The sequence below is a fragment of the Myodes glareolus genome, chromosome 14, assembly GCF_982192425.1.
Source record: "Myodes glareolus chromosome 14, mMyoGla1.1, whole genome shotgun sequence".
Taxonomy (NCBI): Eukaryota; Metazoa; Chordata; class Mammalia; order Rodentia; family Cricetidae; genus Myodes; species Myodes glareolus.
Window position 1 is genome coordinate 69,647,580 of NC_142039.1, and position 132,842 is coordinate 69,780,421.

General features: G+C 47.6%; 1 protein-coding gene, 1 long non-coding RNA gene and 1 other non-coding gene across 5 annotated transcripts; 2 read left to right on the forward strand and 1 right to left on the reverse strand.

Annotated features, from left to right (window-relative positions):
- The first annotated feature begins 1,858 nt into the window (after window positions 1–1,858).
- LOC125409111 (U6 spliceosomal RNA) lies at window positions 1,859–1,965 on the forward strand. Its single transcript, XR_007234691.3, has one exon. It is a non-coding gene; the product is annotated as a U6 spliceosomal RNA (small nuclear RNA).
- A 35,446-nt stretch (window positions 1,966–37,411) lies between these two features.
- Window positions 37,412–40,127, reverse strand: LOC125408910 (uncharacterized). The gene is made up of 2 exons (XR_007234625.3): window positions 40,024–40,127; window positions 37,412–39,049 (listed from the first exon to the last, which is right to left on the reverse strand). It is a non-coding gene; the product is annotated as an uncharacterized LOC125408910 (long non-coding RNA).
- Window positions 40,128–65,676: 25,549 nt separating this feature from the next.
- Window positions 65,677–107,257, forward strand: Hrh2 (histamine receptor H2). 3 transcript variants are annotated; one of them, XR_015734902.1, is made up of 4 exons: window positions 65,677–65,784; window positions 87,277–88,795; window positions 96,962–97,106; window positions 104,251–104,388. XR_015734902.1 is itself a non-coding variant. In XM_087896601.1 (3 exons), exons 2-3 carry the CDS (start codon window positions 87,723–87,725, stop codon window positions 104,432–104,434), a joined length of 1,257 nt encoding a protein of 418 aa, XP_087752727.1. In that variant the 5' UTR covers window positions 65,677–65,784; window positions 87,277–87,722; the 3' UTR covers window positions 104,435–107,257. The 3 variants fall into 3 exon arrangements, 2 of the variants coding, with proteins under 2 accessions (XP_087752727.1, XP_087752728.1); XM_087896601.1 differs by lacking the exon at window positions 96,962–97,106 and having other exon boundaries at window positions 104,251–107,257; XM_087896602.1 differs by lacking the exon at window positions 96,962–97,106 and having other exon boundaries at window positions 65,704–65,789; window positions 104,251–107,257.
- Window positions 107,258–132,842: the final 25,585 nt, after the last annotated feature.

The following is a 132,842-nucleotide window of genomic DNA, read 5'->3' on the forward strand; positions in this document are numbered from 1 at the left end:
AAAGCAGCTAATGGTGACTCAGGCGGGTGATCCCTGCAATAAACTGACGGCAGCTGCTGTTCCAACCATTCGACCTAGTCTCCCTGCCTGGGGTCAGCTTGTTGTGGGTGGGTGACACCCCAAATGTGTAATTTTCCCTGGGATAGTTATGGTTAGGGTGATCCCTTGGATCCCTGATAATTAGGCTTAGCTGCCTTCCTACAATTGGCCAGTTAAAAAGACCAAATAGTCAAAAGTAGAGAAAGAAAATTTATCCAAGTGACCACAGAGAGGTTTGCTGAGTCCCAATTTGTCTTTCGGGGTCCTGGCATGAGATTTAGGTCTAAGTACGGGTTGAGAGTATGTGTAGCTAAGCAGTCCTGGTCAAGATGTGGTCCCACTGGTGACTGATCCATCCTTGTATCAGCCCCTGCCTCTCCTGCAAGTTGCTCTGACAAGATATGATATCTGCGTGGAATCTTTCTTGGGGGACAAGCTCCCTATCTGCCCTGCAGCACGGCCCATCTTTTTCCTTCCCCATTGTAAGATGCCTGAGAAATTCTGATTTCTTCAGTTCCAGTGGTCTGGTAGCTCTGGGGATGCAGGGGACACAAAATGTCACCTTAGGATATCTTCGCCTGTCAGGAGAGTTCAAGTACAATTTGTGGGAATTTGGTGAGCTGAGACCTAGAAGGTCAAGCAGTGGCTTTCTTTATGATGTGAAGCATCCAAGTGGGCACAGGGGGAGGTTGCCTTTGGGGGGAAAGGCTTTGATATGAGCCTACTAGAGGAAATGTTGGATTTAGGTACTGTGACCAAAAATAATTCATTAGTGGGCTGACCACTTGAGGATGTGATTTTCATTGCAAGTCATAACCCTTTGTTGTCGAAGTAAGATGTATCTGTACCTCAAAATGGCCACTTTTACGTCCTGGCAGAGCTATGGAGAACCAGCCTAGAGTGAATTATCTTCAGGAGCTTTCCAGGGCAGGGACACCAGGCCAACAGGCAGACCTCAAACTTGTAAAAAAAAGCATAATGAAACAAAAAAGGCCTTTTTAGAGGGGCCACCTTTGCCGCTCTGCCATGAGCTAACAGGGAGCACACTGCCTGCCCTAGAGGAGACTTCACCTGCCATATGGGCAGGAAGCTGACATGGCCTAGTACTCTGGTAATGGGAGGCCATGAACCCGGAGTGGTTCCCAGTCTAACTACATGATCCATGAAGACACAGGTAGGAAGTAATACCCTGCCCTAACAAGTGACCAGAACCCACACACAGGTAGGAAGTCATACTCTGTCCTGGCAAGTGACCAGAACCCACTTTCTTCTCTGAGAAAGTTGCCTTCTGCTGGAAGTGAACTGAGCATTCCTGTCCAACCTGTCCAAAAAGAAGGAAGTAAACCTGTGACCATGGGAGGATCCCAGGCAAGTTCTGGGCTACTGTGGACATGGCTCTCTCTCTACTGTGGACACGGATCTCTACTGTGGACGTGGATGTCTACTGTGAACACGGATCTCTACTGTGAACACGGATCTCTACTGTGGACACGGATCTCTACTGTGGACACGGATCTCTACTGTGAACACGGATCTCTACTGTGGACACAGATCTCTACTATAGACATGGATCTCTACTGTGGACATGATCTCTCCCCCATTTTGTCATTCTCAATTATGAACCCCGAGGAACTCATTGACTCCCTCAGTTCCTGACCTCAGCAGAGAACATAAAGCTTCACCTCACAAAACTGCCCAAGGAATGAGCATGCTGTCACTAGAATCCAGCAGAGAATGACTTGAAGACATTGGAGGAAAATTCTTTTTAATGTCCAGATAAGAAAGTACTTTTTGATTATTCAGATCAGAGGAGGAAAAAGTGTTTGTTTCAGCAGCACATACAGTAAAACTGAAACAATACAGAGAAGATGAACACGGGCCCTGGGCAAGAATGACACGCAAATTCATGAAGCATTTCGTATTTTTAAACGGAAAAGGTTTTTTTTTTTTTTTAGAATGAAAAAAAGTGGGAGAAGTCGGAGGAGGGAAAACTATAATCAGAATATATTGTATGAAAGAAATCTATTTTCAATTTTAAAAATTTAAAAGGCACAAAGCACAGGGGAAAGAGTTGATTTGATTAAAATCCAAACCTGCTAAGTGAAAAGGATCAACGGCAAAGTATGGTGGGTAGTGACAGGTGGGGGAGGTCCTGACGGAACATTGCTGAGAAGGATATTGGAAAGGAGTCCTATAAATCAAGCGTAGAAAGGGTGCCAACCTAAATAACAAGCGGGTAGTCTCCGAAGACTGAGCTGAGCCAGAAGGCACATGCAGGGGAAACTCAGGAGGACATATTCCCAGAGCAGTGGAAGACAAAGGGGACTTGTAAAAGGTCACATACAGCAGTCACCCTCAGTGGCATGGGTCACTCACAGGTAGTGCCAGTTCCCCCAAACAGGCAACCGATGGGCATCTGACCTTGCAGAAGCATTTTCTCTGTCAGGCTGTGGTGGTCTCTGCACGCCCCTGGCCATGTCACTTGTCATTGTTCTTACTGACAGGTGTATGTGTGAGAGATTCTAGCTTTCCGAGGTTGTTTCTTTGGGCATTTTTTATTAGAGTTTTATTAGAGTACATGGCTCCACTTGAATTCTGGCAAATGTTCACAGGACGAATAGCCAAACAAAGACTCTGCAAATAACATGAAACTCACAGGAAAAGAAACAGCAAGAGTTCCCCCTCCCAATCTCGCCTGCAAAAACCAGCTTACAAATGCACAAAATGTTCAATGTTCACGCCATTATTTAGTAGAGAGTAAATGAAAGTGAGATTCTATTTCTCAACACTTCACAAAACTATTCCTGTCTGGCCACATGGGGGCGCTAGGACGATGTGCAGCTTCAAAAGCCCTCAAACATGGAGAATGTAAACGGGTTCGATTGCTTTGGACTTGTGAATCACTCTGTCTTGAGTGTACCGCAGGAAAGTCTTGAGCAACTGTAACAGAGAAAGGTATTGACAGGTGCTACAGGGATTGCTGGGGACACCTTCAAACTGGAAAGCAACTCAACTGCCCATCATCTGTGAAGTGTCCCGGTCAGCAAACTCTGACACAAAGGCCAAGAGCGTGTTCATTTGTCACATGGGGACTGGCTCTGGGATCCCCAGCAGATGTCTGCACTGGAGGATGCAGATCCCTCATATAAAATGGTATAGGGTTTGCATATAGCCGCCTACCTCCACCTGTAGGCTCTGAGTCACCTCTGGATGGCTTAGGATACCCAGTGCAATGCAAACACTGTGGGAGCTCTTCCTGCTGCATTGTTCAGGAGACAATGGGAAGGAAAGAAGTCTGTGATCAGCACAGATGGCTTTCCTCCCTGAGTTTCTTGGTCTTGATTAAGACATCAGATGTGGCTGGGCGATGGTGGCACAAATCTTTAATCCCAGCACTCAGGCGGCAGAGGCAGGCAGATCTCCGTGAGTTCAAGGCCAGCCTGGTCTACAAGAGCTAGTTCCAGGACAGGCACCAAAACTACAGAGAAGCCCTGTCTCAAAAAACCAGGGAAACTGCCATAGAAAAAATATAAAAGATTTCTCGGTAGGCATCTTTGTTAGAGTGACATTGTCTTTAAATCCTATGTGACAATCCCTAAGACACTGCTGTGATGCCCAGGGAAAACAGAGTGACCTGGAGGTCTACCTACATCCTTAAGCTCTTTGAGATGATTACCCAAAATGCTTCACTGTGGGAGCAAACGATGTGAACTCCAAGCAGATCAGTAGACCAGCATGTCTCTGGGAAGAAAGATTATGGCACTGATGAGGAAGAAGCCCAGGATGTGCACAGCTATGGGGGCATCTGTAAACTTCCCAGCTGTGGAGGAACTGCTGCCTCATAGGGAGGGGAATGTGGGCTTTGTGTTCACCAATGAGGACCTCACCGAGATCAGGGACACACTATTGGGCTGTAAAGTGCAGGCTTCTGTCCATGCTGGTGCCATCACCCCGTGTGAGGTCATTGTGCCAGCAAGAACACTGGTCTGGGGTGGGAGCAGACCTCTTTCTTCCAGGCCTTTAGGCCTCACCTCTAAAATCTCCAGGGGCACCGCTGAAATTCTGAGTGCTGTGAGCTGGTAAAGACAGAGACAAAGCGAGAGCCCGAGAAGCCATGCTGTCACACGTACCGAGTTTCTTCTCTGGGCTGATCATCCAGCCGATGGCAGCATTTACAGCCTGGAAGTGCATGATCCGACAGAATAGACTCCGAACTCTGGATTCTTGGAGGACGTCTGAAATGCTGCCGGTGTGTCTCTGCAGATTGATCACCCAACTATTGTGCCACGCTGTAGCATCAATGGGTACAAGCAGGTCCTGTCTGTCTGTGGAGACTGAGGACACCCTCCCACTTGCTGAAAAGGTCAGGGCCTTGACTGGTCCATCTGCACTTTTGGCTGCTGCCCCCATGGGTGTCGCCACCACTGCTGTTCCTGTAGTCCTGCAGCCCCAGGAAGCATCAGAGAGGTCATATGAGGACATGGGATTTGATCTCTGAGTAATCCCCTCAAAGCAACCAACTCAGCCAGTTCAACTTGAGAAGCATGGGGATAATAGGTTACTTCTCAGGAGAAGAGGAGGGGAGGAGCCATGGCTGTGTTCTAATGAAGCTTAACTTTTAAAAATAGTATAATAACATATATTGAAAATGTTACAGGACAATGGATGAATGTGAAGCACATATTTTAGAGCTAAGGGAGTTGAAAATAAGATGATACATACCCTCACTAAGCTACATTGTTCTGGAGCATCATCCTCATGAAACCATGAACACAAGCATCGGGACCGTCCCTCTTTTTAACAGCATCCAGAGAACTAGGCTAGCAAGCGCAGCAGAAAGCCTTCTGAATCCCTGGTCTCTGTTTGATTTGCTGGTCTGGGAGTTGGTACTCAAGATGCTCCATGGAATATTGTTCACCAAGTTGCCTATCTGTACCGTGTACAGTGTGCACATCTCTGAATGCAGACTGATTTTCACACATGAAAGCTTGTATAAGGCATAAGCCCTTCAGCTGTTGACTCTCACGTTTCACATGTCCTCTCGTGCCCCTGAGAGGTGTTTGAGGACCAGGAAAGCCAGAAAAGGGATGTGGAGCTGTGTCTAAGGGGAAGAAGTGGCCTGGGTCACATCATACTTTCAGCTCACAGCTTTGTCTGATTTCACAGAGAAGCTAAGATTAGGCTTTAGTCTGGTGTCTCAATCAGAAGCCGTCGGTTAGTGGCAGCCATTTAAGCCTCCTTGGACTCCTCTGACACCAACCTGGGGGACTTCAAGGGTTGTTTCCCTAGTTACAAAGGTCAGATCTTCCCAATATTAGCAATGACTCATAGAAGATGCTATACGTGTGCACAGGCATTTCTGCAAAGGCTGAACGTGTGCACATTCATGTTTCTGCAAGTACAACATTCCCAACAGGCCTGACATTTACCTACAAGACTACAGCGTTGACACTCTTTGAAGAGCCCAAGACAGGTCCCAACCTTTGTTGCAGCATTTCTGCATCCCAGATTATTTCCTCCTGATGCTATCAGAGATGTGAAGTAAGTTTCCACAGAAAATGAGTCATTGATAAGTGATCAGCCCCTAGTGACAACCTGGAAACCTCTGGAGGTTCAAAAAATAGCAAATGATTAAATACAACAATCCCAGACACACAATGAAATGTCTTACGGTCATTAAAATTCTATTTAGGGAGGCTGGTAATTACATGGGGAGAGTGGTAATCACCCAAAGGGGAAGAGGCTACAGAATGAAAATTACAGGCTGATTCCAGCAGCAGTGAAGCCTGACATGGAAAAGTGGGATGGAAGGAAACTGGTAAAGGAGCTACCGTTAGGGGCAAGAATGAAATATGAATGCGTCCCTTGAATGCAGATAAGTGGGTCATTTTTTCCCCCTGTATGATGAAGAAAAAAAAATGGTTTTGAACTCCAGAGATTGGAGAGTCAATAGGGACACAGGCACAGCGAGGACAAGCCTGGGAAGTCATGCGGTGTGGGGACCTTTGGATAGCTGACCCATCCAATGCCTACTAATAGCCCAGAAGCCCATGGTCTATGGTCTGTGCCTTCCTGTTGACCACTTCTCCACTACTCCGTTCTCTGTTCTGCAGTTCGAAGGGATTGTGTTTCATGCTGACAAATCCAGGCTCTTTTCTGCAAGTGCTATGACTGCTTTCTTCTCTTCTCCATAAGCTTTATGAACCAATGATTCACCTACAACTGAGTCTATTGTGCACGGAAGGAATTATCAGAGCTGTTCTGTTACTATGTGTGAAGCTGTAATGCTGGGCCGAGGATTACCCAAGTTCTCCAGCTCTCGGAGGGAAACCTTTCTTGTGCTCCTGAAATAAGGGATGAGGCAAAGAAATAAGCACATGTTGAGGTCATCCAGGAAGCAAATTCCAACATAAAACTTGACCTTCTGAGAATTGGGCATTCTGGTCTCACCACCAAACCCCTCCACCAGAGAAGACACAGACAAGCTGTTGCCACCACCACCGCTAAAAGAAGAGTTGTATGCAGATTGTGAATAAATAATCATAAATGGACTCATCAAGTCTCCTCCTAAGCAGCTCTCCCCCTGCCTTGTCAGTGCTTTTACTTCTAGTAAAACTGAATTCTGTTTTGCTTCCAGAGACACTTGCACTTGTAGGCGGAGTTTTCCTGTCCTGGGGAACCACTCCTAAATAACTGACACAGAGACTCAATTTTAATTATAAATGCTCGTCCAATAGCTCAGGTTTGTTACTAGCTAACTCATACATTTTAAATTAACCCATATTTCTTTTCTATGCTCTGCCACATGGTGTTTCCTTTTTTTCTTTTCCTTTTTTTTTTTAAAGTATGGCATGTTTATTTTCTGCTTCCTCTGTGTCTGGCTCGAGACTCCTCAGTAGCCACCCTCCTTCTTCCCAGCCTCCTCCTAGTCTGGCTCTCCCACTCAATCTCTTCCTGTTCAGCTATTGACCAGTCAGCTTCTTTATCAAACCAATCACAGTGATATATATTCACACAACATAAAAGAATATTCTAGAGTATTTGTCACCATGAGTGGGCGGGGGAGGTGAACCTGGCCCACAGAAAGCAATTTAAGAATTTAAGACATGTACTACAGCTCTTCCCATCTAGAGGAGAATAAGAAGGAACATCAATAAGCTAGAGCCAGTGCAGCCATTTTATGACATGAGGTCTGAGAACGGAGTTAACACTGAGGAAGCAGAGAAAGAAGAATATAACATACCATGGACATAGAGGATGTAGATGGGATGTTCTCTGCTGAAAATGCCTCAAGCCCTCAGCATCTGTTAATGTCTAAACTCTACCAATTGGTATCCAAGACCTCCCTGGTGCTCCCATTGCTGAGGAAGTCAGGGCAGGAACTCAAGGCTAGAGCCTGGAGGCAGGAACTGAAGCAGGGGCCATGGAAGAACACTGCTTACTGGCTTGTTCCTCATGGTTTGCTCAGTTTGTTTTCTTGTACAACTCAGGACTACATGCTCAGTGGTGGTACCATCTACAATGGGCTGTATCTTAGTGCTTTGCTACTGTGAAGAGACACCATGACCAAGGCAACTCTTACAAAAGAAAACTAATTGGTGACTTTCTTATAGTTTCAGAGGTTTAGTCCATGACCCACATGGCAGCAAGCATGGTACTAGAGCATTTGCTGAGAGCTACATCCTGAACTGTAGGCCAAGAGAGAGACTGTAGGCTTGGTATTAGGTTTTGAGTATTCAAAATCCAACCCTAGTTACACACTTTCTCCAACAAGGCTACACTTCCTAATCCTTCTAATTCTTTCAAATAGTGCCACTCTCTGGTGACCAAGCTGCATATATATGAGCCTTTGGGGATTTTTCTTATTCAAACCACCATAGGCTGGGTCCTCCCACATTAATCATTAATCAAGAAGATGTCACACAGGCTTGCCCACCGGTCTATCTTATGGAGGCATTTTCTCAATGATGTTACCTTCTTAATGTCTCACCATGGGGCTAAAACTCCAACATGATTTTTAGAGAAGACAAGCTATATTTAAAGCACAACAACCAGGTAGAAAAATAATTCAAAGGGGGAGGGGGGCAGGTGATAAGGTGCTTAACCAGAAGGATAAATGGGAATGTCTTTTGCTGAGATGGGGAAGAGGCTGGGGACAAGATATCCATGTTTTGGATGTGCGCACAGGAATGAGCATGGACCCAGTTTTCCCAGGAGGGGTTGGGAGAGGAGAAGCCTCCCCCAGTGCTTCACTTTGGGATTCTGGACTATGAAGCTAGCTTCAACTACTGAGTTGCCTGTAGACCTTAATAAGAGAAAACTTCTGAGGTATTTTAAGTTTGATTACGTGGGTGGTGGGGATGAAGGGGAGGAGAGACAAAGTTGTCCTGAGTACAAAAGAAAGAAAGAAAGAAAGGAAGAAAGGAAGGAAGGAAGGAAGGAAGGAAGGAAGGAAGGAAGGAAGGAAGGAAGAAAAGAAAAAGGCCACATGAGATTCCAGAATGGGAGCTAAACCACTGACTCAGCCCCAAGAAGCCCTAACTCAGCAGGCACATACAAGCTGACCTTCCTCCCCAGCCCACATCACAGAGTGCTCATGCCCCACCCCTCTCTTCTGCCAGTGCAGGAGAAACATGGGTTTTCCCTCCAGTAGTTCTGGATGTAGTGGGCCCTTCTCCAGCCTTCCATCGTTTTAGCCTTGTTACTGGACTTGGCCAAAACTTGACTTGGAACCCGGTTCTTTTTTTTTTGTAGACATTAGTAACAGCTCCATAAATCCTTCAGTTTCAAGGATCTCAAGAGTTTGTGTTTAGCAACCCTGGATGGGACTTAAGGCTGAGATTCCAGAAGGAAAGCACCAGATGAGGCCTGTTAGGCTTGGCTGCCTGCTGTTCTTAGAAGACACACAGGGGTTTGGGTTTGTAGGGGTGAAGGTTTGTGGTGTGGCTCCACCTGGACCATTTGGGGTGAAGGGAGGATGGGGCAAGGAGGTCTGAAAGGATAACTGGCACCATCAATGGCCAAGGAAGGTGGGAGGTGAGACCGACAGCTGGCTCCTGCTCCTCTGACTGTTTCCCCCGGAGAGTCCCCCGCAGAACCAGCTGCAAGTCCGACTCAGGCACCGTCTCAAAGGTCACCATCTGTCCCAGCTTCTTTTTCTGTTGCTGGAAGGAAATACCTGACAAGAGCAACTTACGATCAGGACGGCTGATTTGGATTTATAGTTCCAAAATGGATCCAACCATGGCGGTAAAGACATGGCAGCAAGAAGGGAAGACAGGACGGCATGGGCAGGAAGGCGGGATCATGTGGCCTCCATACACAGGAAGTGAGACCAGGAGATAAGACCTCAAAGTCTGCCCCCAGTGACCCACTACCTCTAGTGAGGCTCCACCTCCTAAAGGTTCGATAATTTTCCCAAACAGAGCCACCAGCGGGGACCAAACCCAGGGAGCCTGTGGGGGACATTTCTTATTCAAACAGTGTCCCCGTGAAGACCGAGCATCTGTTGAATGGCAGCTCTGATTCAACGTATCCGACACAGAAGCGGGGGTGAGTGGGGGACCCTTAAGCAGGGCTCCGAGGAAGACGAGTAATTGGTAAATGTGACACCTCACAGAGCAACAAATGAGTTTAACTGCTCCCCTGTGCCCTTGTTCTCTGACTTGTAAGCGCTTGTGGGCTTGCCTACCCACCGCTCCTCCTCCAGCCCCCACCCCACCCCGATCCTGAGCACTTCGATGCCAGAAGCACACTCCTATCCAACAGTGAAACCCCAGTTGCTCCCATGAGGTCTGGCACATGAATGGAATTCAGTACAATTTTTTTTGTTTCATTGAATATGGGCCATCCATCAAAAGTGATGCAGGTCACAACCGTGACTGTTTTCTTAATGTGTCCCTGCCTTCATTTTAAAGTCCGGGGTGAGCTGAGTGACAAATCACAGAGATTTTTTTCCAAATGCCTTTCAAGTCACACAGCCAAATCAGTTCAGCAAATTATATGTAATCATCAAGGGAATCAATAAGAATTGCAAGTGCATTAAAGAGTTTAGCAGGTTCATTATGCGTTTAGCACACTCAGTTCAATCTGCAGGAAGTGCCGAGAAAAACAGGCTTTAGCCCGTCAACACTACCTCTAATTGACCTCAATGTCCTTGGCCTGGCCAAGGCTGCACAGCCTTCAGAGAAGAATGGTCTAGAGACAAGGCCACCTCTGGGCAGGGAGCAGACAGTCAGAGGAGTCCTGTAGCAAAGAGAGCTTCCTTTTCCTTGGCTCCTCAGCTGCCTGGGTCTCTGTAATGGAATCATTACCTTGTCGGTTCAGGGAGCATTGACAGAACACCTGTGCGGCACCAAGTCATAAGCCAGGTGCCAGGGCAGGACCAAAGCAGAACAGGACACACAGCCTTGTGGCGGGAAATCTGACACAGGTTCCCTAGCCAATTGAGAGGAGTGTTTTGGCCCAAGAGGTGGGGTTTTCATTTGGGATAGGCCTTTTGAACAGGGCCATGAGCGACTGTGGGTGTAAGCAGCTGCTTATGACTCGGTTGAGATTCCCATTTTGTTCTTTAATATTTGTGCATGGATTTTGCTTGATAATAAATGGTGAAGAAATCGATCACAGCCTAGTGGGGACAGAAATCCAGGACAGTAAAACTTATCCCAAGTGGGGGCTCTAAACCGCTCTATCAGAGAGGAAGTGTTGCTGGAAGTTTTGGGGTGTCCCTTTGTGGCCATCACATGTTATCAGGAAATCAGTCTCTACTTGGAGTTCTTAGTCTCATTAACAAAAGATTTAACAATAAACTCAAAAGGAATCTTAAAAGCAATTTATTAGAATTTAGGAGAAAAAAAACCTCAGGCACACAAGCTTTAAATCTCAGAAGCTTCCCAGAGGATGCTAATGGGGAAAGAGCCATTCTGTTTGAGTTAGGCCGGCATGGAGGTCAACCGCTTGGTGAATAGGCAAGCACCCATGTGGTGGGGAGGGGAGCCTAGCAGAAAAGTGAGGCCCAAAGTGTTAGGGGTATGCACAGAGAGGAGAGGAAAGGAAGAAAAGGAACCTTGAGCTTTTCTGAGGAATTCAGGAAATCAGGCAGACTAGGATATTGTATGACTATTCTGTAAGCAACTGTATTCTGGGGAGGAATTCTGGAAAGGACTATCTTAATAAAGGGATAGTTGTTCTGTATATCTCTTTGGCATGAATTAATACGATCCTGCCTTCCTGAGGGGCAATCCCTTGGCCAACTGGATTAACTCTCAAGTGCAGAGACAGTGCCATGTCTCTATCTAGAAGTAGATTTTACTCTTTTGACTAGCAGGCAACAGCGTTCCCTTAATGGGCCTGCGATGTTATTGCAACAGGAGGGAAAGAGAACATTGGGGCAAGGCCCCAGTGAATGACTAGGAGTTGGTAAGAATAACCTCTTACAGGGACACAAACACTGGACACAGATAACATCTGCCAGGGACAGGCGGCAGAGCACCTGGCTCGGTCGGCAGGTGAGCATCTGGCTGGGTCAGCAGGTGAGCATCTGGCTCGGTAAGCAGGTGAGCATCTGGCTGGGTCAGGTGGGCATCTGGCTGGGTCAGCAGGTGAGCATCTGGCTCGGTCAGCAGGTGTACCTTCTGCAGACCAGCCTGGGCCTCTGCTTCACATGCAGGTGCCACAGGAGGGGAACAATTGTCCATGAAGGTGCTGGAGGCACTGCACATATGTCCCCTGGTCCACATCCCTTATGAATCTCCCTCTACCCCAGATCCCCCAATCTCCTCTGGCTACATATCCTTCCACCTCCAATTTCTCAGTCAGGCTAGTAAGTGACATAAGTCTGGGAAATCAGCTTTGGAAACTCAGGAAGACTACCTTCTATTGAGTGAGCCCATATAACACCAGGCAAAGAGTGACTCACAACATTGGGAGGTTATAGCACAGGAACCTACCTTGTATGTATGGTACCCATGACAGACATAGCTAATCAAGCCCAGCATTCTTCCCTGCTGATGTGCAGGAATCTGCCCTCTTTAGGCATGGCTCCCATGACAGGCATAGCTAATCAAGTCCAGTATCCTTCCCTGCTGATGCACAGGAATCTGCCCTCTTTAGGTATGGCTCCAATGAAAGGCATAGCTAATCAAGCCCAGCATTCTTCCCTACTGATTTCTTCACAAGCTCTCCAGGCAGCCAATTAAGAAGCACAAGCCACTTAGGGAGATGCCAAAGCGCCTGATAATGCTAGCTGTTGTGAGGGTCAAACAGTAATAAGGGGAGAAAGACATTTCCCAGTCCAAGTACGGGAAGACAAAGGCCCCTGGAGCAGCTGACCACACTGACTGTGCAAGGACTGCACCTACTTAGTGTCTCACACAGGCTTCCACTTGATGATGGAGCAGTTTGCAGTCACTCTTTCAGCAACAGAGAACCAGCTCACACTAGCTTCTGTACGCGCGCGCGCGCACACACGCACACACGCACACACGCACGCACACATACACAGAGTCAGGGACCACATTAAGCCTGGAGTAACTGGCTCTGAGACCTGACAGGTCCAGGGGCTGCAGGACATCATATCTAGATTTTTTGCTTGCCCTCTCCTCTGTCCAACCTGTTGCCCCCTCACACACACACACACACACACACACACACACACACACACACACACACACTGGTTTCCTTCACCGGCAGAACTACCCTGTTTCAGGGCAAGCTGGCCATCCATCTGCACCCCCACAGCTTAGTGAAGGAGAGAGCTTCATAGTGAGTCTCTAACACAGTGGTTCTCAGCCTGTGGGTCGCAACCCCCAAGGGGTCACATGTAAGGCATTCTGCATATCAGATATTTACATTATGATTCATGACAGTTGCAAAAAATATAGTTATGGAAAAAATATAGTTATGAAGTAGCAATAAAAAATTTTATATTTGGGGAGTCACCACAATATGAGGAACCGAATTAAAAGACTGCAGCATTAGGAAGGTTGAGAACCATTGCTGTAAGCCCATGCCTGGGCCTGGTTTATTCAGGTCTCATCTGAGGACTCCTGATCAGATCTCCACTCTGTTGCTGGCAATGCACAGTGGGGCAGGGCTGTCTCTGAAAAACAAGAAGCAATGACCGGAGGGGGAAGTAGCTAAAGTGAGGCCTGGCAATCGTGCCCTGAACTCCCACCACCTACTTCCTGGAGGAGATGCAAGGCAGAGCAAAGCAGCCTGTGAGGGGAGGAGCAGGGTCCACAGCTTGCTGAGATTGGCTCTCTGTGTGTGGTCTCAACACTTCCCTAGTGAAAAAATAGTCTCTCCAGAGCACCTGGGTGGCAGTGTTGGGAAATGGGACCCTCATCCTAAGAGATCAGGGCATCTCTGGAGGGAGAGGGTGACTTCTCTCCAGAGCAGCTATTGGGAAGGGATCCCAGGCCTTCTTTCTGCTCCAGCCCTGTATCAATAGTGTGTGTGTGTGTGTGTGTTGCCTTAGCATGTGTGTAGAGGATAATCTCAGCTCTGAGGCAAGGTCTCTTATTCGCCCTTCTGAGGGGCAGGATAGCTACCAGGGAGCTTCCAGGGATTTTTCTGTCTCCACCTCCATCTTGTGGAAGGTTGATTTGGATTATAGCCATGGCTGCTGCCTCTGGATTTACCTGGGTCCTAGGGATCTGAGCACTGGTTGTCAGACTTGCAGGGCAAACACTCTACTTACTGCTGTCGCCCCAGGCCTCTCTGGGAGTCTCTCTCTCTCTCTCTCTCTCTCTCTCTCTCTCCCTCTCTCTCTCCCTCTTTCTCCCCACCCCTGGACACACATACACAGTCAGAGAGAGAGAGAGAGAGAGAGAGAGAGAGAGAGAGAGAGAGAGAGAGAGACCGAGCCATCTACCTCAGTCCCATGTGTCACTTGCCTTCCACAGCATTCCCCAGGCTGGACCTGAGCTGCTTACTCATTCTTTCTGCTCTTGCTCAGCATTAAGCCTGTGCCTCAATGTCTCCCAAACAAGACTGTAAGCCAGATAATCCCTTTCCTTCCCTACGTTGCTTTTTATCACGGTATTTTAGCAACAGAAATGAAGTTGGGACACCTGGCTATATGTGAATGCCTTACAGATTTGCAGAAATATCTATAAAAAACTATAAAGATAACACCTAAGAATTTTAAATGAAGACACCCTCCATAAACGGAAAAAGATGTTTCTAGGAGTCATAAGATTGTTGGGTGAAATTCCTAGGTGCAAGCATGGGTTACATCCTTATGAGTTGTGGCTATGGAAACCCCCAAAATCTCACAAAGAATAAAGGTTATTACCTCTAGTGTTAGTTAGGACTAGACAGTAAGACCCCATTGCTGAAGATCCCACATGCTTTGGGTACAAGACACAGAGAAATCAGGGTGGGACAAAGCTGGAAGCTCCCTCCTTGTTGACTTTACTGGAGGGTGTTACACATGTTACCAAGTGACAATTGTCACCAACTGTCCTGGGAGTACAAGCATATCAGGCAAGACATACCTACTTGTACAATAATGCATGACTGTCATGGGTGCAACCAACTGCTTTCCAATGGCCTGTAAGGTCTGTTACACAGGAGGCAACTCCCAACTAGTACTGTAAGCCAGGACTAGAGCTTGTGACTGGGGAAGTCATAGGCCTTAGTGGCGAAACCACTGCTATTGCTTTGTTAAACTGGTGTTTTGTCAAATTGCCCTCTGAACATTTGTCTTTGCACCCACAGGTAATTGTTATCAGCCTCAAGTGGTCATGGGGAAAAAAAAACATTTGCTTTTACCAATGATGATGTGCCAGGGAGACTCATAACCACTGGTAATAGTCGTGAAACTGAGTGGCTGATGCTGTAGCATAGCAATGAATCGCATCTCCATCTTGCTTCTAAGGTTCAGAGAATGTTGTGGAAGGTGCAGAATAAATTAAATAAATTCTGGAAATAAAATACTCCAAATTAAAACATTTCCATCCTGAAGGGAGGCTCATGGAGACAAAAAGTAAACAAGAGAGAGAGACAGAGACAGAGACAGAGACAGAGACTAGCGCCCCAGGGTTTTAGCTCTTGTAGACTGTCACCCAGGCTGGGTAGCCTTTTAGTTATCACTGCTCCTGTAACTCCTCACCGATACTTCTGGAAGTAATCAAAAAACCCTCATCGACTTGCCAAGTTAGATGTGGGTACAATCATTTCTTTAGTTCGTCATTGGTGCCATATGTAGGGTGGCAAATCTTTCTTCATATCTCCCCAAGAAAAATCACATAACACATTGAACCTGGAGTGCATCAATTCAACTGGCTGGCTAGTGAAGCCCCAGAGATTTGTTAAAACTCTAAACATTTAAGTCTTAGTATATAGAGTAGATAGGGGGAAGAAGCTGTAGAGGCAGATTCTAGAATTTAGAGTTGAATATGGTGGGTGACAGAAGTCAGCTGAAACAAATGGTCCTTATTAATGAGCGTCAAATCAGCAGCTTGGCTCAGAGAGGTCAGGTCCTTTGAAAGCCATCTCAAGCATGCCACTCTGGGTTTGAGCACCAGAGGGATGAAAACGAAGATGTAACTGCTCCCAGGTATGGTCGAGGAGAAGGGCTTTATTGCAGATGTACGGGAGAATTCAGTCAGAGGAATCTGGAAGTGTACAGTCGGAACTGGGTCATGGGGTAGGAGGGGAAGCAAGAGAGGAAGAGAAGAGAGAAAGAAGAGGAGCTGAGGACCAAGAAGCCTGCAGTGAGTCAGCCAGGAGCCTAGAGAAAGAGAAGAACCAAGTGCGAGTGTGGCCAAAAAGGCTGGCTTATGTAAGAAGGGATGGGAAGGGAAGATCAGCCACTGGACTGCAGAGCTTTCGGCAGAGGGTGTGGTCAGAAGTGCTGGGAGGAGCCAAGGTACTGAGTGAGACTTGTCCAGGATTTCTTTGGGATCTGACATTCTAATCTTCTTGTTGACAATAAGGGACATCACTGCTGGGGGCCCAGGAAGGCTGGAATGGGTCAAAGCCAGGAGGGGAGAGAGGAGTGCAGGTTGGAGCACCTCTGTGTGCCCAGGTGCTGCAGGGACTACCTGGGGCTGGGGAAGTGCTCACCACATGGAAAATAGTCAGGGGAGCAGGTTCGGAAGGAATGCCCGATACTGGCACATTGTGGGCAGTTGATTGGAAACCTGTTGGGACAGATACAGACTAGGGAAAAAAGGTGAAGGTAAGGAATTAAGGGGAAATTTTTGTATTGGGTGTACATTTGAAACTTCCAGGCCCATGGTCCTGGTGGTTGGGGGAGGTGAGGAGTCCCAAGACCAGAAGAAGGAGGAGCCACCCTCAGGGGTGGGTAGTAGAGGGGAGCGCTTAGCCTGTTGATTGGCAGTAGAACTAATCTAGAGTACATTTGACATGTGATAGGTGGATCCAAGTCTCAAGACTTCCTGAAGCTTACATGAATTTTTTTAAGTTTATAAAAATATAAAAGTTTTAGATGTATTAGCATTACCACTGTCCGTAATCTGTACTGAAATCTACATTGTAGGAAAAGCAATGGGAGCATGCTTTTGAGTCATACCAAAGCCTGGGGACCCAAAAATGATTCTGGGCTAGAAGAATGAATGCTTTTCCTATATATCCTGAGGGTTGAATATATAGATTGGACAGAGATAGAGTCTCATGAGAAGCACTTTTAAGTCTATGCTTAGAAGACAACAAAAAGAAATTTACACTTGTGAGCTTATGACTATGATAACAGTAGTCAGTGTTTGCTAGAGCTGGAGTAATAGCTTATCAGAACTCCGCTGATTAACGTTAGAACTCTGAACTGTTGAAGTCTTAATATAACAATAGCGTATATCAAGAAGGAAAGAAATCTGAAAAGGTACTCATTTTGTACTTTTCCATCTGATTACATACATTCAATTATTTCTTAGACCCTCACAATCTACATAAACTTTAAACCTTTACTTTCCATCCACTCATTTACCATGAGACACAGGTGGTTGATTACTGAGAGCAGTCATTGCAAAGCAAGTTCCTTTAAATAAAGGAATAGTTTTTTTTAAAAAAAATTATATTGCAACCTATTTTGTGAGTTTATCTCATTCAGAGTGAAGTCTGTCAGCAAGGTAATGTATGAACCTGCATTTCTTTCAGCTGGAGACCTAGTAGCTCTAGACAAATAAGGTCAGGTTTTTACATATGAAATGAACTGACCAGTCCAGGGGTGCCAAATCGAGGGTGCTAATTTTTGGCCATTGATTGAGGCCAAGCCATTTGCCGTAAGACAATGAGACTTTAGTGAAATCTTTGAGTCCAAAGAGGAGATTGAGTCTGAGGAGAAAGGAAGAGAGGATTGCAGAAAAGAACTCCACCAGAGCTCCAGAGAGAGCTGAGAGAAAGAACAAGGTTGCAAACAGGAATTCTGCATAAGAGAGAATTCCAGTATCATAGAGGCCAGGAGAATGTAGAGAAACTTCAGAACTGCAGCTCCTAGGGCAGAGGTTCTCAACCTTCCCGATGTTGTGACCTTTAAAACAGTTCCTCATGTTGTAGTGACCCCCAACCATAAAGTTATTTTTTATTGTTTTTATTGAGCTATACATTTTCCTCCGCTCCCCTCTCTTTCTCCCCTCTCCCCTTCTACCCTCTCCCATGACCCCCACGCTCCCAATTTACTCAGGAGATCTTTTTTGTCTTTTTCTCCTTCCTATGTAGATCCATGTGTGTCTCTCTTAGGATCCTCTTTGTTGTCTAGGTTGTCTGAGGGTTGTGGACTGTAGGTTGGATTTTTCTTTGTTTTATGTCTAGAAGCCACTTGTGAGTGAGTAATATGATATTTGTCTTTCTGGGTCTGGGTTATCTCACTCAATATGGTTTTTTCTAGATCCATCTATTTGCCTGCAAATTTCAAGATGTCATTTTTTTTAGCCACTGTGTAGTACTCAAATGTGTAAATGTACCACATTTTCTTTATCCATTCTTCAGTTGAGGGGCATCTAGGTTGTTTCCAGGTTCCGGCTGTTACAAATAATGCTGCTATGAACATAGTTGGGCACATGTTGTCATGGTACTATTGAGCATTCTTTGGGTCTATACCTAACAGCGGTATAGATGAGTCTTGAGGTAGAGTGTTTCCTAATTTTCTGAGAAATTGCTGTACTGATTTCCAAAGCAGCTCAACATCCTTAGCCCTCAGAGAAATGCAAATCAAAACAACTCTGAGATTCCATCTTACACCTGTCAGAATGGCCAAGATTAAAAACATTGATGACAACTTATGCTGGAGAGGTTGTAGGGTAAAGGGAACACTCCTCCATTGTTGGTAGGAGTGCAAACTGGTACAGCCCCTTTGGATATCAGTATGACGATTTCTCAGAAAATAAAATTATTCACATTGTTACTTCACAACTATAATTTTGTTACAGTTATGAATTGTATGTACACATCTGTGTCTTCCATATTCTTAGGAGACACCAGTGAAACCTCCAAAGGGATCACACCCCGGAGGTTGAGATCTGCTGCCCTAGGGGAATGAAGGAAGCTCAAGGAAGGAACAGAGAACAAAGGGAACAGGGGGTGAGAGCCACAGGTAACAAGAATTTCAACCCGAGGCATCCCCAAGCAGATGGAGACACCCGTCAGAGAGAAATGTCCCAATCACAGAGGCAAGGCATCCCTTTCCCCGGATAGAGGTACAGTAGAGCAAGGGGCGCACCCACCCTGGCACAGCAGTGTGACTTTTGTAGTGATAACAGATGAAGCAAGCAGCTCTGGGGGTGCGGGGGGGTCCCCATAGAGGAAAAACCAGCTGAAGAGGTGGTGTAGAAGAGGCTTTGGGAAAAGGTAGGCTCCCAGTAAAGGCAGGGGAGCCAGTGGCCCACATGAAGGGGTGTCAGTAGGCTTCAGAAGCCAGAAAGATGGAAGGATGCCCGGGTGACAGGTGCCCCAGGAGGGCACAGCAGACTCCAGGAGCCAGAGAAGGCACCTACTGAGTAGGCAAGGAAAGATGCATGGTTAGAGTAGGTGGAGGCAAAAAGAAGCTGAGGAAGCAGACTCTAGAATTTGGAATCAAATATCGTAGGTGGCAGAAGCCAGCAGAAACAAAGGATCCGTACTTACCTTAGAAGAGTCAAATCAGCAGCTTGGTTCCAAGAGGCCGAGTCCCTTTGAAGAGAGCTCATTTATCATATATACCCCTCCCCGTTTTTGAGCACCTGGGAATGAAAATGAGGACATGACCACTCCTAGGTATGGCTGAGGAGAAGGGTTTTATTATAGGTATGAAGGAGAGAACAAACAGAGGCATCTAGAATGGTCCAGACTAAGCTGGGCCATGAGAGGAGAGGAGAGGAGAGGAGAGGAGAGGAGAGGAGAGGAGAGGAGAGGGGAGGGGAGGGGAGGGGAGGGGAGGGGAGGGGAGGGGAGGGGAGGGGGAAGAGGGGGAGGGGAGGGGGAGACTGACACAGAGAGAGAAAGAGTGAGAGATGGGGGAGAGAAGAGAGGACAAGTGGACCAAGGGAGGAGCCACAGACCAGGAGGCCAAGAGCAGAGCCAAGTATCAAGTGAATGTATGTCAGAATAGATGAATTATATAGGAAAGAGAGGTTCAGGGGAAGGGAAGTCCAGCCCCTGGGCTGGAGAGGTTTTGGATAGGGGTTGGGGTGAGAGGTGCTGGGAGGAGCCACAGATACTGAGTGAGTTTTCTCCAGGTTTCTTTTGGGACCTGACACTCCTGTATCTCCTTTTCCAGTGCTGGGGTTTCAAGAATGCCCTGCCATGTCCAGATTTTGAAGTGAGTGCTAGAGATACAAGCTAAATGGATGCATCCAAACAAAATGTATGGCAAGCATTTTGGTGGAGCTGTCTCTCCAGGTTCCTGTGGTGGTAAATCTTGGCTGCCAACTTGACTGGATCAAGAAGCAGCTAGTGTGAGAGGTAAAGTTACATTTTAAGTTTTAATTACTATGCCTGAGAGATCCATGAAACAAAAATGCCTCTGATCTACAAAGCCCCTTGCCCAAGGACAGACAGTTCCTGAAATGCTGGAGGCTGTTGTTTATGGGAGACCACAAGTCCCAGGTTTTCACTCCCTGAACAAGTTTGTTTGACTCATCTGTAATGGATGTGCTTGATCACATGTGGGTGGGGGGTTCACAGGCAGGAAATACGTCAGGATGTATACTTGACCCTGATTAGACCCGATAGGAACTACTTAGCTGCTGTAAATTGTGATGTGGAATCACTTTTCTGGTATACCAGAGATGGACCTGACCAGAGGTCATCTGCCTGGCCAGTATTTGATTAAAACTTACTTCAAATTTGGCTTTAAACTGCGATAGTGGCCTTATTCTCAACCAGTGGGATTAAGATTTTCTGGAGGCCCCAGTGGGATCCAAATCACTCCCCCAAATCCTAAGGCTGGACCTTCGCTCTGGAGCTCAGGAGCTGAAGGCACATTTCAGGAGGCCTGGGCCTTGAGCTGGTCCAAGGCTCTGCCGTTGCTTTCAGTTCACAAACTGCAGGAGTGAGCTGCCATGCTGAGAAAAGCAGCCAGCATCTACAGAGGCCTCCTGGTGAGCCACAGTCTGGTTCTGTTTTGTGGGATCCCTATCTGGGAAATGAAATGGGTTAGAAAGAAACCAAATATTCTCCCACCCAGGGCTTAGAGTGGGACATTGCCTGCCCACCTAGTTCTGGTCTCCTGGTTGGAAAGTTTTGTGCATCTGCCATGGAAAGTTTTGTCTGTCTGTGCTCTCTGGTGTGTCTTTAAGTGTTGTTTAGACATGGAGCTGGTACAGAAATAAGCCAGATATTTTTGCTGTCAATGTGCCAGCTGCCAATCACCACTGCTGACAAAACTGGGGCTCAGAATTTATCTCTGAGATCTCTGGTTGCTGGATTCGGATTAGCAGGAGTTAAGACGTCTTTTTGGTGAGGATAGCAATAAAGTTGTTTTCCGATGTTCTGTTTTCTTGTAAAGCTGGCTCTAGAGTTGGGCTATGGTTTTCCCTTCTCTCACCACAAGTATATTTAAAAGTTTCCTCTGCGTCCTTTGTCAGTCTGAGCTGCCTGACACTGACAGAAAAAGAAGACAAAGCAGAGTAGCCAGGACAATTAGACTCGGCTTAGGTGAGCATGCTGTACCTCAAGACTTATACATTTATTTTATTGGATATGGTTAAAAAATCTGTAAAATCTATTTAAAAAGTTAACTTAAAAAACTGGTAACACTGGGAATTTATAGTTAAAAATCTATTCACAGGTAATCTTAAAGGAACCATGTGACATGATTCCATTCCATTTTGGGATATAAGCAACATGTGGATTGTCACCATCTTTAGGAGACCATACAGCTGACAGCCATCTTTGCTAGGTTTGGAAAGAGTGGATGTAATGTGACTTCACCGTGTTTGGGCAGTTACATGGCTGGGAGCCATCTTTTCTAAAGTTGGAAAAAATGGATGTCATGTGACTTCACCATCATCTTCATTAAAGGTGACTACATGCACTGGGCCAACCAAGGAGGCAACAACAGATCTTCAAGATATTTTGGATTAGGATGGAATTTTTTGTGATAAATCCTGCCCAATCCTGAAAACATGGTTTATAAAAGATAAGATTTAAAAAAACAATGCTTGTTTAATAATTAAAGCCGTACCTCCATGTATTTATATGCAAGAATATATTTTACGCTGGCAGCCAAACTTTGAAAAATGGGAATCATTTTTAAGTTTTAAATTTTATTTAAAACCAATGGTATTGATTTTAAGACATGAAGGGGGCCATAGGGGACAGCTGGGGTTTGCAAATGAGAGGCAGGTCTAAAGTTCAGAGAGAGAGAGAACCAGTTGCCATGGAGGAATCCTAGCAGTTCTGGAAATGCTGGAGCCATGTGATAGTCACCAGAAGCACCAGCCACAGTGAACTGGAGCAGGCTGGGATCTGTAAGGCAGGCTATGTCTATGCTGCCAGACCCTCGGGAAAACCCAAAGGATTGTGAATGAATCCTAGATACTGAGCTTTGAGTTGTCCACACTTTTGGAGTTTGGTTTTGCCTTATGCAGATTTTGGTTGTGTCCTCTATCTTCCCTCTTGAAGTAAAAGATGTAATGGATTAAGTAAAAATGGTGTGGATTTCCCGAGGGGCAGGTCCCTAAGCAGAAGCAGTGGACAGCGGTCCCAAGAGCAGCCAGTTCCAGGCAGGGATGGCACAGTTCCCAAGTGGCTGTAGTGAGCCACCAGAGATAGCAAGTCCCACGAGGAGAGACAGACAGATGGGCATGCCATGAGACCATGCCGCAAGTCTCCAAAGGCAGCTGGTCCCGGGAAAGGAGCCATGCGGCGGGTGAGAGACAGAGACATGACAGCACTCCATGCCAAGTGAGGTTGGATATTTATGTAGTGGGTTATGGAAGGGAAGGGGAGAGGGGGCAAGGGTGGAAGAGGGAAGAGCAGAGAGAAACAGAGAGAGAGAGAGAGAGAGAGAGAGACAGAAAGGGGGAAGGGGAGAAGTGGGGTGAAGGGAGAGACAGAAGCTGCCTCTTCAGAGGAAGACAGAAAAAGAAGGAACTCAAGCTGGAAGCTGAAGATCAGCTTGCCTCAGGGGACTGGGGGGAAGGGGTGGGGGAGGGGGAAGTGGGCATGGCTTGTCTCTTAAGGGACAGAGCAGACCATTACAAAAGATGTTCTTTATTTGTTGTTATTTCAGAAAAATTTCTTAAAGAAAATTTAAATTTCTTTAAGAGGAATTTTTGGTGTTTTGCAGAATTTAAATAAAATAACTGAATATTTTTAAAGTAGCAGCTTTTAAAATATTTAAATATACAAGTCTATGGGACATTTTAAGTTTATAAATGTTTTATATTATTAATATTTGAATGGAAGAACAAATAAAAAATTAAAATTGGGGTCACAGATATGAGCACTAAATACTAAATCCCAGAAACTGGGATGTTCCTATCTTATAATTCAGCAAGACAATGACCTAAGCAGTCTGGCAAAGGGCTTGGAGCAGCTTCTCAACCTCTGGGGGGTTGAAAGTTCTCTTTACAGGGGTAGCCTAGGGACACCTGCATGTTGTATGCTTACAGCGAAACTCATAACAGTGGCGAAAGTGGGGTTGTGAGATAGCAATGGGCATGATTCTGTGATTGGAGTCATCACAACATGGAGAGCTGGTTGGAGGTCTGAGCAGTAAGAAGGTTGAGAACCCCTGGCTTAGAGAATGTCTCTCCTTACCCACAGGCTATTCATGCCTGTGAACCTCTGCACGGCCTCTTTATCTTTCCTAACTTTGTTACACTTAAGCTATTTTGATAAACTGAGTCATATAAGAGACTGTTATATTCTGTAATGGCACACTATAAAAGGATCAGGAAACTTCCCAGTCTCTCTGTGGACTGTGTTTATGAATTAAAAGTTTAATTTGACACTAAAAGGAGCTTCAATTGAGAAATTGTTATTTTTTAAGGCTCAAACATAAGAGATAAAATTATAAAGTCCTTTCCCAAGGTTGGGCATTTAGACGAAGCCCACATTCTCGCAGGGGCTTTAAGAAAGTTCCTGCTTGCTAGAAAGGGAGTCTTCTCTTTATCTCTGGTAAAAGGTGGCCCTTCCATTGACAGGACAGTGTAGCCTATTAGCTTGTCAAGAGCCATGCTAGCCTCTAGGCTACCGCAGTCCCTGCTCAGAAGCCCTACCCTAGCAAGTCCTAGTCTTATAAAACGTAATAACTTATTGTAAATTGTTAACAATAATTAAGATACACAGTTAATAGACTGTCACCTTTTAAATGCTCAGATTCTTTAATGTTTTTTAAGTTCAGAACTTTACCTGTAATCAGTCTAAGGATGGATGTGATGATTATAGGAAAAACCTTATTCAGCTTTCTTGAATTTGTACTTTCAAGGTTAAGCCTAAGTTTGTTTAGCTCAGATATGCTTAACAGATAATGGTCCTTAAGCTTGTCAGAGATCTGATGAATATGGTATTTAAAATGCTTAATGGAAAAAGCTTACTATGACAGAGATCCTCAGTTCCTAGCAATGACCCCAAGGTCTCCAAAGACGACAACGTGGCACCATGACTCCCCCACCTGGATTGTAGTCATGCTAACTACTGGGAAAGGCGGCCCCCATGCTGGACTTGCTGCCAGGACCCAGCCCAAACTGTTGTCAAACAGGACACTGAGAGTTGATTGTTCCACTTTGCCTAGACAAAGTCAGGTCAGTTCCACCATGTTCCTCCTCCACAGGAAAGTCTGCCCCTCACCTTCTGGGCCTGGTGGCCAAAGCCTGATGCTGTCCTATTACCTCTGTCCCCAAGACCCTGGAGACCACAGGAACCTCAGATGATCATCCAGGTACTGGACCATGGACTAGAGTATGTCATTTTAATTGGTACATGGGACATTTGGATTATACTTCCTGCTATAATTTATTCTTCTCAGATCTCTGATGATATGGATGGCTAGACTGACTATAGCTTTGTCAGCTTGGTAACAGCAGGCAACCAGGTTCCTCCCCAAGGCTGCAATCACCTTGTTAGCTCATTTCATGTGTGAAAATTAGGCCTTGCTTTTTCTGGAGCTATGCGGTCTCCTGTTGAGAAAAGGTGGACAGGTTTGCCTGGCTAGAGGGCTTCTTATTAAAAGATAAAGAAGTTTCATGTATAACTTTCCACTAAAGGAACAGGATTTGCAGTGATTGCTCTCAGTAATAACTACTTGTGTCTCCGGTAAATGATTAGAGGGAAAGAGAAAGGGTTGAAGTCTATGTAAGTTTTGAGGTCCAAGAAAATGTTTCAAGATACATGAAGGTCTGAGGATGTGAAAGCTTAAGTAAGTTCTGGGGGTCTCAGTGATTTAAGATGTATAAATACAAGCTGTAAAGGTATAAGTCAGTGGTTTAAGGTCTGTGAGGAGTGGGAAGTGGTTCGGATTTCCTTACCCTTCTATGCTATTGCTACACTAAGGTTTCAAAAGCTCAGAGTTTTAGCATTGGTCAGTGGAGTTCTGATAAGCTGGTATGTCACTGACTATTTACTGTTCCGTCATAAACCCAAGATTTTAAATTTCCTTTGGTTGTCTTCTAAGTATAGACTTAAAGGTGCTTCTGATGGGGCTAAAGACATCTTTGTCTGATCTATATACCTGGTTCACTGGACAGGGGAAAATATATTCATGCTTTTTAACCCAAATTTATAACCTTTGCTAAGACTCAAAGGTGTGAGTCCACTTCAGCTGTTTTACAAATACCTGTTACCTGTTTTAACTATGACAAGGATTTCAGTACAGATTAGTAATGCTAATATATCTAAAACTTTTATGTCTTTTTGTAAACTAAAAATTCATGTAAACTTCAGAAACTCTAGATCCACTTCTCACAGGTCAAAAGGACTCCAGATAAGTACAGCCTGCATTTTCTCACCTGCCTCTTCCTGAGAATGAGATCTCTCTCTCTCTCTCAACTCCTCTCTTCCCTAGACTACCAGGATAATGGGCCTGAAAGTTCCAAATGTATTATTTTCCTTTAAGCTCCTAATTTTTTATTTCTGTCCCTAGTCTATCAAATATCAAAAGATTTCCACTTGACTGACAGACACCACTCAGGCATCAGCTGCTGACTATAACCTGCTCCAAATGAACAAGCCCTGGACTTGCTGAAAGCGGATGTGGACCAGTCCAGCCAATGTGATTGCTCCCTGTCTCTTCAGCTGGGTCAGCTACCAGATGCTTCTGATGAACACCCCATTGCCTGAATTCCCTCCTTGCCTTTGACTCGCCTTCCCACCCTCCTGGGCCCTGACAACATCCTAGTTTCAGCAGGAACTGGTTACAGAAGAGAGTGCATCACCTCCTGGGGATGCTAGATCAGAAGGAAACTCCCTGGCACAGGAGACAAAATAATTACTTATAGTGCCTATTGGCATATATATTGGCCGGGAAGGTACCTGTTAAAACCAAATAGACCAAGATCTATCAGCAGGTAGATTCATATGATAGGGCCCTCAACCTGCTCTGTGCAAAACAGAGGTTACTGTACAGCTTTAAGAGAAAATTGTTTCTTTACAAACCACTGAGGAATCATTAGAAATAATCTGGCTGTACTCAGAAAAAAAAAATCATTTCAGAAAAGGGGGCCCAAGGTGAAGTAAATAACTGGTCCCTATTCTCATTTCCAGATCCTTCTAGATAGGAACTCTGATGTCAGTTGTCACATGGCCTTTGGCCCTTCTGTGTCTGATAATTGCTGTTGACTTTTGCGTCATTGATACCTTAGCTAAATGATAATTCCTGTTTGGGTACCATTAAGCTGATGGTTATTAGATCCCAATATAAACAACTACCCATCATAGGGTCAAGGATTTTTACCTAGGATACAGCTCAAGAGGGAAATGTGGGAGCCAAAGTTACATTTTAAGCTTCAGTTATTATGCCTAAGAGATCATGAAACAAAAAAATGCCTCTGATCTGCAAGCCCCTTGCCTAAGGACCGACGGTTCCCAAAATGGTGGAGCTGTTGTTTATTGGAGATAACAAGCCATATGTTTCCACTCCCCTAACAAGTTTGTTTGACCCATCTGCATCAGGTGAGCTTGATCACACATCGGGGGTGGGGGAGGGAGGGTGGGGGGATGAAGAGGTTTCACAGGTAGGAAGTACATCAGTATGTATGCTTGCCCCTAATTGGACCTGATGGGAAATTCTTAAGTCACTGCAAACCATGACTCGGGGCTGTTTGGTGGGGGGAGGGGGAGAACCAGAGATGGACCTGACCAGTATTTAATTAAAGTTTGCTTCAAATTTGGCTTTAAATTGTGGTAGTGATCTTATTCTCAATGGGTGAGATTAACACTAGGAAGTGCTTTTTGGATCTGCGAGGATGTTTCAGGAGAGGAGCAATGAAGGCAAGAAGTGCACCCACATGCAGTGTTGGCAGCGCCATCCCTTGCTCTGCAGACCGCGGAATAAGGAGAAAAGCAAGAGCACTGCGCATGCTCTGCCTGCTTCCTGACCATCATGAAGTAAGCTGCTTCGCTCTGCCCCACCCTTCCTGCCGTGGTGGACTGACCCCTGTGGTACAACAAGATAAATTAAATCTTCTCTAAGTTGTTTCTTCCATGACTGTGTCACAACCGTGAAACTGACCATGGTACGGCTGAAGCTGCTCAGCCCTCTGCACCCGTTGTCTTGTCGTGGGATCTTGTCGCTGAGTATGAGCTGCAGCTTCCCGCTGCTGCCCAGAGTTAGGTAGCACAGACAGACAGAAGGCAGAGAGAGAAAAGAGTCTGGCCTTCAGCAGACAGGACCACACTTCTCAGCCCACACAGAGGGGCAGTCTCTCTCCTGAGGGAACGGAGGAGTCTGCAGGATCAGAAGCTGGCTTTCACCCTTTATGGGAATGGAGTAAGGGGCTTAGGGATGAGGACATTGTTCCATCATGAATCCCGTGCTCTCGCCTGCAGCCCCTCCTCCATGAAGCTGTTTGCCCAAGGCACATTTCTTTCTGGGATGACAGAGAAAGGGCAAACCTGGTTAATTGCCCAGCATCTCAAGGGGGGATCATACCCCACATAACCTACCAGGGAAAAGATCCGAATCCAATCTATAGATCCTACAGCACGCATTTTGCTTCTGCGCTGTGGTAGTCTAGAATTCCTAGGTCAAACGATCACGGGCTGGGAGACATCTGCACTTACATTCTGAGCTCCATGACAGCTAAGGCCATTGTTTCTTTTGTTAATAGATTTTTCTCAAATGCCTGAAGCAGTGCCTACCAGATTAGTTATTTAAAAAAAAAAATCACCACCTCTGTTGTTGACTTGTTCAATGTCGGGCACCAGGAAGGCCTTCTCATTTTGAGTCTCGACAAACCTGAGGGTAAACACAAAAACATAAGCAAGTCATTATAGTGTGTGTGTGTGTGTGTGTGTGTGTGTGTGTGTGTGTGAGAGAGAGAGAGAGAGAGAGAGAGAGAGAGAGAGAGAGAGAGAGAGATTGAGAGATTTGTTCAAAGACACAGAGTGAGCTCCAGGTCAGAAGCCTTCCCCAAACCTATTTAAAGTGCCGAGTGGAAACACTGCTGCCTCTAAGATAGTTTGGGTCCCAGATGCCCAGGGCCTTAATTGCCCAGCTGGTGAGGCTGAAGCTTGTCTAAGTCAGTAGCTAAGGACCTCAAACCAGCAGCAAGACTAGCTGGGGGTGTTTCAGAAGAATAATTCTGAACATCGCCTCTTTCTCTCTGAGCCAGTGGCTCTGGGATGGAACCAAGATTTGGCTTTTCTAACATGTTCTTGGGTGGAGTTGCTGTGTCCAGCCTGGGGGCCTATACCAGCTGCCTTTCTCATCAGTGACTACCTGACAAGAAGTATCTCAGAGGATAAAGTGCTTGCTTTGGGGCACAGCTTCATAGCAGGGAAGATGCAGTGCCGATTAAGGTGGTGGAGCCGTTCCTGTCTATGACTGTAGGAGCTTGGGACAGCTTATTCCTATCTCAGAGGCCGACCAGGAAACAAAATCAGCCAGAACCAGGGCCAGAGTATACACCATAATGTCCACACTCAGTAACCCACTCCCTCCCTAGAGACCCCATATCCTAAAAGTTCAACAACCTTCTAAAACACAATAACCAGCCAGAGACCATGTGTTCAAAGACGTGAGCTTAGAGAAGACACCTCACATTCCGACCATAAGCGGACTTTGTTCTGAGAACCACTGGAGTAGATCTGAATGTTACACATCCAGAGTCTAATCACAGCTTACCTTGAGCTGCCTTCAGCCCCTGTATCAACCATCGCCTGCCCACCTCTGTGTCAGACCTAACACCCTATGTATGGCTAATAGATAAAAACCTTTTGGAATGTATTAACAAAGCCATAGTTCCCACCAAGCAAAGGTCTAAGAGTCACCAGACAACACCTGAGGTCTACAGAGATTTCCCACCTGGCTGTACACACCTACTTAATGTTCACAGCAATGTATTTAAAAATTGCCTTGATTCATAACTTTCATTGTCCTGTTACTATAAAAGCTTCTTCTTCAAACTGATCCCACACTGGGGCATAGAACCTAAATCTGTGTCTAGGGCCATGACCGCTTCTCTTTGGCTTCTCTATGAACTTTCCCTTCTCCTCCTTGAGGTGAGAGCTGTGTTCCTGCATAGACGCCTTATTTCATTTCAAATCATATTGCAAACTGTTTTATCTCTTCTAAACTCTGCAGACAGATGCCTCCTGCCCTCGTGTTTAGCCTCAGTTCTCCAAATTATCATCTGAACGTGCAAACCTGAACCATCCCACCAGTTAACATTTAAAGCACCAGACACAAACCAGTTCACGGTGAGCTCAAAATGAACATTTGAATTAGTTAACATTTTGGTTAGGTCTGACTGAGATAAAGTCCTTGCATAATCAGCTTTTCTTCTGTCCCAAATTCCACAGTGAATGTTTACATTTTAGATTAAATACTCTTTTAAAGGAAGAGAGAGAAAAGACAGAGGCAACAGAGCCTGTAATCTAGTCCAAAATCATCCTCCCAAACTCTTATTTACACATGAATAAACATATATCTTTAAAATTAAAAAAAAAATCTATGTATATTTTGCCTGCTTATATGTCTTCGTACAATATGTATGCAGTGCCCAGAAGAGGGCATCAGATTCCCGGGATCTGGAGTTACAGGCTATTGTGAGCTACCATATATGTGGGGAACAGAACTCTTAACCACTGAACCATCTCACCCAGGTTCAGTTGCCAGCACTCACATAACAGCCCACAGTCATCTGTAATTCCAGTACCTTGGCATGTGAGGAAAAAACATGGAAAGTTCAGAGTAACCTAGACCATTAAGTAGTTTCTAAAGCCTCTCGGCCATCAGGGCCTAAGGGTGCTATATTCCAGCCCTCCACGGTGTACATAGTGTGAGGTGGTAACAAAGGACGCTGCGTTCAGGACACTGTTGGGGAAGGGTTTCATGAAAGGAATATTACAAGATGGCATGCACAACAGGATTCTTCTTACTTAAAAAGGATAATATGTCCTGGGAACTCATAGGCTACTCCCGTCAGGGAAGCATGTGGGTTAATTGCAAATCTTCATCTCTCCTTCCTCTCCTCCAAATCCAACCCCCAGTCTCATCTCCAGCTCTATAGCAGACAACCTGCAGCAGCCTCCCCTCCTCCACCCCATCTTCAGTGGATCCTACAGATCATTCCCTCCAAAATCCCTTCACCTTCAACATTATCCCAGCCCCCGACTCCAGCAGACATTCCCTGGGCACTTGCCAGCCAAGCATGCTGGAGAAGCAAGTAGGTCAGAGATGTAAGTAGGCAGGCGAGTTTCAGGTCTTCACTTTTCTTCCTCCCCATATCCAAGCCTCCAGTCTCATGCCCAGCTCTGAGGCAGACTCCCTATCACAGCCTCTCCTCGATCTTGTCCCCCTTCCCAGGATACTAAGCAAAGAGAGTAACATAAACCAAGGAACAAAACAGTCACCCAATAAAAACAAGGACAGACTTCAGCACCTAGAATTACAATCTTCCCAAACCCAGGAACCTGAACTTCATCATAAAACCACAGGAATACTCAGGACAATACGTCTCCACTAGAGCCAGGAACCCTACCACACAAGGCCCTGAGTGAAACAGAGCCGAAGCACGAGACAGAGACCTTAAAACAGCCTGGAGATATAGTAGCAGTTCTTAAAGAAGAAATTAATAAATCCCTTAAAGAAATCTGCACTTCACCAAATTGGAAAATCTAAATGAAATTAATTATTTAGATTTAATATATGCTACTTTCCAAAGTTAAATTAAGCAATTTAAACAGAACCTTAAACCCTAAATAAAAGCAGCCATTAAGAGTCTCTGAACCAAAAAAGCCCAGGGCGAGATGGTTTTAGCACAGAATTCTACAAACTTCCAAAGAAGAGTTGATGTCAATTTTCTTCAAATTATTCTACAAAATAGAAACAAAAGGATCATCACCCAAAGCATTTTACAAGGCCATGGTTACCCAAATACTCAAACCACAAAAAGATCCAATAAAGAGAATTGCAGAAAAGTTTTCCTTATGAGCATAGATGTAAAAATTCTCAATAAAATACTTACAAACTGAATCCAAGAACACATCAAAAAGATCATCCACCATGATAAGTAGGCTTCATCCTCAAGATGCAGGGATGGTTCAGCATATGTAAATCAATAAATATAATTCATCATATAAGAAACTGGAAGAGAAAACACACATGATCATCTCATGATATGCAGAAAAGGCCTTTGACAAAAAGCCAACACCCCTTCATGATAAAAGTCCTAGAGAGACCAGGAATATAAGGGATGTACTGCAATATAATAAAAGCTGTGTGCAGCAAGCCCAAAGCCAACAGCAACTTAAATGGAGAGAAACTCAAAGCAATTCCACTAAAATCAGGAACAAGACAAGGTTGTCCACTCTCTCCACATCTATTCAATATAATACTTGAAGTTCTGACTGGAGCACTAAGACAACTGAAGGAGATGAAAGGGATACAAATAGGAAAGGAAGAAGTCCCCTGTGTTGCCTCTTAACTTTTATTGCCTCCAATGCTGCCCGCACTGAATCAGAAAAGCTCTCTGGGCCTGGGGTAACAGCTGATATTTTTGTATGAGAAACCCGAGAAGCATCAATTCCCAAAGAATTTTACTGGAAAATGTTTGAGAAAAAAAAATGAGTTTTCTGGGAATGATTGCATCTGTCCCCTCATCTATGACTGACAAAGTGAAACCAAAAACTGCCAAGAGAAACATCAACATTTGAGAGAGAAGGGAAAGTGCAGGCTGCATGGGACAGAAATATTCTGCCCTATCATGAAGTCCGCTGGCTATTTCCAAGTGAGAGACTGTCTTCATGGGCCTTGCCTTGTGGAGAAGCAATGGACAAGCATCCATACTCTGATCAGAACCTAGACCACATGGTTCCCATCATGGTGTGCAACAGCCCAAAGGGCCCTCAGCACAGCCTGCACCGTGATATTTTTAGACTCCATCACATGGGCTAGATCACCCTCTTTCATTTCCAGGTTACCAAGCCCCACATAATTCAGTGTGGTAACACAAAATAAACACAATTCAGTAACACATATTTCCAGTTATGTGTTCAGCCATGACCATGTTAAAGAATGTGGTTAAACTGATCTGACAGTTTCTATCCAAGTGTAAACATTGGATTAAAGAGGTACGAAGCGTGCAGATTTGATATATGAGACAGAAGAACTAGGAGGAAGTCAGTCTTGAGAGCGCATGCCTGTAATTCTAATACTTGAGAGAGAGAGGCAAGAGAATGAGAAATTCATGATCATTCTTAGATACATACCAAGTGTGAGGCCACTCTAGACTATGTCAGACATATGTACACACACACACACACACACACACACACACACACACACACACACAATGGGGAGAGGGAAGGGGGAGGGAAGAAGAGAGAAAGAGAACATCAACTGTTGCAAGTATTCCTTCAGCCAGCTCCCAAATCATGACATGGAGACTTTTAATTATGAAAGCTTGGCTGACAGCTTTGGCGTGTTTTTAGCTAGCTGTTATAGCTTAAATGAACCCATTTCTGTTCCTCTATGTGCTGCCCTGAGGCTTGATTACCTCACCTGTGTACCTTCCATCCTGCATCTCTGCTTCCTCCATATCTCCTTGCAGCCCCCCCCCCGCCCCCGCCTTTGTCTTCCCCGTGTCCTCTGTGCCTGGAAATCCTGCCTAGCTATTGGCCATTCATCTTTTGATTAAACCAATCAGAGTTACACTTCTTTGCAGTGTACGAAAAGATTATTCCACTACAACCAACCAGGCACAGTAGTGCCCTCCTGTAATTCCAGCACTCAGGAGGGAGAAGCAGGAGGATTGCTACAAACTCAAGCTCACCTGGCCATGCAGCAAGTTCAAGCCATTCAAGCCTTTGCAATGAGAACCTGTCTCCAAGAGAAAAGGAAGAACACAAGGAAATGAAGGGGCAGAGAAAGAGTGACCAAGATGGACAGCTAGTGTTCGAGACAAGGTTGTTCCTATGTGACAGGGAGGAACAGCCTTCAGCAAAGCCCAGCTGACATGCCAAGGCAAACAGAGACAATGAGGAGCAGCAACAAGGATGGGTTGTGAGGAACGCTCTCAGAAAACCCACGTCCCGATTTGAATTTTAGACGTGCGGAGGCATGGTTTGTCTTGAAGTCCTGGGCATCTGCTCCCTTAGAAAGAGGATGTAGGGTGTGAGCTATAAATGAAGAGAGTAACAGTTATTCTAGAGGAGCCAACGGACACCCCACACCCGGAACAAAACCCAGAAAGTTATAGACAAGGCTGAACCAGAGCATTTTAATGACTACTTTCCAGAATCTTGCTTTCTTTTATATATCATATTGAACCAATCATTTCAAATACTTTTAAAATCCTTAACTATGTCATTGAGTGAGATGTGTACTCTTCATATCTTTACTGGTTTAATACAATTTGGTTTTCAATCTGTTTTTAGAAATCAAATTTTATCAGATACAGACATGGGTGGCTGTGCTTGTGATACTGAACAGCTGGCTAGAAAGGCTTTATTTGCATAGGAGACAGGAGCATTGTGGTCTACAGTGAGGCCAGCCATGCTGGGCAATCATCTTCAGACAGTGTCTCCCTTCACTTAAGGCTCACCTTGTAGGAACCTTCTTCTAAGTTATTAACATTGCACACACCATCTAAAACATCTTAAGCATTTTCTGTTTGTACTTCTGCTGTCTGGCCTGGTGGGATATGTTAACCTGAGTGATGCAGTCATGGAAGGACCCAGAGGTCTTTGTCCCTCTTCCCCAAATGCCAGAAGCATTTTCAGTCCTTCTAATAACCGAAACTTCTGGAGACAAAAGAGTTCAGCTAAGAATCCCACTTCTACATGGTAGGGAAGCTCTACCATGTACCTTAGCTTGGGCTTGTCACACTCTCTCTTACAACTTAAATTAACCTGCCTATAGTAATCTACATGCGGCCTCGTGGCTTTTTACCTTTCTTTCATTCTGTGTGTCTGATTGTCACCCCTATGTCTCATTGGGGTCTCCTCTTCTCTTCTCCAAATCCTCTCTGTACAGAAGTCCTGCCTATACCTCCTGCCTAGCTATTGGCCAGTCGGCTTTTGATCACACCAATCACAAAAATACATTTTCACACAGTGTACAAATATCCCACCACAGAAGCAAGGTCCCAGGCGTGCAACAGCATGCCCAGACTGTCCAGTCGATCCTCAAGTGTCCTTACTTCTAAAACTTCATCGAGGCACACACTCAAGGCACGCCGAGTAAGTGACGATTCTCATTACCTTTTTAGTGTTTGGATTACAGATGAACCCATGTTCAGTTAATGTGGTGCTAGGGATGGAACTAGGGCTACATGCACGCTAGGCAAGCACTCTACTAACTGAGCTACGTTCCCAGCCCCTTGTCCCACAGTGTATTGCTTTGTAATTCTGGGTGGCCTAGAACTCATTTTGTAGTCTAGCCCAGCCTCAGAATCATGGTAGCACCCCTACTTTAACATCTCCATGCTAGGATTATAGGCAAACAGCTGTCTGTTTTATTCATGAAAGTCATTGTGACCAGAGAAGATGGCCTCTCGATGTAGTTTTAATTTTCATTTCCTTGTTAGCTAACGATGTTGAGCAGTTTCAAGTAGTTATTGGCTATTTGTGTTTCTTCCTTTGAGAGCTGTCTATATAGTTCATTAGCCTACGTTAGGATCATTTTGGAGTCTTATAGATTCTGGATATTAACCCCCCGCTGGGTTCATAGCTGGTAGAGATTTGCTTCTGCGCTGCAGAGAGGCTCTCGGCTCTGTTGGTTGCTTCCCTTGTTGCTCAGCAGCCCTTTCATTTCCTGCAGTCCTCTTTGTCAGTTGTTGGAGCCTTTTCCTGCCCTGTTGGAGCGCGGTCCAGAAACCCTTGCCTGTGCCTCCATCCTGCCGTACTCCTCTAGTGTAGAAATCGTTTCTTTAAAAGGGAAAGCCACGGGTGTATGTAGCTCAATGACACAGTGCTTCCCCCAGTGAACCAATTTTGAGTGTTCCCAGAACACACATGGTGGCCGAAGAGAACCTCCTGACTCCCTGCTCCCCAGCCTTCACTCCCCACCCTCACACCCACAGAGTGACAGCCATGCACACATCCATGGGTGCCCACCCCACCCCCACACGCTAAGGGGAAAAATTGTAATAAAAGAATATATTTTAGAAGGCAACCCCCAAATTTGGCATAGTTGGCCAGAGTCCCTTGTCCCCCATTTACCTCTTTTAAACCCCAGTTTCCCAATCTGCCAACTGAAGTCAAGGATTGGAAAGGAGGTGTTGGGAAAAGGGAATGAGTTGCTAAACCGGGCATTCAAGGCCAGCGGCAGGCCTCAGTGGGTGAGCTGCAGAAAAGCCTCGCTCTGTCTGAAGATGCATTTGCGGAGGTAAAAACAGTCCCCGTTCACGAGAGCTTGCTGTGCATCTGCCACTTCGCATATAATTATCTCAGTTAATGTCACCTTCATCATAGTTCTGGGAGGGGGGTGCTACCATCTCTGTTTTCATGGTGAGGAAAATGGTGTTCAAAGGGAATGGTACGCTTGCCCAGGTCTTAGAGTCTAGCCAGGATCTTAACAAGACCTGGACTTGCTAGAGTCCCCAGATACAGAGAAGAGATGGTGTGTCACCTAGCCCTGCGTGGTCCTCTGGGCATGGGTAGGAAGCCCCGGGCATGGGGATTCAGGCCCAGTTAACAGGCAGCTGCTTGAGTCTGAGAAGGGAATAAGATGCATTTTCACTTATTTACTGTGCACGCTTTAAGGGCTTTGAATCCACGGGGTGCAAGGCGAATTAAAGCGGTCTCAATCTTGGGTGCAGGCAGCCAGGCAGGTTGCAGGCCAGCTGTGGGGTTCTAGATGGCCAAAGACCGAAGCCGAGCTCATGTGCTTGGTCCTGGAGGAGGCAGCAACTGGAAGTTAGGTCTCTCATTTAGGTTTTGGAAGCTAAATCTGAGAAATGGCTCGTCCAGAGTCACACAGCCCCAGACTACTGAAGCTAGAAGCCTAGCTCTGGGTTTCTGAAGCTTGGGACTGCTGCAAGAAAAACATAAAGTGCCAGAGGCCAGGCCTCCCATGGCGGCTGTCAGCAGAAGGGATAATAAACACTCTAGGTATGGGGCGTATAATTAGCACACACCTGAAAGTGGTTTTCCCTGTTGTTGTTACTAGGTTTTTTTTTGTTTGTTTGTTTTGTTTTTAATTTCAGAACAGGGTTTCTCTGTGTAGTCCTGCCTATCCTGGAACAAGCTCTGTAGACCAGGTTGGCTTCCAACTCAGAGATTCGCCTGCCTCTACCTCCCGAGTGCTGGGATTCATGTGTGTCACCACGCCTGGCTGTGGTTTTCATTTTTTAACCGGAGGTTCTATAGGACTAGAAGGACTGGTGACCTTTGTCCTTCTCCCAGTGCTGCCCAGAGGTGTCGTCTGCCTGAAGGCCCCTTTCTTTGCAGGGCTAAGAGAGGCCTGCTCTCTGACCAGTGCTCCTTGCACTATGAGCGACTAAGTTCTGAGACCATTTGTTACTCAGTGACTGCCAGCTAGAGCCTGGGAGCTGTCAGACTCACTGCCTTCATCCCCTGGGACAATGTGTGCCACCATCTGTGTCAATGAAACAGATGGACAGATGGGCAGGCCACTACGATGTTTATCATCTGCCAGAGTTTGTATTAGGAGTGTCCCCACAAGCCGCATGCCTCCGAGTGCCCTGATCAGCAGTCACCACGCTTCCATGAGACCTGGAGATGCTCAGGGTCCTCAACTCTGGCCTTGTGTGATCACCGTGCCTTCCCCTCCCTGTGGGGAGCTGATTAAAGTACTCCTTCTCCTGGCCTTGAGAACTTGACTGTGCCGAGCTGTCTCCAGGTTTCAAGATGAAAAGGAAAAAATAGCTCTATCCCTGTCCCCCAGGAGCATGTGAGCTCAGACATGTTCATAAATAACAGCCTGCCCCAGCAGGAGGTTTGCCATTCAAGCCGGAGCACGGGGGCAGATTCCCAGCCTAGACTTGTGAGTTGGGAGACAGCAGAAGGATCTTTACGGTGACCAGTCAGAGCCGCAGTGAGGAGCCAGGCCAAGGTCAACGGCAGGAAGGTCAGTGTAGGCAGACTGGACTATGGCTGGCCTAACTGAGATTTCCCCCAGCTCCTGCTCCTTTCTGAGACTCCATGACCGAAGATTAATTACTTTCCTGGAGCCCCCATTCCATGGTGGACCATTCTTCACTCGTCACCCAGCTCTCTCAGCCAGTTCCACTCTACCCTGGGGATCCACCACACTCTAGGTGACCATAGGTTTCTCAGAGCAATTCACGCCATGCAAGCTGCCTTATTTTCACATCTTTTATTTATTTCCCAATGGGAATACAAGCTGCTTGAGCGCCTGGAATAAACCCACCCACAGAAACCAGGCTCAGCACATCAGTGGCGCTTGTGGGATGGAAGCAACGTTAATACAGGCGGGCTGTGTTTACAAAATGTAAACCTAGAGCTTGCCCCTCAACCTTTCATCCCTGCCCCCCATGATCCTGCAATGTGGCTGCCAATGCCCCCATGGGACAGATGAGGAAATGGAGGCTCAGGGAGACCAGGGTACGGCTGGCCCATCCTTCTCAGCTGCCAGGAAAGCCCAGCCAACTCAAACGTCCTGCTGCTCTCTGAAAAGGGCTGTGGGATGAGAAGTAAGGGGACCCAGAACTGTAAGTCTCAGTGTCGTGAAGAAAGTCCCCAGCCCGTTTAAATATTCGGAATCATCAGTTCTCTACCCACACCATGCCAAAAGTCATTGCCCCTGATAGATGGAGACAAGTTCTGGGAAAGGGTCCAAGTCTAGGGCTGAAGGACCTTGGAGCCGCAGTGGGAGGGGACAGGGAGATGCACTTGGCTTTTAGGAAAGTCCCTAAGAGCAGCATTTGCAGGCTACATGGTTAATGGACTTGGGTTGGGGTGGGAATCTGCCACCTAGAAGTGGTGGAGAAGATTCGGGTTTCTTCTGGCCACACAGGACCCTCCTCCAAAGAACCTCTGCTTAACTGGACCCCTCCTGCTGCCATAGGATGCCGCACAGAGACCGGCTGCCTGCTAGCATGGGGCCTGGCAAGATAGTTACGTGAGGACCAGAGGCCTTGAAAGCAGCACCCTTTGTCAGAGAAAGCCATGCCCACCACCTCCCCTGCTAGCTGATTGGCCTGGCGGCATCCTCCCCAGAAGCACCAGAGCAGAGTGAGGGGTGGGGGGGTCACTGCAGTAACTGTCTCCACCATCTGTCGGGAGGCACAAGTATCCCAGGGGGCAACTTTGACCTTTATAGCCTCAGTCTTACCAAATATCCACTCTCTGTTGATCCTGCCTTCTGGAGTCACAGACAAACAGTTCTAGCCACATCTAGTCTAGATGGTGGCTATCACCAGCACATGGTCTGTGTCTTTGGGGACACTGGAGAAGTCTTTCTGCTGGGGATCTAACACAGCAATGTTCCAAGAATCCAGGGTCCTGAAGGAGTCAAACGTGAACACTGAAACCCTGCTAATTATGGGGAGCAACGATGGTGGGGAGCACTCATAGGGAAGAGCACTCACGGTGGGGAGCACTCACGGTGGGGAACATTCATGGTGAAGAGAACTAATGTTTGAGCAACACAAACTGGAACCAGAGCTGCCTCAGGGAGTTAAGATGGGCAGGGAGAAGAGAAGATCTGGCATTTGGGACCAGCTCAGGCTTGTGAGTATCCATGGCCTCACTCTAGTCCCCCAGGATTTCTGACCCAGACTTCCAGTCCCCGTTTTCCTGTTGACAGACCCTCCTGTCCCTGTGTTCACTCTCAAATTCTCCCTTATTCAGTAGCAGAGTCTTTCAATCCTGCTCCTTTTATGGGTCTTCCAGATATCTCCTGAGGTATTCACTGGCACAGATTCTGCCCCAGCGTTCTGGGAAGGTGGGGCCAAGGCCCAGCCTCTTGGTTCTTTGCCTGTGGAAATTAAAAGAAATGTGCTCATTTGTTTTTTCTCTCCTTTTGATTCTGACAGTTGCTGGCACGGAACTTACCCTCCCTTACAGGTAGGGCGACATCCTGTATGCTTAGCTGACTCATGTTTTCAGAAGGGGAAACTGAGTCTCAAAAGAGTGTCTCAGACAGACGGATAGGCAGGTACACACCACACACACACACACACACACACACACACACACACACACATCACTGGGTGGGGGATCAACTCAGAGTTCAGGTCTCTACCAGGTACAATCTGGCTGTCACATCCCTTAATCCCACTAGTGAGAGTCAATCAAGGTCAAAGGTTGCTGTGACTTGGCCTTCAGTGACTGGGTGGAAAGACTCACTGTCTACCCAGGAATCCCTGGGCTCCTGATGTGTGGCAGGTATCACTCTACATCCTGGGGATTTGACAAAGAAAGACAAAAACTTGGAATTTTAATTCTGATAAAAATAGCTGAACAAGAACTAGGTAAACAAAAGAACCAAAAGAATGTAAAGGCAATCATCCATACAGTGGACAGAAGGCCATGAGGGCAGAGGGACTGCTCATTAGAGAGGACAGCCAGGGCCTGGCCTGCGGAAGAAGAACCCAGCTACATAAAGAGGTCTTCAGGCCAAGGAGCGGCAGTGCTTGTGATGGGGCTGAGCAAAGAGCAGAGCAGAAGGGCTGCACCCGGGAGAAGACGCCCAGTGCTGTGAAATAAAGTTAGAGAGGGGTGGGAGAGTGGGAGGAGAGGTTGGGAGGTGAAGCTCCTGTACACCTTGGTCCACTGGGAAAGAGATGCAGGATGTGAGCTGGGAATGTGTCACACACGACCTGGATGGTTGTCCCCTTGCTAGAATAGGAGAGAGGGAAGTCCTGGCTCCATGCAGCCCACCTTCTGGTCCCTGCCACTCTTTCCTACTGCAACTCCTGGTCCTCCTCTTTCACCCTAGATCATGCTCACCTCTATTTTTCCTCCAGACATGACTACCAGCTCGCCCCGAGTGGCCCAGAGACCATGAGGTTTCCTTAGTCAGAAAGGCAGTGAAGTCTTGATGCTAAACACCTGGAGAGAAAGAAATGGGAACGTTTCATTACCCACATAAATCTTCTCAGGTTTCTCAGGCTCCCAAGTACAGCTGCTTCTGTTATGGCCACAAGGGGTCGCTGCGAACACCAGTCTTGCATAGCCCTGTGGACATCCGGCTATGTATTGGGCACCCTGACTGGTCAGCTCCCAGCCCCAACCCCCCACTGCTGGGGCCTCAGTATTCCCCACTAGTCACCAGATGGCCACTTGGAGGCACACTTCTATATTCAGCTCTTCTTTCTCAAGGTACCACACATAGAGAGACTGGTTCCACGGGACTCTTAGCTACATGAATGCAACCTTTCCCCTGAGCTTGGACTCTTTTTCTTACTGATAGATGTCACTACCAGTCCCAGCCCATGAGCATCCCAAGGAAATCTAAGTTCAAACACCAGAAGACATGAATCAGGAGTTTCAAAACCCCTATGATATTTATGGGTTTTTTATTCCTAAAAAGCTCTACTATATTTATGTTTTATATCAGGAAATATATATTAAAACCAACATGTTCCCACAGATTACAGCAGACACTAGAAATACTTAGTTTTGTGCAAAATTTTCAGAGCTCAAAAATACCATAAAATCAGTCAATTAAAAGAAAACCATATTACTGCATCATCTAATTTCTGTCATATATAGCCAGACCCATTCATATTTGTGTATATGTATGTTCTTGTGTGTGTATACTTTTCCCAAAATTTGAAATAAAACCCATTCTCTATTAATGACAAGAAAGAAAAAGCCAGCCTCATCAGCAGGCAGGCCAGGATGTTCCGATCTGAGCATAAACACAGATCGATGTGCGCAGCATCCAAACTGAGCCCAACGTCATCGCGTCTGTGTTTCAAATGAGGCAGGAACAAAGCCATTCTGTGGCCACATAAATTATCAAGCACCCTCTCCTTTGGTGATATGAGTCATGGTTGCTTTTTTAGGGATCACACTGATACCCTCCACTGAACTTCCCAGCTCTTTGCCAACACCCACTGCAGAACCTCCTTCTTAGCCCCACCTTAGGGTCCACCAAGGAGAATCCACAGTTTTTAAGAAACTCCTCCCCTTTTCATCCTCCCCTTTATTGGCCCATTGCACGGATCCTCTCAAGTACAGTCTCCCTGGAGCAGCAAACGACCTTAACCTTAACCTCCAGCTTCATTCCAGGCTGCTCCTTCTGATCCTGACGGCAGCTCTCGAGAGGAAACCAGCACAGCTTCTCCCCCTGTGACCATCAGAGGCAGCAGGCTCTCTTCGCTGCCTAGCAGTGCATTGTTTGGATGACAGCACCTACCTTATCTTACCCCACTCTCCCCCATCACCTTTTCTCCCCAGTATTTCCAGTCATATGTTCCTTTAATGCAATATCTCAACATCATTCTTTTTTACTTCACTACATTTATTGGGATTTTTTTTGTCTTCTCCAGTGATCATCAGTCAGGATATCCCCCTCCTCAACACACACACACAAAGGCTGTCATGGAGCAACTTTAATGAGCGGTGAACCAAACCAAATAAGGACCAGAAACTCTTCAGGAACACAGGAGTAAAACTGCAGACTGGGTCCTTTTTCCAGTGCTTGGAAGGGTCAGTAACAGGGCTGGAACAGAAGGTCACGGGAGTGAGCGAGGTGACCTGGCAGGCTGCCAGCAAGCCAGGACCTCAGGGATCTAGGAAGAGCTCCCACAAGTGGAAGACAGCAACACTGGAGGTCAACAATGTACCCGGCCCAGTAGTAACTCAACCCTGGGACCAAACACTCCCTCCACACCTGCCAGCAGTTAGCTCTGAACCGGAGTAAACTGGGCTCAGGAAGGAAAGAGAGTGGAGGAGACAGGTCCAACTCAGCTTCACAATCCAGAAGCCACAGAAGATCTCTAGGGCCCTGCTGGGAAACAGAACTCAAGGCCACTACCCAAACCTTAGCGGGGCCTAGTCCCTAGGGGCCTGGAGTCTTCAAGTTCCTCAGGCTGGAAGATGTTTTGGCCATTTGGACTTGGGCCACCGTGGAACCAGCCAGCGGTGAGTTTGTGCTTTTACAATGGCAAGTCATCAGTCAGCTTTGGAGTTCAGGGCAAGAGTTTTGAAGACATCAGTATTAGACCCTAATTTAACCTGTAAGCCCCACCTGTCTAAGGACCAGGTAGCTTCCTGGAATTCTGGGAGTTGTAGTTCTTGAAAACAACAAGGTCTCATGGGAAAGTATGGTGGCCCATGGGTTTTGTCCATATAGGCCCAACAACCCAAATGATGGTCCCAATCAAATTTCATCTTGGTCAGTATTTAACATTTTAATAAAAAGCTTGCTTTAATTTGGTCAAAGTGGTGAAACTGGAACAACCAGGTCCCAAGGTTCAGATTCCGAGAGAGTTATTGAAAAGGTTCAATCAGAAGGATCAGCTTGCGTGAATTTGGAAGCCTATTACTTTTCTTATACTGAAGAAAGAAACTACCCTCCAAATGCCCAGGAAACAGGATCCAGGAACCTTGGATAGGAAAGAAAATAGATTCACCGAGAGCTTTTCATACAGGAAGCAGAAGAACCAGAATCAGTAGTTCTCAACCTGTGGGTCATGACCCCTTTGTGGGTCAAATGACCCTTCCACTGGGGTCGCCTAAGGAAAAATACAGATATTTACATTAAGCTTCATAACAGTGGTAAAAAATACAGATATGAAATAGCAATGAAAATACTTTTGTGGTTGGGTTCACCACAACATGAGAAATTGTATTAAAAGTGGCAACGTTAGGAAGGCTGAGAACCACTGGTCCAGAGTGTTCTCAGCAGCCTTCGCCATCACCACTCCCCTTCCCTCTTCCCCTCACTGCCCTCCTAGTACCTATTTATGGGCTTGATGTTCTGGGAGTTGTTATGGTTTAGGTAAATGGTGCTGTTCCCAGAGCTGGGAGCCGTGTGGCAGGTGAGAAACAGAGACCTATTAGGTATGCCATGCAGAGAAAGTGGGTATTTGTTTAGTGGGTTATGGAGGGGAAAGGGAAAGGGAGGGAGGGGAGAAGGGAGAAGAGCAGAGAGAAAGAGAGAGAGAGAGAGAGAGAGAGAGAGAGAAGAGAGAGAGAGAGAGAGAAACAGAATCAGAGATAGAGAGGAGGGGGAAGGGGAAAGTGTGGAGAAGGGAGAGAGGCAGAAGCTGCCTCTTTGGGAGAGAGATGGAAAGGGAGGAGTTCAGACTGGAAGCAGAAGGAAATCCCATACCTCAGTAGTGGATGGGGGAGTGGGCAGGGCTTGTCTCTTAAAGGGGCAGGACAAACCATTATAGGGGCCATAAACTCGTTGACACCAGGGTACCAGTATCAAAAGTCATTGCTCATTTCTGTTCTGATCTGTAACATCTAGGACTCCGTATGCATTACATAGTCAACAGAGCTGTTAAAGGAGAGATTAAACATCTAAGCTCTCAAATTAGCAAGGTTATGTGAATTGTGTCACCCTAAAGATACTGGGATCAACACTAGAACCTAAGTCATTTGAAAAGAAGCTTGTCTTAGTCGATTTTCTTTCTATAAACAAAAAGACCTGAGTCTGAGTAATCTATAAAGGAAAGTTTATTTGGCTAGTACTCCAGGAACATCATGCTGGCATCTCTAGCCAAGACTCTTGCTTCGTCATAGCACGAGAACTAAGGAGAAGAGGAGAAGAAACAGCCACGTGCAGCAGAGATCAGGCACATGCCACTTGCCACTCATGAGCGCTCACTCCACAAAGCCAGCATTGGTCACCTCTGAAGACAATGACCAAAGACTTAAACAGCTTCCACAGAGGCCTCACCACCTCTCAGCACCCCCACACTGAGGGCCAAGCTACCAGCATTTGGCCTTTTAGGAGATGCATTCAGACTGTTTTCAACCCATAGCAAAGACGATGAAGATGAGATCATCGGGAAGGGCATGATCTTGGGGAGTCCTGATAAGCAGGAAATATTGGGCCCACAAAAACATGACTGGAGGGAAGACATTATATACAGGAAACGAACACTAGCCATGGGCCAAGGAACACCCTTAGCATCTGAAGCCTGAGAAGGGGCACAGTACAGAGGATCTGATGCCCAGGTAGCTTGGTCTCAGACTTCCAGCCTCCAGAACTGTGGATTTCTGCCATGCAAACCATGATTTCTGTGCTATTTTGTTACACAGGAAAACGATACACACAGAATACACAGAAATCCTGAGTTGCAAGTTCGGCCGTTTAAAGGCCCTTCCCCTTCATTCGCTCTCCTAAGCTAATATTGACGAAGGTATGCCATATGGCGGGCCCTATCTGAGGCAGCAGTCAGACAGGCTCCAGCTTTGGGCTTCCTTGCCCTGGAATGTTTGTGGACTTCTTTTCTGACTTGCAAAACGAGTCCTCTGATCTTTCCCAGTTCACTCCTCAAGAAAGGTGCCCTTGGTTTCAGCACTCACCTTCAAAGAACCAACCAGCACTCTGGCTCCTCCTCTCCCCAGACAAAGTTAAGGTCCTGGAAGCCGAAATCACCTCTAACCACAGCTGAATCCCCACCATACCACTCCTGTGGGTATGAATGAGTTTTCTACAGGGAGCCCCAGGCTCAAGTGTCTACTCCCCATCCCCGGGCAGAGCCAGCCCTGGCCTGGAGGTTTACATCTCCCACTGACACAGAAGCATTAGTTTCAGTGTATCAACAACAGTTCAAATTATACCTCTGAGCTGCTTAAGGGTAGGGATGTGGCCTGCCATGTGCGTCAAGCAGTCGTTTTGTGCTACACCCCCAAACTCTCCGTGGTCAGTTACTGCACAGGGCCTCTAGATGTCATCAGTAGAAACAGTAAATGCGGAGCAAGCAAAGCGAGGCGTAAGGCTTGGCAGCAAATTTGTCAGCAAGTGTGTTCTTTGATAATAAAGATAGCTCAATAAATGTTCAGATCACTAACACAGCTGTACTAGTAGGAGTTTTAGTCAATTGAATACAAGCCAGAGTACTATAGGAAGAAGGATTTTCTTCAATTGAGAAAAAAATGTCTCCATCAGATTTGCCTGTATGCAAGTCTATGGTGCATTTCCTTAATTAATGATTGGTGTGGCTTGAGAGGACCCAGCTCACTATGGGCAGCACCTTCCCTAGGCTGGTGGCCCGGATGCTGTGAGGAAGCAAGTTGAGCAAGCCATATGGAGGGTGGCAGTAATCAATATCCTCCCGTGGCCTCCGCCTTCAGCTTCCTGCCTTGAGTTCCTGCCCTGATTTTCCCTGTGACTCTGTCCTCCCCAACTTGTTTTTGACACAGTCTTTATCAGAGCAGTAGAAGACAACAGTGGTGAACCAAGCATGGTGGCCCACACTTTAACCCCACCACTCAAGAGGCAGAGGAAGGCAGATCTCTGAGATCAATGCCAGCGTGGTCTATAGAGTAAGTTCCAGGTCAGCCACGGCTACACAGAGATACCATGTCCTGCCAGTAACCTTAATATCATGCTTCTGTACCCTTGGCACCAGCAGCACAGAAACATGGAGTACAGGAGCGCTAAGACCTTATAAAGACTGCAGTGCTGCTAGGCATAAAACTTTTCCAGTTCCATTTCCTTATAGGGCTATAGTCCCACAGGGGATCAGAGCTGAAATGTCGAATCAGGGTGTGGTCAGATTTACCCTCGGGTTATGCAACCCACGTCCTTGTTCACATGTGAGGTCACACAGGGCAAAGTGATGGAGCTGAGGTTGACTGTTATGGAGTCTATTGCCTATCTGCCTCCCTCTATTCACAAAGTCTAGTCTAGGACCTGAGAGTCACCAGTTTTGGTAGACTGGTTTCAATGCTCAGAGTGGTCCCTTGTCCATTAGCTGGCACAAGAGACTTGGCAGTTCCTCTGATGTGTTCTGGCCTGACCCTGTGTTTGGACATGATCCTGTCCTGCTAGGGTCCATCTTGACACCTTAAAACATGCCAACCTCAGTATATTTCATAGTGCAGAACTAGGGGAAGAGGAGCAACCAGAATCCAGGAGCAGATGGTGTTCAGTACCTCTGCCCTCAGACTCTGGAAGAGGCAGTCTGGGGCTGGGTCCCAACAGTGGCACCCCCAAGGCAACCAAGTGTCTGGCCTCTCTGGTGCAATAGAGATGCTACTGACAACAACATCTACCTCGGACAGTTGTGGGGAGGATAGACACCTAATGCAGGGTCCATGCAACAGAGCTGAGTTCACAGTCAGGGGAATGTGTACCATTACTCTCCTAGACAGTGGGGTGTGGCTTCCCTGTGATGAGCAATGAGCTCCCGGTCCTCTCTCCACCTCCAAGACCCTCTAGCCTGAAAGTTTCCTTTGCCACCTCACTTCTCTCTGTGCTCTGCCATGGGGAGCTCTGCCAAGGCAGGGGAGAGGGAGAGTGGGCTGAATTCCATCTTGCCTTGTACACTGTAGTTACTGGAGACAGTTTCCTCCCTCTACCGAAAAGGGAAGCCGCTATCCACTTCTCTCTGCCTCGAACTCGCTCTGTCCCCTCCCCTGTTAGTCCCAGGGGACCAATGCTCCCAATGCTATGGCTAAGGTTACAGCATTGACTTTCGTGGCACCCACAATCCCAATCGTCCATTGTGAACTAGCCCACCCCATACTTTCAAGCCATCTGATTGGAGTGTGTCAACACTTCCCACAGGACCACTTTTTAATAATGTATGCCATGCCACTTGGAGTGGGGGGCTCGTGGTGAGACGATACCTTCATGAGGAGCGGTGTATAGAACTAGAAACTGGCCCGGTTTCAGAAAGGTCACCTAGCCTTTCCGGCCTGAGGTAGACCCCTGTCATCAGGGAAAAACTAATGATGGCTTTCAGAGAAGCCATCAGGGAACGGGGCAGGGCCAGAAGCCAAGCTCTGGCCTCTTTCCACACACTTCCTACTGCTGTTCTTAGCTCTCTCGGGGAGGGTTTCCTGGGACCAGATCAGGCATAACACTGAGGGAATAGTTTCCACTCTCACTGCCCCGAGAATGGGAGGCAGGGAGGGACAACATTGCTCGGCAGGCTGTGGCCCTTGGGAGAGCTGAGAATCTGGGACCCTGCAAGGGATCTGCAGCATCCGTGGTTGAATGAAGTGTGGGCAGCAACCACTAAGAGGCCCAGCCCAGCCTCCCTGCCTTGGGATCAAATGCCTTCTGGGTTTAGGAATGTGGAGGGTCTCAGAATATCCCTGTTTGCAGAAGAGAGAATAGGATAGAGTTAGGGCGTTGGGAGGGGTGGGGATTTCCTTCCCAAATATTGCTCACATTTGGGGACCTCCCCCCTTCCACTTGGCTGCCTTTCTCTCTGCTTTCCTTCTAAGAACACTTCTTCCCTTTGCGCACAATTCACCCCTTCTGGCATGACTTGCTCTCACCCCTCTCACCTTGCCTCCATCCAATCTTAGGCAGGGTGATATCATTGATTCTTCCCCACATCTTCTCCCTCAGCACCAGCATCACCTTTAAGAATCCTAGAGGTATGGAGCTGAGGCAGGTCTGAGACAGCAAGCTCCAAGGGAGCAGGAGTGGATCCAGACCAGGGTCATTTGTGGAAACAGGACTAAGCCAGAGACCTAGGCCAGAGCAGGCCTGAGACAGCAAACTCCACAGGAGCAGGTACAGGGGAGCAACCACTGAGGGAGTGAGCTGGAGTCAGAGACCTCTGCAGGTTCCGGTGTGACTCTAGGACCTCCAAGGGTGTAGGCAGGAGCCAGAGACCTCTGGAGACCTCTGCAGGTCTGGACATGAGTCTGGGACCTCTGAGGGAGTAGATCTGAGCCAGGACCTCTGTGGGCTAGAATAACAGGAACAGAAGCCCCCCCCCAAATGAATGAATGAATAAATGTAAAAGATAGGAGAGTTGAAGTAAAAATCAAGCAGATTGCTCATGTAAAAAAAAAAAGGTGACTGGCCATTCACTAATACTAAATACTAATATTTAGAAAATACTGAAAGAAAAATTCTCTCAAAGAAATGAAGGAAAAGACAAACAAAAAGTCGGAAGACATCAACAAATCCTTTAAAGAAAACCAAGAAAAAGCAATCAAACAGATGAAAGAAACAATTCAAACCTGAAAACTGAAATAGAGACAAGAAAGAAAACACAAGCTGAGTGAGTTATAGAAACAGAAATCATGAGACATGATCAGGAACCACAAATGCAAACATAAACAGCAGAATACAAAAGATAGAAGAGAGAATCTCAAGTGCTGAAGATATAATAGAGGAAATTGATTCATCAGTCAAAGAAAGCATTAAATCTAGCAAAAGCTTAACACAAAATATCCAGGAAATACAGGACACTATGAAAAGACCAAACCTAAGAATAATAGGTATAGAAGAAGGAGAAGTTCAACTCAAAACCACAGAAAATATATTTAACAAAATTATAGAAGAAAACTTTCCCAATCTAAAGAAAGATATGCCTATGAAGATACAAGAAGCGTAAAGAACACCAAATAGACTGGATCAAAAAAAAAAAGTCCCCTTGCCACATAATAATCAAAACACTAAACATACAGAATAAAGAAAAAATATTAAGAGCTGCAAAGGAAAAAGGCCAAGTAACATGCAAAGGTAGACCTATCAGAATTACACCTGACTTCTCAACACCTCATGAAAGCTTCTCGAAAATTGACCACATACTCGGTAACAAAACAAACCTTAACAGGTACACAAAAATTGGAATAACCCCCATGTATCTTATCAGATCATCATGGCTTAAAGTTAGAATTCAACAGCAACACTAATTCTAGAAATCCCACAAACACATGGAAATTAAACAAGGCTCTCTGAAGCATCAATGGGTCAAGGAAGAAATAAAAGGAGAAATTAAAGACTTCATAAAGTTCAATGAAAATGACTACACAACATACCCAAATTTCTGGAACACAATGAAAGCAGTGTTAAGAGGAAAGTTCATAGCACTAAATGCCTACATAAAGAAGCTGGGAAAATTTCACACTAGTGAATTAACAGAACATTTGAAACCTTAAGAACAAAAAGAAGCAAACTCACCCAAGAGGACTAGATGGCGGGAAATAATCAAATTGAGAGATGAAATCAACAAAATAGAAACAAAGAAAACAATACAAAGAATTGATGAGACAAGACCCTGCTAGCTCCCCCGCCAGCCATCCCAGCTTCCAGCCAGAGGGCCATCGGAGGGATCCTCCATCTGACGATGGATGGCGATACAGACGGAGACCCACATTGGAACACCGGACTGAGCCCCCCATGGTCCAAATGAGGGGCAGAAGGAGAAAGAACATGAAAAAAACTCAGGACCGCGAGGGGTGCGATCACCCACTGATACAAGGGAACTGATCTAATGAGAGATCACCAAGGCCAGTTGGACTGGGACTGAATGAGCATGTAATCCAACCAGATTTTCTGAATGTGACCGGATTCTCTGAATGTGGCTGGCCCGGAGCCTTTCTGAAAAGCCACTGACAATGACACTGGTACTTATTTCCTCTGCATATACTGGATTTTTGGGAACCAGTCTATTCGGATACTCACCTTCCGGGACCTGGAAGGAGGGGGGAGGAACTTGAACTTCCCACAGGGCTAGAAGCCCTGACTGCTCTTAGGGATGGAGAGGGAGGAGGAGGGGGAGGGGGGAGTGGGAGGGTGTTGGGAGGAGGGGCGGAAATGGAAACTTTCATAATTTAATAAACTTTGAAAAAAAAAAGAATTGATGAGACAAAAAGTTGGTTCTTCAAAACAAAATCAACAAAATAGACAAACCATTATCCAAACTAACCAAAAGACAGAGAGAGAATATCCAAATTAACAAAATCAGAAATGAAAAGGGGGACAAAACAACAGACACAGAGGAAATCTAGAGAATCAGCAGGTCGTATTTCAAAAACCTGTACTCCACAAAATTGGAAAACTTAAAGGAAATGAACAACTTTCTGGATAAATATCACTTACCAAAATTAAATCAAGATCAGATAAGCAAATTAAATAGACCTATAACTGCTGAAGAAATAGAAACAGTCATCAAAAGTCTCCCAACCAAAAAAAGCCCAGAACCAGATGGTTTCAAGTCAGAATTCTACAAGATTTTCAAAGAAGAACTAATACCAGTACTCCTCAAATAGTTCCACACAATAGAAACAGAAGGAACATTGCCAAACTCTTTTTATGAGGCTACAATTACCCTGATACCCAAACCACATAAAGACATTAGAAAGAAAGAGAATTGCAGACCAGTCTCACTCATGAACATTGATGCAAAAATACTAAATAAAATACTGGCAAATCAAATCCAAGAACATATCAGAACCATCATCCATCATGGTCAAGTTGGCTTTATCCCAGAGGTGCAGGGATGGTTCAACATACAAAAATCTGTCAACCTAATCCACCATATGAGCAAACTGAAAAATAAAAACCATATGATCATCTCATTAGATGGAAAGGGTTTCAACAAAATACAACATCTCTTCATGATAAAGGTCCTGGAGAGAGCAGGAATACAAGGAACATATCTAAACACAATAAAGGCAATATACAGCAAGCCAACAGCCAACATCAAAATAAATAGAGAGAAACTCACAGCAACCCCACTGAAATCAGAAACAAGACAAAGTTGTCCACTCTCTCTATATCTACCCAATTTAGTTCTTGAGTTCCTAGCTAGAACAATAAGATAACAAAAGGAGATCAAGGAGATACAAATCGGAAAAGAAGAAGTCCAACTCTCACTATTTGCTGATGATATGATAGTTTACATAAGCAACCCCAAAAATTCTACCAAGGAACTTCTACAACTCATAAACACTTTCAGTAATGTAGCAGGATACAAGATTAACCTAAAAAAATCAGTAGCTCTGCTTTACACAGATGATAAATGGGCTGAGGAAGAAATCAGAGAAACACTACCCTTCACAATAGCCACAAATAGCATAGAATATCTTGGAGTAACTCTAACCAAACAACTGGAAGACTTGTATGACAAGAACTTTATATCTTTGAAGAAAGAAATTGAAGATGACACCAGAAAGTGGAAAGATCTCCCATGCTCTTGAGTAGGAAGATTTAGCATAGTAAAAATGGCAATCTTATCAAAAGCAATTCACAGATTTAATGCAACGACCATCAAAATCCTTGCAAAATTCTTCACAGACCTCAAAAGAATGGTACTCAACTTCATATGAAAAAGTAAAATCCCAGGATTGCCAGAAAAATCCTGTATAATAAAAGAACTTCTAGAAGCATCACAATCCCTGCCTTCAAACTCTACTACAGAGCTACAATACTGAAAACAGCCTGGTATTGGCATAAAAAAAGACAGGAGTACCAATAGAACTGAATCAAAGACACGGATATCAATCCTATGAACACCTTATCTTTGATGAAGAAGCAAACAATAATAATAGTAAAATAAAGTGGAGAAAAGAAAGCTTATTTAACAAATGGTACTGGCATAACTGAATATCAACATGTAGAAGAATGAAAATAGATCCATATCTATCATCATGCACAAAACTCAAGTCCAAATGGATCAAAGACCTCAACATAAAGCCAGCCACACTGAACCTCATAGAAGAGAAAGTGGGAAGTACACTTGAATGCTTTGGTGCAGGAGACCACTTCCTAAATATAATAACCCCAGTAGCACAGACACTGAGAGAAACAATTAATAAATGGGACCTCCTGAAACTGAGATGCTTCTGTAAAGCAAATGACATGGTCAACAAGATAAAACAGCAACCTACAGAATGGGAAAAGATCTTCACCAACCCCACATCAGGCAGAAGGCTGATCTCCAACATATACAAAGAACTCAAGAAATTGGTTATCAAAAGAACAAATAATCCTATTAAAAAATGGACTACAAACCTAAACAGAGAACTCTCAACAGAGGAATCTAAAATGGCTGAAAGACACTTAATGAAATGTTCAACATCCTTAGCCATCAGAGAAATGCTAATAAAAACAACTCTGAGATTCTATCTTACATCTGTAAGAATGGCCAAGATCAAAAACACTGATAACAACTTATGCTGGAGAGATTGTGGGGAAAAGGGAACACTTCTACATTGCTGGTGGGAATGCAAGCTGGTACAGCCCCTTTGGATATCAGTATGGCGATTTCTCAGAAAATTAGGAAACAACCTTGCTCAAGACCCAGAATACCACTTTTTGTAATATATCCAAAGGATGCTCAATCATACCACAAGGACATGTGCTCAGCTATGTTCATAGCAGTCTTGTTTGTCATAGCCAGAACCTGGAAACAACCTAAATGCCCCTCGATCAAAGAATGGATAAGGAAAATGTGGTACATTTGCACAATGGAGCACTACAAGCAGAAAAAATAATGACATCTTGAATTTTGCAGGAAAATGGATGGATCTAGAAAACATTATATTGAGCGAGGTAACCCAGACCCAGAAAGACAATTATCACATGTACTCACTCATAAGTGGTTTTTAAACATAAACAAAGAAAACCAGCCCACAAACCACAATTCCAGAGAACCTAGACAACAATGAGGACCTTAAGAGAGACATACATAGATCTAATCTCCATGGGAAGTAGAAAAAGACAAGATCTCCTGAGTAAATTGGAAGCATAGGAACCATGGGAGAGGGTTGAAGGGAAGGGAAGAAGAAGGGAGGGGAGCAGAGGAAAAATGTATAGCTCAATAAAATCAATTTTTTAAAAAAAGAAATAAATAAATAAGGTAAAAAAAAAGAGTAAGAAGAATCGTGGAGGTTGTTAGCCTGTGGTCACAGTACCAGGTGCACAGCAGATGCCGCCGTCCCCAAGCTGTCAGAGGATGGAGGTGGAGGGTGGAGGTAGCTCACTGCCTACAGTTATAAAGTATTTATGTCTGTAATATCAGGAAGCAAGCCTAATGCAAGGCATTGCTGTGTAATTCCACCATAGCGGTCAGTCCCGGAAAAGCATGACCTCTAAGGCCTCAGTCAGGAAGACTGTACAGCACACACCAGAGATTGAGATCCAGAGTGATGAAGCATTTTCTCAAGGTCACACCTGGAGTAAATGGATTCATGCCAAGATCTGCTGGGTTTCAGAGCCAGGTGCTCCTACTGCTGATACCAGAGAAAACCCTAGCAGATCTGAAGAGCCTGTCTTTATGATAGAGATGAGGTTTGTTCCTATAGAGCAAGAGAAATAGCAGACACCCAGGACTTAATGTGGCTTCCCCATGCAAATAGACAGAGCAAATGATCGTATTGGTGGCCAATTCTCCTGAAATTGTCCCATTAATTCGCTGTGATGCCAATAAAACACATTAGCACTTGGAAGAAGATCTTGACAAAGCAGTTACAATTAAATTGGGTGAAAAAAAAGTACAAAAGTAGCCAAGAAAATGTCTAAGGAAAAAACATAGAAAGAGAGCTCACATTACCCATTCACTCTCTCGATGAATACTTAGGCTCCCCTCTCTGCAATGTGCTACAGAATGGGAGGACTTAAATGGTGTGCTTCCGGGCAAAGAAGACACAGGAAAATGCTTCTTGGGAGGCAGCAGCCAAAGAGATTTAAGCGCTTTGCAGCGACCCCCCCCCCAGTATTCCAGACTCCAAACCCCAACAGCTCCACTCTGAAAATCAGATATGAACCCACCAACATCTTGTGGCCAGGAAGTGGAGGTGAAGGAGCCAAGCCTGCCCAACTTCAGGGTCACTCGCTGCTGGAGACTGCAGAGTGACGGTGAGACTTGAAAGCTCCTCCAGTCAACAGAGAAAGCAGGTGTCTTGGAGATGGTTAATTTGGCATTTCAGGGTCACCATAAAGGTAATGGGGGAAATACAAAGTTAAAGGCTTTACGATTTTATTTATTTTATGTGCATAACTGTCCATATGAATATATGTGCTCCATGTGTGTGTCATGCTCATAGAGGCCAGAAGAGGGCATCAGATCCTCTGGAACCGGAAACTGAACCTGGATCCTCAGCAGAAATAGTGAGTGCCACCAGTCACTTAGCCATCTACAGCAAAAAGTTTTATAATTTGGACTGAGAAAAGTTTTTCTCAGCATATTCAGAGGCTCAGCTGTGAGCCCCTCCTTCCCAAAATTCTAAGTAGTGTGAAAATACGCTATGCTATTGAAACAACGCAGCAAACAGTTGAACAAATGTTCGCTGCTGTGGCTGCCACCATTGTCACCGTGACTGCATCAACAGTAGCACTGTCGTCCTTGACTGCGCCACCTTCATCTCGTCATCATCGTGACATATAGGGACAAGATTTTAAAAACCTAGAAGATATATATCAAAATTTTAATTTTTAGTGTATCTGAAAGAGAGGGCTGGGGAAGAGATTGTGTTGTGACATTTGACTTTATACACATCTGTTTTTGTGATGGATACATCTTATATGAGAATCCAAATGGAAGCTCTGGGGAGCCTTACTCTGAGTAAAGATCATGAATAAGGAAAACAGAGCAGAAGAACTGATAGAAGGAAATGAGGTCCCCTGGGTCCCCAGAGTGTGGACAATGAACCAATGAACAGAGTGACTTCCAGATGCTGAGACAGACACAAGGAAAAGCAACTGTTGATTCAGAGAGTTGCTCCATCTTCTCCCTGGAGAAACAGGAGTTTTCATTTTAACACTTATGCGAGTTCAAATGGATCTTTATGCTTGCTAATCAAAGTACCCTAATGTAACATGAGGGGCCAGCTTATTGGGGTTTCTGTCCCGCCCGGTACCCCACAACCGGCAACTCCCAAGGAAAATCACACACAAGACTCCATAAGATTATAAACTGATTGGCCCATTAGGTCAGGCTTCTTACTAGTTCTTATGACTTATCTTAACCCATTATTCTGATCTATGTTAGCCATATGGCTTGGTACCTTTTTCAGCTGTCAGCTCACATGTTGCTTCTTCGGTGATCTGGGCAGGAATGGTGGACGGAGCTTCCTGCTTCCCAGAATACTCCCAGTCTCTTTGCTCCACCCCTACTTCCTGTCTGGCTTTCCCACCCATACTGCCTGCCTGGCCAATCAGCGTTTTATTAAAATATGATTGACAGAATACAGACAATTCTCCCACACCACCCTAACACAGGTAAGCAGCTGATAATGCAAAACAATGCATTCAACTTTACTGAAACACAATTACAGACGAAAACACACAGACACCAGCTATCACCTATTACACTGAAAAAAATTAGACAGATGATTAAACGCTCAGTATTAGTGTGTGTGTGTGTGTGTGTGTGTGTGTGTGTGTGTGTGTGCGCTCCACATTCACAGTGTTGTTGAAGTCAAACATCTATCTGGTGTACCTTTGATATAGTACTTGGTAGTAAATCAGTTAGCCTCAGAATGAGAAATTCCATTTTCAGATAGTGTCCCAAGAAATCTTGGGCCCATTCCTAAAGGTACAATCACCAGGATAATGACATTATTTACACTGCTGCAAAGACTATCAACAGCCTGGGTGTTTGTCAGCAAAAGAATGAACAAGTCGGACACTGTGACAGACACAGTGGCAGACAGTAGTCCCTCCTGTGGGACAATGGTCTTATATCTTGTAAAGATTTATCACTTGTATTAGTTTAATAAAATGCTGATTGGCCAGTAGCCAGGCAGGAAGTATAGGTGTGGCAACCTGAACAGGAGAATTCTGGGAAGAGGAAAGGCTCAGTCTGCAGTCGTCACCCAGATGCAGAGGAAGCAAGATAGAGTACCTCACTGATAAAGGTACCAAGGCACATGGCTAACACAAGTATTAATTATGCGTTAATTTAATATGCAAGAGTTAATAAAAAGCCTGAACTAAGAGGCCAACCAGTTTATAATTAATGTAGGCCTCTGTGTATTTCTTTGGGACTGAACGACTGCCATTCTGAGCAGGACACAAATCTCTATCAAAAGGTCCCCATTCTCCCCAGTTCCTAGGGTTTACACCTTCTGGTCAAACCATTACTTTGAATGTGAGCAGGACCCAAAACTTGCCTCTGGCCAATAGAGTTCTCAAAATAAGTGAATGTCATTTGTGACTTGACAACAAACAGTTGTAACTTCTATCTTGCTAGCAGATTCTCTGCTTTGCTTGCTTTGGAGAAGCAAGCTGCCATAATGGGGCTGCATGGAGAAGAACTGAGACCACTTCCTCAGCCCACAGTCACTAAGGAACTCAAACCCTCAGCACAGTAACCCAAATGTACTTGAATTTTATCAACAGCTGTGCAAGTAAACCAGGTAGGAGCTCTGGCCCTGTGGAGCTTTTAGAAAAGGACCCAAGCCTGCAGATACCTTCATTACAACTAAATGAGTTGAAATGAACTCAACTAATGTTGAGTTGAAATGAAGACCCCCAACTAAGCCATGGGCAGATTCTTGACCCCCAGACACTGTGAGATAATAAATAAAAGGTCACTAACTGTGTCAATGTGTTATACAGCAATAGCTAACTAATACAAAAATCATTCTACTACCTTAAAAAGCAAAGTTACATCTGCTTGTATAAAATACCAGAAAATATTATTCTTACTTTAAAGCAGAATATAAAACATATATTCTGGCCTCGTTTTTACAAATAATGACTAAAAAATTTAATGTAAAGATAGAATTCTGGGATTTGATCAATAATTCTTAAGACTTCTAAAAAGGAGAGTTCAGGAGACTCACCTTGTAGTATCTATGTTTTAATTTTTTGCAAGCTTATGCCTTTAAAAAAATAAGTGTTTCTACTTTAAAAGTAGTATTAGAGCTTTAAACAATGACAAGCCAAAAGTGCAGGAGAGATGGCAATGTGGTTAAAAAGGCTTGCTGGGCAGCCATGTGGACTAGTCCATATCCCAACACGCATGTAAGAAGCCAGACATTCACGCACATCTATGTGCCCAGCTCTGAGAAGAGCAGAGATGAGAGGATTGCTGGGATTGTTGACTTCTGGTTTGAGAAGATGGGATCTCCAGGTTCAGGCAGAGAGCCTGTCTCAAAGGAGCAGAGAGAGAGAGGGACAGACAAGGGCGCCTGACGCCCTTTCCAGGCCCTGAGCACAGGTACTGTGTGCACGTCTGCACACAGACACATGTGCATACACTCACACAGACATATGTTCACACTCACTCACACATACACACACAGAGAGAGAGAGAGAGAGAGAGAGAGAGAGAGAGAGAGAAAATGTAATAAAAACTTTTTAATCAAATAACTCAATAAAATATTCCAACCTTTGTGCCAAAAATAACGTTTCCATTATTTCCACTTCCATTCCTGATTTCTTCTCTACGTTCCACTTACAGAGGCTGGCTAGATGAATTGCCCTCTTCGCAGCTCTTCCTTCCAGCTAGAGGTAGTCTTGTCTTAGACCTGGGCCCTCATACACAGGTGGAAGTGCACTGAGAGGAACTGAGTCCCTCCTTCCTCCTTGACTGCTCAGGCTCAGAACATATATCATGTGGGTAAGTTACCCCGACAAAACCATGTGGCGTGTGCTTTAAAAGCAGATGTACATAGCTAAGGTAGCTCAGAGGAGGAGCGTGTGATCTGGCCTGCAGTTGTGAACTTGACATTCAAGCCAGGCACTGGTGAGCCTAGGAGGAGACAAGGAAGTGGATGGAATAAGAGAATCTTAATAGGAAAGCTGAGTCACCGTTCTTTAGAAGAAGGGCTGAATTGAGGGCAGGGGCCACACTCTCTGCACGGTCATGTTTTCTGGAGTTGGGATTGTGTTCAGTTGTAATAGAAGCAGACTTACAATGACTTGACCAGGAGTCATTTCATTAGCTCACACGCAAAATGTTGCCAAGTGGCTACTCCCAAGTGGTGCTGACTTTTCTCGGGAAGAGGCGAGAAATTCCAGATTGGGCAGCAGACCAGTAAAGAAATGGATCAAGAGAGTGAACGTTCAAGTCCAGCTCGGTGAACCAGAGAGTTTTCTGAAGTTACTTATGGGAACATGGCTGATTAAGAAGCAGCTATCCCACCAGGAAGTCCCCTCCCTAAGTACGACAGTTCACCTTGCTGTCCACCACTGAAGAGTCCCCCTGAGGTCAGCTCTCCACCCATCTAGACACTAGACTTGTGCAACGGAGGCTGGAGGAGTCAGGGTTACTGTGTCCTAAGGTGGTCTGTCCCCACTTCTATGAAGGAATGTGACAGCACCATTACCATCATATAGACCCACCCCACACGGAGTCGTCCTTCTGTTTGCTTTATTGCTATGACCACTGACTAAGGTATCCTGCAGAGGACCACATGACCGCATGATGGCAGATGGTTACGACACCCAGGAGGAAAGACTGTACAACACCAGGACTTGTTCCTGAGCCCTGTGACATCTGGGTTCTGTGTCTTTTTCTCCTCAGTTCTTAGCATCTTTCTCTCTGGGTCAAGCATGGCTGTCTCAATGGTGGTATCAAAGAAGACAACAGGAAGGCAGCTGAAATGGATTAAATAAAAGATGCTGCAACTCCTCAAGTGGCTGCAGCTGCAGTGAGCCATGAGACCATGCTGCAGGTCCCTGAGCAAGGGCAGGCAGTAGGTCAAAGAGCAGCCAGTCCCAGGCATGGACGGCACAGCTCCCATGCCGTGGTCTCCAAAGGTGGCTGATCCTGGGGGGCGAGCCACATGGTGGTGGCGGGCGAGAGTGAGGTTGGATATTTATTCAGTGGGCTATAGAGGGGAAGAGGGAAAAGGAGAGAAGAGGGGAGAGAGAGAGAGAGAGAGAGAGAGAGAGAGAGAAGAGAGAGGAAGGAGAGAGAGTAGAAGCTGCGTCTTTGAGAGGGAACTAAAAGGAAAGAGACTCAGGCTGCAAGCAGGAAGGAAGATCTGCCTGCCTCAGCAGATGGGGGGAGTGGGCGTAGCTTGTCTCTTAAAGAGACAGATCATTACATCACCAACGTAAAGGAAGAAGGTTTTCCTTCTCTCTGACTTTCCTACTCTGAAAAAGAGTTTCACACCCTTTATCTCATTAATCAGAATGGGTCACATGACGATTGTTAGATGCAGTTTAGGCTGGGAAAGCTATTAACAGATTTTTCAGGAATTAAGATGATGGAGAACAAAGCAAAACAGGGTTGGAAGTCAGTGCTGTGGACACCATCGCTCTCAGCATCTGCCTGGACCAGGCACAAGCTCCAAGTGTCCTTTGACTGCACCCCCTGGACTCATCTCCTGACCTCATCCCAGAGTTCTTTGCCTCACTGAATTTAATTAATAACCCAGTCAGGCTCCCAGGATAATTCCCACATATGGCTCTGCCTCCTTTTGAGCTCATGAGTCTGCAGGCCTGGGCAGCCAGTGGTAGCTGCCACTCCTCTGCCATACACTGAGAGTTCTCTGCTGTCCTTGGCTTAGAAGATGGTTCTTAACTCCCTTCTGCTGTGAGCCTGTGTTCTCCAGAGGAATGGAGCCAAGAGAGGATGTAGATGTGGGTAAATGGGTGTTTCTGTACTTGTATGTCTCTGTGTGTGTGTCTATGTGTCTCTCTATGTGTATATGTGTCTCTCTGTGAGTGTGTGTGTGTGCCTGTGCCTGTGTGTCTATATGTGGTCTCTCTGTGTCTCTGTCTCTGTGCATCTGTGTGTGTATGTGTGTGTATATATGTGTGTGTCTCTGCATGAGTATGTGTGCTTGTCCCTCTATGTCTGTGTGTATGCCTCTGTGTGTATCTGTGTGTATAGTAGGTAGAGACAGAGATTTTCATCATTATCTTTATTGTTATTTAACTTTTATATGTTTATATACTATGCATGTGCATGTGTGTATATTTGTATCACTATGTGTATCTGTATGTGTGTGCCTATCTGTGCATGTATCAGTGTTTATATGTGCATATGTGTGTGTATAGTAGGTAGAGACAGTTCCCATATGATCGTTATTATCATTTAACTTTTATGTATGTGTTTGTGTGTGTCTGTGTGGGTGTATGCCATGTGCATAGGGTACCCACAGTGGCCAGAAGAAGACATCGGGTCCCCTGGGACTGGACTGGAATTACCGGCAGTTGTGAGCTACCTGGTGTGGGTACTGGGAAACAAAGAAGTTGTCTGGAAGATCAGAAAGCGCTCCTAACCACTGGACCATCTCTCCAGCCCCCAGAGGTTTATTTGAAGAAATCAGTGCACCCAACTCTGGAGGCTGACAACTCTGCAGTCCACAGCCCTGGACTGAGGCCCCAGGGAGACTCGCGCTGCTGCTGAACTCCATCTTTGGCTGGTAGAATTCTTTTTTAGAGCTCATTGGCCCTTTTCATCTCACCCAGGCTTTTAACTGATTCGCTAGATGCACCCACTATGTGGAAGGAAGCCTGCTTTTCTCCATGTCCAATGACTTAATTCAGATCTCAGCCCCAAACCCTCACAGAAACATCCAAAGGAATGTTCTCACAAATACCTCGGTCCTGTGGTCAACCCACACATTCTGCCAGTTCCTTATTCTGAACCTGGGTTGGTCACGCCCTCCTTGTGGCTCCCCTAGTTTCATACAATATTGCATACTGCAGGTGCCTTCCTGGCAGGCTGTCAGCAGTCAGCACACCACTTCCTTCCCTTGGTCTTGGGGCTTCAAGAGCCCCTTTCCTCAGCTTGCTTTGTCCTCGAATCAGAATAGTTAGAAGGCTAGAATTAAAATCATGTGGCTTTGATGCCCAAGCAGAGATGCCACGAGAGTGAACATTCTGGAGGGCCAGAGGCGAGCGGTCTTCTGAAAGAGGAGGAGAAGACGGCAGCTGGGAGACGCAGAAACGAGGTTCAGAAGTTGCCCAAAGATCATGATTCCGTGGTTCCCGTGATACCAGGCCCAGACAATTTTTTCTCATACCCTCACTTCTCATGCTCAACCCTGCATTCCTGAACCAGTTCAGGGCATTTTTGTTGCTTATGATCAGAAGATGCCTTAGGCTCTTTCTTCTCCCCCTTGGCATCTCTCAGAGGTGTCTTCTCTTTGGCCACCAGGACAAAGCACAGGTTCTAGGATAATGTTCAAGCGCTGTTTTGGTCTTAGACCAATGCGCCTTCTCAGCCTCGCTCAGAAATCCCATTGTCCCTGCATTCAGCATCCATGTTCTAGCCAAACTCCTCCCTTCCCCTCCCTCCCCCTCCCTTCCCCCTTCCTCCCTCTCCCTTCCTCTCTCTCTCTCTCCTTTCCTTCCCCCTCCTTTCTCCCTCCCTCCTCCCTCTCCCTGTATGTGTATGTAGCTCTCTTTCTCTAACACACACACACACACACACACACACATGCACGCCCACTCTCACATGCACTCGCGTGCTAGGGTTTGAACTCGGAGCTCTCTGCTCTATGGCAGGGCTGTTAGAGACAAGAGACTTAACTCACAGTTCTCCCTGTGCCTGGCTTTGGGGAAGACCCCAGGGCAGACTAGGCAGGGGCGTGTATCAGAGATAGAGACTGTATTACCAACAGGAAGCAGGGCGAGACTCAGATCCCAGAACCCCTTCAGAAGGCCGCTCCCAACTAGTCTAAGGACCTTATACTAGGTCTTAGCTCTTAAAGGTTCCAGCATCTCCCACATCACACCATGGGGATCAAGTCTTGGAGGACAAACAGCACCGAACCCAGAGCATCTGAAGCTGTTTCTTGGAATATCTCCCCCATCCAGTCCATGAGCTGCCCTACCCTAGAAAGTCACCTCCTGGCTTCCTCTCCACTCCGTACCCTGAGTTTTCACAGAACAGTCTGCTTCACCGAGGGAGCATATGACCTAAAAGAAGGGGCGTGTTCATATGAATCCCTAGTTGTAGAAATGAGAAGTGGGAAGTCCTCTGGAGTTTCCATTTCCCCCTCTGCAGCCTGGAGGAAATAGTAATGTTTACCTTACAGGGCTCTGAGAAAAATCAGTTGAGATGCTGTGTGCAAAGAACTCAACACAATATGCAAACGCTTGACACATGGTACGCGTTCCTGTCTCGCGAGCCCGAACTGAGCACTGTGCAAATCTAGAGATGCTGGGATTGGCTAGGTCTGGACCCCACAGCAGTTTTGGGGTTAGGAACTGGCTCTACTCCTCCAGGACGCCCAGAACCGAAAACCTCACATCTCAGGACTCTGGGTGTACCATGACCAGCAAATCGTGCCCACTCCCAACCACACTCTTAGCCCTGCACAAACCCTAAGCCACCATAGGAAATAACCGGTGACAAAACCCAGTTGGTTCTCAGTGGAATTTTCCACAGGCTCCTCCTATTAAATGCTAGCACCATACTGTGTCGTTCATTATTTTAATTGCTACATTTGTTTTTCTCCCCCCTCTTCTCTCTCTCTTTCTTCCCCTCTTTTCCCCACCCCCCAATTTCTAGCAGTCAGACTCGGCAGAGATTATGCATTCCAAAGGAAAAACCTTCCCCCCCCCCTTTCTATTTTTGTCAACAGCGGTTTGGGTTTCCTTAGCATGAGAGACTTCTTCCGGTGCCCTTTGCCGGAAGAAGATGGCGTTCACACACTCAGAGCAAGGGGGACTTGGGGATGACAGCCTCTACACCCCCTGTAAGGTGGGTCTGTGGTTTTGTTAGCACCGATGCCTCTGCCAGGGCTTAGCCACTTCTAACGGTCTCTCCATGGGATGGAGCTGAGAAGACTCAGAACTGGAAGAGATTGCAGTTGGGTGGCTGGTTGCAGCAAACTTCCCAGCACAGGCGGTTTGACCATTTCACTGTCTTGAGGTAGCTCTGCTCCCTTGGGGTATAACTCTTCACCCAGCTTATTAACCTCATTTCTGGTCAGCACCCTGTCCTTCATACCAGTCTTCTTCCCATCCTCTTAACAAGGCCACACCTCCTACCTCAAAGGAACTTGCTCCTCTTCCCATTAGACACTGTCCTATCCTCTCTTATTGCGCCAGCTCAGTTCCAATGCCAAACACACTAGGCATGGTAAACACAGTTGTCCCAGGCATTCTCAGGCCTATTATCTGTCTTAATTCCCTTTAGTAGAACCACCTGGTCTGTCTGTCTCTGTGAGGTGTAGTAGACCCTTGTCTATCTTGTCCCGCTCCAGATCCTGGCACAAAATTAGTGCCCAACAGGCTTCCGTAGACTTTTGCTGAGTAAATAAGTGATTTTAATACTTCCTTATTTATTTTTTGTTTGTTTGTTTTTGAGGCGGTGTTTCAGGGTTTCATGCCATTCAGGCTGGTTGTGAACTCACTCTGGACAACCTTGAACTCTTGATCTTCTGGTCTCCCAAGTGTTGGGGTTACAGCTCTGCACACCACACCTGATTTTCTCTTCCCTTTCATCTCTTGATTTGGACCTCGCCCAAGTTCTTTGCAGCAGGCATTGACTATGATGCTGCCTTTTCAGACTAGGAAAGGTCCTCAGAGATGGGAACCGCTCCCCATCCTTGCTGTGTGACAAAGCACAGCTCAGCACACTCGCCTAAAACAAGGAACTGTTCTTTCTGTGGGCTGACGTGCTTCTTATGCTGCTCTTGCCTGCGCTCGCTCTGTGTTCACCTGACAGTTCTAGGCCAGCTGAGCGCCACTCTCCAGCCACTCTGTCATCTGAAGCGTCTGCACAGTGCACCACAGGGATCGCGGAGAGAGGGCTCAAGCTGCAAAGCTCCTGGATCCAGATCCCCAGAGCAGGGTATGTGTTCCAACCCCCATCACACAGGAGCCTGGACCAAACTGTCAGGGCTTGAGACATCCATCCTTCCAAGCCACCAAGGGCTCGCACCAGCCTGACTTTGCCTACAACTCGGAAAGAACTGAAGGGACCATGACCACCCAACAAAAGCAGATGACTTGGATCTGAAGGATGGACTCGGCAGTTAAGAGCGCTGGCTGCTCTTCCTGAAGAGCTGAGTTTGAGTCCCACCACCCACACAGTGGCTCTCACCCATTTGTAACTCCAGTTCCAGGCTGTCCAGTGCCGTCTTCTGAGCTCCATGGACACGAGGCACACACATGATATAAAGACATACATCCAGGTAGAACATTCATACATATAAAAATAAAAACTCTTTTTTAAAAAAAAATCATATGACTTCAGAAATTATAAAGGCTTTCAGCAGGCTGAGCTCTTGTTAATAGTGCTTGTTTCCTGGGAACTCAGGTAACGAAGCAGCATCTTCCAGAAGATTCCTCTAATGGCATGCTACAGAAGACAGAAAAGAAACATTGCAAGTTCCAGTCAAAGCCATTTCCACCAACACATTAGCATTTATACAAGTTGCAGCCCATCATGGTCTAGCTGAGAAGAGCACTATGTGGGTGTGGACAGTGGCCTCGCTCATCACGAGGAGGCCGCTGGGGACGGGAGGAACCTGCTTTTGAATGTAACTCCAAGGAGAAGTGTGGGCTTGCACTTTTGATTTGTTTTGTTTTTGTTTTTCAAAACAGGGTTTCCTTGTATGTAACAGCCCTGGCTGTCATGGAACACACTCTGTAGACCAGGTTGGCCTCAAACTCACAGAGATCCACCTGCCTCTGCCTCCGAGTGCTGGGTTTAAAGGCGTGTGCCACCACCACCCTACTAAACTTGCACTTTTTACAGATGACCTGGGCTGCTTGTCAATGGTAAGCAAACAAGAGAAGCATCCAGAATGCCTCCTTGGACTGGTTTGGCACAAGGGGACTTGGCAAATATATCCCTAGTGAGCAGAGGATATACAAAGCTCCTTTTTCCCTCCCACTGCCCTGGCCAAGGCTTTTTCCTTTGCTGTCCAAGCCTCTCTGAGGTGAGTAAGACCCCTTAGGGTTACAAATGAGACACTTGCCTAGTGCTTACCCCCATAGAGGGGCAGGATGGCCACAGTGCTATGCCAGGCACTGGGGCAGCAGCCTGGCAGAGGGAGGCAGGGAAGTCAATGGAGCTGCCCCTGGGTCTTTGGGGATCTGCTATGCGAGGGAGTTCTCTACAGAAGTTTGGCAAAGGAAAGTGAGAGATTCAGGTCTATGCTGATTTCAGGCACATACTACTGCCAGGTGCTCCACCTCAGGTTGCCTTGGCTCCACATCTGGGGTACCGGACTTCCTGCCTGGACAGACTTCATTTGTTCTACCCCCACCCCAAAACCCCGCTCCCTTCCTGTTGTCACCAGAACCCTCTTCTGACTGAGCTCTACCTATTCTCTGTTCTCAGACCTCTGCCTTTCCAGGTCCCCAGACTGGATCTTCTCTCACACTTTGAAAGCTTGGAGTGGTCAGGTCCCGGGAATTCAGGTGAAGGATTCTGCGATTTCAGGTTTAGAATTCTCAAGCCGGAGTGGGCCAAAGCTAGGCATCCCCTCTCACACCATCAGTGTGCACACAGGTGGGCAGGGTCTCAGGCCAGGGAGCTGCCCAGGGTGGGGGCAGGAAGAAGACATTGGGTGTGTGTGCGGGGCGGGGGGTGGGGGGAGGTTGACAAGTGACCCTGTGAGAAGAATAGAAACAAGGGAGAAAGAGTCCAGAGAAGGAAAGGGGGGAGAAAGAGAGGGAAAGAGAGAGGGAAGGGGGAGGAAGAAGAGAGAGAAAAAGAGGGAGGGAAGGAGGAGAGAGAGGAGGAGGAGAAGGGAGAGAGGAGGACAAATAGGGGAGAGGAGGGGATGAATATGTGAGAAAAATGCTAAGGGAAGGAGGGCTTTCAGAATAAGGAGGAGCGAGCTGGAGGCGGGGACGAGGAAGTGGGTGTTAGGCGCACGCCACCAGCTCCATCCTTGCCCCAGCCAGTGCAGGCGCGCGGACCTAAGCGACCCGGTGCTGGCAGCGCACAGCAGCAGCACCAGGTAAGGTAAGGTGGCCGCCGCCTCCCGGGAGACGTTTCCTCGGGATGGGAACGCGGGTGGGTGACGCGATGACCAGGCTGTGGCGTGGACGCTTTGGCTGCCTGCTCCAGGATCCTCGGGGTGCATTGTGACCCCGTGCCCAGTTCGACCTCGGGCTGCGCTGCAAACGGCAGGCACCTGACCTTGAGCTAGCGCCTCTACCTCGGTTTCCTCCCTGTAGCCCTCAAGGGTCATACCCACCACAGAGGGGGATTAAGAGCTAGACCCCATCCTGCCAAGCCAGGGATTGTGGGGCAGCCTCAGACGCCCCCTACCCGCTAGGGTGGATTTGAAAGTCTACCTTCACCTTAAGGCTTGCTTTGTCCCTTAAGTCTGGGCGGTGGCGGTTGCATTGCTCCCTTGATGTATGTGTGGGAGCTTGGAGAGACTTTTGGATTACTGAGCACCAGTGAGGAGCCTGGGGCTGACGGGAAGGAGGCTCTCTAGTTTCTCAAGAACAGGTCGCCCTGCCTACATCCTCCTGAGATGCTGCCCCATAATGGGGAACGAGGACCCCCCTGCGCTCGACTGGTAGGGAGGGACTGCTCCATCAGGGACTTCTGGTAGCTGATGTCTGGTAGAGGAAGTGGCCTTGACTCTGGCTTTGGCCTCTGGAGCAACCCAGTGACCTTGAGCCTGGAAGCCTCAGTTTCCCCACCTGACATGCATTCTGACAACAGGTTGATGCTGCTGGTCCTGTGCTGGCCCTGAACGTGAAATATGACCGTGGAATGCATAGCTCAGGGCCTGGCACCTAGCATGTACCCCCGATCAGCTATGGTTCCCTGCTGGTTCCCTGTGTAGGGGGCAGAGTAGCTACACGCTAACTGGAGGTGGCTGATGACTGTCGGGTACCCTTACCAAGCATTGCCTCTAAGGGTCAGGAAGGAAGGTCACTTCTCAGTGTCCCACAGAAAGCTGATACCAGGCCGACTCGCCTGTGCAGCTGACTCCTCTCCACGCTGTATCACCCTGTCTGGGTCAACCTCCTCCCCTTTAGTCTCAGCCTAGATGGTTTCCCCGGGTTCTGAAGCTGGCGCATTCCCTCCGTGCTGGACTAATAGCTAATTTGCACTAACTGCATTGACTCAGATGTGTATTATCCAACTCCCATGAAATGAAGGATACATCAGAATTGGAGGGACAAGGCAGAAGGCAAAAATCTGGTGACAGATTCCATCTGGCAAACACTCCTTTTAGAGACACTATCTCCCCAAGATCTGGAGACCTTCCCAGCTGTCATGTCCATGGGGAAAACAAACCCAGCTGTGGCCCCACTCCACCAACGCCCCAAAGAAGTAAAAGCAGGATTAGGCTGCAATCTGAAGGATTTAGCTCATCCCTGGGAGGGAAAACATCCCTGATACTGGGGTAAGGGTCTTGGCAGGCCAAAAATGTTCTTTGCCAAAGGAATTTTAAGACAAGAGTACATTCACACGAAATGATGGGGAGGAGGAAAAAGACTCTATTGATCCTCAAGATAAGCACCCAAACTCAAGAGTGTCTCGACGTCCAACAAGAGGGCTTGGCATGTCTTTACTGCAAACATAGAGCTGGGAATGGAGGGGAACAGCCTAACCCATTGCAGATACAGATGTGGCCCCAGGCTTGTGACAGAAGCTTGGGGGGAGAGGGAGGGGAACTAAAAGGCGGTTAACAATGTTTGCCCAGGTAACAGGGTTGTTCCTCAGACTTTCTTGATTTTATGCAAGGAGCACATACTTGAGTCATCAGCACACAGGCTTCCAAGGCTTCCAGGGCTGTGGTCATGCAGAGAAAGGGAGAGAGTGAATAGAGAGGCGTTTCTGGTGCGGTTCTGTGAATGGACACCCAGCCTCTGAGGCTTCCAGATCCCCTGGAGCAAGTGTCCTTAGAAACAGTTTGCCCAATTAAGTTTGTCACCATCTTTTTTCCCCCCCTATCTTCTATCTGACCCCCACCCATTCCCAGTTCTCATACTTATCTCATTATGAGTTGGATAATACAGATCTGAGAATTCACTCCCCTGCTCAAAAATAAGTCCAAAGTCCTTAGACTGGAATGCATGGCTCTTCTGTGCTTTATTCTTACGGGTATGCACCTCCCCAGGGACCCCTGAAGGTGGAAGTTCTAGAAGCTTTTCTCACCAGTCCCTGCACAGAGCTAGCGTGAGTGTTCTTGTCAGTGGCAGAGGACACAGGAACACCTGTGTGGAAACCTGTCAATGTCACAGACGGAAAAGGAATCATAATCACTAATGCCAACAGCACCTGACAATTTGTGTGCTCCCCAACGCGTGAGTAACCATTCCACAGCCCTGCGAGAAGCGATACCCTGGTCCACGTAGGTTATTAAATGGCTCCCGAGTAGCCACAAAGTGATAAGCTCTGTGCTGAAGTCCAGGGACCCAACACAAGGCACCTTTTCTATAGGGAATGCAGAGAGAGAATAGAAACAGGTACCCTAAAATTGGAGAGTGTAGGAAACTGGAGACCTCAGTGGGAGATGCTCAAAAGATTCTGTAATAGTCGCTAGCAAGGAAGGCAGTACTGGCCAAGAATCATGCTGCACTTCAGGGGACTTTGTTGACAACTGCAAGGTTTTGAATGTCATGATGTCAGGAGGGATGCTCTGGCATCTAGCTGTAGAGACTAGGGACACTGTTGAGCAGTCCACAGCCCTGTATACTGCTGTGTACTCCCAGCCCTGCAGCAAAGAATGACCTTGCCCTAAATGTGGATGGTGCTGGGGTTCACAAACCCTAGGGTGGAAGAGATCCCTCCTAAACGAGGATCAGTATGTCCAAGATGTCTGCAGGTAGACACTAAGTGTTCTTGTGAGTTGGCCACCCCCAACCAGTATCTGCTCTGCTGGCTGCCGGGCTCCCATGCTTCCACTTCATGCCTCCAGAAACCAGGGTGGCCTTTTATTTAACTATAAAGTTTTATACTAGAAAATCCACCCATTTTAACTGTGCCAGTCAAGGGTTTAATAGAGTCGCTGGCATTAAACCCTTAAACCATTAAACAGCACTCTAAACCTGACCCACACCCATCGTATAGGTTACTCGTATTGGTGGGTCCACAGTTGCCAAATTTTAAAACCACTTTCACCACCACTAAAGCAAACCCGTGCACCCTAGCAGTTCACCCTCCCCTTCACTCTTCAGCAGCACCCACCTCAATCCAGCTGCTCATCTACTTTCTAGCTCTGTAGACCTTTCTGTTCTGGACATCTTGGATAAATACTCTCACAACATGGGACCTTTTGTGACTGACTTCTTCTACCTTGGAGGATCTGTCCCAAACATTCAGGTAAAGCTTCTCACCTCACTTTCTTACTTAGACCACATTGCAACTCCACAGATGTCTGTCTGCCTGGTAGCCCGTGACCTTGGCTGTGTCTCTCCTCTCTCCATCCTGTTGGAGCGTGCTGATACATGCTTGCATGCCTTTTTAGAGCTGACTAGTATTCCACTGTATGGGAGCCACCTTCTATTTGCCAGTTGATGGGAAGGAGTTGGGTTGCTTCCACTCTAGGGCTGTTTTGATTGGTGTTTCTGTGAGCACTTGGGTACAGGCCTTTTGGAAAGACACACACTTTTTGTGGGGTGTGTACATGGATGCAGATGTACCTATTGACTTGAGTTCCCTGAATTTTTGTGCCTGTTGTTCAGGATCTGTCCCAAACATTCAGGTAAAGCTTCTCACCTCACTTTCTTACTTAGACCACATTGCAACTCCACAGATGTCTGTCTGCCTGGTAGCCCGTGACCTTGGCTGTGTCTCTCCTCTCTCTGCTGGCCTCAAAACAAGCTCTCTCCTTCTCCAACCTTGGCATGTTTCCTCTGTCCATGTCACCCCTTGTCCATGTTCCTCTACCCATGTTGCCCCAGGGGTAGCCCCATAGAGGCCCTCCCTGGCATCTCAACCTCCAGACTAGCCCAGACTCCCTAGAACATCTCAAATTTTCCTTTAATCATTCTTTCCAACCTGATAAAATCTTGACAAACTGCCTCAGGTGTGACCACACATTTCTTCCCTCTCTGGGATCCTGGGCAAGTAGATTTTCCTTTCTGGACCTCTTGTGACCAATCTGAGGAAACCACAGGGGCCTATCATTGGCTGATTCAGAGGGTTTTCCCAATTCAACCCTTGTTTGACAGTGTAGTGGGAAGGGTGTGGGCCTGGCCACAAGGAGAGAAGGCTGGCTTAGGCTCACGATGGTCATGGGTCGGAGCAGGCAGAATGGCAAATTGCTACCAAACTCATGAGACCTTGCTCTTGGAGTATATGGAAACTTTGGCCTGGTTTCTGGACTCAAAAAACAGCAAAGGTGATCATAAATACTTCTAGCTCCAGAAAAAAAAATGAATACCATAGTCACTGCCAACTCTAAAATTACTCCTGATAGAATGACCTCCAAACATCCAACCAGCACCTCTGAGCATCAGGGCCATCCATTCTTTCACTGAGGCATTCAGGAAACCCTCGCTAAGCCTGCCATGTGTCCAACCCTGAGCAGTTCACAGAAGACAGAGGTGGGTGAATGTGGCGTCTGCCCAAGGATGCCTGTTTAGCAGGGAAGACAGTGCTGAGGATGCCAAGGGACAGCACAGCCCTTCAACCATGTGCAGCACCCACACTTGGAGAATCGAGCGCTGACTCTTCAGAGGAAGTCGCCTCCAAAGATTTCCAAGACTGCCTTGGAGATGATGGGAGTGCAAGGAGTGGCTGGGTCTTCCAGGTAGAGACAAAGAAGGTCCAGAGGCATGGGGCTGCAGTGTTTCCGGGTGTTCTTAGGGCAGTTAGAACAGCTAGGCTTCATTTGATGTCCACAGGGGTGGGATGGGAAGGGGTCATACAGAAGTCCACAAGACGCAGATCCTTCACTGCCCAGTGGGCTGTGGGAGCCACGTGGGAGTCTAGTTTCCGGTGATCATGTTTGCTGTCCCTTCAGGAAGCATAGAGGAAGGTGGGCTAGAGGAGGGTACAGACCTGAAGCCCACGAGGATGCTCTGGCCCTCGACCTTTACCACAGCCAGAGAAGGGAATGGATTCAGAAGGAATGGGAGGTTAAATCACCATGGCAGGTATGAGGGAAAGGGAAGGAAGGGATACAAGTAGAGAGAAACAGAAGCAGGAAGGGGTTAGGCTCCTGGGGTCTCAGCTGCCATGAAGGAGGCCCAGACTGATGGGAGGTGGCATCTGACCCCAGAGTTCCCAATGTCTAGAGATGGGGGATGAGGGAACCCAGAAAGGGTAGTTCAGACCCAGGCATCCGGGTGGCAAAGAAACAGGAATGAGAATGCAGAGAACAAAAGATGAATGAAGCCTTCTAGGAACCTGAAGAACAGACAGTGTGCTGGGAAGGTGGGCGGGGGAAGCAGGGGACACGGACAGACAGACGGATGGACGACTGAGGCCTTATCACAGCCAAGAGCAGGAGGCCCAGCTGCAGGGCTACTATGGGTTATTTCCAGAAGCAAAAATACTCATTACTCAGGAGAAAGCCTACGGTTAGAGTCGGGCATCTCTCGCCTCAGCTCCCACGCCCAGAGTGGAACATATGCTATCTTGCTACTCTAGCAGAGGAGGATGTTAGTCCTCCCCAAACTACTGCCAAGGAATCTGTCCCGATCGGAAGCAAAACTCTCAAGCAATAATGACCTCTGAAAAGGCATTTAGAAAAGGGAGATGTAAGACAGGGAACCTTCCAGACTCTGCAGGGCACAGGAGGACATGCAGTGACCACATGTCCAGGGGACTGCCACAGAGTCCACAAGATGTTTGTTTGTTTGAATGAGACAAATGTTTCGTGTTTTCCCAGCAGATATTAGTTATGCACAGCAGTGGGTTTTGTCAGAACGTTTCCATGCAAGTACATGCTGTGTTTCGGTTATAGCGACACACCTGTTACCCTCTCTCTAGTTCCTTCTCACTCTCACTAATCCCCTTGCTCTTTCCGACCAGGCTTTCTTCTGCTGTCACATCTGTGTGTGTGTGTGTGTGTGGTGTGTGTGTGTGTGTGTGTGTGTGTGTGCACGTGCACACATGTGTCTCAGTGGTTTTCACTGGAGTTGTTTAGAGGAGCATGGGCAAGAGTTTGTTTACATGGGAAGCTTGCCAGTGGCTATACCACTGAAGAAACTTTTCCTTCCTACCAAGCAACATTCCCTGTGTGTAGGTTCTAGGAGACGTGGAGTTTTGAGACCCTTCCGTGATCAACTGTCAGTTAGGCTCAGTCCTGCATCCACAAGTACCTTGGCTGTGAGTTCAAGAGTGCGGTGGCCACATCACGCCTGGCTCAGTGCTCCACACCTCCCCCACACTTCCCACACCCTTCCTTGGGCTCTTGCATTCTTTCTGCCCTTTCTTCGAAGATGTACCCTGAGCATTGGGGTGTTGTAAACGTCTCCTCTGTGATTGGATACCTATCAGCTGTTTATCAGCATTTTGAAGTCATGAGTCTCTGCAGTCATGGTTAGCAAAGCTGACAGCAGCACTCGCAACCGGGCACGGACGCAGCCGTGCAGAGGCATTTGGATGGGCACACCATGTCCATTCAGCAAGATAAAGCAATTGCTTCTACACTGGGGCCTGCGCCTTCCCAGCCACAGGCTTTTAGTGGGTTTCTAGGAACAGAAGTGAATTGCCTCCTGTAGAGAAGGCATCTAATCCAATCAAAAGTCTGCTAGTTCCCCTCATAGCTGTCTTGCCTCTGTTGCTCCCGGGGACTCCTCTTGCCCGGCTGATTATATTGTTAGATGCAGGGTACACAGTTGAAAGGCAGCTGATGGCAACTCTCCCCCTGCGGCCCGCACGGCCCCTTCCAACACTGAGGGCTAACACAGTGGGGAGGAAGCTTCCAGACTAATTCCAGGTCGGTTTCTCTGTGTCCTGCAACCGAGGCATGTGTGAGTCACCATTTTTAAAGAAGAGTTCACTGGAAATGAAGGCATCTTGTTTTAGAACTAAAAGGTTTGAATTCACATCCAGCATTCTAGCTTCTTTTGAAAAATGTAACGAGGTGGCTCTGGGCCCATAGCTGTTCAGTGGCCACCCCTCTGGACATGGCTCTACTCGTCCCCAACACACACAGTGGATGTTAAGGTACACAGCCCACGCACAGCCTCTGTGGACCCCGTGGACAAAAAGATTTAATCTATCCTGGGCAGGGCTGATGAGGTTTCATCATGCAACCTGGAACATCATGTCACTTTTCTGGTGTTTGTTTTGGAGACAGGCTATCTAATCCAGTGTGGCCTCAAATTTGCAATTCTCCTGTACAAGGCCTCTAAATATGGGAATTATAGGTGTACACCACCATCCCTGAATTGACAGGCAACTAAAAGCCTAAGACTTGTTTACATCTTGAATTTTCCATTAGTATTTTCAGGCTGTGGATGATCGCAGAGAAGAAAACACAACAGATAAAAGGGTTCACTGCATTTTATTTAAATTTTCATTATATTCATATTATATATGTATTCATATTTTTACCCCAAAGGGGAAATGTACATGTTATCCTATATTGCATGCATTGGTTTTTATTTGCTAGCATTAACTCTCAATGAAGAAAGACTGTAATAATTGGTGCCAATAACACACAGCCCAAAAAACAGTTATTACAATCAAATCTTTCTAGGCATTAGTATTTTACGGTATTCTCCCCAGCTTCACATGGATAGGATAGAAGTTCATAGAATCATTACATATTATTTGAATCCTGGTGAGTTTTTAAAATCTAATTACAAGTATTCCCCCCCTTATTGTTTGTAGTTTCCAGTGTGTGGCAGTAGTAGGTGTAGCATCTCTGATGCTTGACTCTACTACTCTCAAGTTCTGAGCATCAAAAAATCGCTTTCACCATTCAAGCCATTGTCAAGAGCACAGACCCTTCTGTGGCTAAGTGGGCATGTCCGGAAAGTCAGGTGTCTAGGCCAGAAGCTTGCTTTAGGGCCCTCAGGGTTGGTAGAGCAGGAATGGGGGGATAAGAGAGCTGCTAAGTGAGAAGGTAGGATGAGGTTCCAGAGGAGGGGCAGCAGAACAGGGCAAATGCAGGTGAGAAGCTAGAGAGAGGCAGTCACCCACGTGGGCCAGGGATTGGCCTGTCTGTCAGCAACCCACAGCATTGATGCACTGGTGTGAGCTCAGAGATACTGGGGCTTGAGATGCAGTTGCCCCCTGATCCCTTACAAGTCAGATGATGTGGTGGTTTGAATAAGTATGGCAAGCTCATATATTTGAATGCTTAGTCATCAGAGAATGGCACTATTTGATAAGGATTAGGAGGCGCTGTCTTGCTAGAGTAGGTGTGGCCTTGTTAGAGGAAGTGTGTCGCTAGAGGTGGGTTCTGAGGTTTCAAAAGTCCTAGCCAGGCCCAGTGGCTCTCTCTTCCTGCTGCCTGCAGATCCAAATGTGAACCGCTCAGCTACTTCTCCAGCACCATGTATGCCTGCTTATTACCATGGTCTGTGCCATGCTCCCCACCAAGCTCCCCATCATGATGATAATAACTAAACCTCTGAAGCTGTAAGCCAGCCCCAGTTAAATGCTTCCTCTTGTAAGAGTTGCCTTGGTTATAATATCTCTTCACAGCAACAGAACACTGACTAGTGCAGACAATATTGTACAGGGACAGCTTCTGCTCTTCTAGGTGACAGGTGAGAGGTAGGGAGATCTGAGCTGCTGCAGCCAGAGAGAAGGTGCTAGTCTAGGGGAGCCTTGCTCTTGACCCTTAACCAAAAAGCCTTCTAACATCCTCTGAGGTCAGGATTATTTCACCACTTTTCAGGAGAGGAAATGGAAGCAGGGAACAAAACCACTGACCCCAAATTGCCTATCCCTGGTCTACTCAGATCTTGCCCACAAGACCCAAAGGCCATGCTTCTGGCCTGGACACCTGACTTCATGGGCAATCCCAGCTCCCCCAACTCTGTGATGGGAGCCCCCAGAAACTGCCAAAAAAAATGTTTTTTTGTATCTGGAATCTGAGGCTCACTGAGAATGAGATGGAGTGGGAACAAGGCTGTGACCCAGTCAGTTAAAGCCGTGAAGCTGATGAAGCAACATTCATATGCATTGTATCCAGGGTGGGTTAGGAAGGAGGCTGCAAGGCCAGGGGCAGAACTGTCTACATCAGAGAGGGAATGGGGAAGGAGAGGAAATGAGACTTCTCCAGTGAGGGAAACCGAGGCTGGATTCTCCGCTGGGCTGTCTGTCTAGACATCTTCAGGGAGACTGCACCTTGTCTGCATTCTTATCACACAGCTTTGAAAGATACACTGTGGCACCCTGTCGCCCCTCCTCAGACGGCAGTGTTCACGTCACCAATGTCCGTCATTCACGTGACGTCCAGGTCATGAGCCTCGTTTGCTCGCTTGAGTGTTTTAAAATAAACTTGTATTTATTTTAAATTCGAGTATTTTAAAATAGAACAAATCAGGGGCCAGCGTGGAGATGCTCAAAGGAAGAGCTCTCGTCAAGGATTCCTGAGGGCGTAGGTTCCATCCTGGCACCGTTGTGAGCAGAACAATTTCCTACTAGTGAACTCAGGCTTCGTTTCTATTCTACGAGCACACATTGCCTTTCCATTGCTACAGTCAGTAGAATAACAGAAGGAACTTAGTTCCTTGTTATAATAATCAATCTACCTCCAAGTTCTCCTGACCGACTCCCCTGCTTCAGGGCCATGACTGTGTTCAAACCCATGCATCTCTAACAGGATCCTCTTAATATTCTCAAAGAGCATCAGCATGCCCCCAGGGGAACTGGCTTCTTCTGCTCTTGGCCTAAGCTGCAGAACCTCAAAGTTGTCATGATCATCTATCTGGGTAGAGACTTTCTAAGCAGTCTCCTTTTATCAAACTCAGGGAACTGCTATGTCAAAACGGCAAGCTCCAGCCTCTCAGAGACCAGGAAACTGGCATCCCTGCCTGGTAAATCTGCTCCAAGTGACCCCCAGTGTGAGGACAGACCCAAAGCTGACCACTGGAGATGTGGCCCTGGAATGTCTTCCAAAGGCACCAGCCAAGTGCAGTTAGCACCTCCGACCTAGAGAATGCCACAGAAGGGCCCAGCCTCCCATACGCATGCTCGGGACGCTCCCCTCATCTTTCAGCTGGGTAGACAGCATCCAGCCCAAAGCCTGTCTTCACAAGTGAGGCCCACCTCATTAGATTTCTTGAGACAGATGCCATGATTCCCCATCCCGAGACGGATGCTGGCTAGACTCATGCCGGTAAGCCACGACCTCATGGTGACATACAGATTATTAGATATGGGTTAGTCAAGATATGAGAGTTAGCCAATAAGAGGCTATAACTAATGGGCCAGACAATGATTAAAAGAATACAATTTGTATGTTGTTATTTCGGGTAAAGCTACCCGGAAGCCAGGCGGCGGGAAGCAGCCCGTCGCTCCTTTTGCTACAAGGTCTGTTCTAGAAGTGTGTGGTTTTGCTCCTTGTAAACTAAAAATATTATGAAGCCAAGCCATGACAGTCAGAAACTGACCCTAACTAGAAATCTAGACTTTTCCATTATATCTCCCAATTATAAAAATGGGCATTTAAAAATTATAAGATTGTTTATGCCCAATAACACTCTTCAGCAGACTGAAATGTGTGTAAGCACTGGCTTACTTCTTTACACAAACATCAGCAAACTGAGGGAAATGCATGTCACTGAAGAGGCTGGGGTCAATCAAGAAAAGCTAGCCTGTCCATCCATGTGGAATACTGGACAGAGATTCCTGAACACTCAATGACCACTGGGCTGTTTCCCGTCTTCAGTCTGGCAATAGATGATGCATAGGTCCCATGAGCCTTGCCGTTACTGCTGGCTTCCCTTCTTCTCCCTCACCCCATGGCCTCCCTGAAACCACAGGGACCCTTTGACTGTTCACAGTGAAGGTCAGTCCCCAGTGTACCACTGGCCAAAGACCTGACACAAGAGAACTACAAAAATCTTGTCCCAGATAGTTTTGCCAAACCCTATCTGGGCACAGGCATGCCACAGTGTTTTGATTTCATCCGTGACTAAAAGGTGGTTTGACCAGAAGCCTCTGAGGATCATTATCAGAAGAGCCACCAAGGGTTTATTAGGTTTATGAGCCCTGTGTGGGTTTGTTCTCCTCAGCAAGTGAAATCTTACAAATCTCCCTCGGCCTGATGTCTCAGGAAACTTCTCTCTATGTATTATGTATTTAGAGTCTGACTATGCCTTGCCCCCAGGATAGACTCCTAGCTCCACAATGATCCACCCCCTCCCACTTGGCCTCACCCCTCTCTCTCACTATTATTGCCACTGTTAGGGGGCTGTCACCAAAGTGACCCCTTCCAGCATGGGTTCCCCTTCCTCTCTGCTCTCTCCCCTTCACTCTCTACCTTCCAACCCAAACATAGGCCCATCCAGCCCGCCCTGGCCCCATTCCCAGTCCACAAGCTGCTTTAGATAGATTTGTTTTAGTCGCTCGCTGCCTCTCTCCATCTGGTGACCTTGGCTGCCTTCACTTCCAGACAAGGTGGGACTTCAAATAAGCTTCTGTGACAGAGAAGCAGACAGCCGCCATGAGGCATGCCATCTGTGGGGGAGCCTCCGTGTTCCTTACACAGCCCCAGCTTCCACTTTCGTCCTCTCAGCCGTGTGTTGTGATATACCACTCAGAGACGGAAGCACAGTCTCAGAGAGGTCAACGACTTTCCCAGCAACACAGTGGTGGCAGTGCTAAGCCAATATCTGACACACATCAGGCAGCTGCCTTCCCACGACATGGTGTTGGTTCGCTGGGGAGGGTGAAATAATCCCCCTGGTGCGGAGCAGGCAGCCCTGGGGGCCACCCAAGATAGATTTGGGTCATCAGTGACATACGTATAACTAATGCCCAGATATCATGGAAACTTTTCTTTGACCATGGAGAAAATGCCTGTCACACACTACCATCCCCACTCTCCACTGCCTTACGAAAGCAGACCAGTCACCCTCTGGCCTGCCCTCTGGGGCATCAAAGACATTGGCAGTGCATTTATTGTTAGGGTGACCTATGTGTGGGAGAGTGATTCTATCCATAAATTCCTTTTGCAAAAAATATTCAACCAATTCAAGGGGAAAATGTCAGATAGAAATATCGATGTGATGTTTTGTAAATTTGGCTAAGATTGTGGTGGGGTAGAGGGGTGGAGGGGGCTTGAGAAACAGGGAGAGGGAGACAAGATGAATACAAGCAGGTGAATTCCAAGGTTGACTCCTGACAGACATAACCAGCTGTGTGACCTCCATCAAGGTACCTGGTTTCTCTGTGTCATTTTGCAAAATGGGGTGACAGTGGTATTCCTATTCAGTTCGCCTGCAGGCCTCACCCTGAGGTAATGGGTGTGGGGGAAAGAATGACCTAAGATAACCAACAGGGTGAATGTTCTTGTCAAGGGTTCGCCATTTGCCTCTGATACCTCTGAAATGACCCACCGACTATAAGGCTTTTTCCTATACAACTAACCTATACCCTGCCAGAAGGGCAAAACCCTCAAAGAATGAGCTTGGGGCAGGGAACAGAGAAGAAGGAAAGACCCGGTCCCTGGGGAGATGGTGACAGAGGTGACGGTAGCCATGACCGTGGTGATGGCTGAGGCGATGAGGGTGATGGTGGGGTGGGAGTGGCGTATCCATTTGGCAGACTCGAAGGCTGTGCGGAACAAGGATGCAAGGACCTGAAGGACACAGAGTTCTGTAGTGCTGCCTGTAAAGAAGGACCTGGAGCCTCTCATGGACCTACAACATACAGGAGGGGAAAACACACACTGCCAGTGACACCTTATAATCACACAGCCACATAGTGTGAGCCATCTGGTCCCAACCACAATGTCCTTTCTGTGGAATATGCATAAACTGTAATGCTTTCCAGCCCTGCCCGCCCGGGGAATATTGTTTTCAACAGAAAGTGTGCAAGGCCCTTGACAGGTCTCTAAATGACTTATTGGAAAAAGGTTTGTAAGAAATTCTCCATCAGTAGAAGTATGTAAGAAGACCAAGATGGCTATCTCTTAAGGGTATTGTAAAAGGGCCTTCATGAATATTAGGGGTTGACTGTGTTTGGATTCTACCCACATCTCTCCTATTTTGTTATCTGATAGACACATAATTCCTTCCTTCCTTCCTTCCTTCCTTCCTTCCTTCCTTCCTTCCTTACTTCCTTCCTTCCTTTCTTCCTTCCTTTCTCCCTCCCTTTCTTCCTTTTCTTCATGCATATAGAGTAGGGAGAAATTCAAGTCATTCTAAGCCTGCTTACTCATTTTTCTACCAAAGAAGCTGCAGGTATGAAACTTGTTAGATACCTCAGAAAATCAGCGTCACAACAGGACATAGCCTGGGAATCTAAACTTTCACTAGGTTACCCTCCTTACCCCAGTGCCTGCCCTGGGAGCTTTTGACCCCAAGGTGGTGGGGATTCGGGCTTCTCTGCCAAAGCAAGGATTCCTCTACTTTGCTTCCTTGAGAACCAAGGCAGAAGTTTGCCTTGGCTCAGTCTAGCCCCTGTCGATACACCCCTTCACCAGGCCTTCCCCACACCTGCATGCCAACCCTTGCTCAGGGTACACTTTGACCAAGATACTCCAATTCCTAATCTATAAAATGATATGAGCAGTAGCTACAGAGCCACAGAGGAGATTAAATGAGATCCCGTGTGTAAAAGGAGCTAAAATGTTCCCTGGCACTTCAAAGAGCCTGATAAATGGGGCATTACTATGTGATGGTCATTGAATTCATATTTGGCCACTCTCCAGCTAACAACCAGTGATCTCCTATTGCCTGTCAGAGAGCAAGATAAAGGGGCTCTTAGATCTTACACTAACCAGAGCTCACACTCCAACAGGGAGTGGCAACAAGTAGGGGAATAAGCGAGGTGGGTGTAGGCAGAACACTGAGGCAGGAGAATCGAGAATTCACGGTCACTCTTCCCTACATAGTGAGTGCAAAGTCAGCTTGGCCATGAGAGTCTGTCTCAAAAGAATTAAGGAATGCAAACTGTGCTACGTTAAAAACCGGGTGGGGTGGTCGTGACAGTGGTGGGAAGGCTGGGTGGGGTGGTCATGGCAGCAGTGGAAAGGCAGGGTGTGGTGGTCATGACAGTGGTGGGAAGGCCATCGGTTGGGTCCCCTTTCAGAACTGATACCCGTGCTGAGCTACTGAATCTGTGTCGGCAGAGTATCACAGAGTTGGTGGCACCAGTAAAGAAGGTGGCAGCCAGAGGAGAGAAGACGGATATGGATTTTGGAGGCAGGACACCTGGGGCTGGCCGGTGTTTGCGTGCTGGTGATAAAGGAAGGGTAACACCAAAGCATTTCACTGAGCAATGGTCATCTCTGAACAATGAAGTGGTTGAAGGCCGGGCAAGAACAGAATAGAAAAAAGACTCAGGGACCAATTGTCTGAAGTTTCGGTCCCACCTGGTCCTGCAGCCATTAAATCCCAAAGAATCACACAGAGATCTACATTAATTATAAATTGATTGGCCCATTAGCTCAGGCTTCTTATTAACTAATTCTTATAACTTACATTAGCCCATAATTCTTGTCTGTGTTAGCCATGTGGCTTGGTACCTTTTTCAGCAAGGCAGTCACATCTTGCTTGCTCTGTATCTGGCTTCCTCTGCAGCAGGGTGATGACTGCAGACTGAAACTTCCCTCTTCCCAGAATTCTCATTGCTCCACCTCTACTTCCTGCCTGGCTACTTGCCAATCAGCATTTATTTAAAATACAATAATAATGAGCCCAGATTCAGTAGCCCCCCCCTTTTTTAACAAGAACTCTGAATTGAATCTCCTTTGTTTAGCTTTCCTATTGACCATTATCCATAACAATTTGTAACCCAATTCTAAACAAAGACAAACATCCATAATCCATTTTTTGGGGAATGTGGGAGTAGTTTTCCAGGCTTTCACTGGGGGTGCTGATAATCTTATGGGGACCTAAAAAAAATTTAGAATTATGATCAAGTCTTGACTGGAGTATCCTGTGAGGCTTGATCGTCTCAGGCAGCAGTCTTTGAACTGTTCTGGATGTAGAACTCAGCCATCTGGGCAATTCCTCCTGTTGGAGATTTCTCAGGTCTTCCTTGGTCAAACCTGACTTTTCTTAAGGCAGAGTAAATCCACAGGGACCCATTTCCTGGTTTCTGAGTGGTGATACACAGAGCAGACAAAGCTACAGGCAGAAACTAAGCCAGTGGTCACCAGGGGTTGGAGGAGGGGACCGACAAGGAGAGGGTTGGTGTTTGTATGGGCTGCTGAGTTTTGGAAGCCGGCTGAGGAGAGAGTCGTACAGTGTGACCGAGATACTGAAAACTGCCAGACTCTGCACAAATTCCAGCTCAGATAGGAAAAAACGGCGAAGTAGGAACAATGGCTTTCTCAGACAAACACAAGACTAAGGGACCATGTTCCCAGGAGGGGCTTGGCCACCTCCACACACTGCTGTCAGACACTAAGCAGATGTCCCTGAAAGGGAGACGTGATAGCCGAGCTGTCCAGATTCTAGACGCACATGGGAAGGCCGTGAATGCTCCCAGACTCTGACCTGAACCTTGTTCAAAGTTCTGCCGGTCGCCTCACCAGCTGTGCATCTTTAGACAAGTGATTTGCTCTCTCTGAGCCTCAGCAGCTGTGCATCTTTAGACAAGTGGCTTGCTCTCTCTGAGCCTCAGTTTTGCTACTCATCAGGAGGCAACAATGCTCACGCCTGCTGTCAACATGTTACCACCTGTATGTGCCTGGCCTGTGGAGGGTGACTGGCGCATGGGAATAGTCACGGTCTAGGCTTCCATCCATCATACTAGAGAGGCCTCTGTGCCCTCAACATCCTGCTCTGAGCTGGTGGGAACCTGGCTGGGAGGTTCCCAGAGCAGCAGCTACAGACCTTTGCCCCAAATTCCTGATGACATTCAGATACGCTCACCTTTCAGCCTGTGTGCGCAGGGCGCAATGTTTGGAACAAGGTGACATGAAGAGAAACAAAAGCCCCGGCACACGTCTTCCTTCAGTGACGGTTACGACCAAATGTCCCATCCACTATGGATGAGGAAGCAGCTGCCGATCTCACTATCAAAAAAAAAAAAAAAATTGCAAGACTCCTGTGGCCATGCTTTTCAGGAAGGAAGAAGCCTGAGCTGCAAACGCAGGCAGTCAGGCCAAGCGGCCTTTGTCTGCTGAAAAGCTAAATGCAGAGTGGCTAAAAATAGGGCCTGTGGAGGCAGGCAGATCTGGGCTCAAATCCTGACTTGCCTTCTTCCCGGTTTTGAGACTCTGGGCAAGTGCCACAAGTCCTAAACTTTGCTTTCTGCATGTGTCAAGTGGGGAGAATAAAAATCCCTCACCCGACAAAACAGGGCAAAGATTAAATAGAACAGCACACAGCCCCAGGCCAGCCACGAGGTAAACCCTGTGGTCTAAGCTAGTTCCCCAGGGGACGAGCCTCACTGACTGCTCAGGGAAATCTGGCATTCCGTGTGTCATCCGCTTCCCAGAATGCTTTTCTAGAATGAGAATCAGCCCACTTACGTCCCAGGAAGGATGCCCAGTGACCACCATGTTCTTTGCCTACTGTAAGCTGATGCTAGAGATAAGCACCATTGAGCCTTAACTGACCCCCACCCCACCCCAATCTCTGGCTGCCTGTAGCCAAGCCTGGCTTCCTACAAGGTCATGGGGTGGTGGAAGCACATGTTTCACAGAAGGGAAAACTCTGCTTACCACAGAGGACAAAGCACCGAGCCCAGCTTCATCCAGCAGGACTGGTCCAGCCTGTCCCCTGGGCCCATCCGTTTTCCTAGTCGTTTTTCCTGGGTTTGTAGCAGTGATGTGGGAGCTGGGACATCCAGACCAACCTAGATTTGTCCCCCTTCCTAGTTTCCAGACATAGTGAAATGGTGTTCCAGACATCACCCCAATTCACTTCCTGAGGAGACAGTACAGACAGTGAATTACCCCAGACTGCCCCAGGAGGAACATTCTCACAAGGCTCTGAAAAGCATTAGCTAGGGGCAGAAAAGGAAAAATGAGGAGTTTGGAGGATGGAAAGACCTTGGAGGATGTCACCTCCAAGGACCAGGAGGTGACAAGGGGCCAAGCCTTGGGAGAAGAGTAAGAATATATAGGGCAAGAAAAGGCTGGAGGGCGTGCCAGCCAGCAGGAACAGCACCTGCAGTGGCATGGGGTGAGAGGGGCCCTGGCACTTTCCAGAAACAGTGAACCCTGCCACAGCTGTGTTCCTCAGAATGCTGGGAGGCACAACGGGCGTTCAGCAGGCAGGAGCTGACATTGACAATAGGAGACTGGGCCAGATCACAGAGCGTCTTGAATGCCCAGCCAAAGGCGGGTCATGAGAACCGATAGAGCAGACCTCCCGACACAGAGCCCAGCAATGGCTGGGTGGGTATAACAGGTACCCAAGAGATGCACTGGGCCCCAGCCTATGGTTGCTTCTGAGTGCTGCTTATGGGGCCCACCTGGGATGAGAGGCACACAGTGAGTTTGCGAACAGGATGGCAGTGGTTGGGGACACCTCTAGGTAAAATTGGAAGCTTTCCTCTGTGTGTGCTGGGGACGTGCTCTGCATGGGTACATTCAGGAAGCCCCTCTTTCAAATGTGTTAAGGCAATTATGAGGAACCTTTGAAAGGTGATCTATAAATGCACAGCTGACGTATTTGTGGGCAACCCGTGAGATGGCAAAGGAAGTGGCTGAGGGAATAACAAACGCATCTTTCTCACACATACAGAGAGGTAGAGTCAAACTGCTTGAATTTGTATCAAAGATAAACAAGATATCGTGCATGCTATATTTTTTCAATTTTACACAACTGATTTGGAATATTCAATATAAAACAAACATATTTTCACCTGTCCATTCAGGCACAGTCACCAGGCCCAATGAGCCCCAATTATGAGCATTCATATAAACACTTCACACTGTACACATTCTCTTCAAATGAGCAATGAGAAAGGATGTGGATGGGTGTATGGATGGATGGATGGATGGATGGATGGATGGATGAATGGATGGATGGGTGGGTGGATGGATGGATGGATGGATGGATAAAATTGGCAAGGCCAGTTGAAATCTAGTCAGAGAATGGGCACTAAGGGTGAACCAAAGGAACTTGAACTATGGATATTAATCAGCTTTCCACACTGTGACAAAAACCTGAGGTAAACAAGGAAATAAGGTTTATTGGTGCTTGAAACTCCAGAGGTTTAAGTTCATGGTCTCGACCCCATGGCTTTGGGCTTGTGGCAGAAAAGCACATCGTGGCAGGAAGTGCATGGCAGAGGGGTCTGTTCACCTCACAGCAGCCAGGAAGCAAAAATGGAGACAGGAGGGGATCAAGGCACACACCAATAACCCCTTCAGTTCTTCATTAGGTTATCCTCATGACCCGACTTCCTCCTTGGAGGCCCTGCCTCCTAAACCTTCTACCACCTCTGGCAGCACCACAGACTGGTGACCAAGCCTTTGGAGGCCACTTAAGCAGCACTGAATTTGAGTCTAGGCTCTGCCAGTCCTCAGAGGAATGGCATCACTTGGTTCTTTGTCCACACACTCCTCAAGGTTGAATGGAGACGACCTCTCTCATTCCGAGGACTGTCGTTAGGATTCAAGGATGTTTATCTGCTATGAGCAGCATCATACAGGCCAGGCCTGGTACCCAGTGCAGAGTCACCATAATGTACGATCTATCACCCTCTTCACTGTGGAAGCTCATGTCCCCATATGTGTGCCACTCGTAACCCTGCCAACACAGGTACCATTTTCCATGCGTCTGCGGTTACGTTGCTTCAGGCTGGGCAACGAGCAAAAGAATTGGTTAAATCTGAAGTACTCTGAAGAGACACTTATTATAAATTGGAAATTGTAAAAGAGATTAAAGAAAGGAAGTTATATATTGATGTGTGTGTGTGTGTGTGAGAGAGAGAGAGAGAGAGAGAGGAGAGTGTGTGTGTGTGTGTGTGTGTGAGAGAGAGAGAGAGAGAAGAGTGTGTGTGTGTGTGTGTGTGTGTGTGTGTGTGTGTGTGTGTGTAACTGTGCCCTGCCCATATATACACAGAGGGACAGGGGAACTGTGGAAGGCCCCCCTCAACCCAAATGTCACAGCAATTATCTCCTGAGTGTGTAGGCTAGGAAATCCCATCCTTCCCTCCCTCTCACTCTTTCCCTCTCTCCTTTCCTCCCGACCTCCTTCCCTCCTTCCCTCCTTCCCTCTGGTTTTCTTCAACAATCTCTTCTCTGGGGACTTTGAACATGCTGGAGTGTTCCAGAGTGCAGCTCAGAGAGTTGACACCTCCTGTATGCCTCTGGGATGCTGGCTTACAGCAGTGAGCAGATGAGCCCTTGCGCGGTTTGAAGGTTTAGGAGAGTGTCTTTTCCATCAGCAGCTGGGGTGGCCATGAGGAGTCTGTGGACAAAGGACCCATTGGATGTTGGTTCACAAGTAGACGCTACAGTTCTTTAGGGTGGATCATTGTACTCACGGGCATGGGGTTGGATGGAATTAACCCCACACAAGCTCCGCCCCCACCTTTGGAAAACTCTGGGAAGCCTCACACTGAGCAGGAAGACAGTGAAGTGGATCCTGGGAAGACTAACAAAAAAAGAGTCACAACTGGTCACCTGTCCTTCCCTGGCACCTGGAACACTCCAGCATGTTCAAAGTCCCCAGAGAAGAGATTGTTGAAGAAAACCAGAGGGAAGGAGGGAAGGAGATGGGGAGGAAAGGAGAGAGGGAGAGAGGGAGAGGGAGGGAAGGATGGGATTTCTAATTATATTGAGAGCTGTTACACTCAGCTTTGAAGAGTCTCCCAAATATTAACTTGAATATCAGCCCAATGCCAAAATGCCTACAGCCAGCTGTCAAGGAATTGAAGAGAAAATTATTATCAGAAATAGGGAGTCTCAAAAAAAAAAGTCTATCCTTTTTGCTTTCCCTCCAAAGTTAATTAAGTGTGGTGGTGAGACCCGTGCTGTTAGGTCTCTTCATGTAATGAAGGGCTCCTCCAGAAATAATAGCCAGAGGCTCAGCTCACAGGGCTAAGAGGTTGAGGCAGCTGGAGCAACAGAGGGTGTCGGGAACCCTGCTCCAGCACAGCCATTCCGACCAGAGGGGGCATTTGTATTCAGACTGCAGAGCAGCTCCAGGCAAGAGCTGGAGAGGGGAGGCAGGATTTATTATGTCCCTTGGTGATGTGTTTGCTTCCAAGAGGGTTCCACTGGCTGTCATTTAGATTTTCACAGTCTCAATCCTTAGGAGAGCCTGCTGGCTGCTCTCACAAAACAAAACAAAAAAAGAGGGGCTGTGTAAAAGGGGTTGGCCATGAAACAAGACCTGACCTTGTTTCTCAGCAACTGGAAACATAGGCTGTCACTACTGGAAGGGATGTGTGGAGGTGACCTGGTATCTGGGTGTTGTGAGTACAGCTATTGATTGAGTAGTGGAGGGGGGAGAAGGAGGGAAGGAGAAGGGAGAGGGGAGGGAGGCAGGGAGTGAGGGAGGGAGGGAGAAGGGAGGAGAGCAAGATGGAGGGCAGAGAACACACTGAAATACCTGACAAGGGGATAGAGTGGTAGGAAAACCACTTCCAGCCACACTGTGGACTGTTACAGCCTTTAGGGTTGAGTGATCTGTGTGCTGGCTGACCTGGAAGTGGAAGAGTGCACACTGCTAAATACAAACCAGTAAGACTTGGGCGTCAGTGTTGAACACTGAGCAAGGATGGAGTGGACAGATCCTGGAAACAGCAGACCACGCTAAGTCTAGCCCTCTGCCTGCTTTTGCACAGGAGACAAGGATGCTTTGAAATCACTTGGGGTGGGGAAATCAAGATGATGTCGTTGCAGACGAAAGCAACATGAAATTTGCAGTTCCTTGTGCATCACAAAGCTTGACTGGAGCACAGTCCGTGCCTTCTTTGGCACATGGTCCTCTGCGGCTGCTTTCATGCTACAGTGGCAGAGGCGTCAGTTCAGCAGACATCCTGCAGGCTGGAGAAAGAAAAGAATACAAGGTGCCTGGTTCTTTCTCTGAAAACATTATTGGTCCCCAGTTTAGAGTGCTCCCCACACTTAATAAGAGTAAGTTTAAGCCATTACTTTATCCACTCAATGTATCATTTCATCGACAGATAACAAATGCCTGCTGGTGGGGCCAAGCACCAGGAACCAGCTGGGAGCAAATAAAAGCAGTCCTATCCTAGAACCCCCCTTTCATTTATTTTCTCCCCAGGGTATTCTAGCCCTTACATCCTGGTACCCTTCACCACTCCATCATATGCCCTGACCAGCTTGGTCCTTCTAAAGAAGGGTACCTAGAAGAGTCCCTGTGCCTCCTAGTTTCTCACCAGATGATGAAGTCTAGAAAGACTCACCTTGGAACTGGCCATGCTGCTGGTCTAATGATGAAGGGCTAAACACTCTTTGCATTTTCAGCTCCTGTGACCCCAGAGCTGGCAGCTGATGGTCCTCAATCTTAGGCCACAGATGGAAGCAGGCCCCAGTCATGCAGAAGGACATGACAGCCTATGTGCATGAGCCCTCGCACATAAAGCAAAAGCCACCTCAAGACACAGCCATCAGCACCTCGGCCTCCATGAGGATCCTAGAAGGTAGACACATACTACAGACCTGGAAGGAAGGTAACGTGGAAGACCAGCTGAGGACTGGGCTTTGAGCCTTGAAGACCCCGTCTTACTTAATTCTTACTTATGTCCTGTACTTCACGAGGAACAGCTTGATCTATTCCCACAACATTAGGCTAGTCACTAGACCTTCCCCAACCTTCCTTTGGCTTGGCCGGGAACCTGAAGCCCAGTGTTTGGAGCTGGAAGAGCAGTAGCCAAGGCCCAGGGTGAGTGTAGACGCTACAGGGCCCCAGAATGGAGCCCAACGGCACTATCCACTCCTGTTGCTTAGACTCTACTGTATGGAAAGTCACCATCAGTCTGATCCTCACCACCCTCATCCTCATCACCATTGCTGGCAATGTGGTCGTCTGCCTGGCTGTCAGCCTGAACCGTCGGCTCCGCAGTCTGACCAATTGCTTCATTGTGTCCTTGGCGGCTACTGACCTGCTGCTTGGCCTCCTGGTGCTGCCCTTCTCTGCCATTTACCAGCTCTCTTTCAAGTGGACCTTTGGCCCGGTCTTCTGCAGCATCTACACCAGCCTGGATGTGATGCTCTGCACAGCCTCCATCCTCAACCTCTTCATGATCAGCTTGGACCGCTACTGCGCTGTCACAGACCCACTGAGGTACCCTGTGCTGGTCACCCCAGTTCGTGTTGCCATTTCTTTGGTCTTCATTTGGGTCATTTCCATCACCCTGTCCTTCCTGTCTATTCACCTGGGGTGGAACAGCAGAAACGAGACCAGGGGAGACAATGACACCTCCAAGTGCAAAGTGCAGGTCAACGAGGTGTACGGGCTGGTGGACGGGCTGGTCACCTTCTACCTGCCTCTTCTCATCATGTGTGTCACCTACTACAGAATCTTTAAGATCGCCAGGGAGCAGGCCAAAAGGATCAATCACATCGGCTCCTGGAAGGCAGCCACCATCAGAGAGCACAAAGCCACCGTGACGCTGGCTGCGGTCATGGGAGCGTTCATTGTCTGCTGGTTTCCCTACTTCACGACGTTTGTTTATCGTGGGCTGAGAGGGGATGATGCCATCAACGAGGTGGTTGAAGGCATCGTTCTGTGGCTAGGCTATGCCAATTCAGCCCTGAACCCTATCCTGTACGCTGCCTTCAATAGAGACTTCCGCATGGCTTACCAACAGATCTTCTGCTGCAAGCTTGCCAGCCACAACCCCTACAAAACCTCCCTGAGGATGAACAATTCTCTGCTGTCCAGGAACCAAAGCCGAGAAGTCAGATGGCAGGAGGAGAAGCCCCTGAAGCTCCAAGTGTGGAGCGGGAAAGAAATCACACACCCTCAAGGAACCCCAGACAGGTAAACCTTTGTGTGGGTTGGAGGTGCCGGGAGACACCCCACCCTCTGCGTGGGTGGTGCTGAGACCATTCCGTGAGCATTTTTACAGAAATCAGCTCTCATCCCCCAATGGCTCTCTTAGGTAGAACATCTACCCTCGGTTTTAGAAGGCCACATTAAAGGTACCAGAGATCTTATCAAGGGCCACTGATCTAGGATTTGGGCAAAGTGCTACTCAGCCCAGAGCTCAGAGGCCCTTCTTTCTAACTAAATTGCCTTTCTACTCAGGTGACCTAAGTAGAAGACCCAACTCTGCCACATAGGCTTTGTGAGTGGTCAGTTAAAAACCTTCAGAGCAACACTCAAAAGCCATGCACAAATCAGCCCTTCCTTGAGGACTGTTCAAGTTAGTAGGGAATGAAAGTCGGAAGGTGGGGCCTCAGTGGAAACGCAAGTGTGGGCCTTGTGTGTGGAGCGTGGGGAAAGACAGAGACAGGGACTAGGGCAGGCTTTGGAAAGATGAGTGTGGTTAGCAGAGCTGAGCCTTGGACAGAAGACCACGGCAGCCCCTTTGATGTGGGCAGGAAAGTGAGCCTGTAGATGTGTAAGAAGGAAGTTGCATTAACCCATGGGTGGGCGGGGGAGAACAGCAAAATCTTGTAGGCTACTTAAAAAACAAAAAGAGTGCAGAACATTGGGTATCCGGAGTGCAAGTGATAGCAGGGACAGGGTGCGGGAACACAGCAACAAAATCCCACCTATGAGAGGTGTCCACACTGGGAAGAGAAAAAAGTCAAAATGAAATTTCAATGAATTCCCTGAGGACAAAGTCACCGCAGGGTGTTGAGGGAACCCATAGCACTGTCCTGGGAGCACTCAATAAGCTCTCTGTGTACAGAGCCCTGTGGCACCGTCCAGGGACACACCAAGCAAGCAAGCCATGTACAGGACCCATGGCACTGTCCTGGGACACACTGAGGACATTTGCTGTATGTAAAGCCAGCTCCTCCATGAGTCATGAACAGATGATTAAAAAACACCTAACAGACAAGTTGCTACTTAATGTGGCTTTTCTTTCTCTTCCCCCAGACCATACCTCTGCCCCTACAGTGCTGGTCTGCAGAACAGACCCATTCATTCATTCATTCATTAGTTCATTCATTCATTCGCAAGCCCTTGTGATAGGTTCTGAGTTCTGAGGAGCAACTATGAGGGCCGAACTGCCTCATTACATTCCTGACCTTCATCCCTTCTGCCCTCACAGGTGTCACCCCCTCCTAGGTGTGGAGGGTCCTCCCATAGATGTCACACCTGTCCCCCTCCCCTCCATATCATTGAAAACCCTATTGCCCCTGCTCCTGAACTCTTGCTACGGGGTCAATCCTGTCATCTGGGCCTCCGGACTCCCCCTCTCAAGTCTACCCTCCAAGCCAGCCCAAGGTCACCCTGCACGTGGAGACTCCCTTGTCCCAGCCTGATAGGTAAAATGCTCCCCTCAATCACCTCATTCTACCTCTTCCATCCAGGGGGTCACAGAGCTGGTTTAGTTCATGGTGGAGGAAAAATAAAGACGTGGGGTTACAGACTAGACAGAAGAAAGTAGCCACTGTTTGGCCAGTGTGTCACCTTGAATCCATCATCCCTGCTCGCTCCGTAGCTAATATTCACCTGTTTTGACCCTGTTCCTCAAACATTCACTCAGTACATGCTTGGCAGAAATGGCTGGGTCACACCAGGCTCCCTCCACTTGATCTCGACAGAGGCCAAAGGAGGGCATCCGATCCCCTGGAGCTAACCATAGACAGTTGTGGGCCACCTGACACGAATGTTGGGGGTCAGCCTAGGTTTTCTGCAAGAGCAGCACAGCTCTCTAGCTCCTCATCCCCACTTCGCAGACAGGCCGCCGAGGCTCAGAGTTCAGCAGGTCCCCCCAAGTAACCCCAGCTGGGGGTTCCTAGCTGCTCCACTACTGAGTTTTTTCGGGACGCTGGGCACCTGGCAGGTCTGAATGTCCACATTTTCTTCTGTCCCCAGAGTCACTCTGGGGAAAGCCAAGGCCAATTAAGAGATGGCGCTTGCCTGGCTCACTCATAGCTGTGGCAGAGTGAGTCCAGAGCTCAGATCCTAGAGAGCTCAACTGTCGTCTGTCTTCAGCCTCTAGGAACAGCAGACAGGCTCGGCGGAGCGGGGGGGGGGGGGGGGGCCAGAGGAGCCCTCACACTTTAGAATTACAGCAGACTAAGAACAGACAGCCCTTGGTTTTCTCTGCGGTGCCTGGGTGGCTGTGACCTTGAGCATCCCCCAGGAAGGTCAGTTCCCTGCTTTCCTGCTGACTGGCAGTTTGTCCTTTCTGTCTGAGGGCAGGAACAGAACTTACCCAGAGCCATTAACTCTACTCCTGAAGGGTGCCGACCTAGGCTATCCTGAGTGAAGAGGGTGGAGACCTCAGGAGAGAGGTTAGCCAAACCGGCTGCCCCTACTTTCTCTGTTGCCTGGGGGAAGCCAGCTCCCAGTTTGAGGCTCTGTCTGCCCCTTCCTCAGCCCTGCTGTGGGAGCACCTCGCCGGCCTGACTGCATCCCTACAAGTGAGCTTTTACCAAGTGTTCGCCAAGGCCTTTGTTAGATGCCTGAGCATACATAGCAGCAAACAGAACACAGACCCCGTTCTCAGGTGAGCAGTACTTCTCACAGAGCGGTCCTGAACCACTAGCAGCTGCCTAGAGACAAGCCGACCGGCGGCAGGCTAACACTGCTCCAAATGTGGTAGAACTAAGGTTTCAATCCATGCCTGTCTGTTCTCCAAGCCTGGCCTCTGGCCACCAACAAACACCTGGACTTGAACCTGGCTCTGCTTTTGACAAATACCTCAGCCACAGTCCTGTAGACACAGGAAGGGGAAGTCGAAGCATTGGAAGGCTTTGACCTATCTGTAGTGCCGAGCAGGTGGAGAGGCTGGACCCTTCAAGTCTTATCCCCCTCACTCGCTTGCTCTCATAATCTCTGGGGAGATAAGACTCACAGGCGGGCACCTAGCCTATCAGTACCTCGGAGTGTGCACTTCCTCATTCCAGCAGAGGAATGTGTATCTGCTCCTGACTCGACAATGACCTGATGCCTCAAGGGCTGGAGTACGAGCCAGGTACCTTCTCCTTCACCTTTCCACACTCCCCTTGCCAAGGAGCCAGAGCTTCCTCCAGTTCCTGAGTCTGCTTTCCTCCAAAGCCACACAAGACCTTTCTAAAAATGTCCTGACAATGGTCCAAACCCTCTGTTGCTTTGGGAATGAAAGTCAAAGCTGACCCATCCACCAAAGCTCTGTGCTACTTGGAACCTACGATTGCACTGATCTCCTCTTGTGCACACAGTTAGCACCTCCCAGGCTACAAGACGTTGTGCCACCTTCAACTAGTGATATATTTGCTCCCCTACACTGTAAGTTCCCTGAAGCTAGGCCCTGCCCCTGTCTCTTGTTGTTGGATCCCCGACAGCCAGTCTTGTGCCTGGCATGCTGTCCAGATAAATTATTGTCCTAGGTCTATGCAGACCCTGAGAAGTGATGAATGTTAGTTACCCCACCGTAGACATCAAGAAACCAAGGCTCAAAGAGGGCAGTGTGGGAGCCTAGGAAAGCTCAAAGAGAGTTTGTTCCCTTTTCTTATACATCAGTGGGCCCTCCCTCGATCCCTGACACCAGGTCAGATCTCACAGCAGCATCCAGGGCCATCTCTGAGTCATAAAGCCTCAGATGGGAAGCTTTTCCAGACCTACCCACCCCCACCAGCTTCCATAGATGACCCTGGAAGAGAGAAGGCACATGAGAGTAGCAGAAAATGTATGTCTAGACAGGATAGCCATCTGTAGACCCAACCACAGCATGCCCTTACTATGGGGTGGAACTGCTTTGTTTCCTGTAAGTTCATTCTCTGGAGATGGGCTGCAGGGTCTGTGGACATGCCAGAGCTTCGTGTCCGACAGACACACTTCCCCAGAAGGGCTGTTACTAAGAGGAGTTTTTGCCCTAAACTTGTTGACTGGTTCAAGAGCCCAAATGCATTCATTTCCATCTTCTGACTCTCCAACAAGGCCTAGATTTTTGGCATGTTGATTTCATCATTTCCTAACCGCTCCTCCGCAAATATTAAAAGACAGTGACGCCCCCTGTCCCTGGGGTCCTGTTGGCTGCCTTGTATAAGTCAGGTCTCCCTCTCTGCCCTGATGTCAGCTGCTGGAAGTTGGGTAAACTCAGTATGAGTCATGGTGCCTCTACTCACTGGTCGGTGACAGTCTGAGGTCCACTTTCCAGTCTATAAAGTGGTGACAAGTCTCCCTGTCTTTTAAAGGTGCAGGCCCTTAGCATCCCTGGCATATGGCATGTGTGTAAACAAAAGGGATTCTTTACTTCATCATCTATGTCTTTCTTTTCCTGTCTACATCTCATCACTTCATCTTTCTTTCACATTTTCTCCCTCTCAGTTCAGATACTGTCAACCCACCAATTTAAAGTGCACACACTAGTGTTTTCCAGAACCTTCACAGAAGAGTGTGGTCAATGTCATCGCCTATTTTGGAGTGCTTATCTTCCCCTAAGGGAACCCTGTTCCCTACTGTTGTCACTTCCCAATTCCCACAACCCATTCCTGCATCCTCTAACTCAAAGGAAGTCCCTTGTCTCTGTAGATTTCCTGATCCTGGATATTTTGTGCCTGGCTTCTTTCATTTAACAAGATATTTTCAAAAATCCACTTTTCCTGTGTCTGGTCTTCCTTTATCCATCCTTTTTGTCTTTGTTTTCCTCTCCTTCCTTCCTTCCTTCCTTCCTTCCTTCCTTCCTTCCTTCTAAGACCCATTCATCTTTCACCAGGAACGGTGGTGGAGACACAGGGAGGTTCTGTGGGTCTTTGGACACAGATAGTCCTCCATGGGCTCAACTGAAGACCCAGTGTAAGGTTGTGTCTGGGACCTTGCTGGCCCAGATTCTACCCTACTCTTTCTACCCCCTCCAGGTGGCCTCAAATGCCTAGATACTACAAACCTGCTCCGTGAGCAGACAGCCATAGCCACAGATAACCACGGCCACAGGCAGCCACGGCCACAGGCAGCATGGCCACAGACAGCCATGGCTTCTTCTTCTTTCTCTGGAAAGAGTATGGGATATGGGAGCCCCTTCTATCCTCAGAGGAAGTCAGAGGAAAGAGAATAAAAAGAGAAGTAGGGATCCCCGTCACAGCCTCAAAAGTCCAGATGATATAAATCAATGCCCCAGAAGGGTCACTCACTGGAAACAGTGCATCCAAGGATGGGTGCCTTTGGAGCCAGCTGGGGGTTGAACCAGCTTCACCTTCCTCCCTAGACTATTCCTCTCCTCTGCTCTCTCTCCAAGGCAAGTCAGCAGGTGCTGCCTTCCTAGGGCCTGGGAGGAGACGAAAGAGCCACTGCATTGCTGCCTTTTCACCTTTAAGATAAAAGACTTCACCCAGCTGAGAAGACAGGAAAAAAAAACCCAAAGGCCCTTTCCCTGTGGGACCCAGCTCCTGGCAGCAAGCAGCTTGGGAGCACAAAGGAAGTGCCCTTCCCCTCCCCACCCCTACCACCTGATGCTCTAGGCTAAACCAGGTTATATACCTTCCCAGACCCATGGGAGACATCCCAGCAGGAAGCAGATGGGGAAAGCTTTTCTTCAGAGTGTCAAGCTCCGTATCTAAAATTGTAACAGGAAGAAAAATTCCTATTCCTTGTGCCTTTGAGGGACTGTGTCTAGTTCAGATGCAAGAATTCTTACTGCCATCCGGGAATTTTCCACCCTGTTCAGCACAGTGTCACCCTGCTCAGCTTCTCAGCCTAGGAATGGCAGGCTATGCCATACAGATGAGGTACATGTGAGGCTGGGATAGCCCAGAGCGTGTAAGTACAGACTGTGACATCTGTGCGGTCTATCTCCTAACAGTGAGTTTCTCGGATCATGTCAGTTGCTAAATAGCACACACCTGTGCTTGGTCTGCCACCATAGCTGAAAGGCAGCCATGAACAACAAGTAAATGCATGAAGGCGGCTGTGTCCCAGTAAAGTATTGTTTATGGGAACTAAAATGTCAGTTGCATAACATTTTCATGGGTCATGAAGGGCTGCTTTACATTTTAATAGCCTTTTTTTTTATTAGCACAAACAGTAGGTAAGATTGGACCCATGGACTGTAATTCACCAATGCTGGTACAGGGGTAAGATCTGAATACTAATTCCCAGCCATACACTGTCTGAGACTATATGTATCTGCTTTGCCCTTTCTAAGCCCCAGCTTGCCCTTCTGAAAAAAAAAATGGGAATTAAAATCATCTTCCTACAAGGGCCAGGAGGAGGCTTATCACCAGCTCACTCACACTGCCTGGCGCAGCTATGCTCGAACCTGGAAAGCAGGGATTTTATTCCCCAGTGGCAAAAGTTTGGGGCTTCAGTGGATTTGTCTTGGGCCAATCCTGGGTTACTCAGATCAGCTCCTGAGCCTCTTGTCCTTCCTTCATCTGAAAGCTGGGAACTTGGATTAGTCACGGGGGACTCTTCCAACAATAACTACATATAAATGCTTAACGAGGGAGTGAAATTATGCCCACAACCCCAACTGTGATGTGTCAAGAATCTCTGGCAGCAGCAATGAGGAATATGGTTTTCATACTAATGAGTCACTTAGCGTGTGGAAGAGAATGCAACAAAATTTGTTCTTGTCAGGATGAGCAAGGCCAGGTGAGGGCATTGGCAGGCACCAGCCCGTTCTGCAGCAAGCTCTCCAGCCTCCGGAACAGGCGGCCTGGCTTCCTGGTGGCTCTGTCCTTTACTGTTAGGGGTGTCTGCTGGTTGCAACCCTGAAAAGCACACATCCTTCTTTGAGACTCAATTCCCTCACCTGTAAAAGAGCTGGTCTGCCCCTGCAGAGACAGCAGGGAACCCCGGTTGGGTGACACTGGTGTTTATGTAACACAGAAGCTGTTTACAGCAGAATGTTGGGAGCCAGGTTGGGATAACGTTGGAGGGTGTCTGAGAATCCCCTGACAGGAACAGGGAGGACGATGCCTTCCCTGCCTAGAGATAAGGAGCGAATGGGGGCCCTGTAGCAAGTGCTGAAGAGTGAGTAGCAGGTATTGATTGCCACATAAGCATCAGTAGGTCTTCTTGTCCTATATGGGACCCATGCAAACCTGTAGGAGACAGAGCGAACTGCCTTACAGCCCACATAAGACAGTCCTGTGTTGGAGAACCACCCACATGCCATCACCACCCACTGACAGGAATTCAAGATAGGTGTCAGGGAAGTCCCTGACTCTATTACTTTCAATTCATCCCAGATGAAGGGCGAGAACAGGCCAGAGACAAGTCCACACAGGTCCAGCCAGGTAAGACGATAAATTTTCACTGCAGTGACAGGAGTGTGCCCAATTCAGACGGCCGCAGCCTGGAAAGCCGACCCCAGCTTGAATGAGAGCTCTCAGAGCTACCCCACTGCAGCTCCCTATACAATCTGCAGGTGGCTGCACCACCCAAGGGTCTCCTTCTCCAAAGAGATTGTTCGCTGCTGTATACGCTCGGGAGGAAAGTTGCTTGTAAGTCTTACGACCTCCTGAGCCACCTTCCCCCTCTCGTGGGGAATGTTAATTTTTGTTTAAGTAGAATCTACGGTTGAAAGTCAGAGAATCATCATTCTTCCTGACACGGACTCCTGAAGTGATGACTCTGCACCGCCTTCCTCTCCCTGTCCAGGGGCACATGTGGCCCCCAAGTCACAATGGAAAGATGGAAAGATGAATCTTGTGCCCTGCCCCTGTGAGGGTTAGCCTCTAGCTAGCAACTTTGCATCCATCTCTCTCTCTCTCTCTCTCTCTCTCTCTCTCTTCTCTTCTCTTCTCTTCTCTCTCTCTCTCCCTCTCTCCTGACTGCTGATGTTTGCTCTGATTCATCGACTCCCACTCTTGCAAGTTTCACACCTAATCCCCACCCATGAAGTTGACCATCTGAGGCCCAGCACCCCGTGGAAGCTGCCTCTCAGGGGCAGCCAGCTGACCTGGGCGTTACTTCCTTTCTCTAAAACTGCCCCAGCTGTAAAGCGCGCTGACCGTGTTGGGCACCTCCCTCTGGGTGCAGGGCAAGGACTGTCAGCCTGGGTACCCCCTGGGGTAAGAGTCTTCCTCTTGTTCCGCACAGGAAGCAGGCAGACCCTGAGTTCACAGATGAAGGAAAACCTTAAGTTTCCAGTGTCAGACACCTCTGTTCCATCCATCTGTGACCCCAGTGACTCTGGACGCTGAAGGCGGTCACCACAGGACTCACCCCACCTCCAGCCTCTGGGGTAAGTTTCCCAGGCTGTCTGGGCCCCTCTAGACCCGTCCTGTGCCATTTCTATGCAGGCACAGTGGAATGTCTAGCCTGGATCACAGCTGGCCGGCTGCTAAGATCTTCGGGGCACTATCAAGAATCAGCCCTATCCACAGGCCCTGGTGTCTGTTTGCTGTCGAAAGCAGTTCCATGACAAGCATCCTCACACAGAGAACACCCAAGTTTCTTTCAGACTTTTCCTAGAAACTGAATTTCTAGAAACAGAGTTCCAGTCAGAGGGAAGGGATATTTTAGGCCTTTTGTTCCACTTTCTTGGTCTTCGGGGCAGGCTATGTGGCCTTCCCTGACGCTAGCCACCTCTGAGGGTATCACTTCCTCAAAGCCATGTCAGCAGCAGAATCCTGGAAGTGTTGCATGGATGTGTGGTCAGCTGACCAGAGCAGAGGGTAAAGCCCAAACAGGAAGAAAGATTGCTGGCCTATAAAAATGTCAGTGGGAGCGGAGGAAGGAGAAATAATTCTCTGAGGGTTCTGAGGAGGAACCATGTGAAGGAAAACCCCTGCTCTAAACTCAAGAGAGCACAGTAGGGTCTGGAACAAAGAGACCAGCATGGACATGCAGGCGCTGGATCCAGGCTTTGGAGTCCCAGAGCTGGGTCAAATGAGAGGCTTCACCAAGCTCCAGGTTCTCTATTGATGAAACGGGCAGGCTACTTTGCCTGCCTCCTCAGGGTGAAGTGAAATGATACAAGGAAGTGAACTTCCAGAATTAATCAGCTACCCTGGGGTCTTTTTCATAAGCGTGAGGTCTCCTTTATCTTAGATAAACAACCCTGGGGCTGGCAGTAAGGCTCACTGAGGGAGGTACATTCCACCAAGGCAGATGACCTGCATTTAATCCCCAGGAACCACATGGTACAGAGAGCTGACCATGGTGTACACATGTGCTTGCTCTCTCATACACACACACACACACACACACACACACACACACACACGTGCTTGCACACTAATTTTTTAAAATCCAATTTCAGGAGAGGATTAGTTTGAACAACTAGGCTGGGCGGATAAAAAGCTAGGGCTAGGGAGGCCTGGGTGAGAGCCACGTTCCAGAAAGAATGGAACCATGCAAAGCTCCTGACCCCCATCTCTGCTTCACACACCCTGAGGAGAGCGAGGCAAGGAGTGTGGCACAGTTGGGCTCCCCAGAGGTTGTGTCCTTCATCTGCTTCATTCCACGGGAAAGTGGCCGAAGTACGTGGGCTCCAGGTTCTCATCTTCCAGAGATAATGTGATCAACGGATCCTCTTCCCCACATGGGAGCCGTGATGTGAAGGGAGGCCTTGGAGAGCCTCACGGGTTTTTTTTTAACTTAGCACTCCAATATCAGGGTGGCAAAGACACAGGAAGAGCTAAACCAGAAGCAGAGCTCCCCACACCGTCATTTCTCCTGCAGGCAACATCTCAGGTGCGATAAGATACCCAGCCCCAGCCTGCTGGCTGTGCCACCTTAGGCAAGTGTCCCGACTTGTCTGGACCTTTGCAGCCCCGCTATAAGGAACCTAGAGAAATCCATGTCTGACACTGAGTGAGTCCACGAAATGCCTGGAGAAAAGAAAGCCTGGTGTGCATAACTGCTCAGCAAGCGGTGGCTTTTATGTGGTTCCCATCGGCTCGGTGCCCAGAGTTCAGATCGAGCAGGTGTGTGGCACCTCCATCTCTGTTCCTGTTAACTCCCTGTCCTGGACTAGACCTTCATCTTTAAATACCCAAGCTGGTGCCCATCCAATGTGCTGCTGAGAGGACCCCAGCACAGCCTCAATTTGAGTGTGGATTTACACCCTTCTCCTTTAGAGAGGATTCCTGTAACTCCTGCTGCCTGAACCCCCTTCCCTGCACCCTCCCAGTGGTGGGGGACTATTTCTTGGCAGGGCTTGGATTAGTCAGCCTTCTCTCACTGACGTAGACTAGCTGAGGTAGCAATTTCAAAAGTGGTTCTTCTTGGGTTCACAAGTCTCAGTGTGTGGCAAGCTGACTGGGCTGCTTCGGTTGAGGTGCCAAGCACATCAGAGAAGGTTGGGGAGCAAACAGCTCACCTCATCGTGGCTGGGAGGCAGGGAGAGAGAAGGCAGCTGGGCTAAACCTCCCCTTCAAGAGCACACTACCAATGGCCAACTTTCCCTCCACTAAGCCCCTCCTTTCAAAGGCTCACACCCCACCCTGACACATACACCCCACTAGACACCTGGCTAACCACCAAGCCTTTAGCACATGGACCTTTGGGGGACAGTGAAGATGCGGCCAACAGAGGGGCAAGCTCCCTTCCCCCATGCTCTGAGGTACTCACAAACCCACGCAGAGTCTTGGAGAAGGGCCAGTCTAGGTCACAGGGAATTTGCCTGGGGTAATGTGGCCAGTGAGCTGTGCCAGGAAAGACAATTCACTACACCCCTCTGCTCCAGTGCCGTCAACTGCCCCCATGCCTGTAGGTCACACCTCAGGCAGAACCATCCTGCTGTGGCAAAAGGATGCCTTTCTGTCCCCTCTGCGTCTCCTGGTCCTCCTCCAGCAGATCTTTGCCTCTCCTGACCTCAGAACACAAGCTGCAGCTCATTCTATTCCCTCGGCCCCACACCCCCATGCCCCCAAACATTTGGGGGTGCTGCCGCATTCCTCGTACCAGGAGAAAACACAACGCCACACACTTCTCACACCTCAGAGCAAGTAAAGGCTTCTGTTTCACACAGCTCATGCCCAACCTGCTTCTCACTCACGGTCACACACACCCAGGCTCTGGACACGCACATTTGTATGTGTGTGCATACCCAGCCACACACGAAGGCACACTCTTAAGCTCGTGCCCTCTTCCTTTCCGCTCACTCGAAAGTTCACATGTTGTTCTATGTAAGTCTATACCTTAGCTGTCAATCAGTGTGTGCTGTCACTCAAAATCCCTGGTGAATGGTTACCCAGCCCAAACCATCTTGTCTCTGAGGTAGTCTCTGGGTACCGTCCTATCACAGCATGTAGTCTGCCTCCTAGGAAGCAACATGTTGTCATAGGAAAGGGGCGTGCTTTGGAGTCAGATGGCATGGCTCACATTGGCCTCTGATGAGAGGACTCGGGGCTCCTCCCCCTACCTGGAGCCTCAGTTTCACGATCTGTGAAAACTCAACGTCACCTTGCAGTGCCTGCCACTGTAGTAGCGAGGCAGAAAAATAGCACAGGGACCAGCTACAGACTCGGGCCGTGCTGCTTCTTGTCGGTTGTTTTCTGTGGGGTTTTTAAAGTCACATTATCTTTATTTTATTTGTGTGTGTTTGTGTGTATGTGCACATGTGTGTACACCATGGCATACATGTGGAAGTCAGAGGACCACCTGTGGGAGCTTGTTCTCTCCTTCTACCATGTGGGTCCCAGAGTTCAAACCCAAGCATTGATCAAGCAGAACACAGGAACCCTGCTTCTGGTTCTTCCATTATCAAACAAGGACATAGCTATCGCTCAGATGTCTGCTGAAACGGCAACAGAAGCATCCCACACACACATATACACCCACACACACACATACATAGACACACATGCACACACACATGCATACACACATCTCAGCTGCCACTGTCTGCTGGGCTCCTGCTGATGAGGCTCTTCCAGAAAGGTGGGAGAGGTGAAGTAGACAGCATGCAGGCGAGGACTGCCCGAGTTACCCAGATAGGGCTCTCCCACACCTGCCTGTCTAATGACGTAATGACGTAATGACACCTACCGTAATGACGGAAACATTCATTTATCAGTTCACATACATGAACACCCACTCAGACGCTAGACAATGAACAGAAGATGAACAGTCAGGGTGACTCAGAGAGTCAAGGTGCTTGCTGCCAAGCCTGACGATTTGAGTTCGATCCCTGGGTTCCATGCTGGAGAAGGAGCAACCAACTGTTGCACACTGTCCCATGACTTCCACGTAAACAGTATGGCAGGTGCAATAATACACACATGAATAAATACATGTGATTGTTTGTTCAAACGTAAAAGGAAAGGAAAATCTGGCAATGCTGTTATGACACTCTTAGCTTAGTGTGGGGGACAGGGAAGCAATGCAGTGGCTAGCTCAGGGGGACAAGTGCAGAAACAAGAAGTCAGTAATTCCGGGAGACGGCAGAGACAGACGTACACAGGGGATAACTGGACAGCCTGGGACAGGAGTAGAAGAAATGAAGGGCTGGGGACAGCACTCAGCGGTCCTGGGTTCCGGCCCCATCGCCAGGAAGGTGGAGAAGAAATGAAGGACATGTCAAGGGTTAGGAGAACATATGCAGAGTTACAGATACAAGACAAGTAGTCCGTGGTTCTGTCTGGTCATCTTTCCTGCAGCCAGCAGAGGGTAGTGGAAGAGGACCCCCTGCTGGGGTCCTGGGATGTTGCTGTTATTATTATCACAGAGGGAAATCTAGGGTCTGAAGTGGAAGAGGGGGGGAATCTCATGAGGAAGTGTTGAAGCTGGGTTCTGACCCCTGGTGGCTGAATATATCCTAAAGCCTTCAGTGTGAAAGTTTCTGATTCAAATAGCATATATTTGGGGGGATAGTCTCACTCTGGACACTGGTACGCACCAGTAGCGGAAGTTCAGTGTAAAGGGACGGATTTTGGGTGGTAACTGACTCACAGACCGTGAGGTCAAGGGTAGTCTGAGCACGGCTAGAACCAATGTTGAAGGTCGCTGCCGACAGGCTTCATTCTCACCCTCTCCCCACATGACCTGCAGCAGGCCAAAGCTCCTGCCCCACTGTCTGTTCAGACCCAACAGAAAAGTGGCTTCCACCCTACTGCTCCAGTAAAAACCTTCAGGATTAAGTTTCGTTGTTGAATTAGGTCTTGGTTCTAGTACCTTGAAATCCATCATCGTGAACCCAGTGAGGAAACCAAAGCAAAGGGGAGGAGGTCAGTTCACCTCTTCCACATGGGCAGGAGCAGGGATCTCAGGGAAGAGCTAAAGTGCTGCTTCCAGGAGGAGCTAATGAAAAGGTGGAAGGTCAGGCGCCACAATGACACCCATCCCTCTGCTCTCTCATAGAGCCCAGTTAGCGTTCTTTTGCTCCGTGTGTTGGGGCTCAAAACAGAAATGTGCCACGGGACTATGAAAGGGGTTGAGGTTGTAAAGCCTTCTAGTGAGTGTCTCTGCAAACACAGGATGGCATCTGCGCACATCAAGGACAGCATATAAACTTATAGAAGAAAAACATGGGATACTTCGATGACATTGAGTTGTCAAGAATTTCATGAGCAAAGCCAAAAGGGGAAATAGATCGATGTGGCTATTAAAATCAAGAACGCTTGCTGCACAAGCATGCAGACCTGAGTTTGAATCCTCAGAACCCACATTAAGAAGCCAGGCATGGTCACGTGTGCTTGCAATCCCGGCATCGAGGGGTGGAGACAAGTGGGCCTCCAGAGCTTGCCAGCCAGCCTACCCAAAAGGCTGCACTTCAGATTCAGTGAGAGACCTCTCTCCGGGTAATGAGGCAAGAATAAAATGCCAGCTGCAGAGCAAAGCAATCATAAAACATGATAACATCTACATTTAAAAAATGTAGGCAGAACAAAGCAGAAATACTTGCTGAAGCGAATCAGGTATTGGTGAAGTTAGAGTTCTTAATTTAAACATTTTTTAAACCATAGAGATGTACTTGAAGTCGAATCCATTTGGATGGTTGATGTATTTCATTCAAAAATATATAATAACTGAATTCTGTAGCAGCAAGATTTGCTAGAGGAGGAATTTATTTGAGCTGTTTATTTGTCTTTGATTAACTCTACCCTTGACATTTTACTGTGAATATCTAATGTCTCCCGAGCATCGTTACCTGGGTAATTAATTACTAGACTTCACAGAGGACAATGGCTAGTTACCCTCAGTTTGAGGGAGCTTCTCAAGTAATTTCAGCAATAAGTGTTTCCTTGGAACCACCAGAATATTCTTCCAAGGGCAGTTACCTCCCTGCTAGCTTGACCAAATATGTACATTGCTCACATGGTAGCAATACCCTCTAGAATGCCACAGGCGTGACCTGGCAGTCTGGTTAGAGGTACAGTGTGCTAGGAGAAAGAGTCAGGGTCACCTGGAGGTTCCTAGCAGTGGTTCAGACAGAGTGTGCCATGCATCAAAGAAGGCTGAGAACCAGCTGTGTCTTTATTCCCAGAGCCTTGTAAAGCCAGGCGGCTACAGCCTCCGCTGCCACGTGACAAGCGGGAGGCGCAATGTTCTTCCCCCTCCTCTGTATGGAGGGGGACGTAGAGAGCTTGATTACCCCACTGGGTGGCAGCGAAACTTTGAGAGCTCTGGGCTCCATCCCCAGCACAGCAAGAATTTTGAAAAAGACACAGACACAGCTAGCACACATTACATGAGCCCTACTCATAACACATTTATTCGGGTGTTTTTTTAAATAACACTGGGTTCTTGTCAGAGTTGGGGAATGTAGCTATGAGGAGCCCCATATGACTTTCAGAGGATCAGAACTGACCTTGTCAACACACATGGAGAAGCAGAGCCGGGATTTGAAGGCAAAGCTCATGAAAGCTCCTCCCTGTTGCTGCCCATGAATGGCTCTAGGCAGGGAAGAGAATCCCTGCCACCCCACCCTACTTATTCCAGGTCCAGGCGGAGTGAACGCAGAGCAGAAAGGTTCATTCCTGGTCCCATGGACTTGTCTCACTGACTAACTGCTCTAGACTGCTTTCTGATGCTTTGGAAGCAAACTTTATAACTAAAAGCAACTTGGGAAGAAAAGGGTTCATGTAGCTCACAGGTGACAGTCCACCACGGTGGAAAGCCAAGGCTTTCCCTATAACTCAAGATAGGAGCTTCAATTAGAAACCAGCAAAGGACAGCTGCTAAGTGGCTTGCTCATTCTGGCTTGTTCTGCTAGCTTTTTAACAAAGCCCATGCCCTCCTGCCTAGGAACAGATACCACACACAGTGGGCTGTATCTTCTTACAGCAATTAGTAATGACGAACAATCCCCACAGACATACTCACAGGTCAATTGGATGCAGGTATTTCCTCAATGAGGGTTCCCCTTCCCATGTGTGCCACATTGGCAACCAAGATGACCCGTGATACCACCCCAGCTCTAACCTGTGCTTTGTCTGCAGGAGACCAGCACTGTCCTGCACCACCTGCTCCAATAACCTTCTAAGCTGCTGTAAGAGCCTGTGGGGGCTTCGTTTTCTCCAGCAAGGCCCCTCAGAGGAACAGTCGGGAGAGCCACAATCTGAGAAGACAGAAAGGATACCATCACAGAAAGAAATGAGGGCATCGCCCTGTGAGGTTGTCTAGACTCTGCCCAGGACACCAAGATCCTGGCCCTATCACCTGGATCTCCCTTCTGAAGCCCCTATGAACCAAGCCCTCAAACCACTGAGGACAAACTTCAGCCTGAGTCTGAGGCATCATAGAACACACAGACCAGTTTCCCTGTGAGCGGATTCCAGACAGGTGCTTTGGTTCTTCTAGGCTGAATTCCTTGGGTTCAAAACTCACGTTGGTGCTGACCCTAGGAGACATGAGCAAACAGCTGGACAGATGTACACACAAGCATGTATGGATGTGTTTCTGTAGGAAACACGCACATCTGCTGAGCAGAGCAAAGGATGTTGCTATAGAGCACTGGCCTCACGTCCTGTGGGATCCCATTGTGAGCAGAAAAGAAGAGAAGGGAATGGGAGGGAAGGAAGAGAAGAGAAGCTGAACATGAACACCTAACTAAGTGCTAAGTACTTTGCCTACATGGATTCTCATAATTTCTATATATGTTATTAGGACCAGCAACACTGGCCAGACTTTACAGAGCTAGAAACCAAGAGTCAGAGAAGTATGGAATGTACCTCAGGCCACTCAGCTAGAAAACGCGCCTGGGATAGAGGTACTCAGAAAGTACTTGGTGAGTGGGTAGATGTGTGGAAAAATGGATGGATGGATGGATGGATGGATGGATGGATGGTTGGATGGATGGATGGATGGTCAGATGGGTGATAGATGATGGATAGATGGATGGATGAAGGATGGATGGATGAAGGATGGATGAATGGATGGATGGATAGATGAATGGATGGATGGATGAGTGGCAGATGGATGAGAGATGATGGGTGGATGGATGATATTCTTGAAACAACACTACACTGCCACTCAAAAGAGAAGTCAAGATAGTCCCTCAACTCAGCTAACCCTCCTTTAGCAAATATTAGGCCTCCGGGAAGCCCTCCATGCTGAAATATAGCCATTGATGGTGCTTGTTATGAACAAGAAGTGGTGTGCAGTGGACTTGCAGGGCAAAGTGCGTCTATTGCGTCTGGAAGGACAGGTGGAAGTCAGGAAAATGCAAAGGGTACAAATGTGTGGGCTGACCCAGTGCTGCCTTCTACTGGCTATGTGACCTGGATGTACTGTCCACCACTCTGGGCTGCTCTTTTCTCCTCTGTACAAATGGAAAAGCTAACCTTTCTGTAGTTAGAGATCTACTGAAGAGACTCAAGGAGGTGGAGCTCGTAAGAGTTCCGGAGGAAAGAGGATGTTTATGGGTTTCTCTCCCCTGGGGCTTCTCAGTGGTATTGCCTTTTCTTGACCTCTCCTGATACCTATGCTACCTTGGGTTTCCAAGACCCTCTCCTGTCCCCCAACATCCTGTTAACTTCTCAGCTCTCTTTGTGACTCATTGACCTCCACACAATCATTAGATCTGACTGTTCCCTGGGGCTCCAGATCGAGACTGCTCACTCTGCCCCCCCTTTGCAACCTCATCTGCCTTCAGGACTCCAGTCACAAAACAGAAGGAGATAACTCACTGGCCTACAGCTGTAGGCAAGCCATCAGGCCGTGCTTCACCTCCGCCCGGATGCTTGAAAGGTACTTTACCTTTAACATGCCCACAACCACACTCTCCAATTTCTCCCTCACCTGATTCTCTAAAGTCCTGCTTCGCAAGCAAAGCTCACATCCTGAGCTTCAAAGCCTAAGGTTAGCCTCGGCCCCTTCTTTTGCCTTGCTTCCCATGGTGGACACTCTAGAGTCTTAGCCCCCACACGGGTCCGCCCAACTGGTAATCACCGTCCCTGTTTCACTCGACCCAGTTGCTGAAGTCTCTAATGAAACAACTGGAGAAGCTACTTAGGTCTCTTTCCTATACTCCCCACCTGCCCACCCACTTCCTCCAGTCAGCTCTCCTCACAACAGCCTCGATGGTCTGGGAAAATGCATGCCCTATTGTGTCAATTACAGGGTAGGACCCTCTCTAGATTGACCCATTGGCCTGGCTTGGTCAGCTTTCATGTCTCTCCAGCTTCCCCCTGCACCGTCCTCCACCTTCTCTTAATTCTGCCCCTATCTGTCTTGTCATTTTGCTTAGAGCTACGATTACTAGCAACCAAAGCACACGGAGTGCTATTTCCATGACCTTAAATGCTCTTTTGTCCTCTGGACAAAGTCAGCATCATGAGATCTCAGCTAAAATACCATTTCCTGGTCCCTTGGAACCCATCCTACACCAGGCCCTTGCCACACTGCAGGACTTTCTTTAGAGGCTATTGGCTTGGTTGTAATGCAGCAGTTGACTGTGGTTTCTTAGACACTGTCTTACTCACCTACACATGAGTTCTTTCGGGTGACCTTCTCCTGCTGACCCCCTGGAGGACGGTTCACACATAGCAGAAGTTAAGCAAAAACTCGCTGGGTGAATGTGCAAAGAATGCTCCACGCTATTTTAAGAGCTAACCTGTCAATAAACTTCAAGGCGTCGTTGGTTCTGATGACCACCAGAGACAACCAGTGAATCTCATGGACAAATTCTCTCTGAAAGCCCAAGAAACCCATCTAGGTGTCTCCTCAGGACTCTATGGCAGGTGAGTCTCCTAAGTCACAACGGAACTAACTGGAGACACGAGAAGTCGAGTGCAAATGAACCTGCCCAACCACAGAAACAATCAGGGCTCAAGACCATGGTGCCCAGGGACAACGTGCCACTTCACAGGATTCCTGCAAATGTGAACTTCCTGGAGCTTCTCAGGGAAGCAGAAATGGGTGCATGACGCCTAGAGGGGACCAGCTGCAGTGGGACTTCAAATCCATGCTCTGTGTTACCATGTTCCAATAAAGCTGTCAAAGCAAGCACTGCCTTGGTATCTCCCTCCCTCCCTGACAAAGCAATACTCCCAAACTTTGTCATGTGGTATCTTGATTTAGAAGGAGTAAAGTCTGATAAAATTCTGGGGTAAAGAACAAACTGGAGGTTGCCTTTAAAAGTTGAGTTGGGGCTGAGAAGAAGAAAGAACACCTACCCTCCAAATATGAGGATCTGGGTTCAAGCCTCCGGCACTAATAGTAGAGGAATAGACATGGCTGTATGTACCTGTAATTCCAGCACTACAGGGAAGAGACAGGAAGATCCTGAAGACTCACTGGCCAGCTGGGCCAAAAATGAGCTTCAGGTTCTGTTGGAAGAGGGTGCTGCTTGTTCATCCTGGCTCCCCAAAACTGAAATAACCACACAGAAACTATAGTATCTAAATCACTGCTTGGCCCATTAGCTCTAGCTTCTTATTGGCTAACTCTTACATTTAATTTAACCCATTTCTATTAATCTGTGCATCACCACGAGGTCATTGCCTACCAGCAAAGTTTCAGGACAACTGTCTCTGGCAGTGGCTCCGTGACTTCTCTCTGACTCCACCTCCTTTCTCCCAGCATTCAACTTAGTTTTCCCCACCTAACTCTGTTCCCCTATAGCTCTGCTATAGGCCCAAAGCAGTTCCTTTATTAACCAATGATATTCACAGCATACAGAGGGGAATCCCATGTCAAGGTTCAGTGATAAATCCTGACTCAGGAGCTGGAGAGTTGGCTCATCAGTTAAGAGCACTGACTGCTCTTACAGAGGATCTGGGTTCAATTCCCAGCATCCACATGGCAGCTTACAACTGTCTGTAACTCCAAATTCCTCACACAGACATACAAGCTAGTAAAATGCTAATGCATATAAATTAAAAATAAATAAATTATTCAAAAAAGAAAGAAAATAAAAACCCTGACTCTAGACATTAAGTTGAAAACAATAAACAAAGATACCTGATAGCCAACTCTGGCCTCCACATGGGCATACACACTCACACACATGTACACACATAAACATACATGCATATACACACAAACATATCTACACACACTCACACACATGCACACACACAAATGTACCTATATACACTTACACACATGCTCACACATACATGTACCTCCACATACTCACACACATACACACACACATTCATGCACCCACACATGCATAAAGACACATGCATAAAGACACAGACTCACACACATGCACACACACATTCATACACACACTCACACACATGCATGTACACACACATGCACACACAAACATACCTACACACACCCACACACATACTCACACACACAAACATACCTTTACACTCACACACATGCTTACACGCTTGCACACATACACTCACACACACAAACATACCCACATACACTCACATACATACACATGCGCGCACACACATACATGCACACCACATGCACAAAGACACAGACTCACACACATGGACATGCATGCACACCACACACACACTAAATGAGTAAAAACAAAACAGAAATAAGTAAGTTTCCCCCAACAGCTGTGCTTCCTCTATGTGTCAGAAGCCATGGAAAGCCAAACCATGGCTGAGGGAAGTACTTTAAGACGACATACTGAGGTCCTGGGTAAAAGCCTGGGGAGACACCATCCAATCACTCCTTGACCTGGCATCACCATTTGTTGCTGACTTGTGGAAAGTCACCACTTCCTTCCCACCTAGTGTGATCCAAGTGTCAGAGGCTGAGGTTCATTACACAGGAAAAGACATCTTCAGAGTGCAAATGTCTGTCAATCAAGGGCAGAGGCCCACAGTGAGTGTACAGGTAAGGGACAAGGGCAAGAGACAACTTATAAATGTTGTGCAAAACTCAAATACTGGAGGACCCAATGGAAGACTTCAGAGAAGGAAGGAATAAAGGAAGGAAGGAAGGAAGGAAGGAAGGAAGGAAGGAAGGAAGGAAGGAAGGAAGGAAGGAAGGAAGGGGGAAGTTGGAGTGGAGGACCTGCTTGGGTAATTGAGCATCAACAGGGGAAGGGACCCTGGGATGGGAGGCAGGAAGCTGGAGGTCATAGAATTCTGAACTTTGGACCCCTGGGAAGGAACCACCATGACACACACTTTGATGAGTTTTCAAAAGAATGAGAGATAAGCTGATAAGTCAAAGCTTACAGAAACTGCTCTTCTCCAACTGTGCTGCTGTTAGGAGAGGCCAGAACTGGGCAAAAGGCTTGGTTAGATAGGCAAGTGCAGGAAGGGGAGTCCCTGGTTGGTGTTGGTCAGCTCTTGGTGGAGTTGCTCTCTCCTCCAATATAGCCACGAGTGTGGGAAGTACCAGGGCACTAGATAGACAACCAGACATGGCCAGAGCCCAGGAGCCACCGTTTCAGGCTTGGGCTTGGATTCCACCAGCAGGAATTGGATGAGAAGCAAAGACTTGTCAGTAAGCCAGGGTGAGAGAGATGGAAAGAGCAGGGGTCCCCAAGGCTGGGTGGAGCAATGAGATGATCAGCTCTTGAGGTGCCGTGATGGGAAACTAGGGCTCAGCTGCCGCCCCACTGCCTCGGGGCTCTACCTTGTCCTGTATCTCATGAGAAAGCTTTGAAAGATTTTAATCAAGACTGGGCTGAAGGAGTTAAGGTCTGAGTTAGAAATGGAGCATTGATATTTCAGTTGGGAAGCCAGATTGTGGGCCTTGCAGGCGAGGTGGAGAACAGGGGATCCCACAGTTCATCAAGGTGAAGAGTAACCTAGTATTGCTATGTGACCCAGGCTGGCCTAGAACTCTCGTTGTAGCCAAAGCTGACCTCCAACTCTGGGTCTTCCTGACCCTTTATGATGCCCACTCTCTATCGATCTCTAGCTATGTGCTGGGTCACAAAGATGAAAATGCATTTAAGCACATGCTCTCTACCCTCTAGGGAGACAAAGGAACTCGGGAAGGAATAAGGAACAGCGGGTACCACCAAGACCAGGAGGCAGGTGCTATCCATGCACCAGGTGGGAGGATGTGGACCCAGCCACTGAGACGTTCTTAAGGGTCTTGCTCCTAACCCAAAAGAACCAGCTGAAAAACAAACAAAGCCGGGTTTGGATTTCAAGTACACGATTGGTGTTAGGGAACTGATGAGGAGCCCAGATGCAGGGAATCAGTTTAGAGCCCTCCCTACCTCAGCTGAGCTGGCAAAGGGAGAACCTTTCAGAACACCCAGAGGCCCGTTTCCACTCACCCCTCTGGCTGTGATCCTCAGGACCAGAGTTGGAGACAGCTAATCAGCATACAGATAAGGAGTGAGAGTTTATCACGCTTGGGCTGTTTGCTCTGGGTCATTCAAGCAAGAAATGACCACCACAGACACACAGCTCCCATGAGAATTTCAAGTATTCCAGTAAGAATTCATCAGCCCTCAACTGGTCGCTTCTTGGTGGCTGGAATGAATTCCCTTCACCTCATTATTTAGAGGTCATTGCCGGTGTCAACACCACATCCCCAATCTCCCTGTTCAAGATCATGGGACACCGTGGGTTTCTCACACCCTGTCATGTGACTGCCCTCAGAAGCTGGTCTGACTGCACCAAGGCCTTCACTCCCTGGGGCTTTGCTAAAATCTCATGTGCACCATAAGCCTGGCTTGATTCCCAGAGAAACAGTGACCCCCCAAAGGACTTGCCTTCTGGGTTCTGTGGCTTCCAGATGAACCTGAACATCGTTTACAACTGACATTTTCAAGTCCTTTTCCACACCCAGGCTTGTTCTTCTGGTGACAATCTCCATGAGAAAACCACCAGTTAGCACCCACAAAATGGGGCCAGAAGAGGGAAATGTGACCCGGGGAACAACCCCAGGGAACAGCACAGTTGAGATCACAGCTCGGGCCTGCTTGTCAGCAGTCTGTCCTTTCTGATTTGTAATTTGAAGTTGTTTTTAAGGTCATAAGTGATTCCAGAGATAGACTCTTAAAAACAGAAGCAGTTGTGTAAACAGGATGGGGAACATGGCAATGTCAATGGACAGATCAACATGGGAAGGGGAAAGTTTAGAGCCCCACCTGTAACAAACATGCACAGAGTCTTCCTCCTGGGCAAAGAATTATAGGAAATTAATGGCTTCTGGGAAAAGAGGAATTCACCTCTCCTGAGGATGAACCCCCTCATTGGCTGTCTAATATAAGCTTGTCATTCCTGAAATCACATGTACACCACCAGCAAAAGCAGACTCAGCAGGTTGCATTTATCCATATTTGCACATACACATATATACATATATCTCTATATTAGGTAACAATAATAATCAAAGTGAAAGAGGCTGTTCACTTGAGAGTGGGGGGAGACTTGGGGTGGGAGGGAGAAAAGGGAGGGGAAGTGATGTTATTCTATTTCAATTAAAAACATGAGAAATAAAAGGACATGTCAACTAAAATATTATAGCATTATAAAGAAAAATGAGGCTCATTTAGCAAACCCCCACCCTCATCTTTTTCCCTAATAAATTTTTGATGAAGCGATAGCCTCAGATTTCTGCACAGCGTTTAATTAAATTTGATTTTTTTTCTGTTTTAATCACCAAAGTTGCAGCATCTGTAAGGACATGAATTCAACACGACATCTTCGTGATCCAACTAGAACAGTAACACTAAGGTCTCCCTCATTATTCTTAGCCACGGGAGCTTGTCCCCTAGCTTATGCATCTGTCTGCCTACTCACGGACATTGAGTCACTGGTAATGATTTTTATACGTAAGCAATGGGATGCTGATAATCTGTCAGTGTTTCCTTGTTGGGGCTGTGGTGCACATTTACTGCAGGACACGGACAGCCCCTGGCTTACATTGGCTCTACTTAGTTTTCTCTCTTCGTGGTGAGGGTGGCACACATGTTGTAGTCGTAGCTGCCATCTTGCCCCAGGTTAGACAGATGCAATGGGATCCCTTCTGGTGATCCTGGGTGGCAGCCGTGGGCTGCAGCTCCTTCTCAGCCATCAGATCACCAGGGTGAGCAGTCAGCACTCTGCACTACACTGCCTTGCTTGGTGAGGGTATGGCTGCATTTGCAGTGTATGACAGTAAACACTGAATTAGCTCCTGCGTCTGAAGACTTGACTAACCGAGAAAGGATAGTCCGACTTCCCTCCATGTGTCTCTTAGCCTCTTCTAGGACCTACAGGTCCATCCAAGCATATTGTCTTGAAAATGACAGGGCACAAAAGTACAACCCCAGAAGCAGGTGCTCATTTCAAGGTTCTGAGCAAATACATTACTAACAAAAGCAAGTTCATGGTCAGTCCACAGACTGAGCAAATAAATCCATTCTCCATGTGGAACTGAGACGAAGAGATGAACAATCAAATCAAAATAGCTCATTATTTCCCATCCTTCTGCATCCCTCCTTCCCAAGGACAAATCAGACACGGCCCTGGCAGATTCGCACACCTCCAGCGACCACCCACGTTCATGGGCATAGACTAAGAAGAAGGATGACATCAGCAATTTATGATCAAGGTCCCCGCTAGTCATCCATGTCCCTGCCCTGTCCTCCACAATACACTAACAACACTGTCGCCGCAGCCAGAGATACTGCAGAAACTGCTGGACAGGGGAACAAGGCTGCTCTGTGGAATGGTGGATATACAAATCTGGATTTTTTATTATCAGCACTAAATTGAGTTCATATTTGTAAAACTATCAGCATAATACCAGATATAGAGTAAATGCTGTACAGTTGGGTGAAGACAGAAGGGAAGTGAGGATGGAGGAGGGGCAGATGAAGGCTGGCTGAGAAAGAAGGATGACAAGAGAGAAAGGAGAGAGCTCAGAGACTGACAATGTGGAAAATAAAACTGTACAGCAACACTGACTTTCTCCATGCCACATCTGTCCAGTTCTGGCTCTTGGTTTCTGATTCCTTGCTGTTGTTGCTGTCCTGGGAGCACCTCTAGCAGGAAATGAGGGATGGGTGTTCACAGAGAAGCCCCGCATGCTTCTCTGCACTGGGAGTACGCCCGATATCCTCTGTGTGCACTGGAGGAGGGGTGAGAGCGAGCACTTCCATTCTGAGAAGGCTTTCTCCAGAAGTCAAGTGCGAGCCATAGAGCTTCCTGCCGCCCCCCCCCCACCTTTGTGGCCAGGGCCCTAGTTTGGGTTTGCTTATGTGTCTTGTCACTCTACTCCTGTTGCTTTTTCTCTAAGGCAACTTAGAGAAAAAAGAGTTGATTTGGGCCACAGTTTCAGAGCTCGGGGTCTGTATGGTAGAAACAACATGGCAGCACGTGCTGACCTGTGGCTAAGCCGGGAGCCGAGAGTTGAGAACTCACATCTCGAACTGCAAGCATAAAGCAGAGAGAACAAACTGGGAATGGCACAAGATTTCGAGACTTCAAAGCCAACCCCAGTGACATACTTCCTCCAACAAAGCCACACCTCTTAACCTTACCCAAACAGAACCACCAACTGGGTCCAAGAATTCACATGTCCAAGACTATGGGGGACATCCATAGACCCCCAACTACCGAGCTCCCAATCCCCATCTTCTCCTCACTGTGTCTCCCAAACACCCCAAAGTTGATGGGTTGTCGTGCACGGCTGGCATTGAACTCCAGAACCTCAACCGCTCAGCACATCAGCTTCCTCCGGTGCAAAATATGGATGATTACAATCTGTCAGAGAATCCTCAGAGCTGAAATGAGACTGTGTCCGCTTAGCACAGCAGCCCAACAGAAGGGCATACATGGTATTTGTTAGGGTTTGAGTCTAAAAATGTCCCCTAAGGGCATGTTTGGCCACAAGCCGATGGGGTTTTGAGAAGTGATTTGATAATGAGAATGCTAACTCCACCAGGGGATGAAGTCACAGATGAATATACTATAGAGTGAGCAGCTCTGCCTCTACACCCTTCCCAGGAAGACGTTCTGCTCCGTCTCATGCCCAACACAATAGACAAAAATCTCTAAGTCCATGAGTCTAAATAAACATGGCTTCACCTTCACAGCTTCACACAATGGCCTCTCTAGAGGGTGCTATGTGCAAGCCACGCCCAGTGAGATAAACCACTTCCTCTTGCCTGCAAGGTGTAGGACCTTGGCCACTTCTCCAGCACCATGTCTACCTGCATGGTGTCACGTCCATTATGTCAGATAATAGACTGAACCTCTGGAACTGTAGCTGCTCTCTTAATTTAATGTCTTCTTTATAAGAGTTACTGTGGTCATGGTGTCTCTTCACAGCAATAGAAACCCTAAGATGGTTTCCCTCGGGGGCAAGAAAGATGATCTGTTCAGGGAGAAGAATAACACACAATGTGATAGTCTGTTGGCTATGCGACACTAGCAAGTCAGTATCCAACTCAGCAAACAGGATCTCTAAATAGGATTTCGTTCAGCCCTACTGTGAATTAGCCTGTTCCTGACTGTCTCCAGCAGAACAAGGTAGAAGTGTCACGTGTAGACTTTACATTTGTATGAGTTACAGGCAACCTTGGGTTCTAGGAACAACTGGTGGATGGGGGTGCCACCTGGTGGCCAGGTCATTTATTCACTAGACACCATAAGTCCACAAAACTTTGGGGCATAGGAGTTTCCAAAGTATCAAAAAAAAAAAAAAATCTAAGAACCAAAAAATACTTCTTTTGAATTCCCCAAAGCACAGGATTTAATATCTACAAAACATAACTTGACAAACATGGCTTAGCTCAGTTACATAAAAATCACTTTTACCTTTTAAAATGTGTAGGGGAGGATTCCACGGAGCTCCAGTGGCAGAAGGCAGTTTGCAGACATTGGTTCTCTCCTACCCTGAGGATCCCAGAAACTAAACTCATGTTGTCAGATGGGGTGGTAAGTGCCTTGACCTGTTGAGCCCCCTCACCAACCTGCAAAACTATTTTTAATACGAGATATTTCCTGTAGATACCTTTGCTCCTTCTTATGGTACTGTGGATTGAACCCAATGCCTCACGTATAGTAGACACAGGTTTAATACTGAACCTCACCCCCACTGCCACACTTCTGATATACGGAATCTCTCAGGTAGCAGGGGAGGCATGGTCTGTGAGCCATTTTTATGGGAAGTAAAATGGACACAAAGGTAGCCGCGTGCTTAGCACCATTCTCTAGCACTGTTTCTCTCTTTTTTTAAGATTTTATTTATTATGTACACAACATTCTTTCTCCATGTATGCCCATATGCCAGAAGAGGGCGCCAGATCTCATTACAGATGGTTGTGAGCCACCATGTGGTTGCTGGGAATTGAACTCAGGACCTCTGGAAGAGCAGCCAGTGCTCTTAACCACGAAGCCATCTCTCCAGCCCTCTAGCACTGTTTCTAAGATGAGGTCAAACCCTGACCCTGCAGCAACCCTATCCTGATATCCTAAAATCTTTAGGATGAAAATGAGTGCCACCCCTGCCTCCCCCAAATTTGTCACCACAATCTGTGGCATCCTCCGTGACCCCTTTCCTGTGCCCGTGGGCCCTGGCATCTAATAGTCCCCTTCTACTATCCTGGTGACAAGAGGCTCTGAGGACCTGATGAGGAAATACTTAGGAGTTGAAGGTCCTAGTTTGTGCTGGGCTTTGTGTGTGCCCTGAGAAATCCCTTCACCCGTCAGTACCTGGGGTCATTCCAAAGTGCAAGGAACAGGTCCTGAGGAAAAATTCTCATCTCCACATCTACAAGGCCATGACTTCTTAAAACCCCTACTTTTCCTTACATTCCAATTTTCATTTTGATCATTCAGAGCTGCCAATTTAATCAGCTACGGAAAGCAGATGTAGGACAAGAAAGTATAACCAGCTTGTTGTCCTTGACCAGAACCACCCCAAAAGCACTCTCGGAGCCACAGGGTCAGGAGTGGAGCACACCCTCCTGACTGGTCAGTTGCCATCAGGCTCAGAACATCACGGTTTACAGAGTCGACTTCCACATTGGCTCAAGATAAAATATGCAATCCCCAGAACTGGAGTCACGGCCAAGGAGAATCCCACACCTCGCTACACCTCAAAACCCGGAGAAATGTGTTCTGACTCCAGCCAAGGTTCTAAGAAAGCCTTGGAGACCTGTCATCTGTCTGTCTGCATTTCAATTTCCCCATCTGACCATTATTATTGCCAAGATCAAAGACGGGATAAAACAGGCAAGGCATCCAACATCTACCTGGTAAAGCTTTGCTAGTAAATATTTACTTTCAAAAATCATATCACGTTAAAGTCAATAATAATTTCACATGTCACTAAACATAGTACATATCCAGGTTTAAAAACTCCTGGGGCTGGACAGTTGGCAAGGATCCTGTCTTCAGGGACTTGGCGGTTTGGGAGCGCTCACTAATCTTATCAACACAGGATAATGCTTCCTAACCCGTCTGAAATGACCTCCTCAGTTTTGAATTCAGTTGAACATCACCAGCTGGTAAAATATTGGTGTTTGCAGAGCACGTTTGAATATAAACATTGATTGAGTTTGATTTTGCAATTTTGTGGCCCTTTCTCTATCAGCGTCTTGTGTTCTTTCTTGAAAAACTAAAATTAAGATCCAGAGGCAAATAGTAGCAGGAGGAAGTGCTGAGTTGGAGACTAGGAAGGCAAAGCCACAGCATTGGATCTCAAGGTTGTCTACATGTTTACCCCGATTTAAACAGAATGTGAACCCGCCCCACCATGGGAGGAATTGAAAATCCTGGATTTTTGGCTGACATGGGGGCTGACTGAGAAGTCATTGACAATGGCACTGGGTCTTGTTTCATCTGCATGTATTGGCTTTTTGGGATCCTAGTCTGTTTGGATGCTCACCTTCCTAGACCTGGAGGGAGGGGGGAGGAACTTGAACTTCCCACAGGGCAGGAAACCCTGACTGCTCTTAGAACTGGAGAGGGAGGAGGAGAGGGAGTGGGGGGAGTGGGAGGGTATTGGGAGGAGGGGAGGAAGTGGAAATTTTTATAAATAAATAAGTAAATTTAAAAAAAAGAAAGAAAATCCAGGATTTCTCAAGATTCAGCCCACCCAGCCTTCTTCCTCCAGGCCAGCACTATCAGAAAACAAAGCTGGCATGTTGTTAGCGAGGAAGGCAATGTTCACGTTGTGTTGAGACTGCGAGTGTACAATTGTTCTGTTCATTTCCTGATCTTGTGGCTAGTTTTCAGTCAGGTCTGCCTAACTAGCGAGCTCCCTCTCATATTTTAACCCTATCCTCTCCTGTGAAGCCCTCCTGCTCAAATCAGATGCAAATATCAAATACTTGCACGGCCCTCTGGGTCTCGGGGCCTCCAGGTCTCCTGTGACCTGAGCTGCAGACACTGGCAGGCATTGTTCTACCTGAGGCTCAGAACAGTTGTGCCTTCTGTGCCAAAGGTGGAGGCTTAGATAGAAGTATGGCTCTTTCTGGTACAAGGTCATAGCCAGGCATGGACCTTTAAGGGCAGTCATAGCTTCCAGCCAGCCCAGCTCTGTAAACCATTCTGTGAACTTTTAATGATACCTGAATTAATTGTCCCTCTCGGCTGAAATCCCATACCTAACCGATGAAGTATTATTGGATGGTGTTCGATAGAATGAACATGCTATTAGGGGAAGACGGACTCTCCTTTAAGGCTCATCTTCCTCACCAACTGAGAAGTCAAGAGCTGTGTCCTGGGACTTCCACAGGAAGTTGTTCCCTGTACTTTGACCAGTTGGGAGCCTCTGTGTTAACCACAGTCCACTGTACAGAGAAGGCGTCTCTGATGAAGTCTGAAAGCTGCACTAATCCATGAGGGCTGAGATACGTATTTAGAAGGCAGTCCATTCTATGTATTTCATGCTATGTCCATTTGGCAAAATAGTAATAGTAGGTTCACCCCTAGGGTGTATCCGCTCCCTAATCAGGGTTCTTGGCCAGATTTACAGACCAGACATGAGTTTCACCCAATGAAGATGTCCTGAAATGCAAACAAGACAGCTGGTTGCTCATGTAACATTCAAGCCACTATTGCACCCATGGGTGTATCTTGTCTTGTCATTACAGGAGCTTGAGGGTTCACACCTGGATGAGCCACACGACTTTTCTCTTCCAGCAGCCAGCAAAGCACATTCAGTGCTATGAAAGCAACACACTGGGGAGGAAGCTTCCAGATCATTTCCAGCTTGATTTCTTCAAGTCTTGTGATCAAAGTGTGTAGCATCTGCAGCAACAGGCTCCTACCGTGAAGTGCTTGTGAGCAACGTAGAGAAAATGGCAATAACCTGTATTATTTTAGGAGTCTCTATGACCTCCTCCATCAACAAAAACTGGAGGGTAGGTATCCTACAGCTGGAGGGTAGGTATCCTACAGCTGGAGGGGAGGTACCCCACACCTGGAGGGGAGGTGTCCCACAGCTGGAGGGGGGTTTCCCACACCTGGAGGGAGGTATCCCATACCTAACACTGGACTTTTTATTTGGCACCTAAAACTTCTGTGAGGAGTGTTATCCTCTGTGTAAAATATAGTCACATATGTATATATAAAATATACAAAATAGTATGCTTTCTAATGACTTTTCTGAATATCTTTAATGTTAATTATCTCTCTCCACACTTCCTCCTCTTCTCTCCCCTCCCATTTCCCTCTCCACTTAACCCCCCCCCCCATTCCTTTTATCCCTTCAGTCTTCCAGGACCATTGTACTCACTAACTTAGCCGCAGTTAGGGCTAAGATCAAGACTGTCAACATTTCAGATAGGATGGTGGAGGAGCACAAGAGCCCCTTAAGTAGCTATCGACAGTTTATGGGCACCAGAAGGAGGCCCACTTGTCTGCGGAGTGTGAATCCTAGTCGATTGCTCTAGTGGATGGCCCCACACCCATGACTGTATGGACACTAATGGGACTCAGTGGGTTACAGGGGGGAAAAAAGAAGTTGAGAGAAGAGATACGAGGGTGGTCCAGGGAGAACTGGAGGGGCGAGAGGTGAATATGATCGAGTGTGATCACCCCCTCTGATCCCTGGCTGCTATGAAGTCAACAGCATCTTCCCACCCACTCCTTTGCCATGATCCTCTTCTCTGACTCCTGACCCAAAGCCATGGATCTAGCTGACTTTAGTCTGAAAACCATGAGCCAATATTAACCCTTTATCCTTAAGACTATGTCTCTTGGGTATCTGTCACAATACCAACAGTCTCTCTGAGGCTGTTTTGTATGGTATGTTTTTGTCTGGTATGTCACTGGGGGTACCTTATTCCTGACTCTGATGCTTAGAACAAAGGGCCCTCCATGACCATCCTCAGACCCAAGTAAGAAGGATTCTGCTTTTCATCCTTGCCTCCAGCTTCTCCTCATTGGTCAAATGTCCTTGGCATTCAGAGGATGTGTTCGCTTTACCCCTTTGTAAACCACACTTGCAGGAAATGAGGCGTAAGATTTCCTAAACCAAATGGTATTTACTAGTTACCATGCTATTCTGATAACAAAATATCTGAGATAATCAATTCACTAAGAGAAAGGTTTGTTTAGGCTCACAATTTTGGAGACCCAAGTTCATGACTGGTTGGCCCCATTGCATCATAACCAATTCTTGACAAAGCCAAACCAATCACTTCGTGGCCAGGAAGCAAAAGGGAACAGTCAGTCAATGCCCCAATCTTTCCTTTACCAATTGCTCCTAATGACTTGACATCCTCTAACCAATCTCTATCTCTGTAAGTTCTCATTACTTTGCAGTGACATCACCTAGGAACCAAGTTGTCATCACTTCCCAGTGACATTGCCTGAGAACCAAGCTTTCAAAACTAGAGCCTTTGAATTCAAGATTCAGACTAGAACAGTACTAAAACCCAAGTCTGAGGCTGTCCGGGCCTTTTCCCCCAGACCCAGTTCAAGGGTGAGCCATACTGATGATGTGCACATGGTTAGACCCAAGGGACATGCAAAAGTTTTCACTCTTAAACGTGTGCAAAACCTGAGATATATTGGATGGAGCCAAGATAGGAGGAGACAGGAGATAGCCTCATGCCATGCATAGTACAACTGCCCTCATCTTCTATGTTCTGGTGCAGAACCTCAAGAAGTCCAATGATATTAAACGAAAACCTGAATTTCCAGGTTAATTTTGACAGTACAATGGGGATCCCATATCTTTAGATTCTGCATCCATGGATTCCACCAACCAATGATCAAACACATTTGAAAAACATATCTGAAAAAAAGTATAATTTGCATACTGAAAACATACAAACATTTTTATCAACACTATTCCCTAAGTAAGACAGTGTGACAGTTATTTGCATACACCTACATTGGATAGCAAATTATAAATTACATAAAGGCGACTTAAAGTATATGGAAGGATTAAAGAGATTATACGCAAACACAACACCATTTTGTATAGGTAATTTGCATTTTTGTATAGGGAGATTCTAGAACTAAACTTCCATGATGTTGAAGTACAGCTGTATGTTTGTGAGGTCGGAGAATAGAACACATTCAATTATTTGTATGCCAGTTCTACAGTGCTGTCTAAACAACAGATTCGTCGCTGAAAGTGTAGATTCTTAAAACAACACACGTGGTCAATAGTCTTGCACCTGCTCAGGTGGCTTCTGTGCCCCGATTTCTCGGAGGGGAGGCTATAGTCAACCTCACCTCTGGGGCTACAGTCCCATCTCCCAGCGTGAGGGCGGGGTTGCTTGGCTACCAAGTTCAGTCAATGGTTGTTGGTCGCTTTCTCAAAGGCTATGGCTGAGGGATTCTGCACCTCAGTGACTCTCACTCAGGGACCATTCTTGTTTCCTTGGCAAAGATTCCTCCACATGGCAGCTTGCTTTACCAGAGGGGAAAGCAAAGCGATCGTGAAGAGATGATTAGAAAGAATGAAGGCTCCAAACTTAGAAACTGTTGATGGTGACTGTTGACTGTCGCCTGACAAGATCCAGAACCACTATGAGTCAGTCCTCTGAGCACCCCTATGAGGGAGCCTTGGCTAGGTTTGTTGACGTTATTGAAATGAGAATACCCACTTTAAATGTGAATTTTTTTAAAAAAAAAATTGTTGTTCTGTGCCTGCCTGTCTTTGTGTCTTGCTGGTTGAGTTCATCTGTGCTGCTGTTGCTGCTGTTGCTGCTGTTGCCACCGCTGCCGCCACCACCCCATGGCTGCTGCAGCTGCTATTGTTCTTTGCTGTCTTCAGAATTAAATTTCTTTGGGCTTCCAACACAACCTGAAATACCAGTAGTTCTCCAGGATCCTCCAGGCCTTTGGTGCCAGATTGACAATGCTGAGGCATCCAGCCTTGGGGGGTAAGCTCCTGTCGTGTTCCCAGCTTCTACAGAGTATCGACAGCCTTTGTGAACCTGTTCCGGCTGTATTGTGGGAGTCAATCAACTGAGCCCCTTTGTACTGCATTTTCATCCTATGGAGATTCCTGCTCCACAGGAGAACCCTGACTGTAAGCTACCAAGAGACAAGACCGTGTCGTGGTGAAGTCTGCATTTAAGTTTCATCTGTTTCCTGACACAGAGCACCTAAAATCCGTGGCTTTGGGGGATTAATAAGGATAGCTTTTGTATGCCAATAAATGATTGGTATCTAGAGGCCATGGCATGACTTCAGGATGGGTACTAGTCGCTAAAAAGACCGAGACATGACTTTGAGTCCCTTCCCCCAACCTCTGGCGGGGAAGGGAAAGAGACTGAAGGTTAAATTCTTTTCATTGATGGTTCATGACGCATGCAATCATGTTTGAGTAATGAACTCTCCAAAAAAAAAGACATGGTTTGGGGTTTCCAGATCCCAGAATCTGTGTAGACGCCGTGGAGGGGACACCTGAAGCCCCCAGTCCCTCCCTTCACGCCTTGTCCTGCCCATCGCTCCGTCTGCTGCTCGTCAGCAGGTAAGCTAGCAAACATGTCTTCCTGAATTATGTAAGCCCCATTAACAAAGTCATCAAACGCAGAGGTGTGACCATGGAAATCCAGTCTGCAGCCAGTATCTCAGGAGCTCAGGCCACAGTCTGTGCCCAAGACTGGCGTCTGAAGTGGGGGTTGGTCTCGGGGCTGAGAGCTCAGCTTGCAGCAGCTACCACTCCCTCGGAAAAAGGCCATGTCAGTTCTGAATTAAAGGCAGCTGTTCGTGCCTGCTGCAGAATCTGCAGGACTGCTGGCTGGGAAAGGGGAAATCCCCACATTTCTATTGACTAGCGACACAGAAGTTTAAGGTGTTTCTACAAGTGGAATGAAATGGTGGGGAGCTCGTTTCTTCTCTATAACCTTTATCTTAGTCATGCACTGCTGCACAGGTAGGCAATTCCTGAAGAAGAGAAGTATGTTTGGTCATGCACAAAAGACTGGGAAAGCTAAGAAGCAGGACATTAGCCGACAGTGAGGACCCTGGCTGCATCCTAACAGGACATCACACGGTATCACATGGCAAGAGCAAGCGAACTTCCTAGCTCAGCCTCCCTCTCCTTAGAAAACTGCAATAGGACCATGGATGCCCACCCTCCTACTTCACTCACCCCTTATTGCCTCCCAAATGTCCTGCCTCCAAAGACCATTGACACATGAACTTGGACATTAAGTTTCTAACACATAAACCCTGCGGACAAATATCACAACAACTTTGTCATGTTCTAATGATTCAAAGCAAGTCACTACACCACCCTACACTCAGAGAGAGGATTAAACCAGAACACAAATGCCAGAAGCATAGGCTAATATAGAAGCTGTCTTCCTACACTGGCTTGGTTCATGACTTCCGGTCATTGAGGTGTTTGCAATGTTGCCTTTACAAAGCTCAAGAGTAGACTTTCCCTCTGCTGAGAAGCCCATGAAGCTGCTGCTTACCATGACCTAGGTCCCAGTTTTGGGATTCAGGAGAATTTTCATACTTCCGACTGTGCCAAGGCCAAGGCTGTGCTCTCAGAGCTGCTCCCAAGAGTTTAGTGCTCCCTAGAGCACTACCCAGCATCCTAGATAGATAAGTAAAGCCCAATTCAGAGGGAGCTTCCGTGAAGGACAGAAATTACCACCTCCCTGTTCCCAATTACCAGCTGAGCTAATTGCAAAAGTAATTGCAATTGAAGGGTCTAATTACAAGGCTGGGCCAGAGAAGCATTTCCTCGCTCCTATCTCTTAGTACCCGGCCTGCTGCCTCCTGGGGGCTGAGACAGGGTGGGAACCCCATCCTGAGAGAAAGGAAAGCCTGACCTGTATCCCAGGGGCCAGACTGATAAAGTGAAGCCCGATTCCTTTCTACCTGCATGGGGGGGGGTCTCTCCCTTTTGCTTCCTGTCCAAACCTTGTACCAGCTAGCCCACCCCCAGGCCACTGAGATCCAGGAGCTATGAGCATCATGGTCTTCAGGCCCAACACCCACACTTGGCCAATTCTTACTCTGTCCTTCCCTGTGAACACTGAGTGCTGTCTCTGTTGGGGTCCTGCTCTTAGAATGCTCCTCCATGCTGTGTGGACTCCCCAACTCTCCTGATACCCATGATCCACCTGCCCTGAGTGAGTTCAGCCCACACAGTGTTCATGAATAACTGGGGAGCGTGAGGGTTAGCTAAGGATGGCCTAGAATCTGTAGACTTCCCTACCTGCTGGCAGTTCCACCTGCTCACTCCTCCCAGGAGGTCCCACCCTCTAAACTAGCTCTCCTTGGGTGCCACCCTGGTCACCTTATAGACACCATGGCCAGGGAAAAGCCTGAATGTACCTGGTGTCAGGATTAGCCCTGATTGGTCAACAGTGCCCTGGACTGGGGACCAAGCCTTTCCACATGGGTCTTTGTGGGACATTCTACCTCCAAACTACAGCACCACTCCTGCTCTGGGATTGGCTAGCGGTGTTCAATCTCTTTACATAGTGACCATCTATCTACGGGTCTAAGGATCCTCTGAGGCTAGAGCAAGGGCTGTGCCCATTCTTCATCATTTCAGCCAGGAAAACGTCTCTGTAGACAGCAGTAAGTGAATTAATAATGAGCACATGTCCCACGAGTGAGCAAGAGCGACATCAGCTAAAGTGTGTCTCAGCAGGCTAAAATGACCACTTCTCCCAAACCCAGAGGCCAGGCCACCAGAATAGTCTCCAACATGCCCATAGCTAACCATCCTCAAAGCACCCATCTGTCTGCCAGCACCCTGTGCGTCAGGGCATGAATGTCCACCAGGGGGCAGTGCTGGACCATAGTACCCATCTTACAAGTTCCTGCACCGCCTAAACCAAGCGAAAACCCACCCCATGTGAAGATAATAGACTCTTAGCTATTAGGTTAAATTGAAGGGAACTGAGGCTGAGGAGCCAGGTGGACATAGCATCACACCTCATCTCTACCATTTCCATCTACACTGTAGGAGTGCATTTCACCATCAACCCTTGGCTTCCCCATGTAAGTAAGACTGTTTGGAATCTCCAGCAGCCATTCATCTACCAAATACAAGTTTGTCATTGGCTAATTTGTGGTTTGATTTCTAAAAGATGCCACGCTAACCCAACTTAAGCTGAAAGGAGGGGAGTTGAAAACGCCAAGCCCAACATTCTGTTAAGAAAAGCTCTGATTTATTGCCTTTTAACAATGGGCTGAACTTCAATCAGAAAAGACGGCCTGGGCCATTTCTCAATTTGATACGGAAGGAAAATGAGAGGCTACTAGAGCAAAGCCTTCTGGGAGCCAATTGAATTAGCAGTTAGGAGTTTCTCACACAAGAACAAAGAGCATGGAGTGGCTGAGGGTAGGTGTCTGTCTCTCCCCTGCCTCTCAGCAGTCCCAGGATTCACACACACACACATGAGGACCAGCACAGGCAGTGTTTAGAAAGCGTGACCTGCACCGTGGTGCTTGGAGGAAGGCCTTAAGAAATATCGTCCCACTGTCTGCCTGAGCTTCTGTCTGCATCACCAGGAAACGCGGGCTGCAAGTCCTAAATGCTGCCTCGAGTTAAGTTCATCAGAAAGATTTCCGGCAGCTGAGAAAAACGAGGGGAGTCTGGAAGGTGAATTCAGTACATGCTGAAGCAGCCTGGGTCGGGTGCTTCCTCTATCAGCGGTGGTAACCACTCAGTGATGAATTATCTGTGGTAGGCTGTGAACCAAAAGCCCTGGCATCAGGTCACACCCAACCCCAGCTGGCTAGCCAGAATAACACAGGACATCCTGGTGAGCAACCCCAGGACAATGGCACACATAATGAAGAAAGGGTAAGTTCTGGGGATGGGATCTGGGTAGCGCAAGGCCAGTCAAGCTTCATGTCACGAGTCAATACAACCCATTTGAGAATCAAGACACACACACACACACACACACACACACACACACACACACCCTCTCTGATCACTGGGTCTGACTCTATCACAGAGCATGGAGAGGTGGGCATGGGGAAGAAACAGGCAACATTCTTCCCTGTGAGCGTGCAGAGCTTGGCTGAGCAAATGGGAGCGTGCAAAGCTTGACTGAGCAAATGGGAGCGTGCAGAACTGACTGAGGCAAGGCTTGTGGAAAACCGAGTAGAATGAGCAAATGCATGAGTGGAAGAGAGAGCCCTCTGCACAAACACAGTCTCAGCGGCTGCTATTCCCATAGCTTGACAGCTGTTTGCTGTGTGAACACTGGCAGGCCCTTGGCTCCCCTGAATCCAGCTGTATCACCACTGAAATTTGTCCTGAACAAGCTTGCATGCCCTCAGCCGGCTCTCTGTCCAGTGGAGCTTCCCTTACACGGAACAGAAATGGAGACCTGTCGTCACAACGTCACAACACCACCATGCAGCAATCATGAGTACAGTCACACATGTGTATGTCCCCTCTCTCTCTCTCTCTCTCTCTCAGGATCTAGTGGAATGGGGGCCCTAAGCACCACTGACCATTAAATGATAAGTTTCTAGAAACCACAGGGGCTGACTTCCCAGGAGCTCACTCCCCCATTCACTAGCTGTGTGATCCTCGGCAAGACATGAATGTTAAAACTCACAGGAACCTGCTTCCCTCAAACCCAGCTCTCCACATGCAGGCCCAGGTCATGGACTCCAGGATGAGACATTTAGGGAGAAGGTGACTCAGTGCAGCCCATTCCTGCCGCTGGAGACTCAGCCGGCGTGTGGGTCCAGAGTCCTATTTATATCCAAAGGTGGTATTTACCAAAATCATATGTTAGCACAGAGAGAACTGCTGTGAAATTAAACCCGGGGATATATGGGTATTCAAGCCCTATAGAAATCTCTGATTTGCACACATAAGCATCCAAGGAAAAAAAATAGCCCAGAGAGGACTCATTTTTGATGATGCTCTTCCGTTTCTGCTCATATCCTGGACAGTTCTCTGGGCTCAAGGTGATTTTAGAATCTTTTAGAACCGTGCACTGTGGAGAGCACAGCAGGTAGACGGCTACACATGAGATTTTAGGCTTCTTGCTGCCCCAGGGCCAATAGCCCTTGATCTTCCAAATTACTTGACGAGACAGATCATTAAATATTCTGCAACCACACAGTGAGCCCCAGTTTCCCTACCTGAGATCTCTATACCCTTTCCTCCCACTGCCCATGCCCTGGGCCAGTCCCACGTGATTTAGGTTTGTTGTTATGGCAACATTCTCACTCCCAGATGCTGTTTGCATTAATTATAGTAATGCAAGATGCTGAGATAAGTGAATCCAAAGTGCTCAAAACATCAGAACTTGGTTCCTTCCTCACCCGGCAGTCCGCGGCCCTGTGGTTCTGATAAATGAAGGTTCTGCAGGGTGATCCTGACCGGGCTTCCATCATGGTGGTCAGCTCCCCTTGAAGACAAGGGCCGTCTCTTCTGCCTGCAGAAAAGAGAAAATGAGCAGGGATTCGCTTTAACGGCTCAGTGCCTACCACTTCCATCCACCAGGGCTGAGCTCAGAACACAGCTGTGGCCACATTAATGCCAAGGAAGGCAGGAACTTTGAGAAAAGCAATCTGGGGAGAAGCCAGCCATCAAGAGAGATTCCCAGTAGCTATCTTTAGGAGTTTCTCCCTGACCCCCACTTTCTAGTGGTGGATCTGTTGTCACCCGTGCATTCATCTGGGAAGTGTTTGCTTGCTATGCACATGCTTCATGCAGGCTTCATAGCAAATGGACACAGTCCTTGTGCCTTTGGTTTCCAGTCACCACAGACCCCAAAGAAACACCTACTTACACGCCAGTGTGATCCATATCAGTAGGAAGTGTGCAGAAAGGGAGCTGATAAAGTATCAAAGGGGAGTGTGTCAGACTTCTCTAGGGAGACGGCCCTGAAGCTGAGTCCTATGAGAAGTGAGGAAACGTCTTGACGGAGCAGAAGGTCCAAGGTAGACCCCAGACAGTCGCAGATGTCAGCTCATGGCCAGCCTGCCCAGTTTGGTGGGGCTGATGGTGGGTAAGGAGACCATTAGTGGGGACCCTTTAGGAGACGGTTCTATCTTTGGCTGATGAAATAAGAGCTCATTATGAAGCACGGCATCCACAAAGCGACAGGTCAGCCACAACAGTGTTTATTCCATTTCTTCTGCTGCTCTAACAAACAACCACAGACGTGAGGGCTTAAAACAACATGGATGCCAGTTCAGTCAGGAGGCTGAGTGGGGCCCCAAAGAGCTAAATTATGGTGCAGGCAAGGATGTGCCACTTGAGGGGCTCCTGGCCTTTCCTCGCTTCTAGAGACTGTCTACATCCTTGCTTCCAGACAGAATCACAGCACCCCTCCAACCTCTTCTGCCTGCCCCCTCATCATCACCATGTCACCTTCGCGGTGAGGACACCCTCCCAGAACAATGCCAGAACGGCCCAGCACGACAGTGTGAACACTGTAGTGTGGTAAGTCAAACAAACGTTTGCAGTAAATTCTTTTTCGTAAGTATACAGAGTATACCCTAAAATAGCAATCAGTATTATAGTATAGCAATATATAAACTGGGTCCCCTGGCTACTTCTGGTTACTATAAAGTTCTTGGTCCCACCCATAGTCATGCATGCTGCACTTAGCAACGGCGAGCTATGCAATGCTTTATCTATGTCAGCCTCACCATGAGTAAAGCATTGTGCTATGCTGTTAGGACAGCTAAGGAGACACAAAGTGATGGGCTTTTCAGCTTGCTTTTATCCTCTGATTAGTCATTGATGGAAACACTGCCATTGTGTAGCACATGCCTGGTTTACACGGATAAGCCAGGGTAGGCCCCTACTTCAGGCTCCTAATTTACCCTTGCTGGTCCCCATCGCCATGGGAGGCCACGTGCTCACAGTGCCCAGAGATGAGGAGATGAACAAGGTCTCCAGTGGTCGTTACTCAGCCTCCTGAAACTCTTCACCTCTGCCAGCAGCCGCCAAGGGTGCTCAGACAGGAACAGGGGCATCTGTGCAGAAGGCCACACTCAAGGACAGGGGAGCCCTCCATTCTCAGGCAGAAGGAAAAACATCAGCATGGAGCCTGGCAGCAAGTCCTGGCCCCTGCCGAGGACAGCTGTGCATCTTATCCTAAGTCCTTGTCACCTTTCTGGCAACTGCATCCCAATTTCCCTGAGCAACCCAGGCCTCCTACGACAGCCGCGTCCTCTGTGGTACTGCCCTCGGTCCCCTCGACCTGTGTATTCTATCATCTCTGCCACCCTTGTTTTTTTCTCTCTGGTCCCTCAGTTCCAGAGAGAAGCACAGCCTTTCCTAAGTCCGTCAGAACCAGATCTGAAATTGCAGGAAGGCCAGCAGCTGCTGTCTGAGAGCAGGGGAAGAGAAGCACCATTGGCTCTTTGCCAGAGGTTGCTATGACCTGTTCTTCACAGAACACAGAAAGCCAGGCAGGGCTTCTCATTCTAAAACCTCTGCAAGGTCATGGTCATCCCCCAGAGAAGAAGCTGGGTCCCTGAGATTTGTCCCTAAGCAAGCATCCTTGAGGGGCCCAGTGCCTGAACCCTTACCATCTCTGCCTCATACTCATGTCAACCTCCCTTCTGGCCAACCACTCTCCTGATGATAGTGGGACCCAATCCACCACCTAAACTTGCCTTTTCCCCATCCCCCAGAAAGCCTGACTGGATGCTGCCCCTCCCAGACATTCGTGGGTCCCCAACCTATTGACCCCACCTACATTTCTATGGAGCACGTAACTCTGAGTATACTGATTTCTGAGGAGCCCTCAACAAGAACTCTACGTTCTAAAAGCAAAGCCAGGATTCCAGAGCCTCCAGAGCTCTCCCTGAGTACCATGACCCCAGTCAAGGCCAAAGAGGAAAGAAACAGGGTGCCTCTTTCAGACCTGATGGGGGTGGGTGGGACTAACAGGAGGTAGGGTGCACATGGACGCAGTGGTCAGGCCAGGTGTCCATTTCTCTCCCTTCGGGTCACCTATGCTAGGACCTCTCGTAGGAGGCTGAACAAGACACTCCTCACCATAAGGGCAGGTAGGTATACCTAGCTGGGGGCACTGACCCTTGGGGTAAGTAACCTATTGGAGCCAGCGTCAGTCCTTGCTTCCGCTTTGACTCCTCCAGTTCTTCAGGGCCTCAGGAGACCCTTGAGGGTCTGCAAAAGAAGGAAATGAACTTCTGAGCACCTCCCTGGGAACCGGCCCTTTCCAAAGATGCCTTGGACAGGGTCTAATGACCACGGGTACCAGAGCAGGGATCGCAGCCCAGGCCACCCATGTTTGATGTCTCTCGGGTCTTTTCTTCTCAACATCGTCAGGCTCCTGAGGAGGATAGACCGACCACCACAGCCTCTTCCACAGGAAAGGAGGGCTCCTGCAAAGAGGGGTGTGAGCGGGAAACTCAGGGTGAAAGGCAGAGCATGCAGCTCCTTTCTCCAGACCCTATGAGCCTACTGCTTCTTAGAACCAGTGGGGCAAGGCTCCTGCCTTGCTCTGTTCCAATCTACAGCCCGCCTGGGTGTCCAGGGCCCTTCTTGGCCACTCATGTCTCAGTAACCTACGGGACCATTGCTCTCCGAGCTTGCCAAACAATCAAAGGCAGCGTCTACACTGGCAGCCGGGGCTGTGCTGAGGCCAGGTGGCCCTTCCACACAGCTGTTGATGCTGCAATCACTGCTTACAGGTTCCCACTGCACACGCTGTAGATTCTGGCAACCAGGAGTCTCAGTTTCATACGCATAAACGGATGGTTCTAGTATCGGCTTAAAAGACAGCTGCCAATGAGTAGGCTCTCGTTTGTCAAATCATGTTGTTAACCGACTGCTAATCCCCCAGCAACACGTGGGAGACGGTACTGCTCATCTCATTTCGCAGAATCCAAAACTGAGGCTAAGGAGTTGCAGGACCACGCCCAAGGTCCAGGGTGGAAACTTGGTAAGAGCAAAAGCGTCCTCAGCTCTCCAGCATCAGGGAGAGTCATCTTCACTCCCTAGTACAACAGGACCAAGGACAAGGAGCCACATCAGCCTGAGTCCCCTCCAGTGAGGGAAGATGGCACAGACTCAAAACTGTGACTCCAGGTGCTAAGAGGACTGGGGATGGACAGGTGGGGCTTTGCTGTGGTTTGCACATGCACCTCCCAAAATTCAATGTTGGAAACTTCATCTACAAATTCAAACGTCAGTGTGTTTGGAGATGAGGCATTTGGGAAGTAATTAGGGGGAAGTAAGACCATGAGGTAGGGCCCCCAAAATAGCATCAGTGGCTTGTTTTTGTTTTCGCTTTTCATTGTTTTGGGGGTTTTGTTTTGTTTTGTTTTGTTTGAGACAGGGTTTCTCTGTGTAGCGCTGGCTGTTCTGGAACTTACTCTGTAGACCAGACTGGCCTCAAATTCAGAGATCTGCCTGCTCTGCCTCCTGAGTGCTGGTATTAAAGACCTGTGTCACCACCACCCGGCTCCTTTAGCAGTTCTTTAAGAAGAGGGAAAGAGACACCTTCCCTGTCTCAACATGCTCAAACCTTCATACTATGAAGCAGCACGAGGTCCCAAGGACCCAGGACACTGTGACAAATAAACTTCTGCTTCCTACGGATAACCCAGATCCAGATATTTTGTTACAGCCACAGCCACACGAAACAAACTAAGATAACTTTGACTCAGTCAAGCGTTCCAGGGAGACACTGTGAAAGTCAGTTTTCTAGCCACGCCTTAAAGGACAAAGGGCATGCAGGAAGCAGCCGACTAGTACCCGAAAGGGACTGGGAGCGTGTGAGCTCAGACTCTGCTCTTAGCCGTGAGGTCCTGGAGGAGCAAGTTGGTATATATAAACTTGCTCCTCAGGGTGCCTGTTTTTTTCCTAAACAGCTCAGCACTTAGCAATGGCAAGAATGGAAGAGGCCCTGGTGAAATAAGATTGCGTGTTTTCTCTAACTCCACTTACTGAGTGCCCCTGCGTGCCCCACCATGAGTGCCCGTTGCATGCCTCGTCATGGGTGCAAAGTTGGTATCTCATTGCATACCAAGATTCCTGGTTCCATAGAACAGACAGAACTTTAAGAAGACCATACAGAGATCCACTAAGTGCTTTCTTCATATCCATCATTCCATCAAACTCTCCAAACATGTCCATGGTGTCACTTACCTCGCCTTGCACATAAAGAACAGAAAGTCCCACCATTCTGGCCCACGTGCTACCATCAGTCTTGATGTGCGTCTGGACAGGTCCAGACGTCAACACAAGACACCTCGTTCCAAAGGGCTTCCTGGCCAATGTGATGCCTAGGCTCCACGGTTCAAAGCAAGCGCTTGTGAGAAAGGGTCGTGTTGTCTGCTAACTGACGAGCAGGGGACACAGGTGGTTTGGTCACCCGGACGACAAACATCTCACATCCTCTTTCTGGTCCTCTTATGTGAACAGCACAGCTTCCCATTGACCTACTCTAAAATCTTCCTCACACCCAAGGGGTTTCGAGGTGGGAGTGGGAGTGAAGCCCCCATCTCCAGGCACAGAGCTCAGTGGGGTGGTGAGGATGCCACACCCTGCCCATATGGAATTGGGGGCTGAATCCCAAACTCCCAGTGTCTTCTTTAATGGGCCTATGAAGAGGAGGAGACTGAAGCAAAAGTCAGCTGTGCCCTCCCCCTGCCTCCGAGTGAAGACAGTAGAGGAGGAAGGGGTGGGAACCAGAAGCCCTGCGCCATCTTTTGGTTCTCTAGAGCAACCTTGACTCAGTCTAGTGCAACCCTGTAGAGCACTCAGAGAAATAAGCAAGTGCCCTCTTTCCCTTGAGCCAGTTCGAATTAGAACTCTGATCCTTGCTACAGCCTTGACAAATACAGTATGTAACCCAAACGGAGCCAGACTATCACGTGCCACAAAAGACTTGGAGACAGTTATTAGCATTTTAATGGTAGTAATTAACCAAACAGGAAAACAGTCAAATTAAATAAGAACATTTTCCTTATCTAGAAGGCAGTACTTAAGGAGAAAATTATTTACTTAAGTTAAAACAGCCACACTCAAACGAGAGACTAGAATGACGGCCACCAGGGGTTGGAGGGGAGAGATGCGGAGTTACTGATCAATGTAAAGGCAAGAGGACCAGAGCTGGGGGTGATTCCGTAGTAGAGCGCTTGTCTGCTATGCTTGAGAGCCAGCCTTCTGTATCCAGCACCATGACTTTTCAAACAAATGAACAGGTTCTAGGGATCTGTTGTGCATCATGGAGACCATGGGTAACCCCATGGTAATCCCACACTGAAAATTCAGTTCATGCAGTAAGCTGTGCTCCTCCCACAAA

What these genes read in the sequence shown, in the direction of transcription:
- Hrh2 (XM_087896601.1), top strand. Translation starts at nt 87,723, where the DNA reads ATGGAGCCCAACGGCACTATCCACTCCTGTTGCTTAGACTCTACTGTA. An exon ending in CCTCAAGGAACCCCAGACAG is followed by an intron (nt 88,796 to 104,250) that starts GTAAACCTTTGT and finishes CTTTGTCTGCAG; the next exon opens with GAGACCAGCACTGTCCTGCA.